The sequence below is a fragment of the Pelecanus crispus genome, chromosome 1, assembly GCF_030463565.1.
Source record: "Pelecanus crispus isolate bPelCri1 chromosome 1, bPelCri1.pri, whole genome shotgun sequence".
Classification (NCBI taxonomy): Eukaryota; Metazoa; Chordata; class Aves; order Pelecaniformes; family Pelecanidae; genus Pelecanus; species Pelecanus crispus.
In genome coordinates, this window is record NC_134643.1 from 74,983,164 (window position 1) to 75,126,963 (window position 143,800).

At 42.1% G+C, this 143,800-nt stretch overlaps 4 protein-coding genes across 17 annotated transcripts in view; 3 read left to right on the forward strand and 1 right to left on the reverse strand.

Annotated features, from left to right (window-relative positions):
* The first annotated feature begins 18,263 nt into the window (after positions 1-18,263).
* On the forward strand, positions 18,264-37,075 carry PYROXD1 (pyridine nucleotide-disulphide oxidoreductase domain 1). Its single transcript, XM_075717400.1, has 12 exons — positions 18,264-18,344; positions 22,729-22,809; positions 25,030-25,149; positions 26,573-26,701; positions 28,537-28,610; positions 29,578-29,738; positions 30,732-30,832; positions 32,103-32,232; positions 33,147-33,259; positions 35,467-35,589; positions 35,902-36,039; positions 36,578-37,075. The coding sequence occupies exons 1-12, from the start codon at positions 18,264-18,266 to the stop codon at positions 36,824-36,826; spliced, it is 1,500 nt and encodes a 499-aa protein (XP_075573515.1). The 3' UTR covers positions 36,827-37,075.
* Positions 37,076-47,414: 10,339 nt separating this feature from the next.
* On the reverse strand, positions 47,415-68,652 carry RECQL (RecQ like helicase). Of its 5 annotated transcripts, none has more exons than XR_012830923.1 (15): positions 66,339-66,838; positions 65,263-65,460; positions 63,170-63,349; positions 62,183-62,289; positions 61,017-61,215; positions 59,712-59,878; positions 59,048-59,129; positions 57,837-57,985; positions 57,634-57,751; positions 55,861-55,999; positions 54,942-55,033; positions 52,608-52,827; positions 51,594-51,723; positions 51,141-51,388; positions 47,415-48,385 (listed from the first exon to the last, which is right to left on the reverse strand). XR_012830923.1 is itself a non-coding variant. In XM_075707144.1 (15 exons), exons 2-15 carry the CDS (start codon positions 66,863-66,865, stop codon positions 51,200-51,202), a joined length of 1,986 nt encoding a protein of 661 aa, XP_075563259.1. In that variant the 5' UTR covers positions 66,866-66,923; positions 68,411-68,652; the 3' UTR covers positions 50,884-51,199. The 5 variants fall into 5 exon arrangements, 3 of the variants coding, with proteins under 3 accessions (XP_075563259.1, XP_075563246.1, XP_075563263.1); XR_012830922.1 differs by having other exon boundaries at positions 47,415-48,390; XM_075707144.1 differs by lacking the exons at positions 47,415-48,385; positions 66,339-66,838 and adding exons at positions 66,850-66,923; positions 68,411-68,652 and having other exon boundaries at positions 50,884-51,388.
* A 752-nt stretch (positions 68,653-69,404) lies between these two features.
* GOLT1B (golgi transport 1B) lies at positions 69,405-83,662 on the forward strand. Of its 3 annotated transcripts, none has more exons than XM_075720004.1 (5): positions 69,405-69,479; positions 74,059-74,150; positions 76,100-76,278; positions 79,642-79,723; positions 81,091-83,662. In XM_075720004.1, the coding sequence occupies exons 1-5, from the start codon at positions 69,455-69,457 to the stop codon at positions 81,127-81,129; spliced, it is 417 nt and encodes a 138-aa protein (XP_075576119.1). In that variant the 5' UTR covers positions 69,405-69,454; the 3' UTR covers positions 81,130-83,662. The 3 variants fall into 3 exon arrangements, with proteins under 3 accessions (XP_075576119.1, XP_075576126.1, XP_009479352.2); XM_075720011.1 differs by lacking the exon at positions 69,405-69,479 and adding an exon at positions 70,192-70,268; XM_009481077.2 differs by lacking the exon at positions 69,405-69,479 and having other exon boundaries at positions 73,280-74,150.
* Positions 83,663-132,010: 48,348 nt separating this feature from the next.
* Positions 132,011-143,800, forward strand: part of BCAT1 (branched chain amino acid transaminase 1) — a 24,218-nt gene continuing 12,428 nt past the window's right edge. For 2 of the 8 annotated variants that reach the window (XM_075709000.1, XM_075708977.1), the window contains exons 1-5: positions 132,023-132,211; positions 135,494-135,604; positions 136,506-136,625; positions 140,514-140,677; positions 142,950-143,092. In XM_075709000.1, coding sequence (XP_075565115.1) covers positions 132,101-132,211; positions 135,494-135,604; positions 136,506-136,625; positions 140,514-140,677; positions 142,950-143,092 — 649 coding nt within the window. In that variant the 5' untranslated portion in view covers positions 132,023-132,100. Of the gene's footprint in view, positions 132,212-133,371; positions 133,429-135,493; positions 135,605-136,505; positions 136,626-140,513; positions 140,678-142,949; positions 143,093-143,800 lie in introns of all 8 variants that reach the window. The other 6 variants (XM_075708970.1, XM_075708961.1, XM_075708985.1 and 3 more) reach the window with 6 other exon arrangements.

Below are 143,800 nucleotides of genomic sequence, written 5' to 3' on the forward strand. Positions count from 1 at the left end.
TGAGTACCTCAGCCTTCTCCTCATCCGTTGATGCAAGTTCGCCTTTCTTGTTTATCTAGGGGGGTACGCTTTCTTTAACCTTCCTTTTCTGGTTGATATACCTGTAGAAGCCCTTCTCATTATTCTTTACGTCCCTTGCCAAATTCAGCTCCATCCTCGCCTTGGCCTTCCTGACCTCCTCCCTACACAACCGGGCCGTTTCCCTGTATTTCCCCCAGGACACCTGTGCCTGCTTCCACTGCCTGTGCAGCTCCCTCTTACTCTTTAGTTTGACCAGCAGGTCTCGATTCAGCCATGCTGGTCTCTTCCCTTCCTTGCCTGATTTTTTACACTTGGGGACTGACAGCTCTTGTGCTCTATGGAAGGTGTCCTTAAAGATCTGCCAACTCTGTTCCGTTCCCCTGTCCCTGAGGACCGTCTCCCATCACTGCCCAAGGAGGGAGGAAAAAATAATCTGTGCCCCAGATTCCCTCACTAATTGTCCCAAGGCCCTGAAGTCTTTTTTAATCACCCTTGGGCTGCGCACTGCAACTTCAGCACCACCCACACGGAGGAGCAGTAATGGGTAGTAGTCCGAGGGCTGTACCAGGCTGGGAAGTTTCATAGGGATATGTCTAACCCAGGCTCCTGGGAGGCACCAGACTTCCCTATGAGGAGGGTCTGCCCGGCATATTGTACTCTCCGTTCACCTCAGAAGGGAGTCTCCTACAACTATGACCCATCTTTTCTTCCTTGTGGAGGTAGTAGTAATATGGGGAGCAGGTCTTTCTGGTCTTGGCGACTGGTGTAGATGGATCGACACCCACATCATCCACTGACTGGTCCTCCGCATCTAGAGCCTCATACCTATTGTGCAGAGGGACCTGGGGAGACATGGTGGGCAAGGTAAGGGTTCGCTTGCTGTCCCAATTGTGGACTTGTTTCCACTCGCTGCTTCCTTTAAGACCCTGCCTACATCCTGGTGGGGGGAGGATACTGGATCCCTTTGATCCCGGGCTTTTTCTGGTGGCTGTCCCTGTTCAGGTTTCTGGGAGGTCAGAGCACAGTTCCACCAGTCTATCTCTTGCTCAGACTCCCTGATGCTCCATAGCCTGTCTACTTCCTCTTCGCTCTGCCACCAGGCCAAGTAGATAGTCCACCTGATCACACCTTACACAGCCATTTGCTCCACTGCCATCTGTTTCCAGTGCAAGCTGGTGGCACTCCCTGCAGCCAGCAACCTGGACAGCCATGTGTTTTCCTGGGAGCTCAGTCTGGGTTCATACATCCTTTCTGGCTAGTGCAGAGGATATGGCCTTCCGCCAGGTGGATGCCATGGTCACGGCTAGGCTCCCTCTCACCAGCTGAACTTGCCCCTTGAGCTGGGAGAGAGACTTCGCCTTCCCTGCACGCCCTGCCCATGCGAACTGCCCTGCCATGCCCTTCTGCTGTGCCCTGCCCTTCTGATGCGCCACACCCTGTCCGCCCATCCTGGTCGCTGCGCTCCTGGTCCCTCGCGCTCCCTGAGGGCTGCTTTTGTATGCGAGGGAGTTTGGCCACCACCACTCCTGTCCCCACCCACGCTGGGTCAGAGCTGCTGCTTGTCAGGAGCTCACTCTTTCCCATTCTGGGGGGAGGCCTGGGGTGCCCTCTCTGTCCCTGTGCTTTTGCTTCCGTGGTGTTGCCACCTTAGGAAGGGTCCCCCAGCGTGATCCTGCACTCCGGAGCCCTTCGCCTCCAGAGCCCTTCGCCTCAGGTTGCTCAGAGCCCCATCCAAGCTGACCTTCAATGTTGCCAGGGATGGGGCATCTACCACCTCTCTAGGCAACCTGTTCCAGTGTTTCACCACCCTCACTGTAAAAAATTTCTTCCTTATAGCCAGTCTAAATCTACCCTCCTTTAGTTTAAAACCATTAATCCTTGTCCTGTCACAACAGGCCTTGCTAAAAAGATTGTCCCCATCTTTCTTACAAGCCCCCTTTCAGTGCTAAAAGACTGCAATAAGGTCTCCCCAGAGCCTTCTCTTCTCCACAGAATCATAGAATCGTAGAATCATAGAATCATTTAGGTTGGAAAACACTGTCGTGGTTTAGCCCCAGCCAGCAACTAAGCACCACGCAGCCGCTCGCTCACTCCCCCTACCCCGATGGGATGGGGGAGAGAATCGGAGGAGTAAGAGTGAGAAACACTCCTGGGTTGAGATAAGAACAGTTTAATAATTGAAATAAAGTAAAATAATAATAATAACAATATAATAATAATAGTAATAATAATATACAAAGCAAGTGATGCACAATGCAATTGCTCACCACCCGCCGACCGATACCCAGACAGTTCCCGAGCAACGATCGCTGCTCCCCGGCCAACCCCCCCCAGTTTATATACTGAGCATGACATCATATGGTATGGAATAACCCTTTGGTCAGTTTGGATCAACTATTCTGGCTGTGCCCCCTCCCAGTTTCTTGTGTACCTGGCAGAGCATGGGAAGCTGAAAAAGTCCTTGACTAGCATAAGCAGTACTCAGCAACAACTAAAAACATCAGCATGTTACCAACATTCTTCTCCTACTAAATCCAAAACACAGCACTATGCCTGCTACTAGGAAGAAAATTAACTCTATCCCAGCCGAAACCAGGACAAACACCTTTAAGATCATCCAGTCCAACCATTAACCTACACTACCAAGTCCACACTAAACCAATCAAGGGTAGACTAGACTAAACCATGTCCCAAAGTGCCACATCTACCCGTTTTTTGAACACTTCCAGGGATGGGGACTCCACCACCTCTCTGGGCAGCCTGTTCCAATGCTTGACTACCCTCTCCGTAAAGAAATTTCTCCTAATTTCCAACCTAAACCTCCCCTGGAGCAGCATGAGCCCATTTCCTCTCGTCCTATCGCTAACTACATGGGAGAAGATACCAACACCCACCTCACTACAACCTCCTTTCAGGTAGTTGTAGAAAGCAATAAGGTCTCCCCTCAGCCTCCTCTTCTCTAGGCTAAACAACGCCAGTTCCCTCAGCCGCTCCTCATAAGGCCTGTGCTCCAGACCCTTCACCAGCCTTGTTGCCCTTCTCTGAACACACTCCAGCACCTCAATGTCTTTCTTGTATTGAGGGGCCCAAAACTGAACACCATATTCGAGTGTGCGGCCACACCAGTGCAGAGTACAGGGGCACGACCACTTCCCTGCTCCTGCTGGCCACACTATTCCTGATACAAGCCAGGATGCTGTTGGCCTTCTTGGCCACCTGGGCACACTGCTGGTTCATGTTCAACCGGCTGTCTACCAACACCCCCAGGTCCTTTTCCGCCAGGCAGCTTTCCAGCCACTCTTCCCCAAGCCTGTAGCGTTGCCTGGGGTTGTTGTGACTGAAGTGCAGGACCCGGCACTTGGCCTTGTTGAAACTCATACACTTCACCTCGGCCCATCGATCCAGCCTGCCTAGATCCCTCTGCAGACCCTTCCTACCCTCGAGCAGATCGACACTCCCACCCAGTTTGGTGTCATCTGCAAACTTACTGAGGGTGCACTCAATCCCCTCATGCAGATCATCAATAAAGATATTAAACAAGACTGGCCCCAAAACACAGCCCTGGGGAACACCACTTGTGACCAGTCGCCAACTGGATTTAACTCCATTTACCACAACTCTCTGGGCTCGGCCACCCAACCAGTTCTTTACCCAGTGAAGACTACACCCATCCAAGCCATGAGCTGCCAGCTTGTCATGGTTTAGCCCCAGCCAGCAACTAAGCACCACGCAGCCGCTCGCTCACTCCCCCTACCCCGATGGGATGGGGGAGAGAATTGGAGGAGTAAGAGTGAGAAACACTCCTGGGTTGAGATAAGAACAGTTTAATAATTGAAATAAAATAAAGTAAAATAATAATAATAACAATATAATAATAATAGTAATAATAATATACAAAGCAAGTGATGCACAATGCAATTGCTCACCACCCGACAACCGATACCCAGACAGTTCCCTAGCAGCGATCGCTGCTCCCCGGCCAACCCCTCCCCAGTTTATATACTGAGCATGACGTCATGTGGTATGGAATAGCCCTTTGGTCAGTTTGGATCAACTATTCTGGCTGTGCCCTCTCCTAGTTTCTTGTGCCCCTGGCAGAGCATGGGAAGCTGAAAAGTCCTTGACTAGCATAAGCAGTACTCAGCAACAACTAAAAACATCAGCATGTTATCAACATTCTTCTATTAAATCCAAAACACAGCACTATGCCTGCTACTAGGAAGAAAATTAACTCTATCCCAGCTGAAACCAGGACACAGGTCCCAAGGAGAATGCTCTGGGAGACTGTGTCAAAGGTTTTGCTGAAGTGCAGGTAGATGACATCCACAGCCTTTCCTTCATCCACTATGTGGGTCACCAGGTCATAAAAGGAGATCAGGTTGGTCAAGCAGGACTTGCCTTTCATGAACCCATGCTGGCTGGGCCTGATCCCCTGGTTGACCTGCACTTGCCTGTTGAGTTCACTCAAGATGAACCTCTCCATAATCTTTCCCGGCACCGAGATCAGGCTGACAGGCCTGTACTTTCCTGGGTCCTCCTTCCAGCCCTTCTTGTAGATGAGCGTCACATTGGCAAGCCTCCAGTCATCAGGGACCTCCCCTGTTAACCACGACTGCTGATAGATGATGGAAAGTGGCTTGGTGAGCTCCTCTGCCAGCTCCATCAATACTCTTGGGTGGATCCCATCCAGCTCCATAGACTTGTGAGTGTCCAGGTGGCACAGCAGCTCATTAACTGCTTCCTCCTGGACTATGAGGGCTCCATTCTACTCCCCATCCCTGTCTTCCAGCTCAGGGGCCTGAGTACCCTGGGGATGACTGGTCTGGCTGTTAAACACAGAGGCAAAGAAGGCGTTAAATACCTCAGCCTTTTCCTTGTCCTCGGTGACAATGTTCCCCCCCACATCCAGCAAGGGATGGAGATTCTCCTTGGCTCTCCTTTTATTGCTGATGTACTTATAAAAGCATTTTTTATTATCTTTTACAGCATTGGCCAGATTAACTTCTTGCTGGGCTTTTGCTATTCTCATTTCCTCCCTGCATGATCTAACAAGATCCCTGTACTCCTCCTGAGTTGCCTGCCCCTTCTTCCAAAGGCGGTAGACTCTCCTTTTTTCCCTGAGTCCCCGCAAAAGCTCCCTATTCAGCCAGGGCTGTCGTTTTCCCCGCCGGTTGGTCTTACGGCACACGGGGACAGCCCGCTCCTGCGCCCTTAAGACTTGCTTCTTGAAGAAGGCCCAGCCTTCCTGGACCCCTTTGCCTTTCAGGACTGCCTCCCAAGGGACTTTCCTGAAGAGGCCAAAGTCTGCCCTCCGGAAGTCCATGGTAACAGTTTTGCTGCCCTTCCGCTTGGCATCGCCCAGAATTGAGAACTCTATCATATCGTGGTCGCTAAGCCCAAGATGGCCTCCGACCACGACATCTCCCACAAGCCCTTCTCTGTTAGTAAACAGCAGGTCAAGCGAGGCACCTCCCCTGGGTAGGCCCACTTACCAGCTGCGTCAGAAAGTTATCCTCCACACACTCTAGGAACTTTTGAGACTGTTTCCTCTCTGCTGTATGGTATTTCCAGCAGATGTCCGGCAAGTTGAAGTCCCCCACGAGAACAAGGGCTAGCGATTGCGAGACTTCTGCCAGCCACTTATAGAATGCTTCATCCACCTCTACATCCTGGTTGGGTGGTCTATAGCAGACTCCCAGCAGGGTATCTGCCTTGTTGGCCTTTCCCCTCATCCTTACCCATAAGCACTCTACCTTGTCATCACCACTGTCGAGCTCTATGCAGTCAAAACACGCCCTAACATACAGAGCCACCCCACCGCCTCTCCTTCCCTGCCTATCCCTTCTGAAGAGCTTATAGCCATCCATTGCAGCACTCCAGTCATGAGAGTCGTCCCACCACGTTTCTGTGATGGCGACTATGTCATAGCCATCCTGCTGCACAAGGGCTTCCAGCTCCTCCTGTTTGTTGCCCATGCTACGTGCATTGGTGTAGATGCACTTGAGCCGGGCTATCGCTTTCGCCCCCAACGTTGCCATGCCACCTCTGGGCTCCTCACTAGCGGGCCCATTTATATCCCCTTCCCCCTTCAAACCTAGTTTAAAGCCCTCTCAATGAGTCCTGCCAACTCATGGGCGAGAATCCTTTTCCCCTTTGGAGACAGCCGATCTCCATTAGCCGCCAGCCAGCCCGGTGCCGTGTAAACCTCCCCATGATCAAAAACCCCAAAATTCCAACGATGGCACCAGCCTCTGAGCCACCTGTTAATCAGGTGAGTTTTCCCATTCCTTTCAGCATTCTTCCCTGCCACTGACGAGATTGAGGAAAACACTACCTGCGCTCCCGATCCTGTGACTAATCGCCCCAGTGCCCTGAAGTCCCTCTTCATTGCTTTAGGACTTCTATGTGTAATCTCATCACTGCCCACCTGTACAACCAGCAACGGGTAATAATCGGAGGGCCTCACAAGGTCGGGGAGTTTCCTAGTAATGTCCCTAACCCGGACCCCAGGGAGGCAGCAGACTTCCCTGTGGGATGGGTCCGGGCGGCAGATCGGGCCCTCAGTTCCCCGCAGGAGGGAATCCCCCACCACAATTACCCTCCTTTTTTTCTTAACAGGGGCAGTCGTAATCTGCGGGGTTGACTGACTGGCCCTCAGCAACCCCCTGGCTGGACCTTCCCCTTCACCTCCCTCCCACTTGCCTGGCCCTCAACTCCCAGAGCCCCGTATCTGTTGTGTAAGGGCAGCTGGGAAGGTGAAGGAGGCCGGGAAGGGATTCGCCTGCTACCCCAGGCAGGGACCTGTTTCCATTCCCCTCCATCTCTTGGAACCCCTCCTTCTGCTTGCCGGCAAGAGGGCAGGGGATCCTCCGCTCCTTGTGGGGCCTCCGCCTGCTGCCCTGGCCCCAGGGACGGCAGGGTGCGGCTCCACCAGTCTATCTCCCTCTCGCACTCCCTGATACTCCTCAGCCTTCCCACCTCCTCCTTCAGCTCTGCCCCCAGGCTGAGCAGATCATCTCCCTGCTCACAGCGAAGACATTTGCCGTCTCCGCTGCCCTGCGGTACAAGCGACAGGCCCAGGCACTCCCTGCAGCCAGACCTGGACGGCTGCGTGTTTGTGCGGGAGCTCCGTCTGGGTCGCGTCATTCCTTCTGGCAGAGGCTTTCGGGCGGGTGGTGACCATAGCTGCCAGGTGTTCTCCTGGGCGGACGATGACCACTGCCTGAGTTTCCCTGTGGAACTAGGAATGGGGGCATGCGGCCTTCCCTGCGCGCCCTGACCGCGCGAACTCCCGCGCCACGCCCTGCTTGCCCAGCCTGGTCGCTCGCGCTCCCTGGGGGCTGCTTTTGTAGGTGGGGGGGTTTGGCCGCCCTCACTCCTGGCCCCGCCCACGTGCATCAGAGCTGCCGCACGTCAGCAGCTCGCACTTTCCCGCTCTTCCCCGCTCTAGGCGGGGGGCTTGGCTGGGCTGCCCGCTCTTGCCCTGCGCTTTTTGCTGCCTCAGCAAGGGTGCCCCGGCACGAGCGGCACCTCCGGAGCCCTTTGCCTTGGTGACTCATAGAATGCTTTGGGTTGGAAGGGACCTTTAGAGGTCATCTAGCCCAAGCCCCCTGCAGTGAGCAGGGACAGCTTTAACTAGATCAGGTTGCTCAGAGCCCCATCCAACCTGAACTTCAATGTTGCCAGGGATGGGGCCTTCACTACCTCGCTGGGCAACCTATTCCAGGGCTTCACCACCCTCATTGTAAAAAATTTCTTTCTTATGTCTAGTCTAAATCTATTCTTCTTTAGTTTAAATCCATTATTCCTTGTTCTGTCACAACAGGCCTTGTTAAAAAGATTCTCTGCATCTTTCCTGTAGGCCCCCTTTAAGTACTGCAAGGGCACAATAAGGTCTCCCCACAGCCTTCTCTTCTCCAGGCTGAACAACCCCAACTCTCTCAGCCTGGCCTCGTAGGAGAGGTGTTCCATCCGTCACATCATTTTGGTGGCCCTCCTCTGGACCCGCTCCAACAGTTCCATGTCCTTCTTGTGCTGAGGACTCCAAAGCTGGACATGATACTCCAGGTGAGGTCTCACCACAGCAGGGTAGAATAGAATAGAATAGAATAGAATAGAATAGAATAGAATCATTAAGGTTGGAAAAGACCTCTAAGATAATCTAGTCCAACCGTCAACCCAACAACACCATGCCTGCTAAATCATGTCCCAAAGTGCCATGTCTACACATTTTTTGAACACCCCCAGGGATGGTGACTCCACCACCTCTCTGGGCAGCCAGTTCCAATGCTTGACCACCCTCTCCGTAAAGAAATTTCTCCTAATTTCCAACCTAAACCTCCCCTGGTGCAGCTTAAGCCCATTTCCTCTCGTCCTATCGCTAACTACATGGGAGAAGAGATCAACACCCACCTCACTACAACCTCCTTTCAGGTAGTTGTAGAAAGCAATAAGGTCTCCCCTCAGCCTCCTCTTCTCTAGGCTAAACAACCCCAGTTCCCTCAGCCGCTCCTCATAAGGCCTGTGCTCCAGACCCTTCACCAGCCTTGTTGCCCTTCTCTGAACACGCTCCAGCACCTCAATGTCTTTCTTGTATTGAGGGGCCCAAAACTGAACACCATATTCGAGTGTGCGGCCACACCAGTGCAGAGTACAGGGGCACGACCACTTCCCTGCTCCTGCTGGCCACACTCTTCCTGATACAAGCCAGGATGCTGTTGGCCTTCTTGGCCACCTGGGCACACTGCTGGTTCATGTTCAGCCGGCTGTCTACCAACACCCCCAGGTCCTTTTCGGCCAGGCAGCTTTCCAGCCACTCTTCCTCAAGCTGGTAGCATTGCATGGAGTGCTTGTGACCCAAGTGCAGGACCTGGCACTTGGCCTTGTTAAACCTCATACAATTGTCTTTGGCCCATTGACCCAGCCTGTCTAGATCCCTCTGCAGACCCTTCCTACCCTCGAGCAGATCGACACTCCCACCCAGCTTGGTGTCATCTGCAAACTTACTGAGGGCACACTCAATCCCCTCATGCAGATCATCGATAAAGATATTAAACAAGACTGGCCCCAAAACAGAGCCCTGGGGAACACCACTTGTGACCAGTCACCAACTCGATTTAACTCCATTTACCACAACTCTCTGGGTTCAGCCACCCAGCCAGTTTTTTACCCAGTGAAGACTACGCCCGTCCACGCCATGAGCTGCCAGCTTCCCAAGGAGAATGCTCTGGGAGACTGTGTCAAAGGTTTTGCTGAAGTGCAGGTAGATGACATCCACAGCACTTCCTTCATCCACTATGTGGGTCACCAGGTCATAAAAGGAGATCAGGTTGGTCAAGCAGGACTTGCCTTTCATGAACCCATGCTGGCTGGGCCTGATCCCCTGGTTGACCTGCACTTGCCTGTTGAGTTCACTCAATATGAACCTCTCCATAATCTTTCCCGGCACCGAGATCAGGCTGACAGGCCTGTAGTTTCCTGGGTACTCCTTCCAGCCCTTCTTGTAGATGGGCGTCACATTGGCAAGCCTCCAGTCATCAGGGACCTCCCCTGTTAACCACGACTGCTGATAGATGATGGAAAGTGGCTTGGTGAGCTCCTCTGCCAGCTCCATCAATACTCTTGGGTGGATCCCATCCAGCTCCATAGACTTGTGAGTGTCCAGGTGGCACAGCAGGTCATTCACTGCTTCCTCCTGGACTATGAGGGCTCCATTCTACTCCCCATCCCTGTCTTCCAGCTCAGGGGCCTGAGTACCCTGGGGATGACTGGTCTGGCTGTTAAACACAGAGGCAAAGAAGGCGTTAAATACCTCAGCCTTTTCCTTGTCCTCGGTGACAATGTTCCCCCCCACATCCAGCAAGGGATGGAGATTCTCCTTGGCTCTCCTTTTATTGCTGATGTACTTATAAAAGCATTTTTTATTATCTTTTACAGCATTGGCCAGATTAACTTCTTGCTGGGCTTTTGCTATTCTCATTTCCTCCCTGCATGATCTAACAAGATCCCTGTACTCCTCCTGAGTTGCCTGCCCCTTCTTCCAAAGGCGGTAGACTCTCCTTTTTTCCCTGAGTCCCCGCAAAAGCTCCCTATTCAGCCAGGGCTGTCGTTTTCCCCGCCAGTTGGTCTTACGGCACACGGGGACAGCCCGCTCCTGCGCCCTTAAGACTTCCTTCTTGAAGAAGGCCCAGCCTTCCTGGACCCCTTTGCCTTTCAGGACTGCCTCCCAAGGGACTTTCCCAACCAGGGTCCTGAAGAGGCCAAAGTCTGCCCTCCGGAAGTCCATGGTAACAGTTTTGCTGCCCCTCCACTTGGCATTGCCCAGAATTGAGAACTCTATCATATCATGATCGCTAAGCCCAAGATGGCCTCCGACCACGACATCTCCCACAAGCCCTTCTCTGTTAGTAAACAGCAGGTCAAGCGAGGCACCTCCCCTGGTAGGCTCACTTACCAGCTGTGTCAGGAAGTTATCCTCCACACACTCCAGGAACCTCCTAGAGTGTTTCCTCTCTGCTGTGTTGTATTTCCAGCAGATGTCCAGCCAGTTGGAGTTTGAAGTCCCCCACGAGAATAAGAGCTAGCAATTGTGAGAATTCGGCCAGCTGCTTATAGAATGCTTCATCTACCTCTTCATGCTGGTTGGGTGGTCTATAACAGACTCCCAGCAGGATATCTGCCTTGTTGGTCTTCCCCATCATCCTTACCCTTAAGCACTCAACCTTATCATCACAATCGTTGAACTCTACACAATCAAAACACTCCCTAACATACAGAGCCACCTGTCACGACCCGAACTGGACTATCCAGAGAGGATCATGGAGGTTCTGTGATTCCCTTGGGCTACATTAAGGAGAAACAACACCAAATGATCAATTAAACATGTTGTTGATGGTAAACACCAACCTGAACTTGGAAAGCATAATGGTAGGCAACCCGAATCAGGAAAGCACAACGATAAGCAACGTGGGTTCTAATTCAAATACTTATAAGAGGAAAGGAAAAGGAAGAAAGAGAAGAGAGAGAGATATCACCACCCTTGTATCCCGCGATGTTGATGAAAAACGCAGATGTCCTCCAGCGGTGGGCACACTGCTCCCGGAGCACAGGGCCTCCGGCTGCACCAGCAGCAAGCTGGGGAGGCTGGTCCAGAGCAGGGGTGGCAGCAGCAGCGTGGGGTCCTCTGATGGTGGGGGTGCACACGTGGCTCCTCAAAGTTGTGTCTTTTATAGGCCAGTCTGCGCCTCTAGTCTCACCCCGCCTGAGGCTTGTTCCAGAAATGTTTTCCATCTTCTGCGCAGGTGCCACTGGGGGCGGGTGGTCGCAAGGGGTCTTTCAGGGGTCTTTTGGGTGGTCATAAGCCCCTTCCTCAAATGAACTCTGCATGACCTTTGGCAGTGGTACTATGCAGACCCCAATTTATCACTATGGAGACCTTAACTTGTCTCTGCAGACCTTAACTTGCCTCACCACAATGTTTGAGACGTTAACTCTTTCAGGCCCTGACACCACCCCACCGCCTCTCCTTCCTAGCCTATCTTTTCTGAAGAGCTTATAGCCATCCATTGCAGCACTCCAGTCATGAGAGTCATCCCACCACGTTTCTGTGATGGCTACTAAGTCATAGCTATCCTGCTGCACAATGGCTTCCAGCTCCTCCTGTTTGTTGCCCATGCTGCGTACATTGGTGTAGATGCACTTGAGCTGAGCTGTCAATTTCACCCCCAACGTTGCCATGCCACCCTCGGGCTCCTCTCTAGTGAGCCTGGTTATATCTCCTTCCCCTTTCGAACCTAGTTTAAAGCCCTCTTGATAAGTCCCACCAGCTCGTGAGTAAGAATCCTTTTCCCCTCTGGAGATAGCTGAACTCCATCTGCTGCCAGCAGGCAAGTAAACCTCCCCATGATCAAAAAACCCAAAATTCCACTGATGGCACCAGCTTCTGAGCCACTTGTTAATCAGCTGGGCTTTCTCGTTCCTTTCAGCATTCTTCCCTGCCACTGACAGGATAGAGGAAAACACTATCTGTGCTCCTGATCCTTCAACCAATTGCCCCAGTGCCCTGAAGTCCCTTTTCATTGCTTTTGGACTTCTCTCTGCAATCTCATTACTGCCAACCTGCATAACCAACAGTGGGTAATAATCAGAGGGCCGTACCACATCAGGGAGTTTCTTAGTAATGTCTCTAACCCAGGCCCCAGGGAGGCAGCAGACTTCCCCGTGGGATGGGTCTGGATGGCATCTTGGGCCCTCTGTTCCCCACAGGAGGGAATCGCCTACGAAAATTACCCTCCTTCTTTTCTTAACAGAAGCAGTCATAATGCATGGGGCTGACTCACTCACCCTAGGCAACCCTCTGGATGGACCTTCATCTACATGCTTATTTGCCTGGCCCTCAAGTTCCAGAGCCCCATATCTGTTGTGTAAGGGCAACTGGGAAGGTGAGGGAGGCTGGGAGGGGATTCGCCTGCTACCCCAGGCAGGGACCAGTTTCCATTCCCCCCCGTCTCCTAGGTCCCCTCCTTCTGCTTGCTGGCAAGAGGGTAGGGGATCCTCTGCTCCTTGTGGGGCCTCCATCTGCTGCCTTGGCCCCAGGGATGGTAGGGTGTTGCTCTACCAATCTATCTTCCTTTCGCACTCCCTGATAGAATCATAGAATCATCGAATCACAGAATGCTTTGGGCTGGAAGGGACCTTTAGAGGTCATCTAGCCCAACCCCCCTGCAGTGAGCAGGGACAGCTTTAACTAGATCAGGGTGCTCAGAGCCCCATCCAACCTGACCTTCAATGTTGCCAGGGATGGGGCCTCCACTACCTCGCTGGGCAACCTGTTCCAGGGCTTCACCAACCTCATTGTAAAAAATTTCTTTCTTATGTCTAGTCTAAATCTATTCTTCTTTAGTTTAAATCCATTATTCCTTGTTCTGTCACAACAGGCCTTGCTAAAAAGATTGTCCCCATCCTTCCTATAGGCCCCCTTTAAGTACTGAAAGGGCACAATAAGGTCTCCCCACAGCCTTCTCCAGGCTGAACAACCCCAACTCTCTCAGCCTGGCCTCGTAGGAGAGGTGTTCCATCCGTCACATCATTTTGGTGGCCCTCCTCTGGACCCGCTCCAACAGGTCCATGTCCTTCTTGTGCTGAGGGCCCCAGAGCTGGACGCAGTGCTCCAGGTTAGGTCTCACCAGAGCAGAGTAGAGGGGCAGAATCACCTCCCTCGACCTGCTGGCCACGCTTCTTTTGATGCAGCCCAGGATACGGTTGGCTTTCTGGGCTGCAAGCGCACATTGCTGGCTCATGTCCAGCTTTTCATCCACCAGTATCCCCAAGTCCTTCTCCACAGGGCTGCTCTCAATCCCTTCATCCCCCAAATGTATTGATATCAGGGGTTGCCCCAACCCAGGTGCAGGACCTTGCATTTGGCCTTGTTGAATCTCATGAGGTTCACACAGGCCCACCTCTCCAGCTTGTCCAGGTCCCTCTGGATGACATCTCGTCCTCCTGGTGTGTCAACCACACCTCTCATCTTGGTGTCATCTGCAAACCTGCTGAGGGTGCACTCAATCCCACTGTCTATGTCATTGATGAAGATGTTAAACAGCATTGGTCCTAGTACAGACCCCTGAGGACTCCACTTGTCACCAGTCTCCATTTGGACATCAAGCCATTGACCACTACCCTCTGGATGCAACCATCCACCCAATTCCTTATCCACTGAACAGTCCACCCATCAAATCCATATCTCCCCAGTTTAGAGAAGGATGTTGTGGGGGACTACTCCTTAGCCTTTCCACTTCGTCTTTCGGCTCTGCCACCAGGCTGAGCAGATGATTCACCTGGTCACACAGAAGACAGCTGTTGCCTGTGCTGCCCTCCGATACGAGTGACAGGCTCAGGCACTCCCCGCAGCCAGAGACCTGGACGGCTGTGCGTTTGTGTGTGGGAGCTCTGTCCACATTCCTTCTGGTGACGGCTTTCGGGTGAGTGGAAACCATAGCTGCTAGGTGCTCTCCTGGGAGGGCGATGACCAGTAGCTGAGTTTCCCTTTAGAGCCAGGAGAGACACTTCGCCTTCCCCGCACGAACTGACGCACCGTGCCCTTCTGATGCGCCATGCCCTGGTCCCTCGCACTGCCTGGGGGCTGCCTTTGTATGTGAGGGGGTTTGGCCGCCATCACTCCTGTCCCCACCCACGCTGGGTCAGAGCTGCCTCTCGTCAGGAGCTCGCTCTTTCCTGCTCTGGTGCGGGCTGGGGTACCCTCTCTCTCCCCGTGCCTTTGCCTTGGCACTTTTGCCACCAATTTGCCGCTTTAGGAAGGGTCCCCCGTCGCAAACCTCCACTCCAGAGCCCTTCGCCTCGCTGGCTTTGCTGAAATCCTAAAGGAGCAAGCAGACATCCCTTATTACATGCCTGAACTTGTGCTATATGTAAAAAAAAGTCTTTGTTTTATCTCACGCAGAACTGCTATGTGGACCCTCACGGTATTGCTTTTGATCTCTGCATGCTGTATATCAGGGAACATGAAGTGCCGGACATCTCTGCCCTCCAGCAGCACCGAAGCTCCTCTTCATGTGCTACATCACATAACTGGACTGTTTGGTGAAATTTGCACCACCATACATAAAGTATATGGGACTAGGGGTGGAACCTGATGACAGGACATCTCTGATGGTCCTAGCTCCAAGGTTACTGCTATCCTACACTTATTCTCACAATCAATATTTGTTTTATTACTCTTGTATTATTAATTTTAGTAATTGTTTTTTGTAAAATAATCTTTCTAGTAGCCAAAAAAACTTGCTGGTATAATCTGCAACTTACGGTATCTGTAGGAAAGGTCAACTGTATGTGGATCAAGGGGTGGAAGTTAGTCAACCTGACCGGAAGATCATTGTACATCGAGGAGTTAGTGATCCACAAAACAGCTGACCTGGGCTGGCCCAAGCCTGTGCTGTGCTGTACAGTGCTGCACATACAGCCTGGCCTTCAGGCTGTCCTGTGCTGCACACAGCCCTTGGCCACAGGAAGAACTTAGCCACATAATTGTAACGAGGGGTCTGTTGTCAGCTCCCACTCAGTACTGGCGATTACATCACCTGGGTGGCCTTGCACTCTAAAAGTGCAGCAACAAGTTCTCATGTGAACATCCTTTTTGTTTGACAGTAGAAACAATGAATAGAAATGTTTTCTTGTAGGAAAATCCTGTAAGACCTCAAAAGACCACAGTGCTGGGTAACCTTTCCACCAACGGGATCTGTATGGTGTGCCTCGTTGGAAACCCATTCAATGCCGCACAACTCAGAGCTCCCAGCATCTAGAGGGATGTGAGATTATCTATACTAGCCTCTTTTTTGTTGTAGTGTTAGCTCCAATAAATGTCATTTTAAGTGATACTTTACAGAGTCTGAGTGCTTTTTTTACTGGAATCATAATGAACTAGCACCTCCTGGTGCCAAAACATTCAGGTGCTTCTGGAAGAAGCAAGTCTGTAGTTTTAAAAATCATTCAGATTAACCACAATGATAATATTACATATTCTGCCTTTATGTGAACCAAGTACTAACTGACAAAAAAATCTTCTTGGAAACTTTAATGTCACTCAGCCTGTAAAATGTTTTGTGATCTTTTAAGTCTCTATCACTTCTCTGATCCCCTTCCAAAGGCCAATCAAATAGTATGTAATTTTAAGTTCATCTTTATCATTCAATCAGTGGATTGGACATCTCTTGCCTCCCTCTGCTCTCACTGAACAATTTTTCCATCTGCTTGAGGAATGGAAGACAGTGAATAAAAAAGAATTCCTTATAGTATGTATCGCTATAAAGGCTTTATTGTCATATTCTGTACATTAATTCATAATTCATGAGTGATACATTACTCATATTCCCAGACAAAACCTACCATCTCGGCCCAAATCAACAAAGGCCGACAGACATCTGAGATGCCCAAACACACTCGCAGAAAAGGAAGGATGATGGAAATGCAAAGTACGTCACCACTAGCAGGCAGCGTGATCGGCTTTTCATAACAGAGCCATGATCTAGCAGGCCTTGCTCTGTGCCAAAGCACAGTGGCCATTTAGCAGAGGATGCAGGGTAGAAGAGACCCAGTCAACCTCTAACTGTACATGTCATTTTTTTTCCTTCACAGAAAAATTACTGTGTTTTACAGACAAGTGAATTTCTTCCAGAATTTCTTCAAGGACTCCCCCAGGTCAACACCCACCCCATCTATGGACTGCAGCAAGGATTTGGCTACTGGAGTTTGGGGTGGTTATGACAGTCACACTTATATTTAGATTGTCATTGTTGGATAAGCAAAGTCATGCATTGAAGGTTAAGCACACACTGATAACGAGTGACATAGGCACCGTGATGGGTGCGCAGTGATTTTCAGAGTTCCTCAGGGAACATTAGGATTTCTCATTTAATAAAGAATAAAACCTACTTAATGATTACCATCTACTTTCATGGTCTCACATCCTCTGCTACTCCTTTGTAAAGCGTATGCACTAAGCTTCGTAAGAAGTGTCAGGAATGAATTCACAATGGGTTACTGATACTAAAGCCAAGTTCATTACATCCCCTACACAAATTAAACGTTATTAATCTGGAAAAGTTGTTACAGATCTGCCTTGCCGTCAGTTAGGAACTAAGAAGGTATGCTGTAATTGTAAGCAACTAATTTGCCCCATTGTGTCCAAAATGGCTTTTTGCATTTTTTGTGAATGGAGGCAGTAACAACTTTTCTTAGTTTGCACAAGCAAACACTCTAAGTAAAATGAGAATTTCTCCATCATTTATCATATACTGCAGAACAAAATCCTTGGAAGGTATTCTTGTACTTGATGACGCAAGTCTATCCAATTTCTTGCACTGTTTAGGTCATGTCATTTACTCAGGTAATTTCCAGTGGAATGGGATGTGTTCAGAGAACAGAATTTAGTTTATGACCAAAACGGACAGCAATTGTCTGGGCTGTGAAATTACCTTCAATGCTAGGAAAAAAAGTTACTTCTTAAAAAAAAGACAAAATGAAAGTATTTATAACTAACTGCCATAAGGAAGTGGCTGTGTTGAAGACTGTGATTGATGTCCTGATAGCAACAGGAATGTCTGAAAAGGCATCGACCATAAAATAGCGTTCATTTTCTGTGGTGCACGCCAATTAGTAGTTTTATCTTTATATAGCTTATCCCTTCTTCTAAGGGGGGAAAAAGCATTGAAGGTTAGTTTTAGAATGAAAATAATACAAATATGCTGAAAACTCTAGGGTAAACCAGACTGCAAAAGCTTCAACTCATTTTGAGCAGCTCATATCAAACTATAGGCATTGCTGGGCAGGTTATCCCATGTCAATTTATTTCCTTACTTTGACACACTTCTCATGTTGCAGTACCACACTTCTTATCCAAGTCTCAAAAACGAAGAAGGAAAACAGCAAAGTCATTTTGCTCCAGTGGCCAAAGAGAAAACTGAGGGTTCACCACCACCGAACCCGGGCACGGCTTGGCTACGTCCTTGCTTGACAGCAACAGACACCCGGCGGGGAAGCACCAGGTGCCTCCCTATGGTCACACCTTGTGAAGGGAGGGTTACAGGTAGGGAGAGGAACAACTCAGAGACATCAGCTCCATGTTCATCTTCACACCAGGGTCTAAATTACACTTTTAGCATTGTGTCCAAAACTGGTGGGAGGTGGGGAGACCTCGGGAAAATGCAGTCTCTCACATTTCCGTGTTTCTTTTTCCTGATTTGCGGTGAAGGAATGAAGAAAGGCCTGAATGTAATTTTTTTTTCCCTTCAATTTTTATTATAACTATTTGCTATCTGTTCTCTTTGGTCCCTTGACAAAGTCCATCAAAATCCTCCAGCATTCAGGCCTGCGAAGTTCTCGCCCTGGCAAGGGGCGAAAGTAAACTCCAAATTTAAAAAAAAAAAAAAAAAATTTGGCGGCAAAACCTGTTCTGGGACGGAGTTTCGGGGCGGGTGAGCGCGGGGTGGCTCAGGCCCCCCGCCCCGGCCGTGGCCTGGCCCCGCGGGAGGGGCGCGCCGATAGCGGAGGAAGTTTGGGCGCCACGGCGCGCCGTAGGCGGAGCAGCGCCGCCGCCGCCGCCGCCTTCTTCCGCGCCCTAGCGAGGGCGCGGCGGTGAGAAATCGCCCCCGGTGGGTGAGCGGCGATTTTTTTGTTTGTTTGTTTGTTTCTTATCTTCGTCGCTGGCGTCCTCGGGAGCAGGCGGGGAAATGGCGGCTGCCCCCGGCGTTGCGCGGAGCCGGTTCGTGGTGGTGGGCGGAGGAATCGCGGGGGTTACCTGCGCGGAGAAGGTAAGGGCCGGGGCCCCGCTGCCCGCTTCGCGCATGCGCGGGTCCCCAGCCGCCGGAGACCCCCGGCGCCTCCGGGGGGCGCCATGTTGGCCCCGGGGGCTGTGACCCCGAACGCCAGCCTCGGCCTTCTCTCGGCTCCGGCAGCCGGTGAGGCCGGGCTTGGCCCTTGGGCTCCCGGAGGAGGCTCTGCGGTCCCGTGGCGGTATCGTGACTTCAGCGTGTCCGGGCCTGTAGGCAGGTGATGAGGCGTACGGGCCCTGTGTAACTGCCTGTGCGCCTTGAGCTCGGCAGCCGTACGCCGGGTGGAACCGGCCTGCACGGCTGTTGGACTGCGCAGGTATTTGTGTTTGCTTAGAGGCATAAATGCTTTCGGAGTCAACTTACGAGCTTCTGTAGAAACACTTAATTAGATTTGTATAGTAATTCTATAAATATGCTCATTTATACAGTATATGCATATGCTGTCTTACTCCCCCCCCCCCCCCCCAGGTTTTTACAAATATTTTGTCCCTCTTAAAAAAAAAAGAAACAAAACCAGCCCCGGGGAAGCAGTGTTGTAACATAACAATATTTATCTGTCTAGAAATACTTCTCAAGAAGTTACAACTGTCCTGCAAATAACCTGATAAGGGCCTACAACCGCTTCATAAAAAGAGGATTAAAACTTTGTAACTTCAGAAAGCTGTCATTCTGTATGCTAGTCAAGAGGTCAGAAACTTGAAGGAGCACTGTATGCAGTATTTCTCGTAGCCATAAAGGATTGTACTGCAGCTAGGGTGAAGGCTGCTAATAATGTGCTCCTTTTTATAAAAAATACTGTTCTGGGTTTTTTTTGATCCATGTTTAGGGCTCTACACCTATGGAGATTGTCCAATCTCCTCAGCTTTCCATGAACTTGAGCACTAAAAATAAATTTGTTTCTTGGTTTCAAGGTTTTTGGTGATTTTGAAGTAACAGTAACTGGAGGTAATTTTGAACTTACAATGTGGAATGAAATGAAGTGGATATTAGTTCAGTGGAGAATATTTTATCTGTTAAAACTGCAAAGCAGTATAAAGACTGTGTTCCAGATGCATTTATTCTCTGGTGATGAAATGGTATTATTTCATTTCTGACATATTGCATAAACCACAGGCAAACTAAACTACAAAAAATACTGATATTGTTCTCCATCTGTATGGAATTGGTTTGTTTCTACTATTTATTACTTTGATTTTTTTTTTTTTCCGTTTTATTTGTGGCTAATGTAATATGTGGGCTTTGGTACTACAGACACTTAAATGCTGTATTAGTATGAGTAATCCCTTAAAAGTTGATCAAACTATTCATGTAATTAAGGCTTTTGTGTATCCTTATGTGCTTGCAAGAATAAGATTTTGGTGAATATTTAATATTCCCAGAGACTTTATGTTTTCCTGGAAGTAATTTATAATTGTATCTAATTGCCAGGATCCTGTTTCACAATACAGTTATTTCCAATCTATATTAGATATTAAGATTACAAAACAAAGATGAAAATTTACTGTTTTCCTGAAAATGTTTTCTGCTGTGTTAGTGCCACAGAGTTCAGGCTTTGTTTTCTTCCAGAGCTCACAGAGAGTGCTACTTACTCCTGTAATTCACACATCTTTTCTTATGCTCTTTCCTTTCCCTCACCATTATTGTTTTTCCTGGAAAACCTAAATCAGATTGTTAAGTGATGACAGAGACTTGCCTCTCTTTCTCACCTCTCAGTACGGCCGGAAGCACAGTTAGCAGTGAGTATTAGTGGTCTTCTAGCATACATTTTAATTCACCAAGTCCATTAAAAACAGCGCTGTGTGCTCTGGAAGGATTTCTGTGTCATACATCCATAGCGGGGGGCATGCTTTAAATAAAAGAGGAAGATTAAACACAATTTCTCTCAGTCCTGGTTTTGAGCAAGTACAATTCTGTGGAAGTAGTGGCAATAAACAACTTGTCCATCATTGCATTTTGGGTATGCATTGTATGATGTCTTGTAGTTCAGACTTCTCAGGCAGCTGTCTGAGAACAATCATTGCATCAGGTCTGCCTCAAAAAAATTCACATAGCATTAGTTACTTTTTGAGTACATTTTGGAATATTCAGACAAAATGTCTTAAAAGCTGAATTTTCCTTAAAAGCTTGAGTTAGATTTTTCTGTCACAAAATGTTTCACGTCTTACACGATTTTGGCTTTTTATGCTTATATTGCAACATTTCCTTCTGGATTGTGATGACTTATGCATTTCCATATGCATGGATAAACCTAATATTCTAGCTGGCAGTTTCTAATTTTAGTATTTTAAAAGGTAAAGAAATGCAATAACCTTAATAATACTGAATTAAAGTTTCAAATAACCATTAAATCTTAATAAGAGGGCAGGGGTAAGCATTTGAGCGTGTCTAAGTGATGCAAAGTACATCATATTAGTCTTAAAATTCTGGGTTATGTTGTACATCTGATGATTATTACAGACTCACAAAATGGTTTGGGTTGGGAGGGACCTTTAAGGATCACCTAGTTCCAACTCCTCTGCCATGGGCAGCGATGTCTTCCAGTAGATCAGGTTGCTCAAAGCCCCATCCAGCCTGACCTTGAACAATTCCAATGATGGGGCATCCACTACTTCTCAGAGCAACCTGTTCCAGGGTCTCAGAATTTTGTACTTATACCTAATCTAAATGTACTCTCCTTCAGTTTAAAACTGTTAACCCCTTGTCCTGTCACTACAGGCCCTGGTAAAAAGTCTCTCTCTCTTTCTTGTAAGCTCCCTTTATATATTGGAAGGCCACAGTAAGGTCTCTTCTGGAGCCTTCTCTTCTCCAGGCTAAACAACCCCAAGTCTCTCAGCCTGTCCTCATAGGACAGGTGTTCCATCCCTCTGACTATTGACCGTGGCCCTCCTCTGGACCTGCTCTAACAGGTCCATGTCTGCCTTGTGCTGGGGGCCCCACAGCTGGACACAGTACTCCAGGTGGGGTCCCTCAACCTGCTGGCCTCACGTGTTTTTGTGCAGCCCAGGATATGATTAGGCAAGTGCGTGTTGACAGCCTGTATCTAATTTTTCATCAGCCAGTATTCCCAAGTCCTTCTCTGCAGGGCTGCTCTCAATTGATTCATCCCCCAGTCGGTACTGATACTGTTGATTGCCCCGACCCAGGTGCAGGGCTTCATGACATTCACATGGGCCCACTCCACAAGCGTGTCAGGCTCCCTCTGGATGGCATCCCTTCCCTCTCACTAATCAACTGCACCGCTCAGCTTGGCACTTACTATCTGTAAACTTGCTGAGGGTGCACTCAATCCCACTATCTGTCATTAATAAAGATACTGAACATGATCACGTGCTTTCTGTAGCATTCTGTAGTTTTTCTGGGGCTTATTAGATACAGCTGGGAGCAACTGCTGCAGCACAGTATGTTGCATGCCAACTTCTCTTCCTGTTGTCTGTCAATACGAAGCATACAGCTACAATATGTGTGAAACACATGTTTGGGATTCATGCTATAAAGTGTGGATTACATGAAGTTTTACATAGCCTCATTAAATTAATTTTTATTTGCTGAGGGTGTGACCATGTTAATCTTCCTGAAACTGGGAACAAGGTTTCACCACTTTCACCTTCAGATTGCTGTGTTAGATTGCTCCTGAGGTACAGGAATAAATGCTAGTCCCTTTATAACTCAGTTGTTCATGTACAACATGAAATGTGCTGCTTGGTGGGTTATACAGCTGTTCATCCATAGAATGCTGGTGACAAGGAACCCTGGGTTTTGTCTGTACCTCAGAGATGAGTGGTTTGTATTTGACTGAGCTGATTTATTTTCTGTGGCAGAGCAATGCAGATTTAAAATGGGAACTCTTCACTTTGGCTTGGGGCCTGTAAAAGTCTTGTATTGCTTAGTAGTGCTCTGAAGATGATAATCCATTTATCAGTTTACTAAATAACATTTAAAATAGCTAATAGGAATCAGCATTTCCGCTGTCAAAAAGAAACCTGTGAACAATTAGTCACTGCTATGCAATAAAAAAAGTACATCCAGCAACTGGTTATCTCCAGAAATCACATGATCATAGTGTGTTCTTGCAGTTGGCCTTCAGAATACTGTAAGAATAGTCTTTTGAGTAGTCATTTATACCATGGCTGCAGTTCTTGAAGATATATTTGTGTGTGAATGAATTAAAATCTTGGGTCTCTGAATTCTGTTCATTTCAGTCATTATTCCTCCATAATCTTGAAGTAGTGTTTATCCAATAGGATTCTACAAGAGTAAAGTAATGTAGTAACACATACTACTTTTCACCAGCAATTTTATTGTCTTAAAGTCAAAATTTATTGATGACTGTATTCACTCATCATGATTTCTGTTTCTTTACAAGCTGGCCATGGAATTCCCATCAGAAGACATTTTTTTAATGACAGCTTCTCCAGTTATAAAAGCTGTAACAAATTTCAAACGGGTAAGAGAAACTTAATTTTTCTTATGGTGAGACCTCTTCACAAGTTTGTATGTATACAGATAATTTAGAACCTGATCCTGAAAATGCTTACAATTTTGAACGTGTTTTCACATTAGTGTGAGTGCAGTGGTGTTAGCAGAACTGATGAGATATTTTATAGTGATTCATAGTCATTAGTAATTGGTGAATGTATTCACAACATTTGAGCAAAGGTTTAACTGGGTACTTACATAGTTGAAGTATTTTCTAAGTTACTGAAGCTTTATTTCACTGCTTTGTTAATGGGTATGTTCCATTTTAAGCACTGAAATGGCATCTTTGGAATAAATTACTTAAGAAACTTAGTCTTGCTAGTGGTTCTCATATATAGTAGTATGGTTGAATTTCAGGCAGAAACAGACTTCTGACAAGTAACAAAAAAAGGGATGGCCTTCTGTGAAATTGCCTTCAGCTTCTTCTATACCTCCAGCAGCTGGTGATTCCATGACCTCTTTCCTGCTGGTTTGAAAAAGAAAGTAAAACCCATGCATGAGTTCAGGTTTCTGGCTAGTAGGTTCATTAAGCTAATTTTGCAGGGGTACTCTGAACTTGGAAAGCACTGCTCTTTCCCACTCGGAGGGAACTTTATACTCTACCATAGGACATGGAAAGAGTTGGAGACTGGATTGCATTGACCTCAGGATGCAAAGCTGCCAGCCAGTAAGAAGTTAGGTTTTACCTCTCAGGGAAAGTTAAGGCACCTAGAGCTGGGCTTCCACCTGGCATGTATATTCATGACTCTCTTTCTGAAACATGGTATCTAACAGGTGAGGCATAGCTCATGACAAGTAAAGAAAGACTACTCTGCGTTTTATCTGACAGCCCGGTTTTAACGTAATTCTTCCTGCTGTGTGAATGCCTGATTTAAATCACTACAGGGGAAAATAAAGCATAGAGAGGTTTGAACAGCAGTTCTCTGCATTTAGTGGCTGTAATTGTCTATCAGCATCTCTTCCTTTTCACACTGTGGTTTTTGTCCGGGGCTAATGGGATGCCAGAACATAGCTGAGAGACTGAGAGCTCTGTGTGAGACTGGTAGAGTTACACCCAACTAAATAATATTTTCTGAGTTTGAGAGCACTGACAGTAGCGTCATGAGTATCCAGGAAAGACACTTACACATTGCAGAGGTGCAAAGTCTGTAATTCACATCAGCAGAAGTTTCAGTATCTGAAAAATAAAGTAATAGCTAAACAGTATTTGAAGGCAGCACCTCTAAGTTTTGGACATGAGCATCTTAATTTCTCTCTGAATTGCAAGCATGGTGTGGCTTCTGGTTCCTAGCTGTGTTCCAGACTCTTTGAATGTTCTATAAAGTAGAAGGCCTGGAGGTTCCTATGCAGCTGCTCCCTTCTGGAAGAAACCCCAAATCAACATAACTTACTTGAATGTTTTCCAAGTTCTGGTTTGCCTGTTTGGTTTTGGGTTTCCCCCACCCCTGCCCCGCCAATCTCTGAAATACCAGATAGTGACTACAGATGAGATGCTACCTGAGTAAATGCTCTGAGGTGGTCTTGAATCTGTTTTGCCTAAACACTTGTCTTGCACATCCTGCTTACAAGCTGAACAGCAGTAAGCACTTTTCCTGACATAAGGGCCAGCTATCTGTGACAAGAGGTTTTTGAAGAAAATGTCACCAGATTTTTTTTAAAAATAGAATAAAAATACTTATTCCAGACAAAAGTGTGTTTCCATAGTTCTCTAAGCTATTTTGACCAAATTTTTTTTTTTCATAAAATACCAAGAAGAGGAAGATGCTTGCATGGGGGAACATCATTGAGTTATTTTATCAAAGTTATAACAATCAGAAAAACGGGGTCTTAGCCCTGCATCAGGTAAGTTAAAAAGCAGTGTTGCCAACTCTTAATAGTATAGTCTATATATGGAATAAAACATTATAGCAGTTAGAGCAGCCATCAGGGTTCTCAATTTTTGCTTAATCTCTAGCTTTAGAATTAAAATTTTCTGTGCTACCATAACTCTTTACCAGGAATAGGCATGAAAAGATTCTGTGTATAAAAAGGAACTTCTGGCAGTACCATGGTAACATTTTTTGAGACAGTATGGGCTTTATGTTTTGACTTCTTTACTGGAAATGAACATAACGCATTTTGTTACAAGCTTTAGAAAAAGAGATGAATAAATGATTCATACTTCTAAATACTTATCTTCTGCCTACAGGTCTCCAAAACACTTGAGGAATTTGATGTAGAAGAGCAACCAAGTTCTCTATTAGAAAAACGACATCCCAATATTAAAGTTATACAGTCTGCAGTAAAGCAACTGAAAAGTGATGAACATGTAAGCTAATGTTTTCTCTTTTACATGGTTTTTCAAATTTTTTAAAAAAAAAACCAAACTACGAAAGAGGTGAATATTTTGGGCATGAAATTCTGTTGAACATTCTGGTTATTAAAGTGTTAAGTTACCAAAATTACAAGAAAATACTTACACTATTGTTTAAGTAGAAATATATGTAAGGGATGTAATTGTTGATCAAAAATGACTTGTTAATTAAGAAACTGTATCTTTTAGATTTTCATCTTTGACTCCTTAGAGATACTTCATTGAATACCTGATTGGAGTAGCAGGAAAACCAGTCAATGAAACCGACACTGTATATCAATATAGGTGTCAGAATTTCTGTAACCCTAGATTGGAGGTATCTCTGATTTCCAAATTACTGCTTGTTGCTACAGATACCAAAATATTAACAACTTTATGATAAAAAAGAAGTAATTCCTGAAAGAACCAACATTTCCACCTTTTCTTCTTTTCAGCAGGAAATACATTGCAAGTATGAGCAGCGTACAGCACATACAGATCCTTGTTAGTGTCTGCATCATCTCAACATGTTATTTTTCACTGTAGCATTTATCAGAAACTCACATTCAGATCCAAAACTGGTTTTGCTCATTTTAAGTCACAGAGAGATGATTCCAGTTAGATTATAATTCTACTACTATTCTGAATGGAATTATATTCTTGTATCATTATAATAATGTTGGTTTAGTTTAAGTATGTCTCTGTGAACGTTGATATTTCATGTATATGGATTTGGAGGATCTTTTGCCTCTGTTTTCTGAAAACCTGTAAAAACTCTCTTTGTGCAAAACCACTGTAAACAATTTAGCTTATAGTTTGGTAAACAACAAATAAGGTCATAAAATGTTAAAATTTAAGTATTGATTGTTGTAGAATGATGTGGCTTGTTTAGTGCCTACCCTTCTTCATTATCAAAGAACAGAATTTGCAGTCTTTCTAAACTGTATTCTAGCCTGTGCCTGGTTAAGTTAATGCAGGCCTACTGTTGTTGAAATGTTTTGAATGAGATTCTTTATTGCTAATATATAGTAGTGCATAGGCCTACATCTATTACTGGGGTGGGGAAGACTGTCTCATAGAAGACTGATTCTTTTAGCACAGATAGTGAGTACAGAGTGCCACCAAGTGGTAATCCTTATATTTAATCTTTGAGTGCACTGTGTACACTTTCCATTTTATCCATCATATAATGTCATTTATTTAGGCTTGTAAGTCTGTGGTGAGTGTAATGCAAATAAATGACACACAGTCAATGAGAGTATGAAAGCTTGCTCTTTAAGAAGCCAGTTACAGCTTTTAATATCTGAAAAGTACTATGTCATTCAGGAAAAAAGAAAAAAGAGCTCATGTTCTCTTAGATGTCTCCAATTGTTTTTTCTTTTCTCTTCATTTTTAACAGAAAATTTTCACTGAAGATGGGAAAGAATATATGTATGACAAACTTTGTCTGTGTGCTGGGGCAAAACCGAAATTAATTTTTGAAGGAAACCCGTATGTGTTAGGCATCCGGGATACTGACAGTGCACAGGTAAATGTGTTTTGGACTTACAAATGTGTAGTATATTCTTGCTTCTGCTGCAAAATGCTAAAAATGATTGCAGAGTGAAATGGAGAAATATAGGATGATGTTTGTTATTATATATCCTTAAATAGGAACACTTCCTATTTAGGCAGAGCAATAGCTTTAAAGTGCCATTAAATAAATTAGTTAGTTACTAAATTTATTAAGTTTACAGATAGCTCACAGACAATGTTTCTAACATGATAATCTAGGATAAATGGTATTCTTTTACCCTCCAGGCAGAAGCCAATCTGAAAATATAAACAAGAAGTAGGCACCAGTAGAAACTTCCTTGAGAAGGTGTGGCTGGTACAAAGGGCTGCAGTGAAAAGCTACTGAAGGACACTTTTTTTCTAGTTCTACTGCAGCGTTCTCCGCATTGACTGTAACTGTAACTCTTTTCTGTACAAAGTTGTGGAAAAGCTTTCGCATGAGGAGTGACTCAATAGACTAAAACGTCAGCTTGGAAGTAGAAAGTGAGGTTTCACTGCTATAGGTCTTTAGAATTAGAGGAGGCAGGGTGAAAGTGAACACTGCTTCTCCGTAACATAAAAACTGTAATTCAACAAATGAAGTTTGATGTTGAGAATAAAAAGGGAGTTACTTTTTCAAGCAAACTGAAGTGAAACTGTGAAATTGTTGTTGTTTGTTTTTTATACTAAAACTTTACCTAAGTTTAAAAAAAAGAAAAAAAAAAAGAAGTAGAGGGAAGGAAAAACACATAAAACAGACAGCCCTTGATAAATCTATCTTGTCTAAATTGGAGAGAAAGATGCTACTTGAGTGGCACCAGTGGTGTCTGGAACCTGTGAGGGTGTTCCAGGATAGCATTGTTGTATGCTTGTTGTCTTCTGATGGTCTTCCCTGTGCATCCACTGTTGGCCACTGTGGGAAACAGTAGACTGGGCTATCACTTGTCAAAACTGATGTTCAATCTTGAATGAGACTGAAAATACTTGTTTCTGGTTTTGTTTTTTTTTTTTTAATGGTGACTGTTGCATTCACTAGTCCCCTTTGATATAACTTCAGTATCCTTCTCTGAAGGGATTAAAGGATTGCAGTTTTCATGGTCTTTTACAGTTCAGGTTCTCTGACACAGTTAATCGGGTAAACTGGAAGCCTGGATGAACAGGTTTTCATATAATTGCAGTGGTTGGTCTGATAGTCGTGATTCTTGATTTGTTTGAAAGAAAATACCTGAAGTGATTATATTATGATCTAAAAAAATACTGTCTAGGCTATATTTTTTTTTATTTCTCTCACCACTGAGATGGATTTGGAGACTTGTTTCTTTCTGAAAGTTTTTTGCACAAATAAAATTGGTTCTTTGATTTGCCACAAATTATTTTTTAAATTCCTGATTTTTTGATCAGGGATTTTAAAATTCCTAAATTTCTGTATCTTTGCCTTTTTAATGGCATGCAAATTACTATGAAAGTTATGCAAGTTGTGATAAAACTGGATTAATAGATATCACAATGCTAACGGTCTCCAGGACAGAGAAGAGTCTCCTGGAGTCTATTAAGGGCTCTGTCAAATTGGCTGAGATGTAATTATTTAACTTCTCCTGTCTCAATTTGAGACTTGTAAGGCTGTATCAATAACTTTATCCCTTAATGTTGTAGAACTTAAAACTTTCATCAGCTTCTGTAACAGATCTTAGCATAAGAAAATGTGTATCAGTAGTCTGAGAAAATCAAAATAAGACTAAGAGAGCAAGAAAATACTGAAAAGGATGTAACTGACCAGTATGAGGGAACATATGATCTAAGTTGTAATTGACTCTTTTTTTCTTAATGCAGGCTTTTCAGAAGAGTTTGGCTCAATCTGAGAGAATCGTAGTGGTAGGAAATGGTGGGATTGCACTTGAATTAGTGTACGTAAACAACTAAGTTTTAAAGTTACATATGCAAGTAAAATCTTTAACAATGCTATGTTAAATCTAGTGTGTGTGAGTTTAGGAGAAGTTTGACTTATAAAATTGTAGCTTTTAAAGCATTTAGTAGCAAAATTTGTTAAAATAACTTTCACAGTATAGTGGCGCTTGCTGTCATGTAAAGTTCAGGAAGCTTCAGAAGAAGTTTTGACACGTAGATATCAAGAATATACAGCATTTTTCTGATGTGGCATCAACAGAGATTTCTGTTGAGACTATTAATGGCAATATTTAAGTTATAAAACTTGTCTGACTCTTGGAGACAGAAAATAGGAATAGAGAGGCAGCTTATCTTGCACCCAACGTAATTTAAGTGGATAGAGTTTTTCAAGTGTCTGACCTGACCTTTGTTACAGGTAGGATATTAAACAGTGTGGTCCTGTAGTCTGCTAGATTAGAGATGTAGACGTCTGTATTACAGAGTTACGTGGTCTTGTTTTGTGTTGCAGGGAATCACTTTTTCTCTTTCACTAGATTGTCCTCTGCATGTCTCTACCAGTTCATGTTCCAGGTAGTACGAACAAGATCCAAATGCCTGTTCTTAGCAGTGGGCAGTCTGGAAAAAATACACATTGTTTTTCATTGTGGGGAACAGGAAATACTTAGTATTATCACAGATTTGATCTGCTTCCCCTCACCCCCCGCCCTGGTTTAGTTGAGGTTGTGCTGGTGAGAAAGTATGACCTGTCAACTTAAGAGTTTGGTTTTGGTTTTGTTTTGTTGTTTTAAAAAAATGTGTTCCTTATGTAAACACTTAGAAGCAATAGTGGATTTGATAGGCTTAAAAGTCTTGGATCCCTTATTTCTAGCTTCTGGAATGAAACCTGGCATGCTTCTAGTTGTGTTGCTAAGAGTCAGGTCCCTTTTGGGTAGTCTGTCACTTTATCCACTGTTTAAATGTCCACAGGTATGAAATCCAGGGCTGTGAAGTAATCTGGGCTATCAAAGACAAAGCCATTGGGAACACTTTTTTTGATGCAGGAGCAGCTGAATTTCTCATTCCAAAGCTAACTGCTGAAAACCAAGAGACTCCAATTGAATGTAAAAGAACCAAGTATACAGTGGAAGGTATGGTGGTTTAGTCTCCTAACACTGCAGCAGCAGCATTAATATTAAAGATAGTCCTAAGGTCAGTTAATTTAGCAGGCCATAAATAAGGTTTACTGTTATCATCAAAGGCATTTCCTTCCTCAAAAGTAAAAAAGCAATATAAAAACCCATCCAGAATTGATGTAGACACACGACAGCATCTAATGCGGTTACCTAAAAACTGTTAAAAAGTGTGCTTATCTTTATAGCTGTGCCAAGTTTACATTTCATTTCCTGTATTCCAACTGCTGAAGAACCTGTTCTGTTTTCTGTAATATTTTAATATTCTTCTGAATTACATCAGCATTATGTAGGAAGGAGCTCTCCCGTAGTAAGCCACTGGAGGACCAGATGAAACTTCACAGAATGTTATTACAGATGCAGTGAAACTGCAATCTTAATCACCACAGTTAACTACAACTGCATGAACAAAGATTACATGAACATATATATGGCCAAAATAATAACAAAAAGACATTGGTTCTAGAATTCAGGTTGGAAGAATAAATTGTAAGACAGTCAGCCTAAACATCACAAAATGGCACCCAAGGTTCTTGAAATGTGTCATGTTATGTTAGAATTTGCACTTCTGTGCAACAGAGGGGATGGTGCACATTTGCCAGCAGGCGGACATCAATTTAAATACTAGCATTGATACTAAGCAAGTAAGTCTACCATGAGTCTCCAGAACCCTGGTGCTCTTTGGGGTTGGCCTCCATGAAGGCACCTCACAGTGGCATGGTTGTTTCGGAGATGAGTGAAGTAATGAAAGGCATAAAGTTGAAAGGTGTTAAAAATCCTGTCTTGGAGTTCAATTTGTCTGCAGATTAATGGGTTCTGGGACATTACACATTTTTGTCTTCCCTTCTGGCAACCAGATCGTATTTCTTTTAATTGAGAATCCTTGTTCTGAATTCTGCAGGCAATGTAATATGCACACTAAATCTAATATTTTCTGTCTCTTTCCTTCAGGAAGTGAGGAAAAAGAAAGACCTATAGCAGCATCTGACAAACTGGGTAGTGCCTTAGGCCCCGATTGGCATGAGGGCTTATGCCTTAAAGGGACTAAAGAGGTATGGTCATAATCTTGCTTACACATTTGTTTAAATGTTGCTTTAAGTGGGTAAGGATGACAGAACATGAAATATCACATTTGGGATTATTAGAAAAATAAAAACAAAATGTGCTTGAACAGATTCTCCTGTTCGGTCAGAATTAAACAGGAAAATATGTTAACACAAATAAAGTCATTTTCTGCTTGAAGGAGGAGGTGGCTGATTTGATCCACTGGCATAGTTTTAGCAATTTGCTCTTCAGATTGAAACATAAATGTTGGTTTGCATGTTTCTGTAGGACTTGTGTCAGTCCTAGCTTTAACCAAAAGCAGTGTTTCCTCTATTCTCCTGATTTTAGCTGCCATATGTGCATTTTCTTATGTGAAATGCAAAATCAGTAGTGGACATGAACATTGTGAAGAGTTTCATGTTTGAAGTAAAGTAAAAATCCTCACGTCATAGTTTTTTTATCATGTTTTTATTTATTAATTTCTTAGCTGTTAGGTGTTTGTATCTGTTACACTCATTTGAAAAAAAAAAAAAGGGCCTTTCAAAAGTGATCAGGCATAGATTCCACAGAAGAGGCTTTACAATACCAACTAAAGGATATTTAAGATAATTCAGCAGAATAATTGGTGGTATTTTGGCTGTTGAAGGCTGTGGAAATGTGTTTGCGTAGTGGAGAATAAATCTGTTCAAGGCCTGAATCCACAAAATAGTTTAGAGCAACAGATAACTCTCCAAAATCTGTCTTGAGCTCAGAATAGGAGTAAGTGGTTGAAACATGTGGTGATGGAACAGGATATTTTTTCTTTTTCTTCTTACAGAGTTTAGAACGTAAACTTATTGTTACCAGAATTTAATTCATGGTAGAAAAATTAAGGATTTGAAGTAGTGAAAGATAGAAGAGGTGAACTTACTTTTTTTTTGTTGTTGTTCTGATAAGTTCTGAATGCTCTTCCTGTAAACTCAGGGGAACTTGAGTATGTTTCTGGCATGCCAGCAAAGTCTAAATTGTCACGAAATTTCAAGGAACATCAGATACCTGCTGAAAAAGCAGATAAATTGCCATTTGATATGGTTAGATCTGTGCCAAAAAAGGAAAAAGTGTGGGAACTCAGCTAATGTGTCCTGCTTTAGGATGGGATATATGTTGGTGTTTGTCCCCACCGTGTCCTTCCCCCCCCCCCCCCAGTTTAGTAACATGTCAATTTAGGTGAAGGTATACTCGCTGTTAAAAATATTGTTATTGCTAATCATGCTTACAATTTTGTCGATCTTTCTTTAGTTTTCTCATAAAGTGCATATTGAAATACTATGTGAAGTAAAGAAAATATACTTACAGCAAGAATTTATACAGCTGCAGCGGACTTCTTTGACTTTTCCTAAGGAAGAGAAAAATGTAGAACCAGATGAGGGTAGGTGCCAGTGCTGATTAGAAATAACATTGAAGGTAAAACAGTGCTGGAGCATGTTTGATCTTGTTTGCTGTTTTAGAGCAAATACAGATTTGGGAAAAAAAAGTCCTTTATAAATGAAATGGAGCTTTAGCAATTTATAGTAGTTGAGAATTTGATTTATGGGTTACAACTGAATTACAAAGTGTTATGGGTCAGACCCTTTTTCCAAAAAATCATCTAAATCCTGAACGCAGAACGTTCCCTCCTTGTGACAGTCCAGTAAAATCATATATTAACAGTGGAGTTAAAATGGAAGAAAAAACCCAAAAAAACATTTAGTGTCAAAACTGATGTAATCCTTCAAAGAAAGTAGAAGAAAATATCACTTGTTTCATGAATAACTCTATAAATTCCACTGAATGAAAATCAATATTTAAAATACTATTTTAATAGCCAGTTACTTTCAGCATAAGGTTCTAGGACGTCAAATCTCTGATGTTTATTTTGCTTTTGAGGCATTTCCTGTGCATCTTTAAATTTAAATGTAAAAGAATATCTAGCAATTGCATACTTCAGAGAACATCCCGTGGGTCGGAAGCAGTGGCAGGACACAGTATTTCCCCCCTGCAAATGAGGGCTTTGATTTAGGAATATTCCAGAGAAGGTTAATAGTCGGACTTGGAGGTAAGCTCCAAAATCTCATTTTTCTAGTCCTGAGTGAAGGTAAGAAATGTTATAGGTAGTCTCTGGGGTTTGGGCTGGGGGGGCGCAGGGGGGGGTGTTATATCCCTCCCACATCCCCCCCAATCAATTAGATATCTCAAAAAAAATTTTTTTTTTTTCCTTTTTATCTCATGTCTTATAATAAGACATCATTAATAAAATAACTTCTGTTGGTTACATTCTCAGGGCAAAATTTTCCCCTTTTTCAGTGCTATGGCCTGTATATGTGGAATTAACTAATGGAAAAATTTATGGATGTGATTTCATTGTCAGTGCAACTGGAGTTGTGCCAAATGTTAAACCATTTCTTGATGGCAATAATGTAAGTATACTGATTTCTTTTGAAGTTTAAGCTGTGTGTGTTTTAAGTAAGGTGAAATAAGCTCTTTCAGCTGGTTTATGCTTCTGACATGAAACACTGATTGATAAAGGTTTTGAATGTTGTACCTGCCTTATTTTGAAATGCTGTATGCTCATATTGGAAATACCCAACATGATAAAAATTCATTTCATTACCATTCTTGGCTTACTATTTTGCTTCTCATGATATGTACTGATACACAGTATATATACAATATACACTGTTAAGATTAAGGCTATACAAAGAGAAAAATATTTGTATAATTTATTAATGTGGCAAAAATTTAGAATAATTTTTGTGTTAACTCTGCACCATACTCTTATCTTACAAATCTTAAAATTTTCTCTGGGGAAGAAAGCAGTTATTTCCAATAATTTTCCTTTAGGAAACTGAGCTATAAAGGTGCTCATATTCATCAAGGGAAGTCACACTTTGAATCAGCATCTCAGCGCGGATGATGATTATGGAGTTCATAGCTGTCGTGTGAATTTTTAGGCCTTATCATTCTGTCTCCACGTTAGGTGTCTGGTTTAACCCTGGCCGGCAGCTCAGCACCAGACAGCTGCTCGCTCCCTTCTCCAGTGGGATGAGGGAGAAAGAAGGGTAAAAGTGAGAAGACTCGTGGGCTGAGACAGACAATTTAAGGAAAGTAAAAGCCGCCTGCGCAAGCGAAGCAAATTGAGGAATTGATTCACTGCTTCCCATCAGCAGGGAGGTGTTTAGTCATTTCCAGGAAAGCAGGGCTTCATCACATGTAACGGTTACTTGGGAGGACAAGCGCCATAATTATGAATGTCCCCCCTTCCTCATTCTATTGCAGAGCACAACATCGCATGGCTTGGGGGTACCCCTTTGGCCAGTTGGGGTCAGCTGTCCCGGCTGTGTCCCCTCCCAACTTCTTCTGCACCCCCAGCCTACTCGCTGGTGGAGTGGGGTGAGAGGCAGAAAAGGCCTTGACTCTGTCTAGGCACTGCTCAGTAATAACAAAAACATCCCTGTCTTATCAACACATGTTTCCAGCACAAATCCAAAACTCCATACTAGCTACTGTGAAGAAAATTAACTCCATCCCAGCCAAAACCAGTATGTTAGGGTATTTGGTGTTTTGCAGTTCCTTCTGATAAGGAAGTGAAATGCTGTCCTCTGAATAAAGCAGAAGAAAATTATGAAAACATACATCTGATGTTGAGCCATGAAATATTTCAAGGCCTACGTTACAAAATTAGATTAGGAATTAGGTATTTGCAACAGTATTTTCTGGCCTTGGCAAAAATACAAAATGAACTCTTTTAAGACTTGGTGTCCCTGTAATGTACATAGTGTGACTTGAAATTTGGCAAGCTGTATTACTTCCCTGCTTAGGTATCAGTAATAATATTCTAAAAACTTACGCTCTGTTCTAGTAATAATGCTTAATGCTTTGTATCTTACCATGGGAAATCTTGCTGCTCTAGATAGTCTCATGTTAAATAATTTTATTTAGTATGTAATGTTATTCTAAGCTTTTTTTAAATACGTAGTTTGGGATATTTTAAAGGATATGTGAAGGTCACTTGTAAAATGCAACACTGATCTGTTCTTAAACCTGGTGAGAAAAGAATGCAGAGTATGCTAGGAAATTCTGCTTTTGTAGGCTAAACTTGTCTTTGCTTATTTGAAGGGTTCTAGGTTTGATAAAATTCAGGATAAATTCTGCGGGAGGCAGGGTTGCATTTTAATGTGGGGAAGTAATACTTTCATATGTGGACGGTTTTGAAAAATACTTCATTATGGCGTTCTGGGGGATCTGTTTTCTTCCCTTGAAGATGAAGGAGTCTTGAGATTGTGATGTTTGAACACCATGTTTCTCTTGTGGCTATCAGCCTTTTCTAATTGAGTCAGATTAGATGGGAGAATGAATAGCCATACATTGTTTACACTGAATGACCTTTTTCTCTGTTGCTGCATGGCATCCAGAAGAGCATCTTGCTGGGTTCCCATAGTATTTATTCATATAATCTTCTGTCTTCAAATGGTTTGATTAAGCAGAATAGTGAATTTACTGAAATTTTTTGAAGGAGTCTGCCATTAAAAAGTAACAAATGAGATGACTGCTTAACATGGATGAAGTTTAATTTCTTATTTTAAATGATTATTTTTCTTATTGCTGATCTGTGCAAATACTTTAGTTTGCTGTAGGTGAAGATGGAGGTCTTAAAGTAGATAAACACATGCATACGTCCCTGCCAGATATATATGCAGCTGGAGATATCTGCACGGCGGCGTGGGAACCTAGTCCAGTGTGGCATCAGGTAAATCAAGTCATATGATTGCGTGCTCAGCAGCAGCCTGATTAGGCAAAGTAAATTGCAAAGTAAATCACACACTGTTACACAGATGAGAGAAAAGAAAGTTTAATGGAAGCGGAAACCAGTGAACAAGTAGATAATCCTGGGTGTGTTGATGACAGATGATTTTATCTATGCGGCTGAAAGCCAAGCTATTCAGCCTTTCTGGATACAGTGAAAATATGTAGTATGCGTTGATGAGAACAGCCAGTGTCACTCATTGCACAATGACATGTATCTGTGTTTTTAAATCTTTTTCATTCTTTTTTTTTGTAGATGAGACTGTGGACTCAAGCTAGGCAGATGGGATGGTATGCAGCAAAATGCATGGCAGCAGATACTTTAGGGGAATCTATTGATATGGATTTCAGCTTTGAACTATTTGCTCATGTTACAAAATTTTTCAATTACAAGGTAAAGTAAATACAGTCTAATAGTCTTAAACCACTGAGTAACACGCACGTTGCTTGCTTATATTCACTTGCCAACGCTGAGCAGGTGCTTTAATACTGACAAAACAGTTTTCTGTATATAATTAATCTTAGTTTAGATTTTCTCCATTCATACTAACTTGGAATGCTGAAACTGAAGAGGGTAAAGATACTTACAGATACATTACAAATTTTAATTGGTGAATGACAACTGATCTGCTTTGCATCTTTATATCTTCCATTTCATTAAGTTTCTGTTCATGGATAAATTCAACACAGTTCAGCATGGTAACCAGTTCATTATTGGGTTCTATGTATGTATGTTGTTGTATGTATGGTGTTTCAAGGTGAAGATTTTTAATTCCATTGTGGGTTTGAAAGCAAATGAAGGGGGGAGGTTCCCTAGGGACAAATATTTCCCTGTTTACATCAGTCTTTTGAAACTTAGAACTGTTACCAGCAGAAATACTAAAAGGCACTGCAGTGATCTTAGGAGTGCTTTTTCTTTTTCTTCCTGTTAGGTGGTGGTTTTGGGAAAATACAACGCTCAAGGCTTGGGTTTAGACCATGAACTGATGCTGAGATGTACCAAGGGACAAGAGTATGTTAAAGTAGTGATGCAGAATGGCCGAATGATGGGAGCTGTGCTGATTGGTGAAACGGACTTGGAAGAAACCTTTGAAAACTTAATTTTAAATCAAATGGATCTTTCAGCCTATGGTGAAGATTTGTTGAATCCAGATATTGATATAGAAGATTATTTTGATTGAACAAAACCCCATTTCCATTTTGTATAGTTTTGACACAGAGTAGTACGGCTTATGAAACTGTTTCTTTAGGATTACCAGAAGTGAGGGATAAATGCAATTCCTTATTAAGACCTTGTCAAAATACTGAGCAGCAAATTAAATGAATCTGTGTAGAAAAGCAACAACAAAATCAAGTCAGTTAGTGTTGGCAAGAGTTTTCGTCTAGATTAGATGAGCATATGAGAACAGGGCTGTAACAGTCTTAAAATGCGGGCTTCGCTGTGCTGTTAAGATAGCACTGCATTCACTTGAATGCGAGGTAGCCTTCACTTTTAAAATGAATAAAACATGTTCAATCCTGTGCCTGCCTTGTAGGTCCCTTCTTCCCCAAACCACACATAATTCACCTGCCGTGGTTACCAGAGGCGCGCTGCCATGCACATTCCTCGTCTCACCCTGGTGAGCCGGGGTGCCTTGATGTGGTGGTGCTGCCGCCTTGCCTGCCTAAAGCCATGTCTGACAGTGTGAGTATTGGCTAGGGTGAGAAAGCCCCTGCTTCCTAAAACCGCTTGCTCAGGTGAAAGTTTACAAGGCAGTCACGCAGTGTGCTGCCATCCCACTAGCACCCTGCCGCTGCTCAGACCTGCCAGTACTTGCCGCAGGTTTCAAGGCTCCTGTTCCAGCTAATGGCACCGTCTCTGTCGAGCTGACTTTAGGTGAACAGAGACATCTTTAGGGTACAGGGCACTTGGAGCTCTCGCTGCCTAGAATGTGGTCTGCAGATATATGCCAAGATGGATGCTTTATTCCCCGCGCCCCCCCCCCCCCCCCCAAGTTTATTTCCAAAATACATTTATTTTCTACTTAGCGAAGTACAGACCACAAAAACTTTGAACAATGAAGCCAGGATGAGATGTCAGTTGGGAGCAGCTTTTTTACTGCTTGTCATTTCCGCTGTTGAGGTATCATGGTGGATATGCAGCGGTCTTCCCTGGCAAGAACCTGTGGAGCAGGCTGCTGGATCCAGACTGTGTGGTAGATGGTACTGGATGCCATTTTGAATGCGAGTCCTGTATCCCGATGGGATTCGTAATAGACAACTATTACAGTCACTTAATGAAAACATTCATGGGGACTATGTGTCTTGGCTACTTTCTGCCCTCTCCTCATTTCCACTGTCATGCAGTTTGGTTCCAGGAAGGAATTTCTGCAGGTACTGAACTCCAATTTGACTTGTGGTAACTAGTGACAAAATACCTACTATTGAGTTGCAAACAGGGGTTTAAGCTGTTTGTTTTCATTCATAGCTAGCTCCCTGGCTCTATGTTTAGTTATGCAACATGCACTTTTGTCCTGGTTTCGGCTGGGATAGAGTTAATTTTCTTCCTAACAGCAGGCATAGTGCTGTGTTTTGGATTTAGTAGGAGAAGAATGTTGATAACATGCTGATGTTTGTAGTTGTTGCTGAGTACTGCTTATGCTAGTCAAGGACTTTTTCAGCTTCCCATGCTCTGCCAGGCGCACAAGAAACTGGGAGGGGGCACAGCCAGAATAGTTGATCCAAACTGACCAAAGGGCTATTCCATACCATATGATGTCATGCTCAGTATAGAAACTGGGGGGGGGTTGGCCGGGGAGCAGCGATCGCTGCTCGGGAACTGTCTGGGTATCGGTCGGCAGGTGGTGAGCAATTGCATTGTGCATCACTTGCTTCGTGTATCATTATTATTATTATCATTATTATACTGTTACTATTAGCATTACTATTTTACTTTATTTCAATTATTAAACTGTTCTTATCTCAGCCCAGGAGTGTTTCTCACTCTTACTCCTCCAATTCTCTCCCCCATCCCATCGGGGTAGGGGGAGTGAGCGAGCGGCTGCGTGGTGCTTAGTTGCTGGCTGGGGCTAAACCACGACAGTCCTTTTTGGCGCCCAACGTGGGGCTTGAGATAACAACAGATTAATCAGAGTGTATTAAGGAGTCTGTTAACAGTTGCCGGTCACGATATTAGTTCTTCTGATCTGCACCATGTTCTTTTTTTTGCAGCACGCGTTAAAGCTTGCTGTCAGTTTGTGTAGTGTGCTATGCTCTGCAGTGATTCATGATCTTTTGCTTGGGAGGCTCCTTATCAAAACCCTGACCTTGAGCATTCTTTGGTATTTGGGTTTCATACAGAAGTCACTACTGTACTTCGGGTACTACCTCATAGAGAGAGTTAGCAATTATACTTCTTACTCTGAGAGGCTTGTTGTGGAGGAAATACAGAATGGCACCTTTGCTGCTTTCTTCTATGATGTTTCCTCCTTCATTACAACAACTTTCCTGTATCTTGAACACCCCTGGGCAGTTAAGATACTTCTATTGATAATTCTTGGGAATGTTGTTTCCATTTTGATAAAGGTCAGTAAGCAGTTTAAAAATACCATCCAGAGATCTACCCCAAGGCTGGATAGTTATGAGTGGCAGGGTGTGTGGGATCGTATGCGCAAGTACCTAGGGCAGTGGGGACCTCCAGTGTTTTGGAACTTCACCCCTGAACAAGTGCAGAATCCTGAAAAATTAGTAAAGTATTTGGAAGAAGTATGTTGTCACCCTGGTAGCTCCAGAGAGACACAAATCATTGCAACATGCTGGGGACTGGCCCATGCCTATCGAGCCGTAGTCAACGCTAATCAGTACCCTCAAAAGAAAGAGAAGGTCTCTGGATCTGATAACAAAACAACAAGCACTGTGGCTACTCAAACCCCCACTACAGGCCCTGCGGCTACTCCAACCCCCACTACAGGCCTTGCAGCTACTCAAACCCCTGCCCCAGGCACTGTGGCTACTCCAGCCACAGCCATGAGCACTGCGGCTACTCAAACCCCAGTGACAGACACTGTGGCTAAACCAGAGAACCAACCTGCGCCGGTATCAGTTGCCCCTATACAGAAGAAAAAATACACGAGGAAATCAGTTCGTTTAGTAAGGGATGAAGATGAACCAGGGCCATCACGAGAACCAGAGGAGGAAGAACCCATAAATGAGATGGTGACCACCCGATCCCTATCCCTGAGTGAGCTGCGAGATATGCGAAAAGATTTTGGTCGTCATCCAGGCGAGCACATCATCACCTGGCTGCTCCGATGCTGGGATAACGGGGCCAGTAGCCTGGATTTAGAGGGTAGGGAAGCCAAGCAGCTGGGATCCCTTTCCAGGGAAGGGGGCATTGACAAAGCAATTGGAAAAGGGGCAAAACCGCTCAGCCTCTGGAGGCGACTTCTGTCAAGCGTGAAGGAAAGGTATCCCTTCAAGGAGGATGTTTTATACCGCCCAAGCAAATGGACCACCGTAGAGAAAGGTATCCAGTACCTGAGGGAATTAGGCGTGCTGGAGGTGATTTACAGTGACCTGAATGATGAGCGGTTAACCAAAGACCCAGATGAAGTCAGGTGCACACAATCCATGTGGCGGAAGGTGGTACGGAGCGCACCAGCATCGTATTCCAACTCGTTGGCAATACTAGCCTGGAAAGACGACGAGGCACCAACGGTGGATGAAGTGGCTAGACAACTCCGGGACTACGAAGAAAAGCTCTCTTCCTCCCTACGGGCCTGTGTCTCGGCTGTGGAAAAACTGTCTGAAAAAATATGCCAAGAGTTCCAACAACTCAGAGAGGATCTGTCCTACTCCCCACCTGCACGGACCAGTGTCTCAGCCATTAGGAGTCAACGTCCCTATGCTCAAGAGAGAGGATATAGAGGATACACACCACGGGGCACCCTGTGGTTTTACCTGCGTGATTATGGAGAGGACTTGAGAAAGTGGGATGGAAAACCCACCTCAACCTTAGAGGCACGGGTGCGTGAATTGCAAGGAAAAACTATTAGAAAAGGCGGTTCTCCCAGGAAAATTGCAGCTCCAGTTTCCAGTGAGCAGTTCCCAAGACAGAGTAAGAGGGCTAATTTTACTTCCGACCTTGATCAGGGAACTTTTGATTCACATTTACAGGAAGTGAACAACGAATACTGTGACCAGTGTTAGAGGGGCCCTGCCTCCAGCCAGGTGGAGGAAAGGGACAACTGGGTTTACTGGACTGTGTGGATTCGATGGCCTGGAACGTCAGACCCACAGGAGTATAAGGCTCTAGTGGACACTGGTGCACAGTGCACGCTAATGCCATCAAACTATAGAGGGGCAGAACCCATTTGTATTTCTGGAGTGACAGGGGGATCCCAACAGCTCACTGTACTGGAAGCTGAAGTGAGCCTAACTGGGAATGAGTGGCAAAAGCACCCCATTGTGACTGGCCCAGATGCTCCGTGCATCCTTGGCATAGACTACCTCAGGAGAGGGTATTTCAAGGACCCAAAAGGGTACCGGTGGGCTTTTGGTATAGCTGCTTTGGAGACAGAGGAAATTAAACAGTTGTCCACCTTGCCCGGTCTCTCAGAGGACCCTTCAATTGTAGGGTTGCTGAAGGTTGAGGAACAACAGGTGCCGATCGCTACCACAACTGTGCACAGGCGGCAATATCGCACCAACCGAGACTCCCTGATTCCCATCCATAACCTGATTCGTCGACTGGAGAGCCAGGGAGTGATCAGCAAGACTCGCTCACCCTTTAACAGTCCCATATGGCCAGTGCGAAAGTCTAATGGGGAGTGGAGACTAACAGTGGACTATCGTGGCCTGAACGAAGTTACACCGCCGCTGAGTGCTGCCGTGCCAGACATGCTAGAACTTCAATATGAACTGGAGTCAAAGGCAGCTAAGTGGTATGCCACAATTGATATTGCTAATGCATTTTTCTCCATCCCTTTGGCAGCAGAGTGCAGACCCCAGTTTGCTTTTACCTGGAGGGGTGTTCAGTACACCTGGAACCGACTGCCCCAGGGGTGGAAGCACAGCCCCACCATTTGCCATGGACTGATCCAGACAGCACTGGAACAGGGTGAAGCTCCAGAACATCTGCAGTACATTGATGACATCATTGTGTGGGGCAATACAGCAGAAGAAGTTTTTGAGAAGGGAAAGAAAATAGTCCAAATCCTTCTGAAGGCTGGTTTTGCCATAAAACAGAGTAAGGTCAAGGGACCTGCACAGGAGATCCAGTTTTTAGGAATAAAATGGCAAGATGGACGTCGTCAGATCCCAATGGATGTGATCAACAAAATAACAGCTATGTCCCCACCAACCAGCAAAAAGGAAACACAAGCTTTCTTAGGCGTTGTGGGGTTTTGGAGAATGCATATTCCAAATTACAGCCAGATCGTAAGCCCTCTCTATCAAGTGACCCGGAAGAAGAACGAATTCAAATGGGGCCCTGAGCAACAACAAGCCTTTGAACAAATTAAACGTGAGATAGTTCATGCAGTAGCCCTTGGGCCAGTCCGGGCAGGGCAGGATATTAAAAATGTGCTCTACACCGCAGCCGGGGAGAATGGCCCTACCTGGAGCCTCTGGCAGAAAGCACCAGGGGAGACTCGAGGTCGACCCCTAGGGTTTTGGAGTCGGGGATACAGAGGATCCGAAGCCCGCTATACTCCAACTGAGAAAGAGATACTGGCAGCATATGAAGGGGTTCGAGCTGCTTCAGAAGTGGTTGGTACTGAAGCACAGCTCCTGCTGGCACCCCGACTGCCGGTGTTGGGCTGGATGTTCAAAGGGAGGGTCCCCTCTACACATCATGCAACTGATGCTACATGGAGTAAGTGGGTTGCATTGATCACACAACGGGCTCGAATAGGAAACCCCAGTCGCCCAGGAATCCTGGAAGTGATCATGGACTGGCCAGAAGGAAAAAACCTTAGAATATCACCAGAGGAGGAGGTGACACGTGCTGAAGAGGCCCCACTGTATAATAAATTGCCAGAAAATGAAAAGCAATATGCCCTGTTCACTGATGGGTCCTGTCGTCTCGTGGGAAAGCATCGGAGGTGGAAAGCTGCTGTATGGAGTCCTATACGACAAGTCGCAGAAACTGCTGAAGGAGAAGGGGAGTCGAGTCAGTTTGCAGAGGTAAAAGCCATCCAGCTGGCTTTAGATATTGCTGAAAGAGAAAAGTGGCCAGTCCTTTATCTCTATACTGACTCATGGATGGTGGCAAATGCCCTGTGGGGGTGGCTGCAGCAATGGAAGCAGAGCAACTGGCAGCGCAGAGGCAAACCAATCTGGGCTGCCGCATTGTGGCAAGATATTGCTGCCCGGGTAGAGAACCTGGTTGTAAAAGTTCGTCATGTAGATGCTCATGTACCTAAGAGTCGGGCCACTGAAGAACATCAAAACAACCAGCAAGTAGATCAGGCTGCTAAGATTGAAGTGGCTCAGGTGGATTTGGACTGGCAACATAAGGGTGAATTATTTATAGCTCGGTGGGCCCATGATGCCTCAGGCCATCAAGGAAGGGATGCAACGTATAAATGGGCTCGTGATCGAGGGGTGGACTTAACTATGGACAGTATTGCACAGGTTATTCATGAGTGTGAAACATGCGCTGCAATCAAGCAAGCCAAGCAGTTCAAGCCCCTTGGGTATAGTGAACGATGGCTAAAATATAAATATGGGGAGGCCTGGCAGATTGATTACATCACGCTCCCACAGACCCGCCAGGGCAAGCGCTATGTGCTCACCATGGTGGAAGCAACCACTGGATGGCTGGAAACATATCCCGTGCCCCATGCCACCGCCCGGAACACCATCCTGGGCCTTGAAAAGCAAGTCCTGTGGCGACATGGCACCCCAGAAAGAATTGAGTCAGACAACGGGACTCATTTCCGAAACAACCTCATAGACACCTGGGCCAAAGAGCACGGCATTGAGTGGGTGTATCACATCCCTTACCATGCACCAGCCTCCGGGAAAATTGAGCGATACAATGGATTGTTAAAGACTACCCTGAGAGCAATGGGTGGTGGGACGTTTAAACATTGGGATACGCATTTAGCAAAAGCCACCTGGTTAGTCAACACCAGGGGATCTGCCAATCGAGCTGGCCCTGCCCAATCAAAACTTTTACGTACTGTAGAAGGAGATAAAGTTCCTGTAGTGCACATGAAAAATATGCTGGGGAAGACAGTCTGGGTTACTTCCCCCTCTGGCAAAGGCAAACCCATTCGTGGGATTGCTTTTGCTCAAGGACCTGGGTGCACTTGGTGGGTGATGCGAAAGGATGGGGAAGCCCAATGTGTACCTCAAGGGAATTTGATTTTGGGTGAAAATAGCCAATGAACTGAATTGTATAATATTAATTGCTTTATAATACTGTATGTTATCTCTTAACTATATGTTATCTCTTAACTGCATGTTAATATAATAATATAGTAGGTTAATATTAAGTATATAATACTATATATTATGATTGCTATATGCCGCATCAATGGTATTGCAGTAAGAATTGCCCAGCCTAAGGAAAATGAACTTTGATGAAACCATGTTGGAATGAGAACTGACTTCAGCATGCAACAGTCCAACACTGCACACCACCTGTCCTGCTCTGAAAGACTGTGATGACAGATGGAACCCAAAGTCATGGGCTAAATGAACTCAATGGACATTTTAGAGGGATGGGCCATAGACGAAGGGAATGATATCTGTGTGTATATCAAGATAGGGAAAGGGGTGGTGATTAATTGGAACACATTGGAAAGGGGAGGGCCTGTGCATGACGTAGATGGTATAGAATAAGGGGTGGATACTGTCCTGGTTTCGGCTGGGATAGAGTTAATTTTCTTCCTAACAGCAGGCATAGTGCTGTGTTTTGGATTTAGTAGGAGAAGAATGTTGATAACATGCTGATGTTTTTAGTTGTTGCTGAGTACTGCTTATGCTAGTCAAGGACTTTTTCAGCTTCCCATGCTCTGCCAGGCGCACAAGAAACTGGGAGGGGGCACAGCCAGAATAGTTGATCCAAACTGACCAAAGGGCTATTCCATACCATATGACGTCATGCTCAGTATAGAAACTGGGGGGGGTTGGCCGGGGAGCAGCGATCGCTGCTCGGGAACTGTCTGGGTATCGGTCGGCAGGTGGTGAGCAATTGCATTGTGCATCACTTGCTTCGTGTATCATTATTATTATTATCATTATTATACTGTTACTATTAGCATTACTATTTTACTTTATTTCAATTATTAAACTGTTCTTATCTCAGCCCAGGAGTGTTTCTCACTCTTACTCCTCCAATTCTCTCCCCCATCCCATCGGGGTAGGGGGAGTGAGCGAGCGGCTGCGTGGTGCTTAGTTGCTGGCTGGGGCTAAACCACGACAACTTTAATAAGTGATGTGTATGTACAGGCTTGCTTCAATCAAGTTCCTTGTTTTCTTTAGTTGCGAGGCATAATTTAGTGCCTAGGTGATAAAACCCAACAACTTAAGCTATTCCTTCATGTCCTGGCTGTGTGCCATAGTGCTATCCACGGACATAGGTTGTTGCATACTGGCTTTTGGTTTTGTTCTACGATTGCTATTTGGGAGTTGCTGTTTGTTTGGGGTGAAACAGGGAACAGTTTGTTGTACTCCACTAAATGTGAAGTTGGCAGTACATATTGAGACTTCTCCCAGAAAATCACTATTTTTTAAGAGAATCACTGACTTTGATTAAATGTATTAATTCCACTTTTGGCAAAGGTTTTGGTTAAACAGTGGGTGAAATACTAAGCTTTAGTCACTGACAAGATTCTACCAGAAAAATAAAATTATGAGCATGTTCTTAATCATGTTTGGTTTATATTTAAGTTGGTATACATCTGAATATGTGTGTGGGGATCCAAAATGAAACCTACTGGAACTTACCTTTATAATGAGTTTGAATGTGCCTTAACTGATCATTAGCTGCTAAGATCTTAAAAAAAATGTAAATAAAAATCTCCTCTAGTGTTCAGCCTGATGTGTGCCTAAGCAGTGCTTGAAGTCAGCAGGAGCTGTTGCATCTTTACCAGTCTGGCAGCCCAGTTACTTGTTTCTGGAAACACTGATGTTCACCAAAGGAACAGGTCAACAGGTATGTATTTCTGCTTCACACACAGTTAAATATTCTCCCTGCTGAAATGGGAGGCAGAAAAGTGCTGTAGCTGAAGATTTTCTTCACTCCATAGAGATTGCTGAGGAAAGAGATTGCGACCCTTAGTGCAGAATGGCTGCGGTTCAGCTAGCAGGGTGCAGTGTCCTGCATTGCCAGCTGGGTTAGGCATGGAAAGAAAAAGACTTTGTTGTGCGTAATTACACAATGCAGAAGGTAGGACTGAGGAAATAAAACAATGTTGCTGCGCTTTCAACAACTGATTTCAGAGGATATTGATTATATAACTGTAAGTACTTCTTGAGTGGGAAAACTAGGAATGGAAAACAGCCTATACCAAGCCCTCTGCTGCAAAAGAACTGAGGCTTTTAACATCCCCTGACACCTGCCTGTACTGAAAAACATCAGCAGTTCTGAACTCTCCGAGCACTCCTTCAGGTTTATTTCAACATAAGAACAAATGTTTTCATAGTGAGAACAATGAGTCACCAGCACAACCTCTACAGGGTGGCAGCAGCAGAGCCCTCGTCACAGGAGGTTTTCAAGACACAACTGGAGAGGGTGCTGATGACCTTGTCTAGGCTCTGCTTCCCACAGGAGGCTGGACCAGATCTTTCACGGTCCCTTCACACTTGGGCTGTTCCGTGATTCTGGGTTGCCTTTTACAGTCCTGGAATTAGGGGCTCAATATACATCCTCTTCTAGAGGGGAAATCCAGAACCCTGAGGAGCAAGGAAAGGACCACTTGCTCTTACTTGTAACTTTCACATGGTTCAAAGATTTTTTTTTTTTAATAAATAGCATAACCATAACACCAGTGTTTCTGAGATTAAGCACTGCTTAAAGGTTAAGCGTAAAGAAAACCAAAGCCCAGAAGTTGTTCCCACTTGGGAACTGAGAGTGTGGACAGAGCTGCTCTTCAGGCCTTTTCCCTCAAGGCAGCTACTCTTGCTCCCAACTCTGACAAATGCAAGTGGAACCAAAAGCACCAAGTTTGCAGCAGCAGCAGCAAAAGGCCTTACTGGCTACCAAACACTGGGATTTCAGTAGCAGCTCATGTGTCATCAAGGTAATAGCTCAAGCATTCTTTTTGTTGTCTATCCCTTTGCACCTAGTGCACTAAGGTCTTCCCATGTTCAATCTCGGGTCCTGACAGCTTGAAATACAATTTTTCTGCCTTTCTAGCAAAAAAAAAAAATCAGTTTCAATCTAATTTCAAGCTTCAAAATTAAAATTCTACTGTAATTTCTGAATTATCAAATTCCCACTACTTGTGCAACATCTAGAAAACAACTTCTGTCTTCTGTTCTACTCTCACTTTGTAATTCTGAGTGATTCTTACCATCTTTCTTTCGACTATCACAGTTTTGGCTAAGCTTGCATTAAACCTGTGTATGATGGAGAAACATGCTCAGTGTTCACCCAGACAGGTATTTAATTGCCATCAGCTACTCAGCTTTGCAGGATGAGGTAATGTAAGAACATTTGCAGCAGTAAGCGCTGGCTCTTTCTTACCTTCACAAAACCAGGATGTTATATGAAAGGAATCGCAGGCAAGTCAAAAGAGACAGGCTGCTCTGTAAAATGGTCGAGAGACACTACTTCAAGCCACAGGCAAGCAGTAATACTCTCCTATAGTTGCTTTCTCTTTTCCATTTCCACAAACAAGAACAACATAAGTGGGTAAGTGGAGTAGCAAAGTTAAGACACTAGAATTCAGAATCCTCCCAAAGATTAAGTTTAATGTAGCCCACATTCAGGGCTTAAAGTATGCAACTTTCAATGCAATCACGTTCTAGTGCTAATCGAGGAGAAGAGTAGTTCTTAGGATAACCAGATTCATTTCTAATTAGAATACAGATCTGTTGTTGGAATATAAGCCAATTCAACAGGGGAAGGAGGGGAAAAATGAAGAGAGAGAAGTATTGAGTGGCATTTTTTCTGAATTTCCCAACTAAAGTATAACTTACAAAGGGAAGAGCTGAGATCAAGAAAAGTTGTCTTGTTTTTAAACATAAATTCAGGTACTTCTGAAAAGCACAGAAGTGGTAATTTTTTATTTGAGTAACAAGCTAGAGAAATCCAGTTCTAAGAGCAACAGATATATTTTAGAGGGATAAATACACATAATATTTCACAAAAAAAATCTCTGCAAGTCAGTAGTGGTGCAATGCTGTAACAATGCCCTGTTGAAATTCTTCTCTAAAGTACACTCAGGTATTCAAATATGCTGTAGTAGGTGTAAGTATTGCAGAAACAGGCCACATCCTCCAACCTGCAGTGACAGTGACATCTACATGGGCTAGAACAACCGCCCCTGGCACAGCAGAGGCTTCGACCCACAGCCGGCTCCAGAGGAAGGGTGCTGCAGCAGCCCACATCTCCAGCTGTCCGATGTCTCCCCCTGGGGCTGGCGACAGCAGCCTCACCGGTGGGAGCTGTGCTCTGGTTGCAGTGCCGAGTTGCTGGGTGAAGGAGCTGCAGGAGGCGGCGAGCAGCCTGCGTAGCAGCCAGGAGGAGGAACAGGAGGCGACAGGGTCTTCACAGAGACTCTGCAGAGCTAAGGACCACCCGAGTCCTGTGCTGCAAAGGAGGGAAAACCTTGAGACCACCCTCACAGGAGCCGTGGATGGAGACTCCCACAGGAGGGAAAGCTGGAAGCCTCTTGCTTCCAGCAACACAAAAGGGCTCCTTTTCCACCTGCACCTCTGCCCTTGCAGAGTAGGTACAGTGCCCCGAGAAAGACGAGGATGACGACTCCACCAAGGGATGCATCAATGCCAGCTGAACCTGAGCCAAGTGTTCACACAATGAAGAAAAGGAAGATGAAAATTACCAGAGAATCCCTCCCACAGGGGACAGAGGCCCTCGTTGCCAACCTGACTTGGAGACATCAACAAGTTTGTTTCTTACTAGGTGCCCAGATCCCAGATGTTGCTCAGTGACTGACTGATTCAGGATTTTAAACTCAACAGAGACGTGAGGAAGACATAGTAGAACCACTACCCTGGACCTCAGGAGAGCAGATTTCAGCTTGTTCAGGGATGTACTTGTCAGAACCCTTAGAAGACTGCCCTGGAAGGCAGAGGGGCTCAGGAGAGCTGCTTGATTTCCAAAACACAATCTCCTCAAAACACAAATAGTCTATTCCTATGTGCAGAAGGTAGAGCAAGCCTGGCAGAAGGCCAGCACCAGTGAACAGGGAACTCAGCTAGCTCAAACACAAAAAGGAGGCAGAAGGCACAAGATATCCAGAACAGACAGAGACATTGCCTGAGCACGGAGGAAGGGAGTTAGAAAAGTCAGTGCTCAGCTGGAGGTGGAACTAGCTAAAGGGTGTGAAAAGCAGTAAGAGGAGCTTCTCCAAGTACCTTAGCAGTAAAAGGAAGGGTAAAGGAAGTATGGTCCAACTGGTCAGAGGGGTAGAGGAGCTAGTGACACAGGACATGGAAAAGACTGAGGTACTCAACCCAGTTTTTGCCTCATTTTTACTGGTAAGGTTTGCCCTCAGACCTGCCAGGTCTCCAAGCCTACTAACAGTCCGTGGGAGTAAAGCAGTAGAGGAAGGTGGAGTTATAGAACACTTAAGCCAATTTGCCATACACAAATCCACAGGACTGGATGGGCTGCACTGAAGGGTGCTGAGGAAGCTAGCTGAGGTCAGTGCAAGACTCACTTCTAAAAGGACCTGGAGACTGGGGAAGTTCCTGACAACTGGGAAAAGGCAAGTATCTCGCCCATCTGCAAAAAGGAGGGTCTAAGGAGTTACATGCCAGTCAGCTTCATCTCAGCCCCCAGAAAACTTAAGGAGCAAATACTCCCAGAAGACATTTTCAGACACATGTAGGTGATTGGGAACAGCCAGCTAGATCTACCAGAAGCAAAGCATACCTGATCAACCAGATTGACTGAGATATCTTACCTCTGTTATTTGCACAGGCAGTTGTTGTATACCTTGACTTTACAGGAGATCATGTCAAAAGCCTTGCTAATTTCCTTACAGCTAAAAATACCAGTGAGATATAGACTGGATAAATGTACAAGGTAGGTAGAAAGTTGTCTGGACCAGCTGGTTCAAAGAATTGGGATCTGTGGTACGACATCCAACTGGTGACCATTTACTAGTGACAATGCTCACAGCTAATACTGGGGCCAAAATAATTTAGGGTCTTCACTAACAATCTGGATACAGGGATGTAGTGCACTCCAGCCAGTGTGCAGATGATACCAAGGCTGGGAGTGCTGTTGATACACTGGAAAGCAGGTCTGCTACTCAGAGGGACCTAGACAGGCTGGACACAAGGGCTGACAGGGACCACCAAGTTAAAGGCAAAAGCAAAGTCCTGCACCTGGGATGGAGTAACACCATGCAACAGTACAGGCTGGGGCTGGACTGGTCAGAAAGTAGCTTTGCAGAAAAGGGTCCAGGTTCCCGTTAGATAACAAGCTGAATGTGAATCAGCAGTGTGCCTTTGCAACACCAGCCAACAACTGCATAGTAGACTATAATAACAAGAATGTAACCAGCAGTTTGGGGGAAATGACTCTTTCTGGGCATTCACTTGTGGGATTACAGCTAGAATGCTGGGTTAAGTTGTGCACTTCCCAGTAAGAGAAACACACTGATAGACTGGCTTGAGTCTAGCAGAGGGCTACCAAGCTGCCTAAGTGCTCAGAGAGGAGAAGTGGAAAACTCTTATTTCTTCCAGATCAAAAAAAGAAGAAAGCCAGGTGGAGGCAGAGTGATTGTTGTGATCTTGCTGTTGTCTTACAACTACGTAATGGAAGAGCATAGCAGCAATGGGACCAGACTCTTCTCAGAAGAACACAGTGATAGGACAAGAGGCAACAGACAAGTTGTAGCACAGGAGAAAACAATTAGCTCTAAGAAATATCCTTTTTTCGGTCATGAAGATAGTCAAATACTGGAACAGGTACTGAGAGGGGTTGTGGAATCTCTGCCCTTGGAGACAGTCAAAACTTAACTGGACACAGCCCTGAGCACCCTGTTCCAACTGGACCTGCTTTGAACAGGACATTGGACTAGATGATCTCTGGAAGTCCCTTCCAGCCTGCATGATTCTGCAATAGTGTTACTATACACTATGCTTCCAAAAAATTTAAAAAGGCAATATGGTAATTATTTACATTTTGTAGACACTGCTGTATCATAAGATATGCACCAGTTGTTTTGATATGAAGCATTTTTTCCTTGACTATTAGACTTTTTCTAGATTTGAGGGTTTTAAAGATACTTGTTTCCCTGTTGGTTTTTTTTTTTTATTAAAAAAATGCACAAAACCCACCGTTACTAAAACACAAACTGAACTTACACACTGCATTGTCCATAGAGAAGCAAACATGATTAGATCCTAAATGTAGTCTGTGAAACTCAGTCAAGAATTACTGGTTGGTCATCTTCATCTGCCTGAAGTTTAAGCTTCTTTGCTTTTAAGTTAGAACCACAGGCAGACCGTTTATGGTGCTGTGAATTCTTCACTGCTGAATCTCGGACAGTCTTTGAAATAGTCTGAGCATTTTCTCTGCTTCCTTTCAAATTCGAAGATTGAGATGGTTTGTCCTGTAAGTTATAAACAACTCTATTAAAATTCTAACATTGTTTTCCTTCTTTTTCAGTGTTCCCACAAGAGAGAACATAATGAGATCTATTTTAAATCCTGTTGATTGCACTACTATGAAAAAATATATTGAGCAGATACCAAATTATTAAAATAAACTATAATGGAGAAGATATCTATATAGCAAGTCAGTACAGATATAAATACCTTGTAAACACTTTTCTTGTTTATTATTGCTTGTATAGTGATGACATGTGCCTCATTTTTCAGCAGACTTGCTTTTGGTCCTATCTTCAGGTAGGATATTGTAGCAAATGCCGTGAAGCTGAAGTCTTCTCTGCATAAATTAAATCAGTGTTATAAAGGAAGGCTGGAGACAAAGACAGGCTAGACCATGCAGGTCAAAAATGGGACACATTAACCCTTCTGATGGACGTTCCAAATAGCAGCTTGATTCTGCTTTATCTATTAAAGTGGATAGTCACTCAATTTAGAACGAGTCTGGCCAACACTTAACATAGGTCAGTTTGTGGACCTTTACACACACACACACACGTACGTCAATCTGTTGGAATACATGGAGGAAAATGAGGAAAAAAGATGTAGTAAGTCATCTGCTCACCCTCTTAAGAGTGTAAAAAGTCAGCTGTACAAACAGATGCTAAAAACAATTTAAGACAAAAATAAAGGTATTAGATATTTGGCTTGTACATATTCTTGGAACTTCTAAAACTATATGAAAAGACAAACCACATACCACACAGCCAGGTTACAAAAGAAGCACTGTTGTTATCTTCACTATGCTTTCTTAAAGTTTCCAAGTACCACTTTCCACATTAGCCAGCCTGTCCTGACTTAGACTTCATCTGGGCAACCCCAGTTGCTTTGTTTAGCCATGGAATGTAAATGAGACTCCATATAAATAGCAGACTTCTCCAAAATGAAGCCTGTTGCAGATTTAAAGGTTCAACCTGAATACAGAAGACCTCTGCTTTTTAAAATTGCAAGAGAGGCAGCATTTCAAATGTTCCTCCAGCTTTTGTTTTAACATTTTGAAGTAGAAATATAGTAATCTTTCAAGGTTTTCTTAAATACATCTGAAATAAAGGCTAAAAATGAGATTACAAAATGTATCCATTATTATTATTCAGAATTAACATGAGAGTAAAGAAAAATGACTACTAGATGTTAAAAAAAAAAAAAAGCAGTCATCTTACTTACTTCAGATACTGCTGCAGTAGTAAATGAGCAATAATTCTCTCCAGTTCCTCTCGAGGGTGCTTTGGTGGAGTAACTTCAGCCACCCTGAATTTTGATACACCTTTCCCAGACCATGCATCAATTAATTTCAGTGGGGTGAGTTTCTCACTCATGTTTTCAGCTTGCTCGAGTATCTTGATTAGATCCCTGCAGTATCCTGTTATATCCATTTTCTCACACGCTACAAATAAAAGTGAAGTAATATTTAAACAAGTTATTTATAGCTATTTAGATAGTATCCATATATACATTAGGTCTATACATATATATGCACTTTTATATGTATAACAAATAAAGCTGTAACTTTTAACAAATAAAGTCGTAACTTTCCCTCTGTCAAATTAGGATGTATTTGTACTCAAACTTACATTTATCTTTCTACTTCATTATTAGAACTGCAATCCTGCAAACATTTTTACATGTATTTAATGTTACAAACCACACAAATCATTTCAGAGAGGCATCTACAAAGCATAAAATTTGTAAGGTAGCTACTATGTTACTCTGCTGCTGGATTCCTTTTCCTCACCCATAATATTTATTATGGAAAGAATAGAGAGCAAAGAGGAGTTGAAGAATATAAGCAAGACATTTCTTCTCTCAAGACACGGACAAAATGAGACAGAAGAAAAGTATTAATTTCATTATACAAATTAACTTCATCATGACTAATTATTCCAAGCACTAACACATCCATGTAGCACATAAGGATTGTGCTTCTACTGCATGATCGGATCATCACATAGAATTACCCCAACTGCCGCCTCCAACACTGAGAATTAAGTACTGAAAAACTAGCACTACTGCTAGGTTTCCTCAGACCTTGCTTATCTATCAAAAGGCCCTGGGGGTAAACCAGAAGTAAACAAGATATATTTCAACTATACTTCATCACACAGCTCCTGTAAGTCTTGGGTCCTAAGCTCCATACTCTTCTCAACCCCTGATCCCAGTATAAATTTCAACTAAAGCCCTATGTCCAACTAGAAGATAATAAGACATTGTTACTTGCATGATTTTACAGAACAGTTTCATTACATAGATATGATTAACTGTATAAAGAAAAAAAAAAAAGGTTAAATATCTTTGTTTTGCCCAAAAAATGTACTGGGAAATAAAGTCTGGTCATGAGAACAGCTTTGAATACAGAGTTGTTCCTAAGTTTTTCAAGTGCTGATCACTACATTATCCAAATGCTTCGCAACAGATATGAGAAGATGGTATTTTCCACATATTACAAGAATTCACCTGTTACTCAAAGTAATTTAAGGTAGTTTTGTGTGTCCAAGAGAGATGCCCAAGATGAACTTTTTCTCAGCACTCTTTTCAGAGCTTTCTAGCTTTGTATGGGATTTCCTACGTCTAAACCACAGTTCTCACTTAGTAAGTGCAGCAACAGATACTTTGTGCATCTTCAGAGTCTTACAGCTTTCTGGATGGGTACCAAAAATGACAGTTAAAGCAGCCAATGATCACCCATGAAAGCGTAGTTTAAGCTAGCTACCCAACACTGCCGAGGCAAAGCAGCAAAAGAACTTATGTCCCAGAACAGCATTCTGCTGAAACCATCCTCCTTTACCGTGCAGCAGGTCTTGTTTCAGCTCGTCTCCCAGCTTCCCTCTACGCCTGGCCCATATGCCTTCCCTCTTATGATCCCAACTTGCTTCCAAAGGAAGAGCACACACTAGACAGACATTGTGCTGTTAGGGCTAACACATGGCAAAATCCTGAATTAGTGTGCTCAGTTGTTCTGCACAACTGTCATGCACAGACCTGACACAGGTACGTCTCATGAGCACGCAGCACTGAAATCCTCAGAGATTTTACCAGGCAAATTGTAAAAGGACATGTGCAAACTGTGCCTTCTCAGACCCTAAGTGTGAATAGTTTGTCATGCAGAGAGCAAGAGGCTCCTTCTCAAAATAAAGCTTTCACACCCAAAAAAGAATTCTGAAACAAAACCCAACACATACCACAATCTTTTTAAAACAGGTAAGCCAATCTCCCCCTTGCCCCAGCTTCACTTTTGGGAACAGGTGAACAGCTGAGCCTGAAAAATACCAAAGTGTTTGGCCTCAGGCAAAAAGCCAAACCAGGAAGTATCCTGCTAACCACCCTGAATTTGGCAACACTAAGCCACCAAAAACTGATGTTCGTAACAGAAGCTGAACCTTGGAAACAGGCAGTATTACAAGCACACTTTACAGAAGTTGCTCAGTTTGTCTAAACTAGGTATTTCTTTAAGCCAACCTTCTCCATGTTCTCTGTCTGTGGTTATAAAAACAATTTACTTACAGTTCTCTCTACAGCAGTTATCACACATTCTGTTGCAGTTTGCAGAATCCCATACTTCATCAAAATGATGGGCTATGAGGACTCGGCGACACCTGAAAGAACAGAAAGCAAAGAGGGACTATAGAATATAAATGTATACACCTGTGTCATAAATCATGAAAGTGGCAAAAAGAAGGTCCCCTGGGTCAGCTCATATCTCAAAACAAGCATGAAGAATTATCTCAGGAAAAATCAGAAAAGAAACGCTGTGAGACAGTATTCTCTGTCAGTTACACTAATAGGAGTAACTAGTAGCTTTCAGCAATACTAAACACTGTTGTAGGAACAGTTTGGTTAAAGCAGAAAAGTAAATATAATCTGCAATTCCAATAGAATGAAAAATCGTAACAATATGAACTAATTCTCAGACTGAGGCCAAGAAAGGCTATACCAAATGCATGAGTTGTCCACAACATAGATACAAGTGTTTTCCATGAAGTATTCAACACAGCTCAGTGCAGCAGAGGAAGCATTAAAGACATGCAGATTCCTGTATGGCCATGAAACACTAGTACCTTAGAGTAAAAACCAAAGCATTCCAGCTATTTGCTCTGAATGGGATTTGAAATCCAAACACTGTTTGTTGACAGATATTTTATCTCAACAGAACTGCTTCCAGAACTTTATCCTGAAGCTGGCAAGCAACACACCAACGTTCAATTATGTGCAAGAGTACACATACTGAGCAGCCAAACCACAAACTCCAAACTCAAGATTCTGTTACAATGGTAGTGTTTGGGGTGGGGTTTTTTGTTTTGTTGTTGGTTTGGGGGGGGGGGGGGGGGATGTTCAGTGCCTTTTTTTAAAATACCCTCTAAACCCCAACGAAAGTAGCCTAAGCATTTAAAAACTAAGCAACCAAGCCACCACAGTAACTCACATGTTCATATTCTGGCAGTAAGACACCATATCATACAGCTTCTCTTGCCCTACATTTTCCATCACTACCATTGAGCTGATTCTGAATATATCTCCAAAACCGTAATACAAAATGCAATCAGCTTTTTGGTCATCTCTACCTGCAATGCATTAAAACAAACAAAATATTTAGACTTTAAACTTTAGAAGAGATTTACTTTTATATAGCATTTTCTGGTACAAATTCCATTCTTATCTGCATGGGCTTCTGCAGCCCCTATATAGAGAGTTCATGACTGTAACATAATACCAAGTATAACATATTAGCCAAAAGAACATAGCATGATACAGACTAGAAATAAAATAGATTTAGATCAGTCTTCTACAACTACAGAATCAAGCAAACTGAAAGTACTACACAATGAAGATTTTTACTCTTCAACAACTAAAATCAAATATTAATGTCATATGGAAAGTTAGTGAAATCACCATTTTCTCACCCTAACACCTCTTGGAAAATCCTAGCCAAATACATCTTGAAGCCTAATTCTTACTTGATTAAAAGACATTGTGAGCTTCAAATACCTTATTAGGTATTAATGGCAATAAATAAAGAAAGAATTAGGTATGATTTAACAAAATATTCCACTCAAAACCAACTGTGTCTTCTATAGCTGAACTTCGATCATCTCTTCCTTCCCATTGCCCACCCCTCTGAACGATGTGCTGATGGGTGCCCTCCTGCTGTTTACAAGATCCAGAGAGCAGAAAAGGTCTCAAAAACCTAAACTTTTAAAAAGTTTAACATATAACAGAAAGAAACTACTTCATTTGGGTGGGCAGTCAAGGGGGACAAGGGAGGCTTCATAAGCTAAGTAGTATGTTCAGGCAAATGAATAGCAGTGCTTAAGTAATCCACCACCCCCCCACCCAAAGAATCTCATTTAAATCGAGTTATGAAAAAGCAGCACACAAAAGCTTCCTCTAATCACCTCAAGTTGATAAACATTCTGAAATAACTATTTCAGCACCTATACAGCCCTTGTCTCTCTAGCGTAAGCAGATGCGAACTCCCACAAACTTTGATGACTTGTATTTCTTAGGCCAGCATTAAGGCCAATTTCTATCATACAGCCATAGTTAAAATCTCAACCAATTGTCCCTCAGGGTCCTTAAAAGGCTTTCCTCCACACAGATTCAAATCTGTCTTTGAAAAAGTAATAATGCCCAAGGTCAAAAAACCCAAACCCAAAACAAAACACCACAAAACCTTTTTTTAAGCCAGAACAACTATTTAGTGCTGCTATACATTGATCAATCCTTGAAATTCCCTGCTCCAGACTCCCCATCTTACTTGTATTTCTGTATCCACTGAAATTCATACAGAGATAAGACATCATCTAGAGACAATCTGAGTAAATCATGCATCCCAGTTGCTATGCAAAGAAAAAAAAATACTCCTTTCTGTAACATACCTTTGATCAGTCAATGTCATGACATTATGTTATGACATTATTCTGGTAAGCCACAGATGTCACAAAAATCAAGTAATTACCAAAATGCTGAGTAAAGGGCTAGGTACTTATTCTTTGCTACACCGCAGTAGAGAGGCCTGAGATCATTAATATAGTTCGCATTTGCTTTAAAGCCTCTTTACAGAGGCAGAGTGGCATTACACACTTTGGAACTGGTCTCAAAGGCAACAGGCTTTGCACAGATGACTGAAATTGAAGTACAATTTTATTGGTTTAAGGTATGTAAATGGCTACTTTGCAAAAGCCATTTCCTACAATACCTGCACGTCCACTCTCTTGGTAGTAGTTCTCCATGGATTTGCTCATAGAATGATGAATTACAAACCTCACATCAGGTTTATCAATTCCCATGCCAAAAGCAACAGTCGCCACTACAACCTGAAATAAGATCAAGAAACCATCAAGGTACCAAAACACAATTTGTTTAAATGAGACATAAGTCTATGAAAAGAATCTACTTAACCTGGATTTGATTTGCTGCCCATCCTTTATGAACTTTGGTCTTATACTTAGCATCCATGTTTGCATGGTAAGTCCCTGCCTTGATTCCCAGTTTCTGCAAACTCACAGTAACTTGCTCAGAATCCTTCTGAGAAAAACAGTAAACAATTCCTGCACAAATGTGAAAGATGAATTATTGTAATGTTTTTAAAAAAACCAAACAATCCCCAACTCTTAAAAACAACTTTGAAAGTTTTATTAACTTAAAAATAAATAAATAAAACCCAGTAAATGATCTTTGTGCCTATTCAGTCTGCAGGATTGGTAGCCATGAATGGAACTTCAATTATCAGCTTTGACTTGTAAGCTAAAGAGAAAATACAGGTCCCAATCCACGTAATCATGGAAGTATTCTATTAATGTTCAAGGACAACAATGGTTATTAATGCTTATGTAAAGGAGTGCTGTTTCTTATGACATCTATGACATCTCACCTGAGGTTTCAGATAAATCTGCTTTTTGTCATTAGTCAGTCTGGGTGAAGTCAAGGATTACAGACAAAGCTATGTAATTTATGATCATCTTAGCACAGCTTGTACTCGGGAAGCTGCTCATCACAGCCACAGAGTTCCAGAGCAGAGACGGGAACAGACTGCTGCTCCAGAAAATTGGGTTCTGTTGCCTTTGCAATATGGCTCTCCTCTTTATTTGCACTACATAATTTATGGACTACACAAAGTTCAACTTCTACAGTTCTGCTTTTATCACAAAAGCACAATTCACCCCACCACACACCCACTCCGGGCATTGAATAACACATGAATCTGATGATCAAATGTGAAAAAGAAGTGTTAAAGATGGTAACTATCCTGACACATAGATAACAAATGACATATGCACAATTTAAGAACATATAGATAACCTTTTTTGTGCCTTTTTATAATCTTAAAAATTGCTATTATTCTTATCTATGTAAACATTGTTTTATATACATCAACTTTATATTTCAATGCTTCAGAAGATGGAAGTAAACTGTAAAGACATTTAAACATGAATAAAAAGAGTAATTATTCAAGGTACAGATCTTACTAAATTTCATTTCTTTTAATGTTGGATGTTTAATGTATGATGAAGGTAGAATTTCTCTACACATTTCAGGATCACTTGAAAACATCCCTGTAATGCTTAAGATTATAAAATAACATTCCTTTTTTTTTTATTAACACTTTTTACCTGACAGTCCTTTGTATCTTCCATTAATGATCTTAACTATGTCCTCAATGAAATCTTCATTATTCGAAGGCTTATGCCGAACCTCAAAAATATAATATACACATGCCAGAGAGTTCTTCAAGCAGGCACACAGTCTGTCAAACAATCCTATTATTCTACTTCTTCCATTACAATAAACACAACTGTTCTGTCATTTAACCAAAATTACTACATTCTCTTTGTGTCCAGTCAGATTACATCTCAAAAGTCCATTAAAAAGAAAAAAAACCCCACACCAAACCAAAATCACAAGTTTTCCCATGAAGAACAATGAAAGAACCTGCGGCCAAACTGAAAATACAGTACAATGCAATAATTCACAACTTTCTGTCATCATATGACATATTTTCCAACAGGTTGTAGCAGTCTGAGCCTGCTACCTACCTCTCCCCTGTACACAGTCCTATCTGCGAAGCCTTGCTCACAAAGACAGAGCAGCCCAAGTTTCTCTGCAGATGACAGCAAGTTCAGCAAGATGAAGTCATGAAAGAACACCATCATTCAGTTGAAAAGCTATCTATTATTAAAATGTATAATTGAAAATCTATTCTAAAATTCATCAGTGGTAACTTACAGAAGATAATGTGATTGTGATGCAGTCAAACAAACAGGTAATAAGACATACCTCATAGTAAAGATTGGGCCGGTTGAAAGAAGCAGTAAAGGTAATGCACTTCTGAACGTGCAAAATACTCTGAGCATCCTTTAAAACATGATTTGTGGCAGTTGCTGTCAATCCAATTAAGGGAGTATTGGGAAACTGTCTTTTCAAGATACCAAGAGACTTGTAGTCTAAGCAAAAAAACAAAAAGGGGAAAGAAAAAGATTTCTCAAACCACAGATCCAAAGTTAAAAAAAAGATATTCATGTAGATAGCATTCAATGAGGTAATACTGTAATAAATGTTATTACTGATCAATTTACCACTGAACTAATTTATGCATCCAAATGAAGTAATAAGGAGGTTGCACTTATCAAAAGAGATGCTTTCTCTTCTAATTGAATTTTACAGAAGCAGCCACAATTAAGAAGGCAAAACATATTGAAATAGAAGTTCTTAAGAAGTTAGAAAAATGTAAGTAGCATCACATTAACCAACATACAGGTTATTTTGCAGGTCTGTTTTTACCAACAGCTTTTCAGTAAATGCAGCTTTTCTGATAAACAAGCAGTGTGGAATTTGGATACATAGACCAGACTGTACTAAGGAAAGATTTTAAAGGCTCAGTGCTGACAATCAGTTGCTGCCTTAGAACAGACATGCAGCCAGAGATACACATCCAAATTCCATGTTGCCTGTTTAACTGGCATGGCTCTTTGCTCAGACATCACTTTTTAACAAAACTGCAAAGGTTGACTTTACAATTACTATTGCTTCAAATAAAGTTTTCTTTCAAAGGCAAAGAAACAGTAACCAGTACATAACAGTCTTCTACAACTGGCAAGACAGGAAACAGACTGAAGTACACTTTCTTTCCCTGCAAGTCAAGGGCATTTGTTTCAACTAGCTTTAGAAGCTATTAAAATATAATGCTCTACCTCTGTCACCCAGAGTGTTAGGGAGCAGCGTACAGAATGACACTTTTTCACATAGCAGTAAAGACGACTCTATTGTCCATATTAAAGATGGCAACCGAAAACTTTCATTTTATTACGCTCCAATTCAAGTAAACTGAATTAGGAGTTTTTCAGAATACTGACAGCAAAATCTACATTGAAATTGCCCCCATTTGCAGGAACTTAGCTCCTGGATAAGGATATAGTAATTTTTGAATTAAATTTAAAGTCCTTGAGCTAACACAGGTACTTGCCGTACACTAATATTTACTTAACACATGAAGAAAGCAGCTGGCTTTATTTCAGGCCTAACTCACTATTTACTGATGCCTGAATAACACTGCAACCTGGATTGGATTTCTAATGAGCATACCAGGCCTGAAGTCATGGCCCCATTGACTACAGCAATGGACCTCATCTACAGCGATGCGAGACAGACACCCTGCTTGATAAGCTTTCTCTAGCTTTGACATGAACATTTTGCTTTTTGCAATCTTCTCCGGGGTCACATAAATGAGCTTCAGTTGTGAATTTCTGTTTAGCATTTCGGTATGAACCCACTTCACATGTTCCTGTTCAAAACAAAAAGAGAAATCAGGGGCTAACAAACTAGGATAACACACTGAAGTTGCTTAGGGCTAAGATTCTTAACACATTACTAACAAAACATAAGGGGTAATTAACAGAGACTGATACACTGTTACACAGTATTTACCACTACTATAAGTCTTGGTAGAAGATCGTTATATAAAATGTTAATTTTAATCCTTCAAAACTCTGTCACAGAACTTTGAACAAGCAAACTATCGAATACTTGTCTTTGCTTCATCACATGGCATCAGTATTTTCCCAATGAACTATAATGTACCAAATATGCCTGTGGTACTGCAAGTGTAAAATAATTTCTTACACACAACCGTAGACTTTATTACTGAGTTTTCAAAGTGCTCTACCTCAAAGCAGGCTCCAAGTTTGGCACATTGCATCAAGCTACTAACCTATCAAACCCAGTGTCGTGCAAGTTAATGACCACGGCCTCCTGGTAGTCAGGAAAATATATTTCACTGTAAAAAGCAACTGACTAATAACAGTCTGGGAAATAAGTTACTTCTTGGCCTCTGGATCAAAGAGCTTACCATCCTAGAGTAAGATAAATAATTATATGAAAAGCCTGCACTGCTCAATATATTACTAGTGGACAAAAATCACCTACTCCAATCTTCTCTTCAGGCTAGAAACCAAGTAAAAATCTGCAACACACACCAGCCAAAGGTACTTCACATCCTCTAAATAGCCCCATGAAATCTATTTATTCCATGAAAGGTGTTGGTTTACATGTGTTCTTGCATTAAAACAAGAATGCAAGATACATATTCACATTATCCATTTCACAGCATGTAGCTTGCAAGATATTTTTGGCAGAATGGCATTAGGTGATAAAACTGTGCCATTCATTCAGTATTCATAAATAACATACACAGAGGCAAGATGCCGGCACATACACAAGAAAAACCATGAAGACCTGGCAGTTAAACATACCTTACTGCTTGAGGCATTTAGTAGAGTTGCAGAAATACCAAGCTGTTCCAAAACCATGAGCTGATCTTCCATAAGTGATATCAAAGGACATATCACAAGCGTGAAACCTGTAACCATCAATCATTGTGCAAACTGAATACTTCAGATGTCACAAATATCTCCTCTCATACTTTTTACTAATGCATCAGCCCTTTTCTGCAGGAACTGCCAAGCATGAGCTTAAGCTTCATACACAGTGGCAGATCCCCATCCTAGATAGCTGATAAATGAGTGCTAGGACACAAAGGGATACTGCCTGTGATATGCACCTTCTCTTAGAATCTAGACCACAAACAACTGAGCTGCAACAGAGTATAAGAACTAATATACAAAACAAAGAAAGTTGGATTCACATCTGTGTCATGAGGTGCTAATTTACCACACAACTAAGCAATGCTAGGTATTGGTAAATTTGGTCTTTGTAAATAAGTAAACTTCCATGTAATTGGATGGGTTATTTTTTCAAAATAAAAGCTTAAAAACTAGAACTGGATACTTATTTTTAAAAATTAATACGTAAAGTCTCTCCCAAATAATCTAAAGCTAAAACTTTAGAGTGGAACAGACAAGTAACAGATATCCATACTTCGATAATTTATAGTCTGTATATTGAATTAAAAGAGAAAGAAAGAAAAAAAAAATAGTGACAAACTCCTTAAATTCTTTCAGTGTTTAATAACTTAACACACTGAGAGGAACTAGATAAATTATTTAAATCTAAATCACATCTAAAAGGCACATTCATTTTAAAGCTGCTATTGCTCCTTCAGAGAAAATAAAGTAAGAGAGCAAAGCAAGTATTTCTAGTAAATCTTCCTCTCATACCTTTGTTCTTTTTTCCCCATACCGTGGTATTAGATACCAATATAGCGTTCATTCTCCAAATAACTATAAAAGGGAGAAAGTAAATCCAGTTGTTTCTATATGACCTTATCTTCCCTTACGTACCATCAGAACAGACAGCTGGTAACTGATAGCAAAGGCTCTTTCCACCACCTGTAGGCATGACAAGAAATATATCCTTTCCCGCCATTGCAGCATTTACTGTTTCAAGTTGCAAGGACCTAAACTTCTGGAGTTTAAACTTGTTCTGCAGTGCAGTTTTTATCTTCTCATACCATGGAAAATCTGTTAAGGAAAAAAAAAAAAAACCCACACACATTTCATAACCAAGTTTGTTAAAATATAAGAAGGAAGGGCAATTTGCATATACAATAACTAAATCTGGAAGCAATACAATTTTAGATGTGGTAAAGTGTTCAAAGATTCAGTTAACGGCACACAAAAATCTACACACAACCTGAGTCTGTATAAACTAATTTCTAAGGTGGACCTTTGAAAACCCTGTGAAATGTAAACACAATCCACCTCCAGACTAAAGGCTCTCATTGCAAGTAAATGTGAACTACTGCTAAAAACTCACAAGCAGATGTAGAACTTCAAAGTGCTAATGATCAAGTTAACTGATTAGTCCAAAATTAAATGGAAATGAGAAGCCCACCCTGAAAATAAATTAACCCAGACACTAAGCCCTACAAAAGCCTCACTACTATGTTGCCCAAATGCTTCCCTCATACAAATGCAATGATTGCAAATAGTATAATAAAGGCAGGGCTAGCATTTTTTCCGTATATTCCAGAGATAATAAGCATTTAATAAAAAGAAAAGGGGGGGGGGGGGGGGGAGTTTAATCTTCCCCAAAATAATCACCCCAACGTACTTATAACAGTTTTTTACTTTCTTCAATAAAGAGCTAAAGACTGCATCATTTAAAGAGATAATACTGTAAAAACTTAGATTTCAGATGCATCAGGAAGCACAGTAACCATTTTCATATTATTAAAACTAAAATGCAGAAAAACTGTGGAAACTCCAGGGTACACTGCATGCAATGCAAGAATTAATTTTGGGACTTGAGGTGACATTCTTCCTAATTTACAGAGATCACAGCCAAGATCCAAGGTTCTCTGAAACCAAGAAAACCCTCCCACTGACTTCAGTGAGCTTTGTACTGGGACCAAATTTAGCTACTGTTCTTATTCAAAATGTACACAGCATCTGATTGCAAAGATGTTAGTTTTCAAAGCATAGGAGGAGAGAATTAGGGACAAAGTCACCAACAAATCAATTTGTTCAATAGCATAAATTTGCAATTACCAAGTATCAGTATTCTTACATATGCATAACACTTTTCTCAAACACAGACAAATATGGATTAGACTCCAAAATTAATTTTATTTTTAAAAAAGAAAGAAAAGAGAATGCATACAATAGATATAGGCAGAAACTAATAATGCATTTCCAAATTGCAAGTGAAGTAAAAGCGGACGGGGGAAAAAAATAAAAAGATCTGAATTGAATTGGCTAGGCATAACATGGTCAAGACCCACCAGCTATTCAGGACTTCAGTTAATGTTCAACTTGAGAGACAGCACTTCCAAAAGAACAGCAGCCCTCACACCACCACAGGGCACTTGCCACTTGGACTAACTCTACCATACTAAGGTATTCTATGTTATTTTTGGCAGTCAGCATCCACCTAATTTGCATAATTTGGTAAGACAGTAAGACTACATAACCGATGGCAGACACAACCAGTGTCCTACCCACTCAAGCAAGAAGAAATACAAAGACAGCAAGAAGTAACTTTGAGAGTGCAAGACTGCTACTATCAAATCCTGAAGAGATAAAGAGCAATTATTTTTAGAACATAAATAAACAGGGAATATAAGTATTGCAATATATCATTGGCATTCTTACAGAAAATCAAACCAAGTTGTGACTTTACAACAAGAAAAGAATAAAAGTAGTTATAACAGGCCATTCTTGCGATAATTCTGCCCAGAACTCAGATTAGTATTTAGGAATGTCCAGGGAGTTAAGTACAAACATTACCCTGTGTAATTAAGATGGCAGGCCACCCAGCTGAACAAAATTAAAAAGGGCACTATCATTATCCAAACAAAACTGTATAAACACATTTTTCCCCTAAGGAATTAGTTTACTTCTGTATTAGAATATTTGAATTTGACTCTGCAAACCTTTTTTGTTCCATGACTCGGCTGAGGTTTCGGCATCTTTACTTCCACTTGCCTCCAAGTCTCCTGTGGACTGCTTTATCAGACTCTTTACCCTCATCTTCTTTTGAATGAGCTCCTGCTGTTTATCCACAAGCTCCTGAATCTGCATCTCCACTGCCTGCAGTTCATTTTCAATGGAAACCAGTACCTCCTCTAGCACTGAAGGGAAAAGCAACGTGAAGGCAGAATAGAGACTACAGTAACATGCTAATCCCAGTCTTAAAGGATCTTTTATTTCATTTGTTGATTGAGAACAATCAAAATTAAACACAAACCAAAAGCATCTAGAGAAACAGACAGCCTGACAGGCCCACTGATAAGATTATAGCATCTAATATCATATACACCATGTAAAAATACTTAGCAAGGCTTAACAATGCATTTCTTATATTAGTAGGTCACATATACACAGGTATACTGTAAGTTGTCATCTCCAATATGGTGTACAAGAGATATGCAACACTATCACTGCCTGCGTTGATTAATAGAGAAAAAAAAATATATCACAAGCCAGTTTCTCAGCAGCAGTGCCTCTCCAGAGAAACACTTGAAATTATTTTCTCTTCCACAGATGCATGTTAAGCAGTGAAAAGCATAGTGCATCTGCCCTGATATTAAAGCTGCTGTGTTACAAAGACAACAAGAATTCCAGCCAATTCCAAGGTGAGCACACCATCAGAACATTTTTAATAGAAAGCATTTACCTGTGAGAAGCAACAATAATCTCAGCAAGTAAAAATGGAAATAGGGACATTAGCAAAAAGCTGCATTTCATGCACTCAGATCTCCCTTTTACGCAGAACCCCAGAGGATCTGCTGAACATCAAGGTTTGAACACAGAGGACAAAAGCTTTTGTGAACACAAGCCATTCTTCAGATCTAAAAAATCCGAAGCAAATACTCACCCAAAGCTTGGGTTATGTTAGTGAATTTTTGGCAGGAATTTGCCTCTTTACATCCTTATATGCATCTGTGTGAATTACTGATTGTGTTCTAGAATCCAGTCCCCAGGGTTTAGAAGAATAATTAACACATACCACAGCATGCCAAGCGCATATCAACACTTCAGAGCCAGGTCAGAACAGCGTAAGAAATATCTTCCTCCCTCCTCACCCCTCAAAATAAGAGATTTTGGTCCACGCATAGCAGATATGATAATCTGCTTATAGAAGCAAAAACATATGATATGGAAAAAGATATCCTCGTTACAAATGGCACAAAATGGGGACATATGCCTTCCTAAATGCCCGCTATTACTCAGCAGGAAAAAGTTGAAAGTATCTTAGAATATGAAGCATATTTTCAAAATACTGAAAACCAAATAATTTCCTTGACAAACCTGCTTTTGTTTTAGTTTTTATCTAAGAAACAAAAAGTTATCCAGTAAAAGAAATTTTTCTTCAAATCTGAAGCATAACAACATAGACCCCACAAACTCCTTTCTGCATACATTAAATTCATATAAATAACAATCAATAACATCAGGTTATTGTGTCTGTTAGCTAAAAGATAGCAAAATGAACATATTGAATACTAATTCTGGATTACCTGCAACAGCTGTCATCTTTGGAGATTAAGAGAATGTTATCCTTAGGGGACCTTATTTAACCAAGCAACTGTCACTAATAAAATAAAATAAATAAAAAAAAATAAAAATTATTTTACAAGTAATCCTTCTAAACTTGGTAGAAATTTACTGCAAGAGATTCTTCATTAATATAGGAGGTGTTACTATAACAGTTTAAGTACTGGTTCATTTAATCTGCCTATATAAATATGCCCAACTAGATGACAACACACTTTTTCCCATCTGCAAAAGGGACAGATACCAACTCACAACCAATTCCTAAGGCTATAGCTCGCCAGCCTTCTAAAAGAAACCAAGTGAATTTTGACCAAGTCATAAATTTTCTACATGAGTCATGGTCTAATATAGACCAGTCATTCACCTACCTTCAACCTATCTCTTTTTTTTTTTTTTTTTCATCTCTTCACAGACTAATTTACAGAAAAGTCTGAGCAAATTACATTGTGCCCCTTAGAAAAGTAGCCACCATGACACCTATAGGATCTTCTAGGAGGAAGTAGAAAGGTAGTTTGGTTCAGAGAAGGAAGACTGGTTTTGACTACACCATCAGTGAGATGAACTTAGAATTCTATTTATTGGCTAATTTTTTGAACAACATTCTTTGTTGTATTATATGCTAATAATACAAAACTCAAGAAACTTGATATTCTCTTACCCTTGTTGAATTCTGAACTATTTGTTATATACATGGGAGCCAAATCTGAGGGAAGGTGAAAGGGAACACATTCAGTGGAGCCTCACTATGAGCTGATGCTAACACAATAAATATATTATTGCATTCCTATAAATGGGGGGGAAAATATATATAAAAAAGAATGCATGAAAAAAACACTGACTTTGCCAGAAAGAGGTTATAATTACAAATAAGTTAAAGGCCCACACTTCAGAAAGAGGTTTATTACTGTATAAGATAACTCAGCAGTGTTCAGGTCACCCACATAATTCGAGTTACTCCCCAAAGTACATGGCAACTAGGGACATTCAGAAAAATCGGTAGCTATGGCACAGACACACTGTAAACACAACGTGCTACTTCTACGCCCCCCATAAACAGAATCCTCACAAATATCACTAGGCCGATAGCTCAGGAAACATATGCCATTTTCTTATCCAAGGAGTGGGAAGAGTCTTTAATTCAGCTCCTGTCTCTAAAGGAAGTAGCTCAGCATAGCTTATAATTGATCCTATACCACCACTGCCAACAAAGGCCTCCAATTACCATTTGATTCCTCAAAAACGCAGCTCCAAAGAAACTGAATAATGATGAACTCATAAACCACAGGGAACAAAAGGCAAGTGGAAGCATCTTGCTATCAGGCAGTTTTACCTTACTGTAGAAACAGCTGAATTCCTGTGAATTCATCCCATTACAGCCTTTTCTAAATAGCCCACTACTGGGGAAAAAGAGGCCTCTAAGCACATACAGGCTGGCCGTGCCTAAAACAGACAGGTTAGTAACCAGCGCCACTTTCCACCCCACACAGATTTAAATCGGTGTCCCAGCACCGGAAGCTTTCTTACCCTGCCTTCTATCCAGCCTCCGAATTAAAGCTCTTCCGTCCCAACTTCAAGAAGTGAGTGATGTTAACAGAGCATTATCGAACACAGAACCCTTAAAATTAGGGAATAAAACTAAGAATAATTGCACAAGCATGGTGTATCATCTTAGCAGTGGTAAAAATCCCCCATCCAGCCATAAAACCCTGAGAAGGCACCTTAAGAAAAAAAAAATCATTCAGAAAGAAAAAAAAAAAAAGCCAAACCAAGAGCAGGGAGATATATTTACACCGGCCGTTTCAGCACCTGCCACCCGAACACCAGCGGCGGGCACGACAGGCAGGGAGCGCCCGCCTCACCGAGGGGGCCCCGCGCCTCCAGCGGCCCGTGACGGAGCCCTCACCACCGGGCAGGGCGGCCACCCGCTTGGTGGGCGGCACATCGGAGCGGGGGCAGGCAGCGGGGGCAGGCAGCGGGGGCAGGCAGCGGGGGCAGGCAGCGGGGGCAGGCAGCGGGGGCAGGCAGCGGGGGCAGGCAGCGGGGGCAGGCAGCGGGGGCGAGGCGGGGCGGAGGCTGCCGGGGCCACGCCGGCCGGTAGACCCGGGCCCCCAACGGCCTCAGCCGCCCCTTCCTCCCGCGCGGCGGGTACAGCCCTGGGGCGCGCGCTCCCGTGCCGGCTCCGACCCCCCGCGCGGCGGCACCGCGGCTGCTCCGTGCTCCCACCTGGAGGGGCGGCTCTCAAGCCCCGCCCACTTCCGCCTCTTCCGCCGCCGGCTTCCCTCAGCCAATCACTAAGAAGGGGAGAGCGCGGGGGGGATCACGTGCATCCCCTCTCCCCCAATCAGCAGCGGTCCCGCGAGGCTCCCGTCGGCTTCAGCGACAGCAGAGAGGCGGGCAGCCAGGCGGGAGGGGGCGCGGCCGCGCGAACAACACAGCTGCTGATTGGCTCCCGCCCCTCCAATCGGAGGCCCCCTTTCACCCCGCGGCGAGGCGAAGGGGGCTGCGTGTTTCCGGAAGACGTGGCCGTTGCAGCCGCCGCCGCTTCTCTGCCCCGCGCCCGCCGCCACCATGATCTCCCTCTCGGACACCCAGAGTAAGCACTGCCCGCTCGCCATCGGCGGGCCGCGGTGGGAAGTGCAGAGCGGGTCGCCTGCCGCGGGCTGGGGGCGGCCGAGCCGTGGAGCGGGGAGGTGGGGACTGGGGGAGGACCCTGGTGGTGGCTGAGCAGCGCGGGGCGGGCCTGGCCCGCCGGTTCCGGACCCGCCCGGGCCCTCGCCCTTTGTTCGCGCTTCAGCGGCGCGTCGGTTGCAGCCGTTGGAGCGGTCGGGGTTGAGGGCCCTGGCCCGGGCCGCTGTGGCCGAGCGCTCCTGTGGAGAGCTTGTCTCCTTCCTCGGCCCACCCCCGCTCGGGGCCCCGGCGCTCTGGCTATGCGCGGCGCGGAGAGGCGGCTCTTGGCGCTGGGGCGGGAGTCGCCGAGGAGGGGTCTGGCTTATGGAGGCAGGGGAGGCCCGTCGGCACGCCCGTTTGCCACCCCGCGGCGGTCCCCGATGGGCACCGGCTGGAAACGGGAGGGCGCAGGCGGAGCTCACCTGGCTGCGCCCGTCGGCCCCGCCGCTTCGCGAGGGCTGTTAAAGCTGGGCTGGCCCCGGTCTCGGGTCTAGCGGCGGTACCCTGAGCTGGCAGGTAGAACAGCAAGTGAGATGGGCTGCAGGGCTCCAGAGGAGCGCTCGGCAGGGCTGGCTCCCTCGTCCTGAGAGGGCACGGTTTACCGGCACCGCTGCCGCTGCTAGCGTTTGTCTCGAGTTGCGAGCTCTTTCGTGTTGGCAGGGGTGCTGTGATGTGCCGATGGCAAGAATGAATGAAAGCTGAACGGTAAACAAAGGTAACAATTAGCTAAAGTCTTCTAGTATGCCTCCGCGTGGACGTTAGTGGTTTGGAATCGCTTAGTTATACGTTAGTGGCTTTACTGTGTTTCTCTTAACTTGCTGTTATTGTGCTGAACGTTTGCAGGTGACACTGAGGGGGTTTTAAGGTGAGGACCAGAAACTCAGTCTGAAGTGGGAAAAAAGCAGTACTTGTGTGGGACTGTAGTTTTATTTTCACTGAATAGAAATTCTTGGGAATAGAGATGCTGAAGGGAAAATACAAAGTAATCAAAGTAAAGAGGTTCATAAGTGTTTAAACTGCATGGTGAAGGATAATGTTCGGTCTCTGATTTAAATTCACATCTCACATATGATGCATTTCTGGCATGGTTGCCGTGAAAGGAAACGAGTGTGCTTCATTAAGCACCATAGCTATGAAAGTTATGAAAGCGGGTAACTGTGAAAGATGTAAAAAAAAAAGTTAAAAGAACTAAGTTTGACTTGACAGCAGGATACTGGAAACAGAGGTATTGGAGAGCCAGTCAAGGCCAAGGATGAAGACAGGCAGAAAAGCAGGTTAACAACATTTGAGGTCAATGATGTCTTGAGAAATTCAGGTGCCGTGCTCTGTTACTGGGATGGGTATTAACCCTTGGGGTTCATTTCTAGATTTCTGATTGATTAAACCCTTGTGGGCTTTGCTTTTGCTTGTTCCCCTATCCTCCTGTCCAGAGTATTCACTGGTGGGGAAAAAAGAAAAGTATCTTCAGAAAGAGATCTACTCACTGTTTTTCCTTTTTTTAGTTCTTCATTGGGACCTTCAGCTAACTCCAGTGCTGACTGTTGGTTTTAACTGTCAGAGCTAAGAGTAGTAAGTAATATACTGTGGAGTTCAGGGTTGTTTAGGGTTTTTTTTTTCCCGCTGTTTTTCTGAAATTCTGAAGATATTTTATCAGATATTTTTAAACTCATTGCCATTTAGAAAAATATGGAGTTAGCCATAGAGTCACTGGTGGAGTAGTGCGATAAATACCTGGAGAGAACCACTGTATTAGTTGATGTTTGGAAAGTTAAATTTGCAGCTGTAGTCTAGAACATGTTTTTAAGTGATTCATTGAATGGTGTTATAAATCACCAGTAATTGCAAAAGAATGCACTTAATTTTTCCCAAACAAATTAATTTTTCGATACTAAAAAAATACTGCTAGCAAAATAATAATAATTAAAATTGGAATATTTTTCATAACCTATTAACTGTGTTAATTTTTGTCTTTTGAGAGCCTGTGGTACATGATTCTCTTCTTCTGTACACAAAAGATAGAGGATTTGTATTGTCTTCCCTGAACTTTCACAAGTGATGTATCTTAATTTTAAGTCTTAATATCTACTAAGCTGTTCTGATACAGTGCTGCAGTACTCTTGCACAGATTACGGGATTTCTGCAGAAACATTGAGAAAGCATTGCTCCCTCCTCTTGGTAAATCATAATCATTTAAAAAAATCCAGAGTAAATGTCACATGGCTAGTATATGTTTCTGCATTTCTAGGCATTGAAATATTGTATTTGAGTAATATGGGAAGGCTCTTGTGAAGCAGGAGAAAGCATTTAAAAATAGTTCACACCCCCTATAAAAATTCCTAGTTCATTGTTGCAAATATTATGTACAAAATGTCAGTGCTTTTTTTTTTTAATTTCCTTTAAGAATGCTAGTCAAATATATTTCCAAATTCTGATATGAATCAAGTCAGTAATACCTTCTACTGAGATACTGGCAACAGAGAATATTAGTCCTGGACTACTTACCTTCTTTCAGCAGTAATTTTGGGATGATGAGAGTGATGTTCCTCTTTTTTCTTTTTGTCATTTTTCCCTCCACTAACCACAAAATATGGTTGACTTCTAAAGTGAATCTGAATCTGTTGTAGGAGCAGGTGATTACAAACATATTTCAAGTGGATACAGGAGAAGTGTCAGAGTAGTAATTGCAGCAGCTGTTGGGAGTTGGCCTCTGCCTTCTTGCTAGATACCTACTTTGTGCTGTGTCTGGGGGAGGAATGAATACTCTCTTCCCATGACTGCATATTTATCTTATTGGCAGCTGGTAAGTCCTTTGGTGCCCTGCCTCCAAGTGTTTTCCTTCTAGAATACAGATTGTTTCTGCTCTTCTAAAGTAAAGAGTACTAGAGAAAAGGCCAGATTGCAATTGTTGTATTGCCTTCAGTCAGCAGATTCATTGAAAATACAATTTGCGATTCCATTTTTCATTATAAACGAGTATTGAGAATGTCTGCAGTAAATCAGTTGTAGCAGGTTACTTAGTACTTTTAATTCTGGGTGGTTAAAATGCTCATAGCAAAAGTTTAAAGTGGCGGGTGATATTGTAGAACTAGAGATTTAACACTGTGTGGTCTGCAACCTTGCTGAAAGATGAGCCCTTAAAAAAATTAGGGAAGTTGAACGTTGCTGTAACAAATCCCTTTGCTCTGAGCTGTTTTGAAATTTTTTTGCAGTAACTAAATGGTAGTTCTGAAATACGCAGAATAATACTCCTTTACTCCTGAGCTCTTCAAGCAACAGTAAATGATCAACCAGATCTACACTGCAGTCAAAAGTGCAACTAAAATACATTAGGTAGATCTGGCTAACAGTAGCAGTGAGGGCTATGATAGTGTGGGTGGGGTTCTTTGTTTCAGGCTAGACTATACAAAACTACTGGGATCTTCAAAATACGTATATATACACACACAGACACAAACTGGGCTGCCAGCCTGTCTATAGTATTAGGGCTGGTTTTGCTAGCTGTTTTTATGTATCCTGTAGGTTTCTAAATTCTTTGGTCACACGGATATCAATAATGTAAGGGTGAGTGCATGGATAAATGCAAAGATTTTTGCAGCCATGTTGCTGCTGTTCCTGTTATTCCTCTCCTACTCAGCCTGTGTGAGAGTCAAAGGAAGGCCTTAGAGGTTTAATTTTAAAAGTAGGATCTAAGTATGGTTTTCAAGCTCAGAAGCTATTGGAAAATGGTAGCTTTAATTGTAGCTTGACTTTTCTAGCCCAGTTTCTCAGACAAACAAATCTTCCATTCTACTCTTGCCTTCCCAGTATTTCTTGAGCAACTTTAACAGAGACGCAAAACGCATAGATATTTAGTGTCTACTGGTTTTGTGAAAACTGGTAACTGGCTGGAGACCCAAGCTAGTGTTTAATAGCCGTCAGCGCATGTGTAACTCGGAGAGAGCCTACAGCATTAATCTGAGTTGTGTTCAATCCAGAAATTGGGGGAAGCGGGCCTGCTATGCAAGATTATGGAGGTGGAATGTGAGGTCTTGGGAGGATGGAAAGGACCAGGGTACTTATGTTACTGTGGTAAACATAATGGGATAAAAGTTGCAAATGAAAAACAAAGTCCATTATCTGTTCACAAAACAATCCTTTTCTCCATACTAGTGGTAAATCACAAGGGATATCTCTGCCATATGCATATATGCATACGTGCTTTTTTTGTTGTATTCAATTTCAGTATATAGTTCCAAAAAGGTATTTCCTTTGATAAGCAGCTTCCAAAGATCTCATTGTCTGTTATTGAAGTTATTGGTGTCTACAAGACTTACTATATTTGTAAACTCGGGAAAGTTTTTAGGTAGTCATAATACAGGCTGAGTTTTTCTGTAAATTTAAAATGTCTGTAGATTGGATGTTCTAAGTTTATCACAATTTACATTCTAAGTTTTTTCACAATTTTTACGCATTAGTTTTTCCTGGTACTATGTTTTGTTACATGCCTAAATTTGTTTCTTTTTCAGAGATTGGAATGGGACTTACAGGCTTTGGAGTGTTTTTCCTTTTCTTTGGAATGATACTCTTCTTTGACAAAGCTCTTTTGGCTATTGGAAATGTAAGTGCCTGCTGCTTAGTCTTAGATTCTGCAGTGCTTAGAATTAAGTATATGATATATTAAAACCCCCCTACATATAGAACAGTATGTTATCAGTTTGAAACTGGATCACAAAAAATACTGTGGCAATTTGCTATAAGAGTTATGCTCAGTGATACGAGTGAATCACTTTTCCTGATTACAGTTAGAGCAGCTCACATCAATCTAAATATCATAGCTCCAGGTCAGGCCTGTGGTATGTTGGTCAGATAAGAAGCAGCTTGTTCAACAGTTGTTATGCTGCTGCAAATAAGATTTTTAGATTGCCTGTTATTACTAACGCTTTCTTTTTTGTGATCTTGTAAGATAACTGTCAAATATAAGTATCTATTTGGATAAGAATAGTGAGGTGTTCCGTACATGCTAGCAAATGTAATTTTGCTGTGCTTTGTGAGGAAAGAAGTATGAGTTGCTGATGGTCTGGGTCTAGAAGAGCCGATCACCCTTCATAGTAGAGAGATTCAGTATCTTAGTTTTCACCAAATCAAAGTTTTCACTTAAAGCAGGATAGAAAATAAATCCTCGTTCTGGTACACAAAATTCCCAGTCCAAAGTGAATAGAAAATGACAGGGTGTTTTGTGAATGTGATAATCTCTGTGCCTCTGCTGTTCGCGGCTTTGCCAGCCAGACAAGAGCACAGCCTGACAGAGGTTTGTGTCCTCTTTTGCTGATGCCTGAAAGTCTGTGGTCAAAACTGGTGGGTTCCATTCTGTGGCAGCAGAATCAAATACTGAGACTCACTGGAGGAAAATGTTAACATATTTTTGAATTTGGGTGCATTAGTTGAAGCGTTCTGAACCATCAATGAAGTATATAGTGGAAGACTGAAAAATAAAATAATGCTTATTTTTTCTTTTCCTAATGTAAGGTGGAAATATGAGATCCTATTTGGGGAAAGTGGTGAATACATAGGTGGGAAGAGACAATGACAGGCTATATGCTAACCAAAGATAATGCAAGAAAAGGTACTGTAATCTTACAGAAAGTTAAAAAAAAAAAGTGGTATCAGAAAGGGGAAAAGGTGGTAAGAAAGTGGTTTATTAAATAACATACAAAACTTAAATTTCATCTATAATCTTGAGTAAAATCCCCTTTTCAGCAAAAATGTTGCCCAGATGTATGCTTACAAGCTGAAATAATTGCAAGTCCTGTTGCTAAAATACACTGAAGGTAGTTCTAAATAGTTGGGACTAGTGTGAGGGTTCAGTCTATACTGAAACTAGTAAATGGTAGAAAGACTACACGCAGTAAAAGAAACCACCCCAAAAAAACACCCAAGGAAGATAATTGATAATGCTCTTCAGCTTTTTTTGGCTTTGCACTGTTCAGTAGATCAGTACAAGCTATCGAAGGTGTCCATGATACAGAACAGAGGTGCTTTTGTAACATGTCTGTTCTCAGTTTTTAGGAACCTTTGCTGTCAGTGGTACTAAGCTTCAGCACTACTGGTGGATAATGATTGTACTTATGTTACAGGACAGATAACTGTTGTCACCAGGTCTTTTGACATGATTGTGTTTGTCAGAGACCACAAAGGTAGACTCTTTACTTCACAAAGGTAGACTCTTTACTTCACAAAGGTAGACTCTTTACTTCACAAAGGTAGACTCTTTACTTCACAAAGGTAGACTCTTTACTTCACAAAGGTAGACTCTTTACTTCACAAAGGTAGACTCTTTACTTTTTAAGCAGCTGAGAGAAGAGTTTTGAATGCTTGCTACCAAGGTTTAAAATGGACTTTACATAAGAAAACCACTAGTAAATTTCTTCTCACCATCTATCTTTTGGTATTAGAAGAAGTTGTGCAAGAAATGCAATCTAATTTTGTGGAATATATGTGTGTTTACATCGTAAACTTAGGAATATAATTATCTATTTTCTTTCTTTGGTTGTTTTTTGTCTTTTCTAGGTTTTATTTGTGGCTGGCTTGTCTTTTGTTATCGGTTTAGAAAGAACATTTAGATTCTTCTTTCAAAAACACAAAATGAAAGCAACAGGCTTTTTCCTGGGTGGCGTGCTCATAGTTCTCATTGGTTGGCCTTTAATAGGAATGATCCTTGAAATTTATGGGTTCTTCCTATTATTCAGGTAAGAATTGTTTCAAAATAACTTTCTGTATTGGTGTATCTAGAAACAAATGTATTCAGTGTTGCTGCATTACAGCTGACAAAGCGGCATCCTTTAAAAGTTCACTTTTGATAGGTTTTATATAAAGTTGTTGATTTACATTTGCAAGAGATAGAAAGTTGGTAAGTACTTTTCCAGGACTTGAGTCTGCTGATGTTTGAGGCATATACCAAACTGACTTTGGTAATGTTGTTTATGTCTAACCAAAGAATTGTAAAGCTTCAAAATACCTGGAAACCCAAGTTGTTAGCAGTGGAAAGTTTAAATGTTTCCTCATAAAAAAGGCAACTTAGATATTTAGGTTTTTTGGTTTTTTTTTTTTGGTGGGGAGTTTGTTCTTTTCTCTAACAAATGGGGCAAAATACTTGGTTACAAACATCCTAGGTTTGTAACCGTACTGTCTCATTACTATGGTAGCCCAGTGAAAAGGCATTTCATTACACTTGTGCCCTAGTATAGTCAGAACTGCTAGTTTTGGTTAGCATTATCTGGACTGAGTTAAGGAAAGATGACAATTCTTATTTTTTGAAGAGCAATCTTGATACATGTTATAGCTTTCACAGTGTGTCATTTAACTTCTTCATAAATGCAATTGTAATGGTGAAAGAATTTGACTTGTTACAACCTGTATATCTATATTTTATCTTTATTTGCATGGTTGAAGTTCCATACTTCAGTATAGAACAAAGTGCAAAATATGCTAATATGAAAGAAGAGAGGCTTTTAGTTGTTCTTGGACTTCTGTTCAGATGAAGACTTTTCTGTTAATGCTTATTTATCTAATACCATTAGATTAACATATTTAATATCTTTTTGAACATATTTTTTACTTCATATTATTTAGCTGCTGGCTAAATAATGTACTTCGTGTTAATCAAAATCAAATCACTGTTCTCATGGCACTCTTCTTTCCACTCGGTAAAATTGTATGTTAATCTTGTATTTAGTTTAGATAAAATGCTTAAATATTTTAGAAAAAAATCTTAACTTGGCTTTTAATGTATGCTTCTTATTATTCTGCTCTGTATTATTCTGAATTCTATCACTGCAAGTGTTTTGAAAAATCACAGTATTTTACTGAATACATTGTCACTTCTTGCATGGAGCACTTGGGTTTAATCAGCCAGTACAAAGCAAGTATAGTGTGTTTCCAGCCAAACACCCCTCCTCGTAAAAGATCTCAAAAGAATTATAAATTACTGTGTCTAAGCAGGTATGGTTATGGATTATCTATTGGTGCTAGCCAGGGGCTAGCCGGGTAGAATAATGTTGAAGGGATTATAGAAGGTCAGTAGTTATCCCTAGGTCACTAGGACTATCCCTTAGCCAGAAGAGCATCAACAAGGGACAGGTAATTCCAGGTGTGAATGTTTGCCTGATCTGTTTTAATTTAAAACATCTCTAGACCATTTTCTAGTGCTTAATAGTTCTTAGATTCTAAATCCCTTGCTATGATGTTAGCTAGTTACAACAAAGCTTTTTGTTTTGCTTCAGTCTTGTTCGTTTCAACCATTATCGTGTTTTTGGCACCTTGCTTCTTTCTGAAGAAGTTAAAAATGGAGCCTTTCCTCAAGCATCATTTTATATGGTTCCTCAAGATCCTGCTATTTGCTTGCATAACAAAAAACTTCCCTGGTTATCATTGGTCTCTGAAGTACATGATTTTCTTAGGCCCAAGGAATACCAGATCAGCTTACACACCTTTGGATTTGTTAGGGCAGTATGTTGTGAGGATGAGCATTTCTGTGTATCCTGATGGTTCCAGTCAAGTGGATTGCTAGGACCTTTATGTGGAAAACCTTTACATTTATCAAGAGCAGTTTAGCAGTTCTAGTAACTTTCCTTCAAGTAACTTCAACTCAGACTAAGACAGTACTAATATAAACCACTGTATTGTACTTTTTTCAGTCTGTTGATTTTTAGTCCACTAAACCAGTTCCACTAGGTGTTCAGATCCCTCTAGAATCTTTACTCGTATGTTGTTACCTTGCATATCTAGACTACTTTTACAGAGTCACCTTTCATACAGCCTGTAGCAGTAATTGCAGAGCCCGTGTTGTCCGCAAAGCAACGGTTGGGTAGTGGTGACCAAGAACACTTAAACAAAAGAGAAGATAGCAAAGATCTTTTTTTTTTTTTTTTTAAAGATGCATCCAACTGAAGTGAGAGAGAGAGATGCAATTATTATTTTACTCTGGTTTAAATCTAGAATGCCTTTCCCTTAACATGCTGCCACAAGTTTCTCATCAGAGGTTTAGTCTCTTGCCATACTTTCACATGCTCAGATTGCATTCACTGGAGAAGGCTATTATGGGACAGTATCTCTTGTTGTATTCTAAGCTGCTTTTGGAGCCTTGTTCAGAGTACAGGCATCCAGAGTTATGGTTAACAGTATTATCCTGCCTATACTGACTATTCGTTCCTCTTGGCTACACAAGTTGTAATCTGTTACAAGTGGTTTGTGTGCCCTGCATCACAATTTACTGGACCACTGAAATGATCTGGTCTTCAAAAAAACTTGCTGGTATTGATATTATCCAGCAAATAGTTCTTACCAGTGTAGTGAAGAGGATGATGACTTGTGAAACTTTAGTGTTTCAGTGTGGCTGAGGCTTCATTACATGTTAATCCTTATTCTACGCAGGGAATGTATAGCTCAAAGAGAACTCAGAATGCCACCACCAGCTGAATGGCTGCAGTTGACTGCAAACAGCTGAGATACTGCCATGGAAAATTTGAAATTTGCTTTCCTGCTGCAGGGACGAAGTGGACTATGCTATCCCATAGCAGCTATGCTAGGCAACATCCCCTGGCTCATGATTCAAATCCCTGACTACATGAATTTGTCAAATAAGTGAATACACAACACTGTCATGCTTAATTTTCTTTAGTTAATGTAAAGAGTACTACTCAGAGTTAACCTCAGTTGGTTTTATATTAGATATTGCAATAATGTATTTCCTATAATGTAAAAAGAAATTATCTCAAAATATGTATGGTAATTTTGAGAAATTAGTTGGGAGCATCAGTTCTGTTGACTAAGTTAGGTATTCATTCTTCAGTTATTTTTTGAAGAGCTGACTGACGGTTGCCAACTATGAAGAAAATTAAGTCCATTTAAAAATAACACGTTTCTTTCCTGTTTTCTTCTTTCTCTGCTGAATGTATGTTGGATATGTTTGGTAAAATTAATGTGCTGCTAACATGCTACAAGATTTTATGTAGTCTTTGTTTAAAAAATACCTCCTAGTTCTTCATTTTATAGCAATATGAGAATAGCTTAATTATAAAAACTAATACAATCTTCTTATATCTTACCTAAAGGGGGTTCTTTCCTGTGGTGGTTGGCTTTATTAGAAGAGTTCCAGTTCTTGGCTATCTCTTGAATTTACCCGGTATAAGCTCGGTAAGTGTTTGGTACTTCATGCAAAATTTGAAGCTTGTACTGTTTTTTTTATTCCATTGTTAACAGCAACAGTAGAAATGCATCAGAAATAAAGCAAATATAACTTTAGAGCAGTGCCTTGAGTATATTTCTGTATAGTTCTTGCACCATACAGATCACCTTCATTCCCAGTGAGAGACTTCTAGATGTAAAAGGAACAAAAAGACACCTTTGCAGAAGCTGCCTCTGCTTAGACATTGTGAAGTGGAAGGAGCCCTGGGTTGTGACTCAGAACGCTGGGGTTCTGCTTCACTTTTGGCCCTAGGTGACTAGATGGGCGAATCATGCCACTGTTCTGTGCCTCTTCTCCTGTCTGTACGATGAGGAGGATGCTGTTCTTCTCTGTTTAGTAGTTGGATATATTTATGAAAAGTGGCCTGAAAAAGCAATCAGTTTAGTTCAGTGTTAAGTTGCAGCTTGTATGGTGAATCCAAAAACTCTCATGATGCATAATCATTCATCAAATATATTTATTAAGGTCCACTGGACCAGGGTACATCTTGCTACTTACTAAGATTTGTATTTTTTAAAATGCAGTTTTCCATTTTCTTAACCAAATAGCCAGGGATTTGAAGACAATTAACAGGTGCCAGAAAGATGGTAATCTAGGGTGTGTCAGTCAACTACTTTTACTGTGCTAATTTCTGTGTGTATTTTAACACAAACGTTTCTAACCCTAGTTTTGAAAGCAACAGTTTTACTAGCTACTACTAAAAAATTAATAGGGGGGTATAACTTAGATGTATACAGTCTGTTTTTTAAAAAATAGTGTTCAAGATCGTCTGTTCCAGTCTTACAGTTGGGCCAAGTTCTGGCTCATAATTCATGATCAATTGAATGTTTCATTTGTCAATTGATCTTACTTAGTCATATTTAATTTGATCATAATGGGGTTAAATCCTGTTTTAAAAAGATAATTGTTAATGTTTTATTCAAAGCCTACGTAGGCTCAGAAGAGAATCCACAGTAATGGTCAGTTGAAATATCTTACTTGGTCTACTAATGCATGTGTGGCTGATACTGTATTGTTTTGTTTTAATCATTAAGCTAGCAGTGTTATCTGCATTCTTCTATTTCGTTTTTCATTCTGTTGCATCTTCATGTTGCACTGTTAATGTCTATATGAGAAAAACATGTCATGCAGAAACACAGTTGCAATGTAAGATTTTTAATTTTCACAAACCTAAATCATGAGACCTTGGTGAGTACTATTTGACTCTCATTTTCAGTCATATACTAACTGTGCAAGTAGCGAGTAATATTTGAGAATAATTTCACTGTACATAAATGTCATGCAGCTTAAAACCTTTTTGTCTCCTTTTCTACAGCTTGTAGATAAAGTTGGAGAAAGCAACAACATGGTATAATGACAAGAGGGCAGAAGACTGATTCTAAACTTATTGTATTATTTATAAAATCCTTTTGAAGAATACTCAGCACAAAGATTAAGTTGTGTACAAAGGAAAAGCTTGTTACATTCTTTACATAACAGTTTAATTTAAAATGTATAGTCAACAATATACATTAGAAAAGAAGCTCAGCAAGTATGCTTCTAGGAAAGTAACTCCAGAGTTCAAGAAGTAAACTGAAGAGGTGAAAGTTATGGAATAACCCATGTTACAACTGTTGAAGACTACTTTTGTTGTTTTTGGAAAACATGCTAGAGGCAATGAACCCTTGTGGAATTAACGGAGCCTGTACTTTACCTCCTTATTTTGAAGGTGCAGTAGAGCAAACAGGCCTACATTTCTAAGGGTGACCCAAACTTATCCAACCCTCTGCTTGCTATCCTCAGAGTGCAAAAAACAAACGGAAAACTTCTTGTGTAACGAGAGATGCGTCTTTGCATGAAGGTTAAGATGACTATTCATCTTTAAGTGTATTATGACAAAAAAAAAAAAAGGAAACCCTACACGGTTCTGTTATAACATTTTTGTAAATATATGGCTGAAATAAAACATTGTTATCTTAATGTTTCAAAGCCAAATGTAAGTTGATTGTATTTGCCTTCTGTTTCAGAATATGCAAAAAGTCAATCTTTAATAACTTCAGTCTTAAATGTTGGTTCTGAACACATAGAGCTCAACAGGGAACTCTGGAAATTGACTTGCACTCCTTCCAATATGTTCTCCTTGCGTCATGTTACACGTGCATCCAGATGAGAATGTAGCCCCTTGTCGCTAACATGAAAACTTTGTGAAATATGCTTAATTCACAGAAAAATGCATTTGGTTAAGGTGCTGACACGAACTCTGTGAAATGTATCTTGTCGAAATTTGAACCTTTGTTTTTAAATAGTTTGAAGCTAAGGTTTCTTTGTTTACTCTGGAACTACACATCGACTTATTTTTTACAGTAATAAAACAAAAACTTAAAAATTCTGTGTACGTGAGTCTCTGGGGAGAAAATTGAGCTAATGGGGCTAACTAAAGATCAAGTGCCAATCTCCATGTTTTGTAAGTTCTTGCTTGGATTATCTTCAAATAACTTTAAACTTCTATGGGTCACAGCAACAACTTTGCTGTTACAGAGATTCTGAGCTAACCTGGAATAAATGTCCCCTACTAATGCAAGGGTCACATTTCTGCTTCTATTGGAATGTTAAACATCGTGCACTTTCAATAGATTTTAGTTATGTAGTATCCTCACCTAACACAATGTGATCGTTAAGTAAAATTTATTTGTGGAGGCTTTTGGGGTTTCTGTTGTTTTTGACATTCTTTTCCTTTAAATGTATAAATCTAAAAAAAAATACTGAAATGCTGTGGTAGTATTTCAAGTAGCTATGTAGTCTTAAAGGTCTAATGACTGTTTAAGTGTTTTTTTTTTTTCTTTATTATGCAGTTAAAATTGGTATTTTCCAAAATAACTTGTTAAGAGGAATCCTCATATACCAACCCTTTTGGAAGTCACTACAAAGTTTATTTGTACAAGACGTTTTATTTTATTACAACTGTATAAATAGCCACAATCTACTATTCCCAACATTTAATTTACTTACTTTTCAAATGGGCACAAAATGATTTAATGAAAAAAATGCCATTATATTTACAGTGAATAGCACCTGAAAGATCAGTGGGTTTATTTTACAAATGACAAAAAATGGCTGTGTGAGTTGTGGTTTACAGACAGGGCTAAATATGACTTGTGGCTTCTACCTCAAGAGATGAACCAATTTTAACTGCTCCTGTAGATCCTGTTGTGTGTTAAAATGCCTAGAGAATAACACTATAGCAGTTTAGCAAACTCGTCTTGTTTGCTTTGGTAGAGCGCTGGTCTGTACTGTGGGAATCAAGTACTGTTTAAAGCAGACAGTGTTCATCATTTGCATTAGAAGTCGGCTGCCTAAAGATTTTTGTTCTTGCCTTTTGGAAAGTAATGCGTTGGGAAGGGTGGATTGCACCACATGACTATGGAGCTCTCACTGAAAGCAAATTGCTCGGTAAGCTGGAGTACCTTCATCAACAAGAAATCTGATGATGACTTTCAGAGGTGATGAATGTGTTGCAGTATGTGATCTTTTAGCCCTCTGAAATGCCGGGGTGTAGGCAGTTCATCTCACTTTTATTTAATTCATTGTTTTAAATCAAAAGTCAACTTTTGTCGGATGTGAACTGTTGTGAAAAGCATCTGAGGGAACAAAATTGTGTGTTGAATTTAGCATAGTCTTTATCCCTGAAGGTAATGTTGTCTTTGAGACAGTTTAGCCAAGATAAATGTGGGCGGCAGCAAAGGTCAAAATGACTTAGCCTTAAAGTGTTTCTGTTGTTGTAAAAATATCTTTAACAGAAACATGCTTGGAATGTTTCCCCTTTTAAATGTAATTTATAATTGCTTTAAAAATCGTAAGGATGGATCTTATTCTGAGCAAATGAATACTGTAAATATCCTTGTCATACCTTGAATAAATGGGTACCTTTTTCTATAATTGTCTTTGTGTCTCTTTATGTGCACATTTTAAGAAAGTGTTTTGACGAGTTTTCCTTTCCAAAGGTTAGGCAGTACATACTGTTACTGGGCTATCTTACACTGTTGTGACTTTTGTAGTAAATAGTGTCTTTGATTAATCTTGACTGGAAAGGTTTCCTCTTTCTTACAAAATAAATCTTTTGCATAAACATCCCCCTAGTTATTCAGGTTCCAGTTTCACACACATCACAACAAAATGTGGAAATTACAGTTACGTGGGAAATACTTTCTTTGTTAAACTACCTCCTTTCCTTTCTGAGGAAATAACTGAAACTTTAGGAGAAAAAAGGGCACATGTCTAGAGCTTAGGGCAGGTTCTAGTCCCTGTGCTTTCAGTTTAGTTCAAGAATATGAGCATGAGTTCTCTATAACCTAGAGAGTGGCCGGATAGCGGGTTTACTGCTCTGTGGTGCACTGCAAGCTTGCAGCCTGCTGTTGAGGATTTTCACAGAGGGAGTAGAACAGCGAAGCAGGGATGTTAATTGGTTGTTGAGGTGGTGTGTTGGTGCTACGTGCTAGTTAATGCCCTAAAAACTTACTTTGACTGAAGTTCCAGCCTCTTGACTAACTTTTACTGAGGTTGGTTCTATCCTAACAATTCCAAAGAATTACCACTTCCTAATTTAAAAGGAAAAAACCCCAGCTACATCTAGTTGTACTTGTTAAACTGGGAGAGGTATAACGTTAATCTGTATGTAGCTCATGGCCAGTTACTTTCAGTGAATAGTTACCATTTATTAACCAGGCATACTTTGTTACTGCTCCCAGTATGGTACCACTGTAGTTTAGAGTCTGTGTCAAAAACATTGCAAAGAAAGATAGATGTCTCTGCAGTAGATGTCAAAGGCAAGGTTTTGTTGGATTACTTTGAAATTGTTTCCTCAACAGAATTCAAGGTACAGACTCGTCTAGTTGTTGCTTTTCTGGTTCACTTGATTATCAGGCTGGAAAGTAGAATCCACATCCCTCAAACGAATAAAGTACGTATGTCTCCCTGCTGTCTCTTCAGATGTCACTGCCAACCTTTGGACTCCTGTCTCTCTTTCTCTGGCTGCCATGTCCTGGCTTGCTTTGGCTGGTGCTTCTACCCTGCAGATTGCCATTACCAGCTACGACAGGACTGGTGTGCCGTTGCCAGACTAACTTACCCAGCAGAATTTGGCCTTTGTGGCCCGTTTGTTCTAAGCCTTACCCCTCTAGTATTGGTCTTGGCATATTAAAGCATCTTTCAGAAGGCTTGGGTCTCATGCTCAGTCCAACATAGAGATTCTGCAGCTGCTGTAATCCTTTGCCAAGCCTAATTTCAGCACAATAATTATATGCTAAAGCATCCTCCTCAAATATGTAACAATGTACAGAAAAATGACAGGACTGAAGTGGAATAATTCGGTGTGGAATTTATGATCTCAAACCAAGTGTTAGGACTGATAATTTGGGATATTGCTTAAGATCTATTTATAGAAATGCATTTATGCTGGTTTTTTACCAGTCATTAATGTGTCTAGTTTACCTGCTGAAGCAGCGCATGCCTGGGGGCATACTTGCTGAAAAGCATGTGCATTCCTGTATACCTTCTGGCAGATACCATTTTTCACTGAAGCAGTAGTACCACTTTGCTGGGGAATGTGATGGATCTCCTGTAAACATACCTAGGTTTGGAGTATCTTATTGCACACGATGCCGAAAGCTCATAAAAGCATTGGGTTCCTAGCTGAGTTACCACGTACGGGAATTTCTCCGCTGAAAGGGCACCCTTTCACCTTTTCAACCTTTTCAACTTTTTTTTTTTTCCCCCCCAACCTTTGACCTCGCTGTTTGGTACAGGGGTGTAGATCTCATTAAGATCCAGGAGCCGAGACGTTAATAACCGAGAGCTGGCCTCCCGCACCGCTGAGTTGACGGCGTAGCTGACCGCGGGCAAAAAGTAGGTGACCCACAACCTCTCGATTTTCCTTTTTTTCGGTGCCTGGCTCTGAATCCCGGCTGGGCCCCGGCTGCCCCCATCCGCGACCGGGCGCGGCGGCGGTGCTGACCCGGCGGGCCGAGGCCCCCCCGCGGCCACCAGGGGGAGCCAGGCGGGAGCGGGAGGCGCGGGGGCCACCGGGGAGGGGGCGGCGGAGGCCCCCGGGGAGTGGGGGGGGGGGGGATTCATCGGCTCCTTGTGAGCACCAGCACGGAGCCTGCGCTGCCCAGGGTCCCTGAGGCAGCCCAGCGGGGTTACACCTGCAAAGCCGGGGCCTGGAGATCAAGTGGTGCTACCTCAGGTGGGCGAGGGCAGACGGTAACTTCTTTTACCGTCGCCTTTTCAAATCCGCCAGGCAACGAGCCGACAGTTCGGGGTCCTATGGCTGGTAAGTGGGACCCGAAAAACGTCGTGAAAATATCTGGCCGGTTTGTTGTCTGCTTCTGGAGTCTTTTTAAGCTTACTTTAATTTCAACGGGGGAACTGCAATGTGGCTTTAAAACACAAAGCAGATGTTGAGCTTTTTATAGAGAGCTGTTCGTGCCGAAACGCTGCACGTCGGCCCTCTCTCCGCTGGCAGGATTTGAAGCAGTCGGGTTGTAATTTGGAGACCGGGAAGGCGGGCTTTTCACTTGCCACAGCCCAGCTGCCTCGCTGCCTCCTTTTCTCCAGGCACTCAAAAGCTCTTCCAGTAACACCAGGGAAATCAAGGTTTCACATTGATTTCTACAATTTAATTCTACCGCTTTGAAATAAACAGCATTTTTTGCCCCAGATGTCTTACACCACCCAAAAAAATCACATTAGGTCACTCTTTAAATATGAATTTAGTTTTCCTATTGGAACCAAGCAGTTCAGCAGCGAGTCTTCCAGGTGGCCTGGCTGAGTGGCTTTTATCATTAACCGTCTAACTTCGTGCATCCAGAGAAGGGCAACGAAGCTGGTGAAGGGTCTAGAGCACAAGTCTTAGCAGGAGCGGCTGAGGGAACTGAGGTTGTTTAGCCTGGAGAAGAAGAGGCTGAGGGGAGACCTTATCGCTCTCTACAGCTACCTGAAAGGTTGCAGTGAGGTGGGTGTTGGTCTCTTCAAGCTGCGCCAGGGGAGGTTTAGGTTGGAAATCAGGAAAAATTTCTTCACGGAAAGGGTAGTCAAGCATTGGAACAGGCTGCCCAGAGAGGTGGTAGAGTCACCATCCCTGGGGGTGTTCAAAAAACGGGTAGACGTGGCACTTTGGGACATGGTTTAGTCTAGTCTACCCTTGATTGGTTTAGTGTGGACTTGTTAGTGTAGGTTAATGGTTGGACTGGATGATCTTAAAGGTCTTTTCCAACCTAAACGATTCTATGATTCTGTGATTCTCTTCTCCCAAGTAACAAGTGATAGGTAGTGGCCTCAAGTTGTGCCAGGGGAGGTTTAGTTTGGATATTAGGAAAAATTTCTTCACCAAAAGGGTTATCAAGCATTGGAGCAGGCTGCCCAGGGAAGCAGTGGAGTCACCATCCCTGGAGGTATTGAAAAAACGTGTAGACTGGTGCTGAGGGACATGGTTTAGTGGTGGACTTGGCAGTGTTAGGTTAACGGTTGGACTCAATGATCTTAAAGGTCTTTTCCAACCTAAACAATTCTATGATTCTATGAACTGATGTGGAGAATTATCGTCAACTTGTTAGCCTCCAGAAACAAAAATACCCAACAGCACAAAATATCAGGTGTTTCTCCTCTCTTACTTTTCTGCCAGCTTTTAAGCAGGCCTGAGTGGGGGAGAAAGAAGCGACTTGGCAGTTACGAAATTCTGGGAGTTACCTTGGATGGTGAGAATGGGCTGGTGAGGAGTCATGGCGCTTCCCTTAAAAGGCAAAGGAGCGGGTTGATGTTGACGAGAACTCAGGATTCACATGGTCCGGGTGCTAAAGCCTGGGATGGAGCCAGCCCAGGGGGGGCTCTGCTGCTGACCGAGCCCCTCGGGCGCTGCTGCCACCCTGCAGCGTCTCCCCGTGCCCCCATCCCCGCCTCTGGGGCACCCGAACTCGTTTGAAGTGCCTTCGGAAGGCTGTGCTTCGGAAGCGGGATGGACGCTTTACCCTTGCGCGACGCAAAGGCAGCTAGCCCCCTTCCATCAGGGCTGTGGGGCGGGCAGCGCGGAGGCGAGGCAGGTGTGGTGGCCCGGAACCTTCTGGAAGGGGCCTGCGGGGAGCGGCCCCGCGCCGCACCCACCCTGCCCCGGCCGCCACTGAGGGGGCTGTGAGGAGGCGGAGGAGAGGAGCGGAGCTAGAAAACAAAGTCTGGAAGAAATGTTGGAAACAAACTCTGTTCTCGGTTAATTCCCAAAGCGTAATGTTTTTCTTGCCTCTCAGGGCAGAAATAAGTGACACATTCACAAAGTGCTTGAGAAGAATGCGTAAAATGCCTTTTCCCCGAGTGGGTGGGAATGAAAGGGCAGGAGACCTTGTGTTTATTTGGTTCCAATTACCCTCACACATGCAGGCCTTTTCCTTTCAGCCTTTTTCTTAGTGTTTTCCTGGTTGTCAGGTGTTCTGCGGCTGCTTTGCCCTTTATCTTCTCTCACAACTCTTGTTTTTTAACGTTTCTTTCTGAGAGGGTAATTATGCAGCCTGCTTCTTTGTGAGGATGCCAGCTTAGACGCTTCCCGCCTTTTAGCATCTACAACAATTACTTCCTACTCCCATGCATTTTATCTGGGTTTTTTTTAAACCCAGATCGCTCTATTAATCCGTTTTACGGCAGAGCCCACACACAGCGGAGCTGGCATGTCCAAGGAGGTGGAAAAATGGCATGAGGCTGGAAATGAAGAAATGAGCACCAGGAGAAGGTGCTGCCACAAAAAGATCTTGCCTCTCTGAAAATAACATCCACTGAAGGCTTGCATCTCACTCGAGCCCTTCCGTGAGGTCATGTGTGCCTGTGACTATCAGAGAGGCCACTGAGCCTTTATCTTTGTTTTGACAAAAAATCCTCTTTCTTCTCCTTTTCCAAAATGAAGACTAGTAATTGCAACCATTGCTTTCTGTGTATAAGGCTGCTTATTCCAGCTTCGCCTGTCATTCTGTTGTAGCCTAAAATGACAAGACTCTTAGTGACCTATCCTTCTCTGAAATAAAAATAATTTAAAAAATCACCTTACTCTAATATTTTGTACATATATGAGCACATATATACATACAATGTTTACATATTACCTTTTTCTTTTTTTTTTTTTTTCCTGTTAGGAAATTCCTACACCACCAACCTGATGCTCATCCAAAGGTTTCTCTTTCCCTCACTTTAAAAACTTTCCACAACTACATTTTCAGCTCTGCAAGGCAGCTATATGAAAATCATGTCCTGCAGTTACCTTCTTAATTGTTCTGAAGAGTTTTAGTTTTGGGACTGAAATCAGTTACAGGTTTTCCCTGAAGACTATTTTAGATGAAAGTTGATGTGTCCTTATTTTAAATATTTGTGCCAATGCACTTTCATGCAGTTGCAGAAACTAAGCATGATTGAGTTTTAGTACAAAAGCTAAGTAGAAGCAAAGTATTTCAGAAAGATCAAAACATACAATTCTGATATTTTTGAAAAAGATACATTTTTATTTTGTTTTTTTTTTAAATAGTGTTGGAGCACATTTCAAAAGGGCTTACATTACAAAAAGCTTTGAAAATTTTAAAAGATCAAAATCAAACTGAAATGCAAATTTTGTCAAAATGATACCTTTTGATTGAATCAAAATTGCTTTCCCCACATTTTACTACAGGGAGTTTTCATTCCTTTTCAGAAGGAAAAAAAAATTCTCAGAATCCCAGCTTTCTCTTAAATGAAAAACCTGGTTTCTACCCACCTTCACCCTATTCTCTTCCTGCAGACTGGGGTTATAAGAGGAAACCTTTGAAAGTGTGTCAAGCTATGGGCTTCTGCCTTTCATTCCTTCTAGAATTAGGGAATTATACAAGCCGCCTCCTTCAAAATTCCCCATTTGGCTTTATATCATAGAGCCTTTTCATTTTCCCAACAGTAGTTCCTCATTTCTGTGGCTAAAATGTGAGTTTATTCAGTTCTGGTTTGGATAACGTGCATGATTGAAACCCCTTTTGTCTTCTGCAAAAATTCCACTCACGAGCCCACAGCAAGCAGAAGGAATGCTGTGCTCTTCTGCACAGCTTCTGTGCAGACCAGGAAAAGGAACGGAACATACTAATCACAGGGTTTTGTGGCCGCTCTGCAAACATAATCTGCCCCTAGGGCCCCAGGTATCACAGCTCCTGTTCACCTTGTGAATCTCCAGAACTTGTGGAAACACTCTGGACTTGAAACGTATAAATTACCTAATTCTCTCATATCTGTGAAAAACTGACTCATTAAAACTTCTGAAGTTTAACAGTGCTGTCAAGCGTTCACAGAATGCTTTGCATTCATGGAAAATCTAGCGTAGAAATGAACAACGGCCTGTTTTATGAAAAGGAAATATTCAGAATGTAGAAAATTTATGTTGTTATTAATGGATTAATACAACTGATTGAATCAGTAGAGGTGAAGATAAAGTCAATGTCCCCTGCATTGTAACTTCTGGAGTGTTACAAAAGGAAGTGTACCTAGATTGAGGCAATGCAAGCCAACGCTGCAAAAGTATGTCTGTATGGCACATTTACTAATGGCAATTTCAGGTTTTGGGGTGTTGCAGCAAGATGCAAGTTTCGAGCTAAGTTCTGTAGCTTTTCTGAGTTTTGGTCTCCTTTTTCTGATTTTTATTTGCAAGTTCAGGGCCAGCTTGACTATCAATAAAAAGATCTTTTTAATATATACCCTAGATAACTTGGTGGTTTGGCTTTGCACAAATCCTCTGTAGTTTAGACAACATTTCCCCTTTCCCTTTCCTTTCCTCTCCTGTTTCTTAGTTATGCCCAGGCTGTGGATTCTGCTCTGTACCTCAATAGTTGGCAGTAGTTTGAGGATAACTTGAAATGCATCTCTATGGTGGAGCACGATGTGGGGAACTTAAAAAGGGCTCACAGCACAGTACTGTTCCAACTGGCAAACTGAGGTCTGGAAACAGTAAAACTGCATTCAAACAGCTTTTTTTCTAGAGGGATTCAGGATACTGAGGTAAGTCTGGAGAAACTGTGGAACCTACAATAAGGAATGCAAAAGTATATATGGATAAATACCACACTGAGGGGCAGACTCAGCATGACTTTTCTGAAAAGAAATCCTGACCTGCCTATCTAGAAACTTCTTTGAAGGATTCAATGAACATGCAGACAGTAGAGGTCCAATTGATACGATCTACTTGGATTTCCAAAGAACTTGACAAGGTCCCTTACCAAAGGCTCATAGCAAATAAGCTTCCATAAGAAAGGTGCTTTTATGGTTGCTCTCATTAGTTGCATAAAAGATAAGAAACAGAAGAGAGAGAGAGAGAGTGCACGATTGAGAAAATGGTAGGGAAATAGATGCTAACAGAGAAAGGACAAAGTTTGCTGATGAGATTAAAACCTTCAGGCTAATGGTGTTAAACAATTCAGCCACACTAGAGCTATATGCAAAGAGTTGCAGAAGGACCTCGTGAAATTGAGTACACACTTGTCAAAATAATATATAATAATGTCTGCAAGTGTAAAATGATGCGCATGGCAAAAAAAATTGCTAAATCTATGTAAATGGTGATGGGTTATGAATGACCTGTTACCTTTCAGGAGAGGAATCTGGGAATTAGATAGTTTGTAAAAATATCAGTTCAATTTAGCGCTCAGGAACAGTCGAATTAGGAAACAGATCACCAGGCATTATTAGGAGAAGAAACAGAGGAAAAAAAGCAAATTAAAAGTAAATATGGCAACCTACGTTTTGAGAGTTTTCTGTAGTTCATGTCCCCATCCTAAATCAAGGATGATCAAGGGTATGGAACCAGTTTTATACTAAGACTAAAAAGATTAGGACTCTTCATTTGGAAAAAGGAGATGGCTGACAGAGGATTCAACAGTAGTCTGTAAAATCACAAATGACATAGAGGGGATGAATATTTTGATCTTCGTTTGTGCTTACAGTCTCGCAATATCAGGAGAAGGGAGCATGATGTGAAATTTTCAAGTGGCAAGTTCAGAATAAAACAAAATTATGTATTTTTCCACAGAACAGAGCTAAATTGTGGAACTCATTAGCACGAGATTTTATAGATGCCGAATTTTACATGGGTTCAAGGAACAATTAAATTAATAGAACAAAAATCCACAAAGAACTGTTAAGCCTAAAGAATCCATCTTTCAGAAATTGCTGTGGTACAAACCCCTTGAGGCAAAAAGAGCGTTTCAGGAAAGTGCCCCTACGTGCTTATTCTGTTCTTGTAACTCTTCTATAGGCATCGCTGTTGTTGACTGTCGGAGACAGGATATTGAATTAAATGGGCTTTTGGCCTGACCCAGCATGGTTGTTCCTACATTGTGGCTGTAATCTGAAGATAATTCATCGTGAATGGATTGAATTGCTCTCATGAGTGCTGAGTAGTAGTTCACTGATGATGAATTGTATCTGTCTGATGCTTCTTTGCTGCCTTCTCCGCCTCCTGTTTTTTGCTCCATCTTTCTTCTCTCCTAAATAGCCACTAAAACACTACTGTTCACATGAACTTTTGTTTTGGGTAGGATCGCTTACCAGTGTTTCTTTGGAATCCAAATTTTTGTAGTTTCGTTAAATAGCACTTTCTTACCTGGCTGAAGAGGGGCAGGAACAGAGATCTACTCATGTTTATGTAACCAATCTCTGGCACTACAGAAGAAAGAATAATTCACCTACGTCATGCAAAGCAGAACCTGACACTTTTGACAGTATCACTGAGATGAAACTGCTTTCTACAGCTACTCCCCAGCAGATCGGAAGGGGAAAACGTTTATGAAAACAGTAGGACAGGAAGAAAAGACTTAACCATAAGACCACTAAAGATGAAAGTAAGCACGCTGTGAACACTGCACTGTGGTTACGCTGCGATTTTCTCTTAAAAATTCACGTTTCTGTTGTACCGCTACTACACAGTTTGCCTGGCAGCAGCACCAGTAGAAGTAACAGAGTAGACTGGACTCTGATGTTTATTCTCTTGTCTTCAGGTGCTGGCCACCTGCCTGCCAGGTACCTCCACCCAGAAATCAGACACGGTAGTACATGCCAGCCGGCTGTAAGATGGGCAGCTGAGGTACGAAGAGCTGTGAAGGTGCAGCTACATGGACTTCAGCATGGACTAGGCACTGGTTAGCAGGGGGAGGACCCAGAGCCCCATTGCAAAACATCTGGCAATCCCAGCTGGCTCCAAGTATGATGGGTTGTGTGGGCCCCTCCTGCGTTCGTGTCCAGGGCTGGAGGATGAAGCGCAAGTTGTGCACGTAGCGGTGGAAGGCGGAAGGCCTGGGGAAATCCTGCCTTGCAGTGAGAGAGCTGAAGGGCTGGCTAGCGATGGGAGGGATGAACTGTGAGGTGTTTGGTGTGTCAGGCAGCTTGGACGCAAGAAGGAGGAAATGACTCAGAGACTGAAAATGATGAGTTTCTTAATGCTTGTTACGGGAGAGGGGTAAGAATAACGTGTTATCCTCAGTATACACTACAGTGAAAGCATTTAACTGTCTCCCCTTGGTAGGCGCAGCGCAGGGTGCGGGGCCATTTTAGGGACGGGCCACCACTGACCCTGCTACGCCGACCTGCCCCTGCGGGTAGGTGCGGGCGGTGGGTTAGCTCCCGCCGGCCTCGACCCCGGCTGCGGCGCTGCCGGTGCTTCCCGAGGCCGGGGCGGCGGGGGCGGCCCGCCGGGAGGTGCGGGTGCGGCTGCCCGCCGGGAGGAGCCGGGCGGAGCCGGGCGGGGCGGCCCGCAGCCCCTCGCCGCTCTCCTGGCCGCCGTGCGCGCCGCCCTCGCCGCTGATGCAATCGGAGCCCGCAAGCGGCGGCAGCGGCCCCGGCGGCAGCGGCAGCAGCAGCGGCGGCAGCGGCGGCCCCGGCAGCGGCCCCGGCGGCAGCAGCAGCAGCAGCAGCAGCAGCAGCAGCAGCAGCAGCCCCGGCGGCGCCCGCGGGCGGACCGTCCGGCCCCTGAGACCGCTCCGCAGCCCCAGCCGGGGGCTCGGCGATCGGCGGGGCTCCAGCACCAGCGCTGCCCGAAACGAGCCGGCGGGCCCGCCGACAGCCCCGCTCCGCCGCCGCAGGGGAAGAAGCCCCCCTTTGCCAGCATGATCAAGGTAAGCGGAGCGGGCTTCCTGCCAAAATCCCCTCGTCCGTCCCTCGGGGGATGCGGAGCAGCAGGGGGACTTTTCTCTGACAAGCGAGGGAAGCGGCAGTTTACTGATTTGTGTTTACAGCTTTTAATGCTCTTATTTGTTATGTATGCTTTGCGGGGGAGATTTGTGTCCCCAGGAGATTTACTGTTTGAGATCCAGAAGCAGGATGTGTGTGTGTGATTCTGCCTCTTTCCACGTCCTTTCATTGCAGACGGCATGTGTGGAAAAGAAATAATGAGTCAGGAGGGAGAAGGGGGGGAAGGGAAGGTGTATAATTTCCTCGGGGGGGGGGGGGGGGGGGATTTCTTGCCGTTTACTTGTAACATGGGACTCTTCATGATTAAAAAGAGGAAAACTGCAAAAGGTATGGTCTCGTGGCAGGCGTCATGCCTTTTTACGCCTGTGAGTTTATTACAGGTCTTCTGTCTGCCATTGTACTAAAATAGACTGTGGGTGAAACCCAGTAACACGTATTTAGAGGTTTTGAATAATTTCAGAAGTAACTTTAAATAACGGAAGAGGAGTTGTCGGTAGTGAACACTAACGTGAGAGATGAGCATCTGTGGGAACTGTCCTTTTATAAAAGTCATGTTTATGTTCTTCTGCTTAGCAAGGCTGATCTGGGGATTAAAAAGAAGTCTTCATTGTCAAGACAAAGGGCATGGAGATAGCACGGCTGCTTTTCAGTTAGATTGAGGGAACACCGCAGCAACTTTACACCCTGTGGAACAGCTGCGCTAAGAATAATTCTTAGGTATTGAAGGTCTGTGCTGGGCTGACCGTGAACTTCACAGCCGCAGCCTGATGCCAAAGTTAACAGCTGAGGAAAAGCAAGACTGAGTTATGTGCTCTCTTTGGCTAACTATAACAGATGAAATATGGGCACAACAGGTATGTGACTGGCAGGTGTCTCCCCAGCTCCTCTCTGCCTCTGATGACAAGTGTTACTCTCATCCCATCCTAGGTCTCATCAACATTTCTCTCTCCTGGGTGGGTCTCGCAGTGGTGCAGGTGCTACTGATGATGGCAGGGCTAGAATGGGTGAGTGCTGTGGCGAACCTCAGGAGGCTCCAGTTAGTCCCATTTGCACTTTCTGCAGCTGGAGAGTGGCAGACCAGCCATGGCAGAAAACTGATCTGAAACTGCTCAGGGAAAATAACCTAAGCAGCTGGGTTGGGTTGTGTCCCCAGCCATAATGCTTAGGGACAGAATGCAAGTGTGTCAAGGAATGAGACAGTCTATCATGTTTTATATCACTTTTGATGTATCTGTTGTGTGTCTAGGAAAGAGGGCATGACCCCGGTCTCCGGGGTGTTATCCAGCACCTGGCAGTAATGCTCTGGCATGCCCATGCAAAAAACCAGGTAACAGGCAAGCCATAGATGTACCCGCCTGTTTGCTCAAAGCAGCGCTGACATCTCATTGGGTTCTTCTCACCTGCACAAACCCTAACTTTGCTTTGTATTTTTACTGTAGAAAAGACAGCATGAAGCAATAGCTGCAGCCGTAAAAATACCCTCTTGTCACTTGCAAGTGGTGTAGCCTGGGGCAAGTCAGTTCTGTCTGAGCCCTTTACCCTTTATTTGCCTCATCTGTTCAGACTGTAAGCTCTCAGGGCTATGGCTGTCACTGTGTATTTGTAGAGCATGTATCAAAGGTGCAGAAAATTACTGTTTTATTATCATTATACTTATGCAAAAAACAATAAATTTATAAAGGTATCAGTAAGAAACAGCATTATTACAGCTCCTTATCCCTTCATCTCCCCCTTCATCTTTTCCTGCTTTTAGTCATGACCCTCCCTTTCTCCTTGAACCATTTCCAGCCCAACCTCAACCCCCTCTTTCTGGCTTGTTTAAAGGAATGTTATGTGTAAGAAATGAATTTTGCCTCTGGTTTCTGCAGTCCTGCCTTGTCCACCTATTGCACTGATCATTACTGACAGGCCTAGCACTTCTAGCATTGTGTGATCTAGTGGATATTCTGATTTTTCCTGTGGAAATTGAGTATTGAAATCTGCTGCAAAGTCATAGGTAAAAAAGAAGACTGCAAAATCATTAGGTAGCTTCAACACAGTTGATGTGTTCCTAAACCAGTCCATAGGCCATATCCTTGGTTTAATTTGTTAGAGGAAAATAATTCAAATGGAATTCACTAGTGATGAGTTTATCCCTGGGAGGGCAATGTTAGGAAAGGAGGTAAATCAGCTCATCATTTGTGTAAGCGCTCAGTTACTCTGAATTTGTTCAGCCATTTTAAAACAATTTATTTGGTGTGGGCATGCTGAAGAATTAGAACAGACATTATTTTCATTACTTCCTTATGTTATGCCATTTTCTTAAATGAATAATCATAGCTGAATGTGTAGCAAACTGCAGATTATTAGTAGGTTTGAAGGCAGGATCTTTGCTGTTAGAATGAAGGAGTTAAGGGGTAAATTCTGTTTGGAAAAGTTGCACAATTAGCCTTCTTAGGCCACGCATGTGAGGACTGGCATCTTCATGTCACTGCAGTGACATACTGTGCACTCCACAGCCCCAGATAAGCTCATCAGAGACTTCTGTGAGCTCAAGCCACTCAATACCAGTTGTGGCATTTGATAATAAATTGTTAGCTATCCAGCTGTCACGATGGCTGTAATGTAGAAGCTAAATGCACAACCTTCATCTTGAATGTCTGAATTTCGGTGATACTTGGGCATAAATCAAAGTAGTACATGACCCTAATTTGTTATTCATAGTCACTTGCATGCTTGCACCTTGATACCTCCAATTCTTACATAGGATGAAGTGAATGGGTGGTCCCATTTACCTTGGAAACAATTTCATTCCTTTATGACTTTATACATTAAAGGGACAGGTAGTATTACCTCATAAAATAGAGCACCTGTTGTAGAAGGGCAATTTAGCAAATATTACCATATGCTATTGCAGATGAAAATCCAGAGTTATGCTTATGGAAAGGTCTAATGTTGCCCTTTTGTGTGTATATCAAACGATCCAAAAGAGTTAACATGAACTAAATAATTGAAACTACCTTTAAAATGATCAAGAGGTTTTACCCATCTGTCTTTTGTGCATCTTAGCTCATTGTTTATTACTGGTTTTACAAACTAATGTCATAATACCCTTCCAACAGAGTTACTCATTTACTTTCTTCCCTTAAGGCCTGCAGTTTGTTCCAAGTTTTATTTTAGAGTATACCTGGTGCATTAATGAAGTGCGGCATATGACTTCTTAGTAGGTACACAGCTATTGCTAATTCAGTTTTGCCTATTAGAGCATTTCACATGATATTTGATAAAAACACTCTTAGTAAGCACAGAAAATATATTGCTTTTCCTGGTATACGAATAGGGTTTAATTCCACAAGGTTCTGATTGTATTAATTTCCACTAGCATTCAGAGAGATCAGTGCTATACAAGTCATGTCCACTTGTTTAATTTTCTTTAGACTGTCATCTTAGGGTCATCACTTCTTTCATAAATGCTTGTATTTGCATTACCCTTACTGAGAATGAGCTTTTTTTTAAACTTTGACACTGAGAGGCTGAGGGAACTGGTTTTGTTCAGTCTGGAGAAGAGGAGGCTTTGGAGTGACATAATAGCAGCCTTCCAAAATCTAGAGGAAAATCAAAGAGGTGAGGCCAGGCTCAGCAATGATGTATGGTAGGAGGACAAGAGACAATGGCATAAATTGAAATGAAAAAGGTTCAGACTGGATACAAGGGAAAATTCTCCCCACAAGGACAGTCAGGCGGTGGAACGGATTGCCAAGAGAGGCTGTGCAGCCTCCATCCTTGGGAGCTCTCAATACCCAGCTGGATAAAGCCTTGAGAAACCTGGTCTGAGCTCAGAGCTGACCCTGCTTTGAGCAGGAGGTTGGACTAGAGACTTCCTGAGGCCCCTTCCAGCCTGGATTTTCCTATGGTCCTGGAAAAAAGCTTATGAACGACGATTTTTTTTTTTTCTTTAATCCAGTCTTAGTCTTTGACACAGTACTGTGGATCAGTATGTGTTTGTCCAGAGCTCTGCTTGCTACACTTTTAACAGTACAAAGAATTCTGTGCAAAGATGTTCTTTAAAATCACCACTACAGGCAGATTTCTTTCTGGAAGGTAATTTCTTTAACATGTCAGTATAGTAGTAATATTTTGTTCCTCTCTATTATCTTGAGGAACTCCAAGTCCTTAACAGAAGAGGTTGAACAGTAATGTTGGTGCAAGTCTCTTCACAAGAATGCTACTTTATGTGGACCCTCTGGAGTTTGTTTGTTGGGGATTTCTTTTTGTATTTTTTTTTTTTTTTTTTTTTGGTGGTGTGTGTCCCGTCCCGTCCCCCCCCCCCCCCCCCCCCCGGAAGCCTAGTTGCTTTAATTACCTCATTAGGATCCATGGGAAGTTTTATCAATACTCCATCAGTGTGCCTACCACTGAGCCAGGAAAGAAGACTGTACCTCCTTCCTACACTCTCAACACCTTCTGTCTAAGTACTGTACTTGCTTTCCCCATCCTCATCAGAGAGCCAGACTAGTACTTTTTCTCATAATCAGAATACATCCTAGTTTTGTTAGACTTTTTTTTTTCCTTACCATCTATTTTAAGAATAATTCTTTAAACAAGGATTATTGTACCTGTAGGCACTGGCCATGGGAAGGGAAGAGGTATGTCAAAACTCCTAGGGAAGTTGCTAATGTCAAGGGAAAGTTAAGACGATATCTCAGGGATTCAAACACCTTTTTCTTAAGGTTGCGGTTTTTATAATACTGGTGGCTTTTTAAAAACTAACAGCTTCTTGTTGGTTTTGAAATTAATTCACAAGGTCTTCTTTTTACTTCTTTTCTATGCAACTGACTGCAAGTAAAGTTCAATGTACTGTTAGAATTCTTACCACTTTAGAAAAGGTTCTGTCTAGTAGTTTTCACTTCTGTAATATTTGACGTTAAATTTTCTAAATTGTGTAATTTTTCCTTGGATATGTGGAAAATAAAACACTGGCAAAACTGTATGAAGCATAGAAAAAAAGGACACCTTTTTTGATTTTCTGGAATGTGAACTTGAAATTGCTATATCACTTTAAATTACTATATCTTAAATATAATATATAAACATACCATACAAAATTGCATAGTCTACTCTTACAATTAAATTATTAATTCACAAGGTTTTATACAACTGCATATCATCACGCAATTTGTTAAAAATCACATAAAGTACACTTAAAATCAGCAGTAATAGTATAATTTCTGTTGATGCATGGAGTTTCTCACCCTCCAGTAAAATAAGGGAAATTCTTAATCAAATCAATATGGGGAAGAAATAGCAAATTTTAATACTTGCAGCATCCTCAACATATTTAACAGGCTAGTTCTTAAGTAAGTTTCTTACCAGATGCATGATGCAGGTTTTATTTCCCTGATTTTACAGTTTGAGGAAACAGGTGGAGAGGTTACGTTTTTGATCCTGAACAAATAAAAGCATAAGTAATTTTTTAAATAGGATCTATAGTTTTAAAATATTCAGAACTACCATAATAATTTTTGAGAATGGAACATCAAAGATTTATTAAGATCATCGAATTATCAAGGTCACAGTCAGTGCTAGTGTTAATAGTCAACACTGTAAGTCCTTCTGAATCCTGCCCTATACTGTGGCAGTGCCTAGTTACAAACTCGAAGAAACCCCTTCCTAATTGCTAGAAAGTATTGGCTGAAGTATAGGGGGTGAAAGCTATAAAAATGAATAGTTGTGCACTAGTATAAAAGCGTAACGTGAGCCAAGTTTATTCCTTACACAACATGAGGTAGTAGTTGTAGCATAGGGTGTTACAGCATACAGTGGCTACACAGCCACAATTTTTGCCACAGCTGTAACAGCTGCATGTGTACATGCATGCATGCAGGAAAAAAAAAAATCATATTGTATTCACAGGTACATATTTAAGGCATTTATCCATCAAGAGTATATCATCTGTTTTTTAAGCAAGTATGGTGGTTAGATATGCTGTAACCTATTTATACGTGTGTGGGAACTAAATTGCAGACTCTGCCTTAAACTGGATTAACTGACTTTAGAAACAGAAGTGCAGTTTGCCAGACAAATGAAACAAAGTTTCCCATGCCAGGAGGTGTTGTGTTTCTGTAATCATAAAGCAAGTCCATTGGGTTGTTCGACTGTATTTGGTTCAGTTAGTTTTTCTTCTTTCTATATCCTTCTAATACAGCTGTGCTTTTTTCTGCATCTCATCCTGTGCTGTGGCCCAGTCCGTGGCCCAGGCTTCGTCCTCAATATTACACAGTGCTTTATAGAATACAAAGACAAGTTCCATAGTCTATGCTTTTTTTCATGTTGACATGTGTTTGTACCGTTAGAATAGCCTCATTTTTTTTAGTATTATCCTTTGCCTTTCAACACCTTTTCAGAGATGATTTTTGGCATTTACAGGTTGATTCTCTTCTTGACAGCTGGAGATAAAAGTTCAGTAACATCAGCATTCCTTTCTGGTTCTCCATTTTGCTGAAAATGCTGCAATTACAATTGTTTCCTTTTGGATTTTAAGTGGTTTTGCTGTAGCCAGCAATGTTTTCATTGTGTCAATTAGGCAAAATATTTATTGTAACATACATATAAAATTAATGTTCTGTCCTGCCATTTCCAGGTGAACTGGATTTCAACAGTGGACAAATCAGATCCAATTCTAAACTGTTTTAAGATGCTTAAGATTAGCTTCATAAATTCAGAAATGTCAGAGACATCCTAGTCAAGAGCATTGGTATTCATGTGGGTTGAAGCTGGGCAAAACCCTTGGTTCATGGGAGTGTTATAAATACGTCATTTGTCAATTTAGATTTATTGAGCTGAGCAGGGCTGCTTGATCATTGATACAGTTGTTGAACTAACTGTAAGAGGACGAGCCTCCATTACTTGTCATAGGCCTGTTTATTATCTTCCTTACTAGTGCCATTTCTTAGTATTTCAAAGGTATCATTTTTCTAATAGAGACTGTATCACTCTTGATTTGTGATGACCTTTTACCATGCTATAATTTTGGCAAAGGGCCTCTGCTTTGCGTTCTTAATATGTGCTTAATGCTAACACCTCTACAAATACCTCATCTGTGACCATACGTTTTCAAGGCCACTTTTAATGTGCTGAGTGCTATTTTGCTCTCAAATTCCCTGGGCAGAATCCAGTTTGCTCTGGGCACTGTCAACAAGTGATAGGGGATTTCAGATGAAGGGCTTGCTCACAGGGTACTTAGAAAGGACACACAGGGTAACTTTAATGTGACTCCAAAATTTTGGAGAGTTATAATGCTTGATTTTTCCCTGTCTTAGTGTTGTGACACAGTTGAATATATACTAAGTAGGTGGAGTATCTGGCTTTGTCACTAGTTTAAAGTATTTTACCTCTTTTGAGCAGACATTATCAAGTAAAGCAGCATCTTGTGGCATTTATCTTGGTGTTTTTCCACGTTCAAGGGAGTAATGCGTGACACTGTACAGTGACACTGTAGTTGTGCTCTGCTTTCCTTGGCTTGTTAGTAAACTTCCATGGGATTATTTACATTTGCTTGGTGTGGTGGATTATGCTTACTCCCTTTTGTTGCACCCACTGAAACTCATGAAGACTGTAAAGCAAGAGAAGTTCCTAGCATATTCTGAGCTGGATGTCTATCATGCAAATATGTTCCCACTCTGTAGTTTGTTGTTAATTTGAACAAGAACATGAACGTCATTGTAGGTGCTGTCTTCAGACAGGTTCTAAGAATTTTCTGTGTGGGTTAGCCTTATTCCTAGTGCCCCTTACATCAAGAGGAAAACTTGAACTTCCTTTCTACTTTGTTGAATTGTGTCCAGTTAAATCAAATTAAGGCAGTGTTTGAACGCACAGAAAAAGACACGTCACAAGGATATAACCCAGGCTTTGGTAAAAGCCAGGAAAGATCTCCCATTACTTCAAACCAATTATGCCAGGCTTAAAACCCACCAGAGCTAGTATAGGCAGGTCTTCTGCAGCTGTCACCTGTGAGCTGTTATGCAAGAAGCTTTCATAGGGCATAGCTGTGAGTAGAGTGCACAGCCAAAACCACATCAATTATTTACACTTGTTCTTCCTTGAGAAGAACTGTAATGGATCTGATGGGTATGTCTCTATAAGGAAGAGGAGCTACAGATTTAATTCCTGGGGAGCTGTGCACACCCTATTCTGGCACCTGTCCACCTCCCAGTGAATTCTCTGAAGCAACTGCCAACCAGCGTGAGGCATGCTGATGGCACAATCTATGCTTAAATTTCCTGTCTGTGGAAGAGATACTTCTACCTTCCTTCACTTAGGTGTCATGACTGTAGAGGCAGTATTAATTCTTAAGGCCTTCAGGTATTTTATGACCTGGTGACCCGCCTGGTAGATGATGGAAAGGCTGTGGATGTCATTTACCTGGACTTTAGCAAAGCTTTTGACACCATCTCCCATAATATTCTCCTTGGGAAGCTGGCAGCTCATGGCTTGGATGGGCATAGTCTTCACTGCGTAAAAAACTGGTTGGGTGGCTGAGCCCAGAGAGTAGTTGTAAATGGAGTTAAGTCCAGTTGGCAGCCGGTCACGAGTGGTGTTCCCCAGGGCTCTGTTTTGGGGCCAGCCTTGTTTAATATCTTTATCGATGATCTGGATGAGGGGATTGAGTGCACCCTCAGTAAGTTTGCAGATGACACCAAGCTGGGTGGGAGTGTCGATCTGCTCGAGGGTAGGATGGACCTGCAGAGGGACCTGGACAGGCTGGACCGATGGGCTGAGGCAAACTGTATGAGGTTTAACAAGGCCAAGTATCGGGTCCTGCACTTCGGGCACAACAACCCCATGCAACACTACAGGCTTGGGGAAGAGTGGCTGGAAAGCTGCCTGGCGGAAAAGGACCTGGGGGTGTTGGTAGACAGCCGGCTGAACATGAGCCAGCAGTGTGCCCAGGTGGCCAAGAAGGCCAACAGCATCCTGGCTTGTATCAGGAATAGTGTGGCCAGCAGGAGCAGGGAGGTGATTGTCCCCCTGTACTCGGCGCTGGTGAGGCCGCACCTGGAATACTGTGTCCAGTTTTGGGCCCCTCAATACAAGAAAGACATTGAGGTGCTGGAGCGTGTTCAGAGAAGGGCAACAAGGCTGGTGAAGGGTCTGGAGCACAGGCCTTATGAGGAGCGGCTGAGGGAACTGGGGTTGTTTAGCCTGGAGAAGAGGAGGCTGAGGGGAGACCTTATCGCTCTCTACAACTACCTGAAAGGAGGTAGTAGTGAGGTGGGTGTTGGTCTCTTCTCCCAAGTAGTTAGCGATAGGACGAGAGGAAATGGTCTCAAGCTGCGCCAGGGGAGGTTTAGGTTGGAAATTAGGAAAAATTTCTTTACGGAAAGGGTAGTCAAGCATTGGAATAGGCTGCCCAGAGAGGTGGTGGAGTCCCTATCCCTGGGGGTGTTCAAAAAACAGGTAGATGTGGCACTTGGGCACATGGTTTAGTCTAGTCTACCCTTGATTGGTTTAGTGTGGACTTGTTAGTGTAGGTTAATGGTTGGACTGGATGATCTTAAAGGTCTTTTCCAACCTAAACGATTTTCTGATTCTATGATTCTATGATTACAGTGAGAAGATTTGTTTAAAGCTTATAAATAATGAAGGTTTCAGTCCTTTATCTGGAACAAACAGTAAAATATCTGCAAACATCATACAGACCAGCCCACCATCAGAATTCAAGAGAAAGCACAGTATTTGCAACACCTCCAGACAGAGCTTGCTGTCTTTCTGGGTTTTTTTTCCTAAGCTGGCTTGCATCACCCATTTATAGAGACCTAGTAGGCCACTCAGTCTACTGTAAGCCTTGAAAGCTCAAGTCTGGGTCCTTCTGCAGCATTGTGGCCAAATGTCCAGGCAGAACATATATCTAGGTGTATACAGTTCTGCCTGCGAGCAATAAAACAGGACTTTGCTCAGCCATTTGAAAAGACCTACATAGTAGAGAAGCACATTTATAAGGAGTATTCCTCTGACTAGTCAGGCAGAGTGTACCTGCACTATTGAACCCATCAGATCCCCAGGTTAGATAGCTGCTGCCATGCTTTATCAGCTTCATCTGTTGGACACTTAACAGCTAGACAAACCACTTGGGAAGCAGGGAACAGGCAATAACTGCACTAACAGCCTAACGCAATACAGAAAGTCATGCTTCTTGTGCTTTTGCACCAGTGGCATTTGATACTCGGTGATGAATTAAATAAGCCATGCAAAGTTATCAGGGCTAGATGTGATATCAACCCAGCATATGTCTGCCCTTTACAGACCAGCAACCACATGCGCAGTTGCATAATGTTTTATTGTACTTAGTGTTATTTGAGAGCCAGCTGTGTAAATTACCATTTTATTATCTCTAGTGGGACTGTATACAGGACTTGTGGTGAAAAAAGTAACTCCTTTCTCCTACAAAAGCTTTTTTTTTTTTCCCCCCAGAGCTTTTGCTTTCAGTGTGTGATTCATCATTGCTCAGCATCTTATGTAAACCTTTATTCCAGTACAAAATGGACTTAAATGGGACACGGTCTAAGCACTCTGAGAATAGCTACAAATGATCCCTTATACAGGCCAGTGATTCAGGCCTGACCCTGTGTTTCATCTGGTTCTACTGTAGTTATGAGGGAGCTTGCAAACAGGAGTATGTCCTTAAATACAGGTTTTTGTCTACAAGCTCTTTTCTTTAAGCATGTCAGTTCTTATTTTGGAATCCATCACTGTCTGTGCTGTGGTCTGGGTGGTTTTTTTTTTCCCTAGGAGTCTACAATGATTTATTTGCAAACTACAGAAGCTTTGGTCTCCCACACTAAATTGTCTGCTTCCAGTTCTAAACCCTCAGTAACTCTTCAGACAATGATTTTATTTGTTTCTGTTGTGTATGCATTCATGTTATTCAAATTATCATTTGGTAATTGCATCAAGCCACTTGTCTTGGTCATCAGCTGCAGGATCTCTGTGTAGTTTCCACCATCAGGGAATTTCACAAATAAATTGTAAGGTATATTTTATGCATCTTTAAATCAGATCTGTACTTTACCTGTACAGCTGTCTCAGGATAAAATCTATAGCCAGTATAACTGAATCCCTGAGGAAAATAAGCAGAATAATTTTTATTGTGCTTAGGGTCATCTTTGCTGGTATAACAGCGCAGTTAAAAATACATCCCATAGTTCTGGTTAACTTTACTATAAAATCTTAAAAAGCTAATTTAGTACCTGGCATCATAGAATACATGAGTGAAGAGCAATGTTAGAGAAAACTTAATGAACACAAGCTTCCTTGTGGCTAACAGCAAAGCCCTTTCACAGTGGTAGGGAAAAGTACATAATAGCATTTATACGCTTTCTTGTCGCCAGTTTGATGTAAAAGACCTCATATCAATGAGAACTGGGCCTAAACATGATGGTGGCTTTCAGAATTTTCATTTATTTTGTTTGAGCAATAACCGTATCACATAGCCATGAGACACTATCTAGTTAGAAAACAGGCGGATGAATTTATAGGTCAACTAGATCCAGCTGGTTGCTTTAACATGTTTTTCTTTATGCCGTTCTAGCAAACAATGCACTTGTTAAAAACCTAATTAATGCCAGAGCAGACAAACAAACCAACAAAAGAGGCACTTAGAGGCACTGTTCACAGGAGTGAGAGATGGAAGAGCTCCATTAGGTCATCTGCCTATTCCCCTAATAGTACGAGGCTGTTTTCCTCAATCAGAAGGGAAGAGTCAGTGAACTGAGCAAGAGGGTAAAGACAGAGGAAATGGCACTGGGGAGTGACAGAGCAACAAGAGGGTCATAGGAAGGAAAACAAACAAGAACAGTATGAGCAGTGGGCTTAGAAATTAAGGTTAAAGCACATTGCGTTTGGAGGCCGTTCGCAAAGGGGATTTCTTTAAAGAAGCTTGCCTATTTCTGTAAAGAAAATAGGAAGGAGGATTGTATGGTTGTGCAGGAAATGTATTAAGACAGAACTAACTATTGAATAAAGGGACACCACGCAGAGAGGTACAGCTGCTTTATGTTCTATATTGGATGAGGCTGGTGGTAGGTTTTCAATATTTTTCAATTGGGAAGGATCCCACTTTAGAATCCATGTTGTATGAGTGTAATTCACAGCTCATGCTGTAAATTTTCTGAACTATCAGGCAAAATAATTTTAGCCTGAAGCTGAATAGATCCCTGGTCAGGTTCTCTTTAGAGCTGGTTACAACAAATTAATCTAATTTCTATTTGTGGTGAACTCTTTTCTTCCCTGTAGCCTTCTTGATAATCCAGTTTGTCAAGCACACGTTCCTTTTGGATTTCAGAAGTAGTTATCCTTCGCCTTTCCTAGCCTTGCAGCCTTTCAGGTGAACTGATACAAGCTTTCTTGTACAACAGGTTAGGCATTACTGAACTCATTCAGGTATTAATTTAAGCACTGAGTAAAAGAATTGTCATTATTTCCTACAGAGGTTTCTCACCTGAGTGCTGACTGCGATGACTTTACTTTGGCAATATTGTCCTGCATTTATTTAATCTCGTGAAACCAACTTGGTCTGCTTTCAGGGTTGTGATATAGCTATAAATGTTACTAAACATGAATCTTGGATGGACTAGCTGAATATTTCCATTTCTTTATATTCTCTGTTTTAAGGGTTTTCTAACCAGTAAGTTGCGCTCATATAATCTGAATTGTCTTTTATTTAAACATAATAAAAACAGTGATAGTTGTTTTAAGAGAAGCATATTTCAGTTTTATTCAAACTACTTAAAATGCTTTAAAATAAACCAAATAAACTGTTCAAGCCAGAAGTAAGTGCCTGCACAGTCTTTTGGACTAATTTAATGGTAATCTATTTAAATTCAACCTTAATTTGTGCAATGCAGCTTTCTTAGATAAAGAAACTCTTGTATGTTCTAAGCCCTGATGCTTTCACTGTGATGCAAAATTATCATCGTGGATAGCAATGTGGAAGCTTTCTTTTTCTGCTATGCTAGTTGCCTTGTATTTTTCTTTATTGTATACTGTTATTACACTGCCTCACTGTTTAACCAACATTAATGCCAGCTCAAGGTTGAACAAGCAGCCACAGTAAGGTGATAATGCCCAGCTGACAACGCATCAGGGCAGATTTATGTTAGGTAAGAGTAGTCTTAAAGAAATGTGTTGGAAGTGCAGAAATCAACACAAATGAGAATTCTTGGCGAACTAAGTAAAAAGCTAAGCACTGAAACTGCGTATGCCAAATTGTCCCTTTTTTTATCTTTGGTCCTGTTCCCTTCCCGCCCCCTCCTCCAGTGCTAATCTGTGCATACGTTGAGGTGTCTCACTGGAGCTGCTCTGGGATTTCTGCTGTATGGGTTCTTTGAATTCTTTATTGAAAACTGGCAAGCCAATACATGGAGAGTGCTCCAACCTAACAAAGAAAGATACCTCAAAGACCTCTTTGTTGTGTGGATAAGGCATGCCATGCTATCATGTAAATGATCCAGCCCAATGAACGTGCTTGGTGACACTTGCGTGGTAACACATACATATGTGTATGTTCACGTTCACATACGTACAATATGACAGTATTAAAATATCTTTATATCATGCATCTACTCCCATGACAGCTGAGGTAAACATGCCTGGCTGTTAGATTCCATAAATGAGCTTCCTGAGCTCTGGAAGTCTTTCATAAATGTCGTTAACTAAATATCTTTTTAGTTGGTATTAAAAATAGTATTGTATGACTTGGCCCTACAGCAATATTCAGAATTTCTCTCTCGGTCTGACAGCGGGTGGATTTTTTTTCTTTTAAAGCTATGAACATCATTACTGTTTTTTTTCTGCAAATTCATCATTTATGTGATGTGGCTGCCAAATTGTATTAACATTTCCTAGGGGCAGATGAAAACTGTTTTGAAGTCATGGAAGTGTTTTATATGACCATAGCAATACACCGAATATGTGGCATTTGTGCACGTTGAACTGTATTTTATACCTGGAACAGAAAGGCAACTCTGATTTGTATGGCTTTGAATGCTGAAGTACCTGTCATCACACACCTGATTTGGCTCACCTGTAGGCAGTACCATAGTATAAGTCATGTACTGAATTCATTGATCTGCTAGATTCCTGGAATCTGATAAGTATTCTAATTTCATTATCCTTCCAGTGTAAATTGGAGCATGAAATATGTCTTAGACACTTAGTAGCCAGAAACAAGAAGGGAAAAAGCAGTAAGACACTGTTTTAGCTTGGAGAAATGTCTTAGGGCTTTCTTCATTGAAAACTGTTTTTCATATGACTTCTGACTGAGAGGAAACTCCCACTCTTTGCTGGGTCCTGATGACTGCTACAAGATAGTCTTGGTTTAAGTTTGTCTGCGCAGCAGGAGATGGGATTGCCTGAGTAGAAGGAACTATATGCAGCCATAGCTGTGTATCTGTGGCTTATTTGCTTCTTTAGGTTCTCGTCCTCCATGAAAAGCCAATGCCCACCAACAGAGGACTGTCTACAGTTCTTTCATGGGTATGAAACTGGTTTTCAGATGTTCCCTGTCACTGGTAGTAGTCTATCCAGGGCACTGGTGCTATTGATGAAATTCTCACTCAGAGTGGAGACATCAGAGCTGTCTGTGCACTGACTTGGATAAGCACGCACTGGTGAAACCAAAAAGATAACTAAGGATTTTGTAAAACTGCACATCTTGAGTTGTTTTGACAAGCAGCCAATGTGATTTCCTAGCTGAAAGTGTGAACTCTGTAGAAGTTATTTGCAATTTATTTCTTCACTCCTACCTTCCACTAGGGAAAGTTTGCTGTTCCCCAGTGGTGAGAGGAGTTATCAAACAACAGGGAAAATTAAGTGAGTGCAGAACTGATTAAATAATTAGATTTCTTCAAAAAAGGGTGACGAAGTACATGGCATATAGAGGTAACTGCATTGTTTTGGGTTTTTTTTTTTTTGGGGGGGGGGGGGGGGGGGGTGTGAGAACCAGTGCTTTTTTTCTTTTTAATTAAAAAATGTCATACACTGTAGGTTAAAGAGCAGTTTGCAGCTTAAGTTTACAGTGATGAAGCTTCTGATAATCCTCAGTTTCTATTTCATAGCTGAGGATGAGCCTATGGGGTAATGGGGTAGCTAAAATTTAAGAACAGCAGTTTGACAAAAGATCTGGTAGAATCGCAGTTTATAGAACAGATAATCCCAAACGAGAACAAAGACATTGGTGCTACCACTGGGTCTCAAAAGCTGCCAAGTGTGAGGGCACAGGAAAAACTGAGGCAGACTCATGTAGTCCAGGACATCTAGGGAGTATAGGGAGGAGATGGGCCTATTTTTGTAGCAGAAGGTCCTTTCAGCTGAAGGATGAGTGATCTGACTGCATAAAAGAGGTAGATTCTCTGTTTTGAAGAAGCTGTGAGATGCAGGAGGATACCTTAAAAGACGAGCCTAACTAGAGGCATGGCAAAATGGTAATGGCGAACTTGGTTGCGTGCTCTTGCAAGTCAGTACTTCGGCTGTAAGGTCTCATGCCTGTAACAGAATAGCAGTCAGAGAAGGTGTGCCAAAGACAGCAGGGGAAGCCAAGAGGCATTGATTGGAGCATCCTGATGCTAAAAGATGTTGAAAATACATATGTCTAATGCAGTCTGAGGACCAAATGCAAGAGTTGAATGTTCAGGTTTGGGAAAGCTCTAGCAGAAGTGCAGGTGATAACTTTTAAGTATAAAATTTCCAAAAGTGCTAGTAAGTGTTACACACACAACGGTCCTTCACATGTTGGGAGGAGACTAACTCCCCTAAGGCTTACCTCTTCTTTATATGAGTTAGATCGGAAGTAAGTACTAATGTGAGGGAGCACTATTATCCAACTGAGTATATTGTGATTACTTTTGTAAATACTACAGGATTTGCAATGATTATTATAGCACTGAGATCTTCTACAAAAGTAAAGACAGAATTACTCATCACCACGTCTTTATTTTAGTAGTGTTTCTCAGTGATACCATGACATATAAACCCTGTTTTGTAACAACATTTAATCTAGTGTAATGCTTTACACTTTTTTTCTCGTACAGGCTTTGCAGTAATGTTAAAATCAATGTGCAGTTTCAATATTTTTGAAGGAAAACTTTGAAATACTGTCCTATTTCCAATTTAGAAAAAGCAGTTACATACTCCATAAAGAAAATGTTGTTAGCTCTACATCACAACATAGGAAATATTGTCATCTTGTGTAATTGCATAGCAACTTGATACAGACTTGAGTGACTTTTGAGGAGACATTGACCCAGTGGCTCAAACGTATCTTCAGGACAACATCATTTTTTTAATGGATGCAGTTTTAAATCTACCATGCTATTAAACACAAAGGGCAAATTTATGCTTGGCGTATCTCCCTTGGCAATGTTGGCACTAAACCAGGGAGTAATTTTCGCTATTGCATTTAACAACATGTTTCAGATTTAAAAGCCATGGAGCCATTAAAGTATGACTTCATCAATTAGAAAATAATTGTGGTATGTCTTTCTAGTGCTGAGGTATTAATACGATTTAATCTCAGTGTGGTTAACAAAGACAGTTAGCTACTTGCTTTAAATATGAGTTAAATCTGTAAAACATAATGACTTCATGGAGAACAGGATTGGCGCCATGGCATATGCCCAAAAAAATGGGCTGTTGACTTCACTGACTTCAGTGGGAACCTTAACTGAAGGGCAACACGATCAAGCCCCTAGGGGCTGTTCCTGTAGGTGGTCCACACTTGAAATTCACATACAAGTTTTGTATCTTTCTAAAGATCATGAAAGAGAATATTAAACTATATCCAGCTTCAGTCCTCTCTGTGTTGATGCCAACACTTGCCTTAGGGCAACTTCATAAAACAGAGATGGGAAGAAACTGAAGCATAATGGTTGAGTATCTGTCAGTATTTGCTGTCACCAGTAATTATTATTAGAAAATCCAACTTTGCATACTAGATATTAGACAAAAGCCAGCAATGGAGCTGGAGCTGCTTGAGAAATTCTTGCTCCACGGCTGACAGTTACCATCCTGTTAGCTGGTAACCATCACGCTCTCCATCCTAACTCACTGCAGTGTGTAAAGAAAAGTCAGTTGGCTTAATTCATCTGCAGAATACTTAACTATTATAAACTGGTGGTGTCATGGAGGCCTTCTGGGGTTTTACCACTGAATTTGGAAGTATTTGAAGAATTACAGGGAAAGCAAAGACCTATTATACAGTGCTTAGTTCAGACAGTCCCTCAGTTTGGGTAACACTTTAGTCCTCCTAGGGTCTGACACTGAATGACATAGACAAGTCTCTTCTGTAGAGTGTTCATTCTGGAGTAAAAAACCCTAAGCTTTAAGGCAAAGAAAACATATTTTTAATAAGGTTTTAAGGTAAAGCATATTGATATATTGTAAAGAGATTTGTGATTTCTCTCGGCAGATCCTCCTTTAGTTGATAGGAAGGAGCCTGTAGCTGTGATTGCACCTCTTGCTGTAGAGCATTGGGAAAAAAGAGGAACAGAAGGGTTAAAGCTGATGGTGAGAAAAGGCAGGAGGGATGTTATGGTCTCCCTGGGGCCTTGGGGGGGGAGGGGAGAGGAAGTGAGATTTGCTGTGGCTGGGAGTTTGCTTTTTCTTTTGTTGGTAGCAAGCCTGCTATCTGTTAAAGGCCCACTAAAGATACTGTGCTTCCCCCCACCCCCACCTAGCCTACCGCATCCCCAGAATCTGCAAAAAGGGAAAAAAATAATGTTATTTGCCTTGTGTGTCTTATGCTTCACAGCCCGTGAGCCATGCGGCCCCAGGCCTGGCCCCAGAGTTTGGTGGCTGCTGGAGGACTGTGGTGGCTGGCGTCTCCCTGGCACTGCCTTCCACCCTACATGCAGCCCTCCTTGTAGGGTGAGGGCTGCTCCCTGGTTAAGAGCCTGGGGCAAGGATCTCACAGGCTGGCCATGAAGGGTTTCCTGTGCACCTCTTTCCTTCAGGGGATTGTACCTTTGACCTGGGGCTTTCCCACCTGGGCTGGGACTTCCCACCCAAGATGCAGCAAGGCTGAGCGGTGGCAGGGTGAGAGGCGGCCACCAAGTGGTGAGCAGCCAGTGCAGGCTCCTGCTGGGGCTTTTTTCCCTTGTAGGGTTAAAAGCCCCTTGCCTGTCAGTCCTGGCAACAACATCCCTTAGTGCCTCTGTCTTTCCTTCACACCCTTAGACAGCCCCTCTGACCAGCCTGTTTCCCCATGCCCACCCATCCCTGGCCTCATCTCAGCAGCTAGCCATGCTCTCTGCCATCCCCTCCATCTTGCCAGCTGTGCTTCCCTTAAGCCATCCTCCTAGCATCCCCTTCATGGCCCATCTCCCAGACAGTCTTGCTCCTGGCACCTTCCTCCCTCTCCTAAACCTCTGCCCCCCCACTTTACCTTTCCGGCTCTTTCCTAAAGGCTGCTGGGGAACAAGAAATGCTGTCAGGGCTGTATTTGTCTCCTTTGCTCCATGCTGTTGGGTCTAATATGCATTTACTAGCCACTGGCAAGGAAGGTCTAGCTAGTGCAGGGGAGTCCACAAAGATGTTAGCTTGATGCTGTGGAAACTGGGGATCTTGCTTTTAGGTAGACGGCTTGCACCTGTCTGTGTTATCTGTCTGCTGGTCAACAGAAGGATGCCTAGAACTATCACTCCTTTTCTTTCAGTTCCATGGTCAGTGGCAGAACCCTTAGGTTCAACATAATAGATAATTCACAATACTTTGATTATATATTTATATAGGTGGGCATTCCTCATCACTGTCTTCATTTAGTGAAGGATTTAACAAAAACAATTCTTTCTCTTTTTCTTCCATTCTGCCTAGTCAGGCTTCTCTGAGAAAAGGCAAAAGCAAATCTGGTAGGTGGATGCTTTAGTAGAGAAACTGGGATCTTATGGAATTGTGTAAAAACATAATTTCTTCATTCAGCTTTGAATGTTGTCCAACCCTTCCACACTTCAGAGTGATAATCTAATCTGAGATGTTGTCTCTCCTATAAACCCCTGAAATGCAGTTGCGCAAAATAATGCAACTGAAGTAAAACTAAAAACCTAGGAGGTGGAAAGTTGTGCTAAGAAACTACCAAAAAGTTCTTGCTAATATGTTTACTGATGACAAAGTTTGAGTGATCATTCAATAAAATCTGTCCCTCAAAAGAATTAAATGAATGTGTATCAACTTTTATGCAATGTGCATTGAGGTTTATTTCCTCTGTTTTTATTCCTTCTAGGGCTGCCAGAATGAGTGCATGGCTGGAGGATGTTCAGGAGAAACAGCAAAGCATCTGACTGAATCTTTCAAGGTATGTTGTCTGTTAAAAGATGAGTGTCTGAAGCATTGCTGTAGATGTTACCAGACAGCATCTGTAACGTGGTGGTGATTGTTGTGCAAGCATTCATAGCTACTGACACACTTGAACATCATAATTCTGTAAATAAATCTGTAAGTTGCATTTGCTGAAAATGTTTCCAGTGAAGAAATTAAGAACATTATAAGAATAATTTTAATTTATTATAGTTTCAAGTACTAGCTAAAAGGTTAGTAGTCATTAAGCAAAAATTAAGAGTTAAAAATAAAATCACCTATACAATTTTATCTGCTTCAAAAGTAATAGAAATAAAGATTGATTCCACCTGTTAAGGTTTTTTTCCAAACAAAGTCTATGTAATGCTCCATTATTTGTCAAACTTTAGCATTATGAATGGTGTTCAAAAGTAGTTTTTTCCACCTGGTCTCAAAGTTGCAGAGCTAAAGATCTCAGAAAGCACACCACAGCTCTGGCACATTATCAGCACTCAAGAAGCAAACAGGGCTATGATAATAAGGGATGCTGAGCAGCTGCCAGGAACTGACATGAAATTCAATCCCTCTTTTTTTTTATTTTAATCTTATGCTTAGAACTGAGCTCAGTTAAGATATCACTCTTCCTCTGCCTCCTTCCTGAATGCAGTGCTAGTAACTAAGAGCTCATTTTAAACACTGTATGGACACAGATGTCAACTTTTAATTTTCTGTTGGAAATGTAAAGCCCGTCAGCATGCGTTTCTTTGAATTCTATGTTCTGTCCTCATTCCCTTTTTTTTCTGCCTCTCTTTTATACTTCTTTTGCCTTCATTCCTTATGTCACACATCTGTAATTCTTTCTTCCCCTTTCTTTCCCTGCTTTACAATCTTTAAAAAGCCTCATCTGTATTTTGCAGATGTTTAGAAATAGTACACAGAAAAAGGTGACCTCCCTTGTGCTTTTTCAGCTTTTTCCTTTCCTGTTATTGCTGACTGTTGTCAGCAGTACGTGAGATGAAATTATAATGATTCACTTTGCAACTGTCATGTTCTTCCTGATTTTTTGGGCAGTGTCACTGCTGTGCAGTCTTCTGAATTATGCTTAAGTAGTTATTTCCCTTTTAGTTGCCAGGCTTTAACCAGATATAGAAAATAAGTGCTGCAGAAAATGTGTTGGACTCCTTGATAAGATTTATTCTGATGATGGTCTCATTGAAAACAGCAAAGAATTCTTGAGAGTCCGTGACTACCAAATTTCGCCATGTAGCAACATGCCATTTAATTTCTTTTTCCCCATTCTCAGCCCTTCCCAGTTCTTCTCTTCCTCATTTCTTTGCATTGTGTCTCTCTGGCAATTCTGCCCAAGAAGGATGACTTCTCAACCAGAAGGTCTGATTTAGAAAATGTTGACAAAATCAGGCATGCAACCAGTTTTGAAACCCCAAGAATTCACAAGTATGGAGTGCAGAGCTGTTTTGTGAATTCACCTTTAACAAATAGACAAGATAGATCTCAGTAGATTCATTCAGTAGAGTGTGCTCGTGTGTTTAAAAACAAAAATTGCTTTACAGAGAAGAGACTCTTGTGTAATGGCACTGTACTGTTTCCTTCCAGTCATTGACATAGTCCAGAAGGAGGATAGACAGAGTGGCAGCAAACTCTGATAGTGCTTGGGTGAACTGGGCATAAACTAAAGCTGACTTAAGGCAGATTTAATTATACCGGCAGTCAAGCAGGTTCCTTACCAAAGCTCTAAATATTGGGTGGCACAATGTTGGATTTAACCCGGTTTCCTTTCCATCAATACTTGTATGTCAGCCAGACAAATCATTGTAGTGGAGAGCCTGTGTGAGGGGAAAAATATATTAGCAGGTGGGACAAATGGTCATAAACGGAATCATACTAGAAAAAACAGCTGGCTCAGGCTGAAGTCTAATTTGTAAGTCCATTCGTGCCTTATGGCTCTGTTTCTGAAGATTAGCTGTGGTCACCAGAAAGGGGTTACAGTTTTTTTAGAAAATACTGTACTGTGGGGGGTATGTGTGTGAAAGTTATGATGGGAATACAGGTACCGATTGCAGTGTCATGCACTATAATAATTATTTGCAGTCTCTTTAATGTCATTGCCAAATTAAAAAGAAAAACTTCATAAATGAAGGAAAAAATAACACCAGACAACGACAAATAAAATAGCCTGGATTCATTCTAGGGAACTTCCCAAACATTTCTGTGGAAGACAGTTACAATTCCAGAAACTATAGCTAATAATATTTCAAAGGAATCAAGTTGACCCATGGGGCTGACTGTGCTGAAGAAAGCTGCAATTTTGTGCCAGTAACCTAAGTAATCCAAGATTGTGGAAACGTAGAAAACAGGGTATGGTTTTGTTTTATGCTTACATAAAACATACTGTTTAAAGTGGATGATTCCCAACATTTGAATGCCAGATTAGCCCTCTGAAGACATTTCTTTTTAGAATGCAGTGCTCTGCTTTTTAGGTGGGGTGAGCTGCTTTGAATTTTACTGCAATTTCTGCCTGACTTGGAAAGGTGGACTTGGAGAGTCCCTATGCACTGGGAGGGAAGGAATGAATGGTACCTACTGCTTCTAGCAAGCAGTGAGCCCCTCTGCTAGCTGCTCGCTGTTTTCAATTCTCATGGGCTTCTCTTAAGCCAATAGGTCAGAACTGGCACTTTGTTCATTTTAACTGCTACTGAACTACCTTAATTTGACTCACTTCTGCAGTTAAAAATCTTGTCCCGACAGGTCTGAGATTTACAAGATAACTTAATGTATCGTATTTAGAGTTGACACATGACCAGTGATCTTGGAACAGATAAGAAACATCGAAGGAAATAGTGACTATGCTAGTTTCCTGTATTGTAGAAAATGTAAAATCTCCAGCATTTATCTACCCAGTTCTTTCCAGTAGAGTGAAATCTTCCTCCCTCCCCCAACTGTTGTGTGCACATATTTATATATTTCTTCATTTAAATAACTGGCTGTGGTTTGTGACCATAACCTAAGAAGTTACACTTGTACACTTTGCCTATTGTCAGCATTGGATCTCTAGGAGGGGCATATGAAACCGGTAATGGAAAGCACAGTCATCCTCTGTACCACTGAATGTATTTTGGAATGTTGCATCAAGAAATGCACATATCTGGTTTTGCTTTTGTACATGGGTTTTTTTGCATTCCGTAATACCATGAAATAGCACATAGTTATGTCTAGGGCACTTAATGTTTAAAAATCTAGTAATTTCTTTAATGCATTCATTCTGCTTATTGTACTGTCACAAGACAGAATGAATGTTGTTTGGATAATGTAGTGGTCCATTTCCATATGTAACTCTAATTTGATTTCTTTTAATGTGTGTATTAGCTCTGACTTTGAATTCATAATACTTGGTCTTAAGTAACTAAAGGCATCTATGATTGCCCTTTTTTTCCCTCATGTTGTCAATCCATATTCAGAAAAATGAATTTTAGTTTTCATGTAACCTTTTGTCATGGAATACATTTTCTCTTTGAGACTGATACAGGGAACACTTTAAGAAGGTATTACCTACTCCTGTTATGTTTCTCTGTGGTTTAATGATTTGAAGCTATGTATAATTAGTTGGGCATCTTAATGGTGCAAAGTTCAGTTCTTTTGTTTTAATTTTTAGTGGCATTTAGTATACCAAAATGATGCAGACCTTCTAGGGAGTACTAGCTAGTCTGCTACACCAAAGCAGAGTAAAGTAGCTGTAGTTTACAAGTGGATCTAGATTGACTTGCTAATATGACTTGTGGTAGTGGAATAAAAAATGTTTAAGTGGAGCTTCTGTACCTGAATGACTCCTCATGTTACTCTAAGTAACTGTGAGTGTTCCCACACAGTCTTCTGCAGACGGACCCAACCTTCCCAGGCTCCGAGCCAGTGGGATGTGAGCCCATGGCAGACTGGAAGCTATATAGGCAGGTTAGTGCAGTGCTGTGCTCAAACTAATAATCCCTGTTGAGATCTTGGGCTTGCTAGACTGAACACAGTGCTATGCTAATATGTTTGCATGGCTTCCAGTTTGAACCTAGCTCACATCTAGCTGTGCGAGATGCCTGATATAGTGAATTTTCTGTAATGATGTATGTTTCGGTATTTGCTTCTTGCATTGCTATAACGCAGCCCAAGCTGTGAACTAGCTGACATTGCACTAGGTATTGTACAAATCAGAACACAAAGATTAATTCCATGCTATAGGTATAGCCTACAAATAAGCAACCAAAATCTCTGACAGTTTTTCCACAGAATCTAAAGTGTATTTTACCTCTGGATGAAGTATGAAGAAACAGAACATGTATTTCCAATGTGGGCATTTGTGGTTCAAATTGAGAGATTGTCAATGAAAGTTTTACAGACTTTGATCTTGTTCTTGGAGGTCTCTTCACGCAAATGTAGTTGTTCCTTGCAACAGGACCTTTAGCTGCCCATTTTAAAATGTGTAGCCTTTGCATGAAATGACTGTGAACTTGGTTGGCTCTTTGCAAAACATACTGTGCCAATTCTGATTCTCTGCCTTGTTTCATGTTCTTGACAACTAATGCAATAGCATTAAAGATAAAGAACAGGTCTATATCTTACTCTGGAAACATTAAAATTATAAATAAGGTAGTATTACAGGAGTAATCTATGCAGTTAAGATGTAGGTTAGATGTTATTGCAGTATGCAGCATTTCTTGTTATATAGTGTACATCAGAAAGAGTTGGAAAAATTCTTTTTTTCTGTGGAGAAGGATTTGCCTAATTTCAAAACAGTCTTTCAAAGGAAAACCTGACTAATTATTGCATTTGCTATGTTTACATTAATCAAACTACATTAATGTGATTCATTACCATGTTTATACTAATGAAACTCAAGTGTGTCTATAATTTGTGCCAAATATCATGAGATATAGGATTCCTTACTCTGGGAATTGGGAGAGGGACCAATCCATTTTGAAATATTAGACAGTTTTAAGCTTTATTTTAGAAAACTATTTTATATGTGAAAAGGTTGCTGGCAGAGATAAACAATAAACAATTCTCCAACCCCATTTTTTAAAGAAGAAAATCGTTTCTTCACCAAATTTTCTTCCTCCCCCTCCAATGCAAAGATTAAAAACATATAAAATACAGAATAGTCTAATTTTTTTAAACATCTTTTTAGAATCTGAACCAATTGACTGTATCACATTGGTACAACATTAGAGTTACATGGTGAAAGTTCCACTCCTTGAAGACTTTAGGAAGTACAAAGCACTTCTCTCCTGTTTTCATTTTATGTGAGCAATAGGTAAAGCTTCTGACATGCTCAGAGCATATGGATCAAGGGAACGCTGAAATGTTTTTGGAATGAAGACATATATGCATTATAGTTACCACATTATGTACAAGGCTAACAAATATAAAGCAGTTTACATGGTTTATATATTTTCACATCTCTTCCTCTCCAGCTTGTTCTCAATTTGTCATTCTCTACTGACATCAATAAATTATTCACCTGTCAAAGCATATGGGCACTCACTGAGGCTTTTTGTCATGTTGCAGCTGTTTCTTCTGTGGTTTTGGGGTTGGGGGGTTGTTAGGAGAACGCCCTGCGTTTCCATTTTAAATTCTATATTAGACCCCATTTTAAATTTTGATTGATCAGATAGAACATTTCCTTTATGTATGTTAAGTTGTATGGGGAAAAAATTATTACAGAAATTTACCAATATCTTGATGCTGTGATGAGCAGTAGCTCCCCAAAATGTCTATATAGGAAAGCTGCTTTTACATAAACTGTCTTGAAGTGGTGAAAGAAAGATGACCAACTGGGTATCTGTGTGTGTGCGTGCATATAATGTTACACAATAAGGCATCTCCAGATATTTTGTGTCTTAGAACCATAGGCCATCTAGTCCCTCCTCCCACTGAAAGTGGGCAGCAGCAGACCAGGTCAGCTGTGGCTTTGTCTGTTGAATGCAGTGCTGCCCTACTCTCTTTAAGAAAATGTTTTTTTCTGATGTCCAGTCTGAACCTCCTAAGCTAAAACTGTGTCAGTTATCATTTGGTAGGTCATCTCCATATCAGTATCATTTCCATGGAAGTGCATAGCTGTAGCCACTGTTAGATCAGGATGCCAAGCTAGAGGCCAATTCTGTTGTTGTCAAAACACCATTTAGCATTTGTGGACTGGGCGTTGCTTTAGAAAAGGTCATTCTGATTTTATTTTGATTTCAGCTGAATCTATTAGGTCTAGCTTTTCATCAATGGCAATAAAATGATTTGCTTTTTGTCATGTGTTGAATCAAAAGAGATTGGCGAGTAATAATATTATTAAATCACAGTGCCTTCATATCACTAGATTATGCTTCCTAGCAGGGTATGTATATGCTGCAGAATTACTTCAGGTGATCTACAATCAAATCCATTCCCTTATCTTGACCTGCCAAGAGGGAAACCAGCTACAGCACAGAGAAGATTGAGTGCCAAGTGGTTTCCTGTGGTATTCTGCATCCACACAGGCATTGCACAAACTCTTTTGAATGTTATTGATAATAGCTGGGCAAGACTAACTTAGGTATCTGCTGCTTTCATTCCAGTTATTAGGAAAGTATGGGTCTAGATCAACAAACAGTGCGCTTACAGTTGAGTGTCCTGTTTTGACGAAAGAGAGAAAAAACAAAGTCCAATATGTGTTAATGAATGTTGCAGTGGTTGTTGGTTGCTAGGAGAAGGTGGCTTTCCTGAAGGAGACCATGCAAGTTGCATGCACAGGTGGAGGATACACTAATGCAGCTTAGTATTGCTGATGGCTCTACTTGGCACATCAGTATTTCTAAATCAAGCTTGTTATCACAGAATAGTAGCAGTAGTGTCACTGCTTCAGGATTGTAGTAGCCAAGAAATGGTACTGAGCAATGACAAGTTCTTAGTGCTGTGAAAATAATTCCCCATGATTGTTCCATGGTATGCTAAGGGTTGATTTCCCAGCAGTCTGCAAGTAGGTTTCTCATGCCATCGGGAACCGATCTGTAATGGGGCATTTAAGGTCTGTGGCAGCTCTCTTCAGTTTTAGCTTGGTGGCAAGTAGTTCTGTGTTTCTCTTCAGGCGGGTAATGTCCTTCAAATAGTTGCAAGCTTTTAGCAAATAGGTTATCTAAGCTGTAGTAGATAAAATGATTGTCCCACTATCTGAAGCTGTAGGATTAGCAAATAAAGCTAATTGTCTTCAGCAAATAACAGGAGCTTTTAGCCAAGACAAAAGGAATATGCTAGAAAAACAGCCAGGGGACAGTTTGGCTGAGTTGATTTATAGCACAAAGAAAGTGATGCTTTATCTTCTTTTTAACTAGGAGCTTAAGATATAGTTGGTGTCTGTAAAAGCACAGAAATTGTACTAGAACTTTGGAAATTCCATTTGGCTTGTAGAATTTTCTGGATTTATTTTTACCAAGGTGAAGAATTGCTTTTAAAATGCAGGGCTTCAGCACCAGCAAATGATTCCCAAAGGAAACTATATGACTCCGAAACGTATAAAATCCATGGTGTCCATACCTATTTCTAAGAATTCTTAAATTTTAATGTCATTGTGATATCAAGCCCCCAGATTTGATTTTAAATGTTTTCTTTGCTGAACACACATGAATAGGAACTACAATTTAGGAAGAGAATTTAGTCCTTTTTTTCCCCATAGTATTCTGTTGGCCTTTCTGCTTGCTTTTGAAATTCTATCTATATCCTAACTCCCATGAACTAACAGCCTAGAGAGCTGGAAGATTTTTATCTTAATCCCATACTTAGTCCCCATTTCTAGGAAAGTACTGAATAGAATGAATTGGCAAAATATGGCAGTTTCAGTGGCAGATCAAACATTGAAATTCATGGGAAATTGTAAGTTTACCTTCTGTCTGCCGGTGTGAGAGGGAGATGGGATAAGAGAAAAAGGCAGGTGTGGTTACCTGAATGTTTGAAATTATTCCCATAACCTCTACGTGAGGGACTGTACCATGAAAGCAATTTATATTCCCAAAAGTTTTTGAAATTCCGTGTGAAATGATAACTTCTGAATGCCTTCATTCCATGAATCCACTTCCCTGCATGTCTGCAAGCTTATTAAAATCAGGGTAAGAAGATTTAATTGAAACTGCTCAGGACTTGGACATGTGAGATTATGATTCTATTCTCGGCTATTCCACATAGCATGTTTGTGACTGGCAAGGCTACTTAAGCAAAATATTTCCAACTTGTTTGTCTGAAAGTTGTGTTTGCAATTCATTTCTTCCTTCAAGTGGCTACTTTTTTAGGAAATCTTAGATGTAAATACCTCATTTTTTGTTTCACTTTCTTCATGTGAAATAGAAATTATAGTGTTTCCTGAACCAGGAGACAGTAATGCCTTAAATCTTTGTGGACCAAATTCATAAGTTTTGTTTTTATACAGCATTATTTGAACATCTAAAACTCTGTGCCGCAGTACAAAATGTGCTATCTGTGAAATGTCACAGATCTCTCTATTCCGGTTTTATGTCACAGGCCAGTGTGTGCCCTCATCTTGTGTTAGACTCAAACCTTCTCCCAGGCAAACTCACTCTAAAAATGGAACATTGTGTTTATGCTGCAATGCAGAAATACAGTGGTTGTGAGGCAAGGAGCAGCATAGCATCAGGAATTGCATTAACCCAGCTGTCAGATCTTTTGAGAAGAAGCAGTATATACTAATAATGAATAATACAAATAGTGTAATTAGTGAATGTGTTCCATTAGTGAAGAATGATCCTAGTTTTGTATTTATGCAAATGTTTGAGTATGAGTCTATGAGAGGACTTTCTGTGCAAGGAATTGGGCTATTACAGAATTGCAGTCTGTGATTTCCCTTATCATTCTATATGAAATTGCTTCTTTCTAATCAAAAGTCCAGGTATATCTACATTGCAGACATGAAGTGCAGCTGCGTGGTCAAAAAGATTTTTATATAGCTAACTTGACCAGCAGTAACAGTGAGCTACAGCAATGTGTTTTTCAGTCCAGTGCAATGACTGCATTAAAGCCTGCTCATACTTCCTCCCTATTCACACTTTCTGATCACCCCGTTTAGTTAACTGGAAGAGCTGTTAGCAAACAGAAATAGTTTATAAGAACAAAATGTAATGTGTACAGTTTCTGCTCTTATGTTTAATATAGACTTATCAGCATCTTGGTGGTTTATATTTCAAAGAGGTAGTCATATTTGAAATGTTTTATATAATTCTTTGATAGATGAGATTACTAGATGACTGGGTTTTGTATGTCTGAAAATACCATTAGCTGGAGTAGAGGAGATAGACCCCATTAAAATCAAATAGATGCTTTCCTTAAGATTTTCTTAATATCATGTAGGTTTCCTTAGGATCTGTAGGAAACCCATTCCCTCATCTTTTTTAACTTGAAAAATACGTATCTTCTGAAACTTGTGTCAGTGGAGAACAGACTAATGAGTAAGGGACAAAAAGAAAAAAACCAAACCATTACTAGTCCATTTAACTTTCCGGAAGCAGGAGAAATGTGTGAGGCTATAAATATTCAGGTAGTTTTGTCTCCCTTACAATCCAAATTCTTAGAAAGCTGGAGGAAGGCTTGATTAACTTAAACAGGCTTTGGATCAAATCAATGGGAGTTGGTGCAGGGCAACATTTTAGCACGTATGGAAAAACTCTTAAAATTTAATTAGTGCCATTGAAATCAATTATATTATGCATTTTCCATGTGCTTGGCTGTTTTGTTGAGCAAGATTGGTTTCTTCAATGCTTTCTCTACAGTCTAGCTGGACTGTAGCTTTCCAACATCTTTATTTCCCTTCTGGTGCTTTTTGGGAGCTTCAGACTGCATTTTCAGCTGTGCTGCTGCCCTAGGTGCCCTTTTCAGTCTCTAAGGCAAGAAGTTTATGTTAATTCCAGCCACTTATCTGTTGTCTTGTCAGAGCAGGTTTACTTCCCTGCCTACTGCTCCAAATCAAATATTCCTGCATCAGAGTTGGAACTGCCGTCAGGTCAGGGGAAAGGTTAAAGAAGCTAACAGTGTGTTGTGCCCTTCTCCTTTTCTTCCCATTGCTTGTAGAGTGTAGCAGAAGCTCATTCTCTGGTTTGACAAATATTTGATAAATATCTGTTATGAATAGTTTAGGTGAGATGCCTTGCAGAGGATGGACTAGAAAAGGTCCTTCCAGCCATATTTTCTTATGGTTGACTCACAACTGATTCAGAGCCTTGACTCCCTTTTGCTTTATCATTTGTTCTGTGGTTTATTACAAAGTGTACAATCAACATGATGCAATGATTCCAGGCTCCAGTCCAATTACATGTGCTAACATATTCTCAGATGAAGTGTCAGGGAAACTTTATGTTGAAAGATTTCTGGGTGTTCTCCCTGAGGTTGCAAAAGATATTTTGTTACATTTTGTTTCTCTTTATATTTGCATAGTAGGAAAATTAGGGCTTTCTTCCTGCTCAAAACTTATTATATTCTGGTGGGGTGACCCTGGCTGGATGCCAGGTGCCCTCCAAAGCCTCCTCAGCTGGACAGGGGGGGAGAAAATACAATGAAAAAGCTCATGGGTTGAGATAAGGATGGGGGAGATCATTCACCAATTACCATCACAGGCAAAACAGACTCAACTCCGAGTAGGGTAATGAGAAATAAAAACTAAATCTTAAAACACCTTCCTCCCACCCCTCCCTTCATCTTGGGCTTAACTTTGCTCCCAGTTTTCTCTACCTTGTCCCCCTGAGCAGCGCAGGGGGACAGGGAATGCGGGTTGCAGTCAGTTCATCAGACGTTGTCTCTGTCACTCCTTCCTCCTGTGGGGGAGGACTCCCCCTGAGTCTTCCCCTGCTCCAGCGTGGGGTCCCTCCCACTGGAGACAGGCCTCCACAAACTTCTCCAATGTGAGTCCTTCCCATGGGCTGCAGTTCTTCACAAACTGCTCCAGCATGCATCCCTTCCACGGGGTGCAGTCCTTCAGGAGCAGACTGCTCCAGCGTGGGTCCCCCATGGGGTCACAAGTCCTGCCAGCAAAGCTCCTCCAGCGTGGGCTCCTCTCTCCATGGATCCGGCCAGGAGCCTGCTCCAGTGTGGGCTTCCCATGGGGTCACAGCCTCCTTCAGGCATCCCCCTGCTCCAGCATGGGGTCCTCCCCGGGCTGCAGGTGGGTATCTGCTTCACCATTAACCTCCATGTGCTGCAGGGGCACAGCCTGCCTCACCATGGGCTTCACCACGGGCTGCAGGGGAATCTCTGCTCCGGCACCTGGAGCACCTCCTCCCCTCCTTCTTCACTGACCTTGGTGTTTGCAGAGTCGTTCCTCTCACATAGTCTCACTCTTCTCTCCAGCTGCAGTTGCGCAGTTTTTTTTCTGGCTCCCCTCCCCCTGCACCGCAAAATATGTTATCCCATAGGCGCTACCATTGTCGCTAATTGGCTCAGCCTTGGCCAGCGGCAGGTCTGTCTTGGAGCTGGCTGGCATTGGCTCTGTTGGACACAGGGGAATCTTCTAGCAGCTTCTTACAGAAGCCACCTCTGTAGCCCGCTCCCGCTACCAAAGCCTTGCCAGACAAACCCAATACTTATATCTTGGCACACTTCCCATTCTCAAGCCTCAGGCTCTGCTGTAAATTTAAAATAGTAACGATGGTAAAGGGATTATAGGATAGCTTACATTAACTTCACTTTTTATACTTAGAAGTTGGTAATAGATTTCTAAGAATTTATTTAACTCTATCTTATTCTGGTTTGAGTTGGTAGAACTCTTATTGTTCTTATTGTTTCTACTATAGACTTTGTTATTGTGTTCAGAGCCAGAGAGGCCTTAGCCCTATACAGAAAGCAATGATCTCTGCCCCAGAAAACTAGCAGTCTTTTCCAAAGATGGGGATGGGAAAAGAAACAAAACCACAGACCTTGGTTTGCCCAAGGCCTGTAGGACATAAATCTCCTCTTTTTTACTCAAGTAGATGCTGCTGTGGTGTCAGCTAGTGATTAGTGGATAGAACTGAGGTAGCAAGTCAGACAAACTAGACAAAAATAACACCTGCTAGAAGAGGTTGTCGTTGGTTTCATCTACTGGAGCAGTGTTCAGCATTTCTATTTCTAAGACAGGGTTTAGGAACAGGCAGAACAGGTGATTGCTTATTTTGTCCCAATGGAGAAAAGTACCAGTTTCCCTAACACCACATGCAGCCTCCATAACCTTTTCCTACTTTCTAGTTGCATAGCCTAGCACTGCTTCTGTCTGCTCTTATGCCACTGATGGAGGAGTTAGCGTGTCATCCCTGATTCCTCTCAGAGTTTGGCAATGTTTGGCACAAGCCTTTTTTTTGTGTGCAGTAGTAGCTGTTAAGCATGATTCATGATGTCTGTCTACAGAAAACAGGCCCATGTGGTGAAGGCTCTTCCTGGATCAGGTTGCGATTCCCTGTGGGCTGCTCGTAGTAGCTGCTCTACAGGAGCAATTATGTGCAGCATATTACTGTGTACTAGTAAGTAGTCCTAACCCTGCTGTGTGAGGCTACTGGGCTGGAATATCTAACGGATGAGCTTCTCCAGCCAGCTAAGATCACTGCTTCGGTCAGTAACAAAATGGGGGCAATCCTCTGCCACCTGCAGCTCAGCATCTGGAAAGTGATGGAGCTGAATGAGTTACAGGAGAAAGGTGGTAGCTTGCTCATTGCCTGCAAGGCCAAAAAACCCCTTGTTTAAGAGAAGAGAGGGTTTCAGCTTCCAGAGGTGAATTAAGAAGCCGCTTTTTTCAGCCTAGTTAGTATCCTCAACCTAGTTCACCACCACTGCTTCTCTTTGGCAGTGCAAACCTCATCTCCTCAGCCTGTCACGTACGAGGAGCCTCAGGTTCAGGAGGCCAGGCAGAAGGTGTTGTGGGGCAAAAGTAGCTGCTCCAGCAGAACAAATGGCTTCCTGGGATAGAGATGTGTGTGCTGGGGAGGGCCCAAAAGCAATGATGAGGCTGTAAGGACTGAAAGGTAGGAACATGACATCCTCATCCCTGGAGCCCTCCTCAAAACCATTCTGTCTAGTCCCAGCCTTGTTCTCTCCAACTCCTCCTGGCTATGCTTTGTTACCTTTCCCCTTCATAGTAATTCCTCTTGTTCTTTGTAATCTGTCTCCTTCTCAAAATTTGCTCTGCTACTACAACCACATTTTGCTGTTCACAAGTGCAAGGGCAAAACAAGTTATTCAATTTTGCCTATGCTTCCGTGTCTGTTATTGCATCAGAAGGCCCTGATCTTTCCTAGGATATGCTTACAAACTCAGCATAAGTAATAAAAAATAATAATTGCAGTTGCTTTGTGATCTTGAATGAATCACCTTGACTAGAAGTCAGGGAGGTTACTTATTTCATCAGGATAGATTACAGTCAGTCTTACTGAGTGGATGTTAATGTTTTGAGGATCTCTGCTGAAACTTGCTTTTATAGTTAGGTAACTTGTAAGGTATTTTACAGCTGAGGCTGCCAGTTCTGTTTTTACTCAAGTGATAGAAATGTTTGGCCCAGCACAGTGTTTAGAAAAGTTTGGGTGTGCTACAGCTGCTCAACCTACTGCTTATGGTCTAGTATTTTCAGTGCAGTGAAAATAACCGCATCCAAGGATCATTTGGAAAAGCATTGGCAAAACTTGATGGAAACAGTAGGATGCACCTACCTGAGACAGCTCTCTAGGGTAAGAAAGGTAGGAATGTAGTAATGAGAGTAACGCTCTGGCCAGAGGCTGCTGTCAGCTCCAAATCCACTTAAGGCTATTGCAAAAGCTGGGTAGAATAAGCATTAAACTGACATCTTGGCTAGGGGCACCAGAATGTCTTGCTACAGCTTTGGTTAAAATTGATGCTGACCAGCATGCCACTTTTCATTTGACTTAGCTCATAATTGACAAGATCTGTTTTGACCAAGTGATGAATTTTAGTTTCAGGAGGTCACAATGTATCTTCTTTACTTGGACTGGGTAAAGCTTCGCTCTGGAAGAAGTTGCATTGGCATCAGCAGGCCCTTTTCAGATGAGGGGCTATTCAAAACAGTACATCTGGTCGAGACAGTGGTTGTTAGTAGGTGTAGTGTTGCTATATAAACCCTGAAAATCAACAGTATCCAGCTGGCTTCCCCACCACTCCCATTTGCCTACCATAGGCAGGGCAATCTCTTTTTTCCTATTTCTTACTGGAGTGCCCTGGGTTGAGACCTAGGCACATATATATGTATCTTGTATGTACTGTACTGCTGCGACATGGAGAGTTTGCAGGGCTGGAACTACATCTTTGTCATTTTACTTTAGGCAACGGGCTGAATAGCTGCACTCAATAGACTGTGTGCCACATCTGTTTCTTTCTTTATCTCCTTTATCCTTTTTGTTCCTGGTTTTACAGGTTTTGCTTCCAATTTAATGGTTTTATTAGGCAGCAGCGTCAGAAGGTGCTTGAGAGCATGTTGATAAACAAAGCAAGCAAAACACAAGCCTAGTTGAAAATTGCTCTTTATATTGGCAGTACAAACAGAGGAGATCTGGATGGCTTTTAGTGCCGATCCGTAATGCACCCTTAATATGCTGCTTTCAGGGCTGGGGGAATGTTGACAAAGGAAAGAAATAAATTGCCATTTATAAAGGTCATAGGTGATACCATGGTAGCACTGTGATAATTTTTTTAATGAGTGATATTGAAGTCATAGGTATTGATACTTAATCATCGGTACTCCTGGTGTTAGTCACCTGGCCTTGCTCTGCTCTCTTTGTGTGGGTTCTTCTGAGTGATTGGTTTCCCTCCTGCTGGTGCTGCTTGAACAGCATCACAAAATGCTGGGACAGGACTTTGGGGCAAGTTAAGCCAAAGGGGCTGTGGACCAGGTGAGGTGGTGTGTAGGGGGTGTTATTACTCAGGGACCTAGAAAAGGTTGAGGGTGGTGGCAGTACTTCATGCTGCAGACCACACTGTGGGAGAGAGTACTCCAAGGATGGGTTGTCCAACCCCCCCCCCCCCCCCCCCCGCTCCCCCGCATCCCCCTCTATGGAAAAAAAAAGATTGAATGTATTGCAGCACTTGATGGTGTCTTGACATAAAAAGCATAGGGTTTCTGAAAGATTTGGGTGGTTTTGCACACATTTAACTTGCACTACTCGCTGCTTGGTAAAAGGAGGGAGAAAAATAAAATAGAATGAATAAGGCAGAAGAAGAGCCTTAAGAAAGGGCCTTAAGAAAGTAATGGCCGAAAAAACCTTAAATGTGTTTCCTGAGAGCTTAACAGGATTATAAGGATCAGGAAGATTGCCTTTTTGCCTGTTTAATGACTGTTGCCCTACTGGTCTGTGTGGTTTAGCCCATGTTTGAGGTCTTGTACAGGGTGTTCTTACTGTTGTTTGAAGGAAGTGTTATGGGTCAAGTGTCGTACCTGATATTGTCGAGTCAGGTGTTTGCAAAAGGTGTTTGCCAAAAAAAGAAAAATGAAAGCTGGTTTCCCTAAATGCTGAAGGAGGTGAGAAACAGCAGATAGGCTCCTTGTTCAGAGTGTGCAGTTCCAGGATGCTCTGTGGTCCAGAAACTTCTTGCTTCTTTTCTGCATAAGCATCATAGCTACCTACCCCTCTAGGCTTTCTGCCTTCAAGTGACTCAACCTGAAATCCGGTCCAGTGATTTCTGTTTGTGACTGCAGAAAGACCCCAATCCTTGGGGCTGAGAGCTAAGCCCTGTGGGCTACTACTGCTCTGAGCCATAGTCACTGCTGAGTGACCGCCCATCACACAGGAGTACCCATTTTATTGAACTTGCAGGAGTGAGTGCTTGGCCCGCCTCTTATCTCTAATGAGCCAGCGTAGGGATGACTCTGGATCTGGGACCCTCTTTGTATTAACCATTAGAGCATGACAGTGTGCATGTGTTTGATCAGCATATTTTTATTAAGTTACCACTCACATGACAGAGACTCTGTCCAAGGCTCTCTTGAACCCCAGGTCTCCAAATCTGGAGAAGTATCTTTGATGGCAAAACTGGGTCAAAGCCCAAATGCTCCCAAGTGAACGTGTTTCTTCACTTGTGGTTGCATCTTGCCGCTCACTCTACCTGTGCTTGTGGGCCTGTGAGAAGAGCCAGGTGTAAAATCCTTCCCCATACTTAAAGTAAAAGCTATTTGTTAACCCTGATGAGCTTAGAAAACTGTTTTATACTGCTGCCTTTCAACTAGTTGTGCTACCACAACTGAGGAAGTGGCACACTAAGGCATAAAAGCAGAAATCGGCACACTGATGGGAGTTCTAGGGGATGACACTCCAATGATAATTCTGGTCCCCAGGCCAGTTTATTGTAAAGATAATTACCTTAATGAAAATAATGTGAGATGAGACAGAAGGCTTGACTTCAGGGAGAGCTGTTAATACCAGTGGCAGTAGGAGTTCTTTAGAAGCTGTGATTCTGTCCAGAGATAAAGCCAAGGATAGAACTGTGTCCTACACCCTCACTTAAGCCCCACTGACATCCTGCTCCTGCATAAGTGTTTTCCTGAGCTGAGTCTTGCATTGTGGATAATTGCAAACACTCCTTTGTGGCTTTTATTTTGATCCATGCTTTTCTGTGATATCTTCTTTTCCAAAGCATGTGGTAAGAGGTTGTCAGGTAAAATTCATTTTTATTTTCAGGACACCATTAAGTAGTGCTTTTCCCATTGGAGCATTCACTGTCAGCAAGATAAAGGGTACTATAAAGACTTAAGAAGAGTAATTGTTGTTTCATCAGATTATGTATTAGTTCAACCAGGCTAATGCACTGTAATATCTAGACAAGCCCTATAATTAGAGATAGTTTGAAACAAGCTTTTAGCTATTCATGTGCCCCAGCTCTAAGTTAATTTCACATTTAAGCCATTAAGGAAAAAAAAAACCCAAACCCAAACCAACCAATCAATAAAAAATAGGCCACGTTCATTGAACGCATCTTGAAAATCAGGTTGTTTACAGAGACAGGGGTGCATGTTCTTTTTCAAAAGCTTGGAACTAATTTTTTCTCATTTTGCAAAGTGTGTGCAGAGTCTGAGAAGTCAAAGTCAGTGATATCTCTTGCAGAACCGCCTTTTTAGTGCATGTGCAAATCATTTGAACAATAGTCTGAACTACCTGTGTTCCAGTCTATTCTATATGTGCCCAACGTAGAGGAGTAAGATTTCACTTGGGGGTCCATAAGAAGGGTCAATGCTTTGTGAGTCACGTTAGGAAGGAAAATGGAGCTTTGAATACAATTATGTGTTGAATTCTTCCTCGCCTCTGACCAGCACAGTTTAAATGCTCAGATGGCATAGAAAGAGAATGGAGAGGGTGGATCAAGAGTCTGCCCACTTCATAGCCCTCTCTAGTTGTTTAGTCCTTATCTGTGTATAAAAGGGGAGACATGCCAGAGATCCTACTTTCCTTCTTCCTCTGCTGTTCTTTAGGATGATTCATACCATACGAGCTACTACAAAAAAAAAAAAAAAAAAAAAAAATTAACTCTATCCCAGTCAAAACCAGTACAAAAAACTGTGCTGCATTTCTGCAGCTAGTCATGGCTTGTAAGAGAAGGTCTCTACAGTTAATCATGCAAGAAAACATTTAGCCTTCTTTGCTAATGGGATCTTTCTAGGAAAAGATGAATGTGAATGAACAAGCTTATGTGACCCAGGTAATCTGCTGAGTGCTGGCTCTGATCTCTCACATTGGTTTTATACATTAAAGGAAAATCAGCGTAACATATCTACTTAGTTGTGAGGGGGATTAATTTCTGATGATCGGCTTACATTCTGAGGTACAGCAATTGGGTGTTTCTGGAACTTGTATAGATGTGTTAATCTAAATGTCCAAGAAATTTTCATTTGCTAATTTTCTGGTTTTACACCTTGTACTGCTTCCTCCACTTAACAGTGCCTCAAAATCTGCTAACTGCATTGGTATAAGCAGCACTGTGTGTATGTGTGCATACGCTCTATGCATACTTTGTCAGCTACTTAGAGGTTAGCCGCCTTTAACCATTCTGTCGTTAAATGTCCCCACAGATAAAATATTGCATTTGTCCACGTTCACTGGTGCAGAATCATTTTTAAATCAGTCTGACTTAATTATTTTTATACACTTCTGTTGTGGTTTAGCCCCAGTCGGCAACCGAGCACCACACAGCCACTCATTCACCACCCCTGCCCCAGCGGGATGGGGGAGAGAATCAGAAGAGCAAAAGTAAGAAAAACTTGTGGGTTGAGATAAGAACAGTTTAATAGTTGAAATATAATAATTATAATAATAATAAATTGTAAAGAAAAGGAAAACGAGAGAGAGAGAAACAAAATCCAGGAAAAACAAGTGATGCCACCACTCACCACCTGCCGACCAACACCCATTCAGTCCCCAAGCAGTGATCGCAGCCCCCTGACCAGCTTCCCCAAGTTTGTATACCGAGCATGACATCTTATGGTGTGGAATAGCTCTTTGGCCAGTTTGGATCAGCTGGCTTAGCTGTGCCCCCTCCCAGCTTCTTGTGCACCTGGCAGAGCATGGGAAGCTGAAAAAGTCCTTGACTTGTGTAAGCACTACTTAGCAACAACTAAAACACCAGTGTGTTATCAACGTTCTCATACTAAATCCAAAACATAGCATTGTGCCAGCTGCTAGGAGGGAAATTAACTCTATTCCAGCCAAAACCAGGACAACTTCATTTTTGTCTTCATGTTCCTTCAGGCTTCAGACTTGATTATCACCCCAGCTACGACTTTCAAGGAAAAACCGGACCCCAGTGGTTTGGTATTTGGAACTGTGTTCACTGACAATATGCTGATAATTGAATGGTCCTTGGCTTCAGGATGGAAGAAACCTTATATCAAGCCGCTTGAGAATCTTTCGCTGCATCCAGCCTCCTCGTCTCTGCATTATGCTATAGAAGTGAGTACTGAATCAATTTGGAAACTGCTATTTTGTTTCATTAGCTCTTGAAGCCATAGCTTTGTAATAAAAGGACTATTACTGTCTTAAGTTCATTAGTATTGAGTTACGTTTTGTTTTGTTAACTGATGTCCTTCCAGAATAATTCCATTATTTACAAAGGGTAATGTTTATGTTGGTATAACTCAGAAGCAACTCTGGCCTGTGGATTTCAGCTCACTTAACTTTCTAGCCTAGTGAAGGTGAGCCCTTTCTTGTGTGGTGACAAATTAATTTGAGAAAGCATTCTAGTTCACTGATGGTGGATTGGTCCAATTACTATCTCTGATGTAACTTAATGAAGCACTGGATAAGACCGCATGAGATTCCAAGAGTAGCTTTAATTTGGGGACTGAACATGCACTTTGTGAAAGTTACTTTAAGCTGTTTTAAAGGTTCATAGCTTGGATTGCAGGACAGACTAGACATGCTTGTTTGCAACTCCGAACAAGTCTGGAGTGCTCCAAACTAGATCTGATGCATTCAGAATATACAAGTGTATTTAAACAAGGAACTTTGGAAAGTGAAATGTTAAGTCGGAAACCAGCGTGGTTACAGTTTCCGTGCTTAGCTGCTTACTGTCTAAAGCTGCCTTTTGTGTCTCCAGAGCAGCTTTGGCTATACTCACATCTGTGTGAGAGCCTCAGTAGGGCACATATGCTGAAATGGAAGCCTGCTTCTCCTCCCACTTCTGGGTAGGTGTATCTCCACTGAAGTTAGTGGAGTTGCTTGTGCTGCTTTTATTATTTTCTTTTTATTTATTTATTTTTTTTTTAACCACTAGTATAAGGGAAGATCAAGCTTTTCCCTGCTAGTTGTCCCTGAGCTCCTGCCTTCACCATTTTTTATTGTTGCTGGTTTTTCCCCATCTAGTCACCAAGCCTCCAAAGGTCCTGTTTACATTACAACAGGCCCCTGTGACTAAGGCTGCAGCTCTTGATCTGCCCAAGAAGTAAGAAACCACGCTGGAGTCCCAAATCTGTATTTCACTCTTAGTAGCATATTGCCTTAATGCTTGGCCTCTGGCCTAGTCTGAAATCATTGCTAATATGAATATGCTCTTATTTTTTTTTCCCATTTTTTTTTATTCTTTTACCCTTATTGCATCACGTTTCCTCTAGCCAAGAGGACAGACAGAGGAGAATCTGGTGCCAATGCTGTGGCTCAATGAATACACAGTGGGTATAATAAAAACAATGAATTTGGCATTCCCTCCCCTTTCTCCTTGCCCTTCATGATGCAGTGTGATAGTCTGGATCTGCTGAACTCCAGATCCAGTTCCTGTGATGTACAGATGTCAGATAATAATTGTTTGCACACCACTGTAGCAACCAACCATCAAGCAACCACAGCAGTTGCTTTTATTCAGGTTGAGCATTTCTGGAACACATCACTGTCTCCCTTTTTAATGAGTGAAAGGTTTTACTGAGCTCTGGAAGGTTAAAAGTATTTCTTTTTGGAGAAAAAGATTTAACAGCTTGAGAAGGCTTTGTGTTTCAGTAATGATGTGATTCTTGCTTCTCTCAAACCATTGATCAAATCTTGGTAGTAACATTCCTTCCTCTTCCCTCTCATTAAAAGTTCTGTGAATGTGTTTGGGAGAAGGGTGGGGGGAAACAACTGTTCTGTGATAAGAAAGTAGCATTACAGAAATGTGGTATCAGTTAGTAACCGGCCCAGTAGAAATCGTATCAAAGTATCAACCATATCACCAGCTATGCCATCCTTTATTAAAGATAGAATTTTTTTCTTGTAGATACAATGTCTATCCTAGGAACAGTTTCTTTTTCAAAACTGCATACAAAGCTTTTAATAAGGTTGGCATTGCCATAGGAATAAGATAAATTTTGAAGACAAAAAGTTCTGGGTTCTAATTCTGGTTCTGCTACATAGTTGGCATGTAGCCTAAGGAAAATTGCTGGGATTCCTGCAACTGAGTTACAACCCAATTAAAATTTGTCATGTGGAAGGACCTAGCTCTGTCATGGGACTGCAGAAAAGGTTTCTAAACATTGCATTCCACTGATCCTTATGAGAAAACATTATAGAATGTAATAATAATGAAACCTTGAGTATTCTACTAAAATTACTTATACACAAATACAGAAATCTTTTTTCCAAATAAAAAGCTTGCATATGTAGACTTCCAACCAAATAGAATGTATTTCCAGCCACTGTTTGTGGAACAGGAGTAGAATTCTGAGGCGACTGACAGCAGTGATGCAGTTTATAAATTTATAGAACTTATACTGAAATTTAATGTACAAAGAAATGCTTTACAAAATAAATTCTAAAAGCCTGAACTCTCGTCTATAAGCGTAAGTGATCCTTTAATACTTAATCTAAATAATACCTGTATTTATATATATACTCATGTGAGCTTGTATAATACATGTGTTTTCTGTCTGACTATAATTGGAAATCATCAATCTGTAGCTGAAAATAACTATGGATATTTTGTGGGCATATATTGTTTTGCCATGGTTAGGAGGTGGTGTAGAGCATTCTGCTGGGAGAGCACTGGTGGGATAAGGGCTTCTGGTAAATTGATTGTCAACACCAGTCATCCGGATTCTGTAGTTTGATGGGATAATTATGACTAATTAAAGTTTCCTGTAAAGTATAGATAAAACATTTTCATGCATTCTTCCTCTAGTGTAAGGCTGATGCATCTGTCTCTCATGCTAGCTAAATCCCCTTCCACAGCACAGGGGTATATGGGGGAAATAAGTGACCAAGATTTTGCTACAACTACAGCAAGAACTGCAACAGAGTTCCCTTAATTACCTTATTCTATGCTTTCTACCAAAATATGTTTTGGACAGAGCCCTAAGAATGATTAACGTATATAATTAAATGCTATAGATCTTTTCTGCAAGGGAGAATACTGTTTTGGCTCAGCCTTAGTTATCAGTCAGGATGTGAGGGAATAGTTAAGGCAAACACATGCTACAAATTTTAATTGCTGTAACCAAATTATGAAAAAAATGGTTAAGTCCCCTGACAGAGAAAGATATATCTGAAGGTTAGGCAGGTTGTCTTTGTAATATAAACTTCATAATAGTACCTCACAGGAGTGTGTTGTAAGGATTAACTAGTTAGCATTTATGCTTTGAGTACTGTGAGCAGGAAAGTGAACTTCTTTTATTTCCAAAGGGTGTGTTCTGCTTTTGCACAGATCATCATAGGATAACATGTCTCAATTATTATTTGATTTCTTTTCCCTCCTTTTTGGCTTGGTAGTTGTTTGAAGGAATGAAGGCTTACCGAGGAGTGGATGGCAAAATCCGCCTGTTCCGGCCAACCCTCAACATGGACAGGATGGCGCGATCAGCAAGACGAGCAACTCTGCCAGTATGTAGCCAAGGCATCTTACTCTCCTTAAGTCAGAGCATATTTTCTTTTTCAGAGTACAAATCTCTGAAACTTTACAGTAGCGTAACATTTATCAAACACTCTGACTCTTGAATAGTTCAGTTAAATTTTGTTAAGAGGCCTTATTCAGTGAAGGGAACTGTTTGAAAAGCATTTTTCTTTTAAATCACAAAAGTGCTTTGCTTTCTTTGTTGTCTCCCTACTGCCTCAGATGTACACAGTCTATTTCTGAGGGATGAGCACTGTTCTGCAGCTATTTGCATGCAGACAGCTGATGACATTGTTTTGGCATTAATGTTCTTCCTTTTCTTCTTTCCACTTCAGTTAAGTCCTTCAGCCTCCGAGTGCCTTCATTTTTGGTCATGCTAGCAACTTACCACTGCTTTTAGCAGTTGTATATCGGTCAATGAATTTCTTCCCATGCTTGTTAACTTTATTACTGTAAGAACTTTGCAACTTTGTAAAACTGGGAGACTTGGTGGGCCTGTTGGAGTTATAACCCGAAGCACTCTTCTGCAGAAGAGATGGTGCCATAGCTTGCAGCATGCCAAAGTGAAGGTGTTGGCTGCACAGGGAGTTCTCTCTCTGTGCTTTGGAGGCAAGAAGGGTCAATGGCTCCTTTTTGCTATCTCAGGATGATACTTTGTAGCAGAAGGAAGGCATTCGGGATACTGTATAAAAAGGCACAGTGGCAAAGCCCATGGGATCTTAAATTCTGTAAGAAATGAACTCAAGGAAGATGATGTAGTCCTATGAACCTCTATGGACTGTCACTGTTACATATCAAGTTTTCCCCTTAGCATATGGATCTGTAAAGACCACAGAGTGTTCCAGGCTATATTTCTCCATTTGCTTTTCTCCCTTTGCTTTTCCTTCCCAGTGTTTTGACCAGAATGAGCTGTTAGAGTGCATCCGGAAGCTTGTGGAAGTGGAGAAGGAGTGGGTCCCATACTCAACTGCTGCCAGCCTGTATATCCGTCCTACCTTAATTGGAACTGAGGTGTGAAACATTTTTTTTTTTTCCCCTCTTAACTTTTGTGTATTTAAGCATGAGGCAAAAGCCTCCATCCATAAAGGGAAATATGCAACAGTCACAATACAGTTCAGGGGCAAATTGTTTTTATGTTTTTACTTTTGAGTTAGTCACCTGTAGTGCTACTTCACAAATTTATGTTGACCACACCACCACCTAGTGGATACATTGATTCAGATCACAGAAAATTAACTTCGATTCTGAGTGGTAAGGGCAAAATTTAGCTTACCTTTGGTTTTGTACTGAAAGAATAGTTATTTGTGACACGGTAATGTATGCCTTTAAAATACTAATAATCCAGAGAAAATCATGGAATCGTTTAGGTTGGAAAAGACCTTTAAGTCAAGTCCAACCATTCACCTGACAATACCAAGTCCACCACCAAACCAGTTAAGGGTAGAGTAATAATTTCGTGTTTCCTGGCTTGGTGGCTGGATTATTTTTTAACGAGTAAAACTAGGAATCATTAAGGTTGGAAAAGACCTCGAAGATCATCAGTCCAACCGTCAACCCAACACCACCATGCCTACTAAATCATGTCCCAAAGTGCCATATCTACGCATTTTTTGAACACCTCCAAGGATGGTGACTCCACCACCTCTCTGGGCAGCCTATTCCAATGCTTGACCACTCTTTCAGTAAAGAAATTTTTCCTAATTTCCAGTCTAAACCTCCCCTGGTGCAGTTTGAGCCCATTTCCTCTCGTCCTATCGCTAGCTACTTGGGAGAAGAGACCAACACCCACCTCACTACTACCTCCTTTCAGGTAGTTGTAGAGAGCGATAAGGTCTCCCCTCAGCCTCCTCTTCTCCAGACTAAACAACCCCAGTTCCCTCAGCCGCTCCTCATAAGGCCTGTGCTCCAGACCCTTCACCAGCCTTGTTGCCCTTCTCTGAACACGCCCCAGCACCTCAATGTCTTTCTTGTATTGAGGGGCCCAAAACTGGACACGGTATTCCAGGTGCGGCCTCACCAGTGCCGAGTACAGGGGGACAATCACCTCCCTGCTCCTGCTGGCCACACTATTCCTGATACAAGCCAGGATGCTGTTGGCCTTCTTGGCCACCTGGGCACACTGCTGGCTCATGTTCAGCCGGCTGTCTACCAACACCCCCAGGTCCTTTTCGACCAGGCAGCTTTCCAGCCACTCTTCCCCAAGCCTGTAGTGTTGCATGGGGTTGTTGTGACCGAAGTGCAGGACCCGGCACTTGGCCTTGTTGAACCTCATACAGTTGGCCTCAGCCCATTGACCCAGCCTGTCCAGGTCCCTCTGCAGGGCCATCCTACCCTCCAGCAGATCACCACTCCCGCCCAACTTGGTGTCATCTGCAAACTTACTGAGGGCACACTTAATCCCCTCATCCAGACTGTTGATAAAGACTGGCCCCAAAACAGAGCCCTGGGGAACACCACTTGTGACCAGTCACCAACTGGATTTAACTCTGTTCACCACAAATCTGTGGGCTCGGCTATCCAGCCAGTTTTTTATTCAGCGAAGAGTACACCTGCCTAGGCCATGAGCCACCAGCTTCCTTAGGAGAATGCTGTGGGAGACAGTGTCAAAGGCTTTACTGAAGTGCAGGTAGATGACATCCACAGCACTTCCCTCATCCACTGTGTGGGTCACCAGGTCATAGAAGGAGATCAGGTTGGTCAAGCAGGACCTGCCTTTCATGAACCCATGCTGGCTGGGCCTGATCCTCTGGTTGACCTGCACATGCCTGTTGAGCGTACTCAAGAAGAACTGCTCCATAACCTTCCCCCGCACCGAGGTCAGGCTGACAGGCCTGTAGTTCCCTGGATCCTCCTTCCAGCCCTTCTTGTAGATTGGCATCACACTGGCAAGCCTCCAGTCATCTGGGACCTCCCCTGTTAATCAGGACTAATGATAGATGATGAAAATGTGAGGGAACAGAAATTTGCTGTGTAGATTTTGTGATTTCATCTCATACCTCCACCCTGACCTTAGTGAGGAGATTTTGGAAGATTCTACCCAGTAATTTAAGATGGCTTTTCCAAGAGACACTTCAACAGAACTAAGAACAAGTTATTTTGTCAGTTTATTATTGAACCCAGACAAACCTGACCTTATAAGAGGTTCCTTAGCAACTAGGTATTAGTGTGTACTCTGTGAGTTTCATGTGGGTGTGAGTCAATCCTATAGTATGTATAAAGGGAATTAGAAACAGGGAGTTTATTTTAATTAAAACTTCAAGGGTTTTTTTTTTAGCAGTGGCAAGAGAGAAACCTATAATGGTAGAGCATAAGACAAGGAAACTAAAGAATGTATGGTTCCCAACTGGGCAAGTTACTCTTCTACAATATCCACATCTGTAAGTAGTTACCATACATGAGCATTATACATTTCACATGTGTTCTAGGACTCAATTAATTTAATTCTTGTAAACCAGTTGCAGATTTTCAGATGGAAGGACTCAGTGACTATAGAGTATTAATATTAAAAATTGATTTTTTCCCCTGTTTTTGTTTTTGGAAATTCTTTTGCTGTTGAACTTTGTTTCAGGTTAGCCAACCTGAAAGGCCATCTGGCCTTTCCGCAATGTCATATGTTGTTTCTGGGTTGCATGTCCTGCTAATCTTTTATGAATCAGCACAATCAGGAAACCCAGTCAGCACAATCTTTTGAATTATCATGTAAGAATCAGGAAAAATATCAAGATCTCAGTTAGTTAATCTTGTTAGAAGTTTTGCTGAAGGAATAAAGTAGACAGAAGTCAAAAGAACCCTCTCAGCACCGGGGGAAGGCTTATTTGTATTTTACAGCAGTTCCATTATTACACTGTTATTTTCCCTCCCACCTCCCAATTTAGCTTCATGTGCTTTGTGCACAGAGTTTTGCTTCAACCTTTGGTCCTAAAGATTTAAGTTCAATAACTTTTTTTCAATGGAGACCTAATCTTAGAAACCAAGGATGAGCTAGTTCTTTTTACAAGACTGGTTTCTCTGAGTGGACAGAAAATAGTAACCCATTCAGTTGCACAGAAGATCCCAAGAATCATGGGCAACCAGCTGTATGTAGCCCTGCTTGAGGGGCCTTGGGCAAGGTGATCTTGAGCGTTGCCTTCCAACCTCAACCATTCTGTGATTCTGTGGTCGGTCCTGAGCTTTGCAAAGAATCATATAGTTAAGCAGAGTCTCCTACCACGGGATTCAGACTTTGACCAGTACCAGACGTTTCACCTCCACCTTCAAGCACTGATGGTGATGACTTGAAGTGTGAGAAGCCATCTTTCAGAGACGAGGGGCAGTGGGGGGGAAAGTGATACATTCCAGGTTATTTTCTGTGCTGTTGTGTGAACCATTTCCAGCAGGCAAATCCTTTTAGCTTGTCACACAGCCATTCACAGAGCCAGCACTCAACTCTACCAATGCCAGTTCTAAGTAGCATTGGCTAATAATCATCACTAATGCAGCTGACAGTGGTTCCTCCACTGCTGTTAGTGCTAGCAGTGGTCCTTGCCGCTCCTCCCCCCAGAAGGCTTTGCAGGCTTCTCCTGTGATTAATTCATATAATTATATAGTATCTTGTCAAGCTAATTTCTGAATTCTCAAAAGCTTGAAACTATTTGAGAAGATTAGAATAATGTATAGATAAATGAAACAGCTGTAGGTGAATGGTGACAGTACATAAAATAGGCCTGTTATGTTGCTTGGATAGAGGGGAAGTTACATAAATATTTTCTCTTCATTGCAGCACTTTGCACTGTCCTGGTAAAAGCACTCTCATGCTGCAGTTCCTCTGAAGCAGTGTTTCAAAAGCTAATTGTGCAGCACCTGATGTTTGGAGTGAAGTATACTGGTAACTTTCAATTTGTTTACATTCCGTATTTTCAGCCTTCCCTTGGAGTGAAGAAGCCGACTAAAGCCCTGCTGTATGTCATAATGAGCCCTGTGGGCCCTTACTTTGCAAGTGGAAGTTTTAATCCAATATCCTTATGGGCAGATCCAAAATATGTAAGAGCCTGGAAAGGAGGAACGGGAGACTGCAAACTGGGAGGGTAAGAAAACATAATTCTGCATCTTCTACATAGCTCACAAAGGAGATTTGTTTTTTAGTGAAGTATCTAATCCAGCAGAAGTAGAGATATTAAGTGTAGCAGTTAAACAAACAATGTACTATAACAAAGATTTCAATATTGTGCTTTGCAAATATTATTTATACAACTCAGTTGTGTATATTTGTTTGAACATTACAGCCAAGTGGATTATTTGCAGAGGCAATTTTGCAGCATCTTATGCTGAGGAACTGGACCTGGAAGGTGTCCATGTAATACTTTGGCTGTTCCCCTTGCAGAAGTTGACGCTAAAGATATCACTTCTGTGATGCAGCATTCAGTATAGCAGTCTGCTGCCAACTGGGCAGTGAGCAGCATTGACTGCTGACCTCCTTCCTTGGCAGACTGTCCTGACAAGCCATCTGCAGTTAGCTGGGGGAGTATGGGTGTTTAAAGGGAAAGCATGAGACAATTATCTGCATTGACTTGACCATAGTCTGGCAGTTTTCTGCTGAACTAGGCCAAAGCACTAGTTAGGTAGAAACATAATTGTTAATGTCCAAGTACTTGATTTGTAGAGTGAAGCTGCTTAGGACTTGAATGGAGCAAGCAACTTGGATGTGGCTAAATGAATGACTCGATTATACATCCTTGGTCTTTGGTTTAAACGAAGCTTATTGTCTCTACCTGGGAGTTTCTTTTCTAGGCAGGAAGTTAGTAGTTGTCAAGTGCTGCTCAAATGAGCTAGTAGAATAATCAAAGGGCAAGAAAAGAGCTTTTCTTCATTCAGTCTGATGTTCTGAGACCTTTACCCTTTGTGAGTTTTTGCTTAGTTATGTTAACTGTTTCCTGTGCATCCTTCATACATCAGCTGTGAAAAAAGGAATAGTCTGGAGTCACTACTGACTTGATTTGTGCCCAGAGGTGAGAACTTAACTCCAGTGTGGTCAGCACTTGATGTCTTGATGGTTGTTGAACATAGAATCATAGAATCGTTTAGGTTGGAAAAGACCTTTAAGATCATCCAGTCCAACCATTAACCTACACTAACAAGTCCACACTAAACCAATCAAGGGTAGACTAGACTAAACCATATCCCGAAGTGCCACGTCTACCCGTTTTTTGAACACTTCCAGGGATGGGGACTCCACCACCTCTCTGGGCAGCCTGTTCCAATGCTTGACTACCCTTTCCGTGAAGAAATTTCTCCTAATATCCAATCTAAACCTCCCCTGATGCAACTTGAGCCCATTTCCTCTTGTCCTATCGCTAACTTCATGGGAGAAGAGATCACCACCCACCTCACTACAACCTCCTTTCACGTAGTTGTAGAGAGCGATAAGGTCTCCCCTCAGCCTCCTCTTCTCTAGGCTAAACAACCCCAGTTCCCTCAGCCGCTCCTCATAAGGCCTGTGCTCCAGACCCTTCACCAGCCTTGTTGCCCTTCTCTGGACACGCTCCAGCACCTCAATGTCTTTCTTGTATTGAGGGGCCCAAAACTGGACACAGTATTCCAGGTGCAGCCTCACCAGCGCTGAGTACAGGGGGACAATCACCTCCCTGCTCCTGCTGGCCACACTATTCCTGATACAAGCCAGGATGCTGTTGGCCGCCTTGGCCACCTGGGCACACTGCTGGCTCGTGTTCAGAAGTGAAAACATCAGAAGTGAAAGGGGTTTCCCCACTCCTCAAAGCAGCCTCAAAGTAAACACATATTATTCAGTCAGGTTCACTCTGTAGGCAGCATTTTAGGAAAACAGTTGCTCCTCAAGAAAGCTACTAGTTCTGTGAATGTCATTTACTAGAAAAGAAATAACTTGCCTCTGGTGATTTTTGTGTTCCAAGAGGTTCATCTGACATATATGAGGTGAGGTAGATGGTTTTGGTTTGCCTTTTTCTCAAACCATGAGCTGGATGGGAATTGTTGCTCTCCCCATGATGCCAACTGCTAAATAAAGATAAATGCTTTCCTAAGGTCTCTAATTGCAATGATTAGAATGTCCAGAAAATGGAACAAGAGGTATTTTTAAGACAATTTGGATGGATATGTTTGAGCTGTTGATGCTGTTCAGCCCTTCAATGTTTTTGGGTTGTAGATACAAATGATCTAGTAAAATACTAGTAGAGTACTTCCAATGAAACTATTCCAGGGACAAGCAGTGACTGTGCAGAGTACTTGCTTATAAGGTAGATGTGCACAAAACCTTGCATAGAAGTGAGAAAATACACGACCAGATACTCATAACTATTTGGTCTTTCTTTTTGTCTCTGGAAGGAATTATGGTTCTTCTATTTATGCCCAGCAAGAAGCCCTAGAGTTAGGCTGCCAGCAGGTTTTGTGGCTCTATGGAGAAGATCACCAAATAACTGAAGTTGGAACAATGAATCTGTTTCTCTACTGGATAAATGAAGATGGAGGTATAGTAACACAAAACATGAAAACTTCAACAGAGTAGACAGTTGGGACTGTAATCCAGAAAATAATTATTAGAGTGCAGATCATAAATTTTCTAATGAAGATAATTTAACAAAGGAGATAGCTGTTCTCTTCTGAAAACTGATAGGTGACTGTTACTTATAGCATTATGAAAGAGGAGATTCTGAAGCAGCTGTGAGTACTGCCTACTGGTAACATACTAAACTGTTGCACCAGTGCACATGCTCAGAAGGGTAGAGTCTAGCCATACACAAGGTCACGTTGCAGGTTTGGTGTCAACTCTAGCAGCATGCTTGATCTTGAAGGAGGTGTTGGGTCTTACCTACTAAAGACACCTTATGCTGTATAACTCTTTGTGGCTTTGGGCATGAGTGGTTCCCCATCATCACTTTCTGGCAAGTCAAATGTTCCTGAAGCATAGCCAGAAGTATTTCAGCATCCAACTGATGAAGAACTTGGCTCGCTCTTTGAAGAATTTGAAGTTCTGTCCAGTGGAGGCAGAGAGAGGTAAACATGTCAGTCAGTGTTCCACATCACTAATGCTCAAATAATGCTTTCAAGATATACCATCATTCTTGAAGCCATTTTTACCTCTTTGTACCCGCAGTCATCTCTGAGCAATGTACATGCTGATTAGAAAACTAGCTAGATAATGAGCAGCCAACTATTTAGGCATCTCAAAAACACCC

Bases quoted from the DNA above. Each gene is read 5' to 3' on its own strand.
- GOLT1B (XM_009481077.2), top strand. From the start codon at position 74,022: ATGTTTTGTTACATGCCTAAATTTGTTTCTTTTTCAGAGATTGGAATG. The intron at 74,151-76,099 runs GTAAGTGCCTGC...TGTCTTTTCTAG, and splicing joins CTCTTTTGGCTATTGGAAAT to GTTTTATTTGTGGCTGGCTT. The intron at 79,724-81,090 runs GTAAGTGTTTGG...CCTTTTCTACAG, and splicing joins ATTTACCCGGTATAAGCTCG to CTTGTAGATAAAGTTGGAGA.
- PYROXD1 (XM_075717400.1), top strand. From the start codon at position 18,264: ATGGCGGCTGCCCCCGGCGTTGCGCGGAGCCGGTTCGTGGTGGTGGGC. The intron at 29,739-30,731 runs GTATGGTGGTTT...TCTTTCCTTCAG, and splicing joins AACCAAGTATACAGTGGAAG to GAAGTGAGGAAAAAGAAAGA. The intron at 30,833-32,102 runs GTATGGTCATAA...ATCTTTCTTTAG, and splicing joins GCCTTAAAGGGACTAAAGAG to TTTTCTCATAAAGTGCATAT.
- RECQL (XM_075707131.1), bottom strand. The intron at 62,290-63,169 runs GTACGTAAGGGA...TGATGGTTACAG, and splicing joins ACCAGCTGTCTGTTCTGATG to GTTTCACGCTTGTGATATGT. The intron at 55,034-55,860 runs GTGAGTTACTGT...CTGTTCTTTCAG, and splicing joins TACTGCCAGAATATGAACAT to GTGTCGCCGAGTCCTCATAG.